General features: G+C 35.9%; 1 protein-coding gene and 1 long non-coding RNA gene across 5 annotated transcripts; both read right to left on the bottom strand.

Annotated features, from left to right (window-relative positions):
• Nucleotides 1-50,355: 50,355 nt before the first annotated feature.
• Nucleotides 50,356-55,925, bottom strand: LOC143381377 (uncharacterized). Its single transcript, XR_013088811.2, has 3 exons — nucleotides 55,847-55,925; nucleotides 51,942-52,226; nucleotides 50,356-50,408 (listed from the first exon to the last, which is right to left on the bottom strand). It is a non-coding gene; the product is annotated as an uncharacterized LOC143381377 (long non-coding RNA).
• A 20,957-nt stretch (nucleotides 55,926-76,882) lies between these two features.
• Kif20b (kinesin family member 20B) lies at nucleotides 76,883-139,035 on the bottom strand. 4 transcript variants are annotated; one of them, XM_076834236.1, is made up of 32 exons: nucleotides 138,954-139,035; nucleotides 137,273-137,420; nucleotides 134,484-134,570; nucleotides 134,283-134,399; nucleotides 133,362-133,500; nucleotides 132,525-132,709; nucleotides 128,912-128,948; nucleotides 127,990-128,217; nucleotides 126,830-126,941; nucleotides 125,373-125,444; nucleotides 125,136-125,282; nucleotides 124,313-124,475; nucleotides 123,489-123,776; nucleotides 120,355-120,494; nucleotides 118,586-118,724; nucleotides 117,383-117,611; nucleotides 116,171-116,202; nucleotides 114,927-115,077; nucleotides 109,384-110,617; nucleotides 108,927-109,065; nucleotides 107,895-108,014; nucleotides 105,767-105,827; nucleotides 98,585-98,710; nucleotides 96,689-96,816; nucleotides 95,252-95,407; nucleotides 90,921-91,097; nucleotides 88,669-88,779; nucleotides 86,639-86,836; nucleotides 84,290-84,391; nucleotides 83,783-83,921; nucleotides 78,337-78,479; nucleotides 76,883-77,032 (listed from the first exon to the last, which is right to left on the bottom strand). In XM_076834236.1, the coding sequence occupies exons 2-32, from the start codon at nucleotides 137,417-137,419 to the stop codon at nucleotides 76,955-76,957; spliced, it is 5,325 nt and encodes a 1,774-aa protein (XP_076690351.1). In that variant the 5' UTR covers nucleotide 137,420; nucleotides 138,954-139,035; the 3' UTR covers nucleotides 76,883-76,954. The 4 variants fall into 4 exon arrangements, with proteins under 4 accessions (XP_076690351.1, XP_076690353.1, XP_076690352.1 ...); XM_076834238.1 differs by having other exon boundaries at nucleotides 117,383-117,491; XM_076834237.1 differs by lacking the exon at nucleotides 138,954-139,035 and adding an exon at nucleotides 138,694-138,766.
• Nucleotides 139,036-144,179: the final 5,144 nt, after the last annotated feature.

Here is a 144,179-nt window from a genome sequence, read left to right as displayed (position 1 = left end):
AATTATAGCCTTGGTCCAGTATGGCCTTTTATAAGTTTCTGATTGAGAATGCCCATTCTGAAAGAGAGAGAAAGAGAGAGAAAGAGAGACAGAGACAGAGAGACAGAGAGACAGAATGAGAATGAATGCCCATTCTGGAATTACCTCTGCTTCCTGACAGCATCTGATCCAAAGCAAACCTCTACTTCCTCCAATCCTCCACAGAATCACCTGACATGAGTCAAAAGCTATAATTAGGTTCTTGCTGAGAAGCCTCGTGGTCCTTATACTGGTCAACTTTCCATTATTATAATCAAATACCTGATACAACTAACTTATTAAGAAAAATGTTCATTTTAACTCAGAGTCCTAGAGGTTCTAACCAAAATTAAGTGATTCCTGTGCTTGGGCCTCTGGCAAGGGCAGGACATCATGACATGAGCATGTGGCAGATACTCACCTCAGGAACCAGGAAACAAAAAGACCGGAAGAGGCTGGAATACCACAATCACCTTTGAGGGGGCACATCCATCCCTCTAGGTCCCACCTCCTGAAGGTCCACAGTACCCCCTCCCTCAATCATGCCACGCTGGGGATCAAGCCTTTAACACATGTACCTTTGGAAGACATTCAGCACCCAAACTATGGCAGTTCCTCTAGATCCTTAGTGTACTCTTTACTCACTGCAATGAGTAACACGCCCAATGTGTTTAATGATAGGTGCTTTCCTGGTGGTTTCTGGCCACAAGGCATTGACACTGGCTCATGGTAAATATATATCTTATGTTGACTATGAAATATCCCTCAGAACTTTGTACTACTGGATAATTTCTTGCTTTTCACATGGTGTAAATTATCTGAATTACATGGTGAGTGTTGTTTGTAAACCACAGAGTAAGAAATTGGCTATATACACAGTCTAGGTTACAAGTATCAGATTTGCATAAAGAGTGTTGGGCCAACTGCAGCCTAACAAAGTTACTTTAATTAGCTGTAGTTTCCTCTCACAGTCATACAATTGACAAGCATCTCAAAATACTGGTTCCACTGCTCTCTGACTGATGTGAATAAATAACAGACAACTGAAACAACCAGTGCATTTTTTGTTTGTTTTGTTTTGGAAACTCCATTGAAGCTTTTTTGGAAAGAGAGATAGTGTATAAATGTGTGTCAAAATAAAGACTGCTATATATTTTGTGTTATACTTCCTAGATTTTATAGCTCTCTGACAATTACTTTCTGACCATGTCCAATCCCACAAGTTATGGCTAAAAGTGGCTTACTTAGCATTGGTGTTCATTGTGCAAAGAATTCATATAAATCCTGGAATCAAATGTGTTCTTTTTCTAAAAACTTCTTTATGTTCTTCATGAATGCTAAAAATCAACTTATAAGTGAAGGAGTTCAAAATATACCACTTCGGCATGAGAATTATTATGAACTGAAGGTAATTGAAAAGAAGCAGATATAGGAAAAAAAAATTCTGCTCCCCCACCCAGCTTCCAAGAATCATTTAGCATGCATAACAAACCTTACTAGCTGGTCTTTATCTGGATTTAGAGCCTTTTAAGTAAAGAAATAAATCTTGGGGCTGGAGTTGTGGCTCTGCGGTACAGTGCTCACCAAGCACGTGCGAGACCCTGGGTTCTATACTCAGCACCACATAAAAATAAATAAATAAGGTATTGTGTCCAACTACAGCTAAAAATAAAAAATTTTTTAAATAAAAACTATTTTTAAAAAAGAAATAAGGTTAAATGAGGTCATAAGGAAGAACCCTAATCCAATAGGGCTGATGTCCTTAAAAGAAGAAGAAACACCAGAGATTTCTATTTCACTCCACATGTATAAGGAGGAAATCCATGGAAGAACAGTGAGAAAGTGACCCACCTGCAAGCCAGGTGTTTGGCCACCAGAACGATGAGAGAACTAATTTCTGTTGTTTAATAAACCCCCTCAATATGTATTACTCTGTCTGGCAGGTTAAGAAGAGTAATGTAATTTCCAAAGTCAAAAAATAATAATAAATAGCAAAAGATGGGGTTTGGAATGAGATCTTTGGACACCAAGTCTAGCATGCTTTCCAGTATACCATGCAAAATTGCTTACTAATTGTCATTTTGGACATGATCATAGACTAAGTTTTCTGCATTTTCATAAGCCCAGAAACTTTTTCTGTTTATGTGCAACTCATGTACAATGGTTTGCTATCTATAATTCTGACAAAACTTTTCCCATTGGAAGTGACTGCAATTAGTATCTGTGGTTTAAACTGGTTGGAATTATGGTATCTGTGGTTTAAACTGGTTGCATTATGATATGTCACTATACTTTTTTTAAACTTCTCTTTTAATTTCACCAAGTGATAGTGACTTAAGTGGGAGACAAAAATTGAGACCAGCCAAAAGCTAAGCATGGTCATCAAGATACACCCTCCCATTTCATTACTGTCATTTTAGCTATTCTAGATAACAACCAAAGGACTCTACATTCCTCTTCCTTCTTGTAACTTTGAATTTCTTTATGCATCCTGTGAGCCAACTTCCTGAGAGTTGAATCCACCATTCCTCAATTCCACTGGTAATTTTTATTTTTTAATTTTTTTTTCAAAGAGAGAGAGAGAGAGAATTTTAGTATTTATTTTTCAGTTTTCGGCGGACACAACATCTTTGTTTGTATGTGGTGCTGAGGATCGAACCCGGGCCGCACGCATGCCAGGCGAGCGCGCTACCACTTGAGCCACATCCCCAGCCCCTCCACTGGTAATTTTTATTTCAAGTAATTGATGTGTAGCACAGCTGTTGATCAATACCACAGATGACCTCATGGCCATCCAAGAATCAAGGGTTTTTAACTTCTTTTCCCCAAACCATTTGTTTCAGAGTTGGTCTATAAAATCTCACTTCTGACACCAACTACTTAGAATTGACCCGAATGTGAGGTGCTCCCATCTGAATGTGTTCCCCTGAAATTCACATGTTGAAACCTAATTCCTAATGTGATAGTATTGAGAAGAGGTGGGGGCCTTTGATAACAGGAGTATTTCCCTTCAAAAAGAAACCTCATCTGCCTTGCCCTTTCTATACGAGAAATCAGTGAGAAGATGGGATACATGAACTAGAATTACTAAATTCTAAATCTGTTGGCCCACCTTGATCTAGAATTCCCCAATCTCCACAAGTGTGAAAAATAAACTTTTTGTTGTTTATAAACACTCAGTTTGTGGTCTTTTGTTATAGCAGCCAGAACAGATTAAGACATGAAGTTTGAGTTCTTCAGAGTCCCAAGTCTCCCCAAAACTTCTAGCACTACCTGCAAAGAATTCAGTTTTGACTACAAACTTAGAAGGTCTAGAGTTAGGACCATCCTCATAATGCTAACTGCAAGTTCTGGGAGTTCCCCCAATTACTCTTAGTTTTGGTAATTCACTTGAAGCACTCAGAGAATTTACTGAAACTATCATACTCCCAGTTATGATTTATCACAGAGAAATAATACAGATCCAAATAAGTCAAAAGAAGAGGCACAGAGGGCAGAGTATGGAAGGGTTAAAAAAGGAAAGCTACCACTACTCTCAGAATATATTGCCCCCCCATCCAATGTGTGGGACAATATGCATATAGGATGCATGACAAATCTGCATGAAATATGGCCAACCAGGAAAGCTCACCTGCATAGAGTTTTTATGAAGGCCTCATAGGAGGTCAAGATTGATTAACTGATTGATTACCCATGTGGTTGAACTCAGCATTCATCTCTCCCTTTACCTCAGGGGGAGAGCTGATATCAAATGGCTCACGGGGCCTACACAGAGTAACCTCATGTGCACACACTATCAAGTGTGGCCCAAGAGAGGCCTGTAAATAATGAAGACACTTCTATCACTCAGAAAATTCCAAGTTTGGACATTACTTCCAAGGAACCAGGAGAAAAAGTTACACTTCTCTTTGGGCAAAGATAATTTGTTATTACATACATACATATATGCCGAATGTGTGATTTGCAAATGCAGTTGCAAGAAAAAATTTTAAAAAAAATAGTAGGTACATTGAGAGAGTATTGAATCTTAAGCCCTATACACATATAATAGCCTTGAGTAAGTTAGTATTAGTCCCTCTTCACAGATGAGAAAATGAGAATCAAAAAAGTTGCCCAAAGTTTTAAAGAAATAAAGCAATAGATTTGACCATGCTGACACAGCACACCCTCTGAGCTGTTAGAGCTGTGTTTCCAACTACATTTATTCATTCTTTTCACATTTGTTTTATGCTTTCTCTGTACAAGGTAAAAGAGATACAGGTGCAAGAGATACAGCAAGGAACAGACAAAACTTGTTGCTCACATGGAGAAATACTCTAAAGAAAAATAAAAACCAAAAAAATGAATACAAATATATAGTATTTTGAATGGTGGCATTACTTTTGGAGAATAAAAAGGAACGTATACACGTTATTTGGGCCTTTATTCAAACACCAACAATAAGACCTCTTTGAAGCAGCTTAGAAATGTGAATGTGAACTGAAATTATATTACTCTACTAATTTGTTAGATCTGATGATGGTGTGGTGTCTGTTTCCCCCCAAAAAGATATTTATCTGTTAAATATGTGGGTTGAAGTATTTACAGATAAAATAAGATTGCAAACATGTTGATAATTACTGATACTGGATGATAGATGATACGTGAGAAAGGGCCTTTGCACAAATATTTTTTTTTATTTTGTATGTTTAACATCTGATATAAATTTTTAAAAAAGAAAACAATGGGTGATGATGGCAGATAGAATGTGTAAGGGGTCCTGTGGAACCAAATTAGTATATCTGGGGAGGACTCATTAAGATGGTAACACTGAATACAAAAATTTGAAGAAGTGAGGGGGTGTGGGAGGGAGGGTAATGTGGATCTCTGGGAAAGAACATTCCAGGGAGAAATAGGAACTAATGCAGAGCCCTGTAGTAACAATTAACTTGGAATGCTCAAGGAACAAGAAATTCAATGACTTGAAAAATAATCAAAGGGTAAAGTAGTAGGAATCAAGGTCAGAAAGTTACCACAAATGGTTGGAAAGGAGAGGCAATATATATGAAAGAGCAAATTCACATCCCAAATATTCAAAGAACACCCACAAGCCAATAAGAAAAATACAAGCAGTCCAATAGAAAACTGAACAAAAGACCTGCATGGGTATGTCACAAAAAAGAAAATGTTCAATAAGCACATGAAAGGTACTTTACCTCAATATGTACCTGGGAAGTGCAAATTAAAACCACAATGCTACACACTTCATCCCATAGAAAATTTAAAATTAAAAGGCAGGCAATTCTAAGTATTCATATTGGGAGGTGCATAAATTGGTGAAAACTACAGTATCTCCTAAAACTATGCACACTTTAAGGTGCCCAGCAATTCTATTTCTAGAATCATGTGTCCAACAGAAAACCATGTATATGCTCACCAAAAGATTTGAACAAGGATGTTTATAGCAGTATCATTTTTAACATCCAAAAACAGAACTACCTAAATACCCAGGAAAAAGTAAAATGAATAAATGAATTATGCGATCGTCATACAGTAAGCATTAACATAATACACAATATAGATGAATCTCAGGACAATATTGAGCAAAAAAAAAAGACACAAAAGATTCAAACTGTATGCTTCTATTTATGTAAAGTTCAAAAACAAGCAAAACTAACTCATGTCAGAAGAAAGAATATCAATTACCATTTCGAAGAAAGCAACCTGAAAGGATTGAGGGGATCCAGGGCAGCAATAAAGTCCTGTTTCTTGATCTGAAATGCTAGTTAAATAGATGAGCTTAATTTGAGAACAGTCAACAAGCCACATGCTATAATGTGTGTACTTTCTGTATATATGTTATACTTCAATAAAACTTTTAAAAATTTATATAGGGCATCTTTATTTCCTCCTCTGAGGTGCCACACACCCAATACCTGATGCCCTATCCCTTTCTGTGTAAGAGGAACATGGAACACAATGGAGTGTTGGCTTAAAAAAAAAGAGCTGATGACCATTTCTCTTATAGCTGCAACCTCTACAATTAGAGACTGCAACTGAAACAGCAAGTTCTCCACTCCAAAGAAACTGGGCAAAACTGTAAATGAGAAATAAAATATGATGATAACTTTTTCCTCTCGGCAATGTACATGCTAATAATGTGCCTGTGGTAATCAGCTTTCCATTACTGTGACCAAAATACCTGACCAGAACAATTTAGCAGTGAAAAGATTGATTTTGGCTTATATTTCAGGTCTTAGTTCATGGTTAGCTGATTCCATTACAGAACCGTCATGGCCGAAGCACACCACAGAGGAAAGCAGAGAAGCAGAGAGAGAGAGACCACACCTTCAGTACCCTACTTCCTCTAACCCTTCCACACTCTGTCTACCTGCAGTTACCACCCAGTCGTCCATTCAAATTGTTAACCCATCAAATGGATTAATCCATTGAAGAGGTTATAACATTCAGAATCCAGTCTTTTCAGCCCTGAACGCTGCTGCATTTCCTAACAGTAGCACATCATCTTTTCAGAGGACATTACTAGATTCAAACCATAACAGTACTTCATAGTGTCTTGGGCAACAGAACACTTTTCTATAGGATCGTAATGCCATCTAAATCGAAGCATCATTTTGAGAGCAGTCCTTCAGAGTTCAAAGAAGAAGGAATTGACTATTTTATGAGTTCGTATTGTGAGCTCTTTAAAAACCAACACTCTTACAGCTTTTCAGTTGACAAGAAGAGGCCACTAAAGCCTTGAAAAAGTTTTAAATTCTAATAAGGTAAATATTGGTCACCACAACCCACATAAATTTAAAAAAAAAAAAATTTCAATAGTAAAAATCTTCAGACCAAAACATGGGGAAAAGGACTGTGACTTATTCCTAGCCGTGGCAGGTCCATTTCCTCCAGTAACCTTGTATGGAGACTGTGCTCATGTCAGCTTTCAGATACTTTGACAAAACACCTGAGAAAATCAACTTAAAGGAGGAAACGCGTGCTTGTTTTGGCTCACAGTTTTACAGGTTCAGTGCATGGCTGGTTGGTTTCATTGCTTTTGGGCCTGTGTCTAGGCACAATATCATGGCAGCAAGCCAGTGGCAGAAAAACTACTTGCCTATGGAGACTGGGAAACAAAGAGAGGAAGGGACCAAGGTTCCAATATCCCTCCAAAGGCAGGGCCCCCCCACCCACATGGCCTAACTTCCTTCCCTAAGACCCATCTCCTCAAGGTCCCACTACCTCCCAATAGCACATCAGCTGGGGATCAAGCCTTCAATACATGAAGTTTTCAGGGACATTATAGATGCAAACCAGAGTAGAGCCCTGGCTTTGAAATTCCAAGACCTGTATAAGTTCTGACCAGGCCAAGTTTATTGGTCCTTTTAGCTTAGAAAGCTGCTATTCATTACCTGGAGGACTTTGACCAAAGTTATCTTATTCCCACCTTGGCATTGAAGGTTTTCTATTTCCTTTGTTACTAGTTTTATCTTTTTCTCTCCACTCTTTTTGTTATTTTTCTCTGCTTCCCCCCATCTATTTTTCTTTCTTTCTTTTGGTGGGAGAAGAAAGGGCAACAAGGATTGAGCCCAGGGGTGCTTAACCACTGAGCCACATCCCCAGACCATTTTATTTTTTTATTTTGACACAGGTTCTCACTAAGTTGCTGAGGCTGGCCTCAATCTTACGATCCTCCTTCCTCAATCTCCTGAGTTGCCAATTTTTTTCATTTTTACTTTGCTAATTTTCTTTATTCTTATTTCTCAATTACTCTTTTTTTTAAATTGATTTATTGATATTTGCTTATTTTTATTGTTGTCTAGCATTATGTTTTGACTCCATTATAAAGATCAGTTCATCAAGGAAACTTTTGTATTGATTTTCTTTTTTTTTTTAAAGAGAGAGAGAGAATTTTTTAATATTTATATTTTAGTTTTTGGTGGACACAACATCTTTATTTTATTTTTATGTGGTGCTGAGGATCAAACCCAGCGCCCCGCGCATGCCAGGCAAAAGCGTGATACTGCTTGAGCCACATCCCCAGCTCAATTTTCTTTTGAGCTGATTTGAACCAAATTCTCAATTGGACCAAATTCCTAAATTTAAGCTGACTTTGAGACATCTTGACTGCAAGCCTCGCAGTGAGTCCAACATGAGGCAGGGTCTCTCAGTCAACTCTGAGAAGAGACATATTGGCAACTAGACTCCTGTAAGACTACAGGCCATATTAACCCAGCTAAATTAAAATTGATTTAGCACATCTCACTGGGAAAGCAGTAGGTATGAAGTTCCTTGATGATACTCAACAGAACTCCTCCAGCCTCCATAGACCATCCATAAAGTCAATCATGAAGTCTCAGGTCTATTTGATGTAATCAAGACTTTAAAAAAAAAATCTTCTTTGTTATGAAGTATACTAACGGAGGAAAAGTAATGAGTACTTCATGGCAGTAGGTAAAGAAAGAAAACAGAGACTTGAAGCAAATTCACACCAATAATGTCTGCTGTCTAAATGGTCATCAGAAATGTATTGTCCACAGAGACCCAATGGCAGAAAAACTGCTTTCTTTCTTAATAATATATTTATTTGTTTATTTATCCACATTTTAATTGTACATTGTACTTGTACATAATGGTGGGATGTGTTGTTACCTATCTGTACATGCTTACAATATTACAATATAATTTGGCCAATATCACTCCCCAGTATTTCCCCTCCTCATTCCCCAGGTCCCTTTTTTCTATTCGACTGATCTACCTTTGATTTTCATAAGATTCCCCCCTCCTTCTTTTTCTTTTTCCTCTATAGCTTCCTTCCACAAATGAGTGAAAAAAGACAACCCTAGCCCTTCTGAGTTTGGCTTATTTCACTTAACGTAATATTCTCAAGTTCCATCCATTTTCCTTCAAATGACATAATTTCATTCTTCTTTATGATTGAATAAAACTCCATTTATACACATGCATACATACCATATTTTCTCTATCCTTTTATCTGTTGATGGGCACCTAGGCTGGTTTTATGGTTTGGCTATTGTGTATTGTGCTGCTATGAACATGAGGATGCATGTATCACCATAGTATGATGACTTTAATTCTTTAGGATAAATACCAAGGAGTGGTATTGTTGGGTCATATCATGGTTTTACTCCTAATCTTTTGAGAAACCTCCATACTGATTTTTATAATGACTGCATTAATTCACAGTCCTAACAACAGTGTAAAAATTTTCCTTTTTTTTCTACATCCTCTTCAGCATTTATTATTCTTTGTATTCTTTTTTTTTTTTTTTTTTTTTTTTTAAAGAGAGAGTGGGACAGAGAGAGAGAGAGAGAGAGAATTTTTCAATATTTATTTTCTAGTTTTCGGCGGACACAACATCTTTGTATGTGTATGTGGTGCTGAGGATCAAACCCGGGCCGCACGCATGCCAGATGAGCGCGCTACCGCTAGAGCCACATCCCCAGCCCCTCTTTGTATTCTTGAAGACTGTCATTCTTACTGGTATGAGATGAAATCTTAGTGAAGTTTTGACTTGCATTTCCCTAACTGCCAATGATATTGAACTTTTTTTTATATATTTGTTGGCCAGTTGTATTTCTTCTTTTGAGAAATGTCTGTTTAATTCATTTGCCTATTTTTAATCGTGCTTTTTAGAGGGGTGTTAAATTCTTTGAGTACGCTACAAAATTTTTTGAGTTCTATGTATATTAATCCTCTGTCAGAAGAGTAGCTAGCAAAAATTTTCTCCCATTCTGTAGGTTTTCTCTTTACATTCTTAATTGCTTCCTTTGCTATACAGAAGCTTTTTAATTTTAATTTTACCATATATTAACTTTTGGAGTTATTTTCTAAGCTTTAGTAGTCCTGTTGAGAAAATTGTTGCCTGTACCCATATGCTAGATTGTTGACCCTATTTTTTCTTCTAGGAGTTGCCTACTTTCTGGTCTAATTCCTAGGTCTTTGATCCACTTTAAGCTGCTTTTTATGCAGGATGAGAGACTGGGGTCTAGTCTCATTTTTTCTTCATATGGATAATCAGTTTTCCCAGCACCAGAAAAACTGCTTTTGGATGTTGACATGAACATCAAGATTGTAACCTCTCACTTTAAAAACAAATTCACCTTTTACAACAAGCTGGATGTCTTCGGAGGCAGTGCCCTCTGCTCAGCAGATCCTTGTCTTTGATGGACATAACTTCAACGAGCTGCCAGAGGAATACTCAGCAGAATATATTCCTCCTACATGCCCCTGGAAGGTAAAAATTTGCTCAAGAAATGTCTCAATCTCAATCCCAGCATATTAGATAGAGCATATCGTGAGGGATCCAGGAATGAAGATGGATTGTGAAATGGAGAATTTAAGAACTATGTGGATTGAAAGGCCCTGAGACTAAATTCATGGTACCCATGGATTACAGACAAGAAGAGAACCTGGACAAAAGTAAGACAAAATGGCCTTCTCTGTCTACTCATGAGTTCCAAGAGATCAGAACTGGAGGGTTACCCCATCACCTGAAGCCTTGGCCTTCAGCGGATCAGACCAACAAGCAGCAAGCCTCTCCATCCCACAAGGTACAGATTAGGGTCTCTGCCAATCCCAAATGCTGCAGTTTCCCAGACTGCTAAGCCCCAGAGGCCAATCCTCCTCTCATTGCCATTCTAAGAATACTCAGAGGTACAACAAAGATCCTAAGGAGGACCAGGAGACAGGGCAGAAGACAAGCAGCCCAGCCACGTGTCTGTTAGTCCCTACTAAGCCCAAAGAGAAGGCATCCTGAACAGTAGTGAATTCCCCAGCGCATTTCAGAGCAGTAATTCCCAACTTTAGGGGAAGTCAGCCTTGGCCAGACCTTCATTCAGAAAAGCAAAGTCAGCTTAACATATAATAATAAGAGAGCTCATGTAAAATGGAAAAAAAAAAAAAGCCAGCTTAACATGCCAGGATGTAGGCTATGTCCCACACAAAGAGTACCTGTGAGGTGCCACTGCCCAGCACAGCACCCAAACCTTTCCCTGTGGCCTCTCCCTCTACCCATGATGTCAATAGAGGGGATAGAGCCTCAGGGAAAAAAAAAAAAAAAAAAAACAGTTTCTGTAGGGGTGTGTCCAAACGGAAACTATCCCGAATGGGCAGCTTTAACCAATGTTAGCCCCAGATATCCTGCCCAGTGCTGTGACCCCAGCTTCTCCCTCTTAAAAAATGGTCAAGGCTAGTGGACAGGCATCGAGAGCTTCTTTAGCAATTTCATTTCAGATATTTAGGAAGAAATCTTTTGCTTCAGGTTTTCCAGAAGTAATCTGAATGAATCTAAAATCAAAGACCAAGCGGAAATGCTCAGACCTCAAGAAGTCAATTGTTGGGTACCATCTGGGTGGGAGCTGAGGATCCGGGGCTGAGCTCTAGGAGTCTACAGAGCAGGTTAGCAGATGGCTGAGTGCTGACATTAGAACTAGGAACTTAGCCCGGATGAGTCTGGCCTCAGGGCCTGGCGGAGCTCCTGGAAAGCTCCAGGTGGCCTTCCCATGGGTCCCTAGAAATGCATAGGCAGCATCTCTGAGACCTTCCAGAGCATCGCTTCCCAGATGGCCGGCCAGCAGAAAGAAGGGGTCTTAGCAGGGCACTGCCCCTGCAGACCAGGGGCTCATGGGGCCTTTTCCCCTCCTCTGCAGTCCCAGCCTTCACTCTGTCTCTGTGCTATATAAAATAAAAACACATCAGAAGGGTGCAGCTGGGCTGTTAATCAGAGCTTGTTTCCTGGTGGAGCCAGCCACCAGCTCGGTGCAGAGTCCCTAAGGTGGGCAGGGGATCTGGAAAGCTCCAGCCTAAGGGAAGGCTCCAGGTGTGCCCTGAGCTCCCAGGCCACACTTCCTTCCGTCCCATGGGGAACAGAGACTGTACCTGTCTCCCTCTGCCAGGGACACCAAGCATTCTCCATTCTAGGACAGCCTTTTGTCTGAAAGGTGTCACTACCTGCTTCCTCTTCTTGCTTTTTCCTTGGCCAGCACTAACCTGGGCCCACCGCTGTCTCATCTCTCGGTCCATGGGCTGGAGGACTGTCTTAGTCAGCTTTTTTTCTGCTGTGACTAAAGGATCTGACCAGAACAACTGTAATGGAGGAAGAATTTATTTGAGGGCTCACAGTTTCAGAGGTCTTAGTCCACAGAAGGCCAGCTCCATTCCTCAGGTCTGGAGGTGAGGCTGAACATCCATGGCTGAGTGTGTAGCAGAGGGAAACAGCTCACATCATGGTGATCAAGAAGCAGAGAGAGAAACCCTACTCTCCAGATACAAATATATACCCAAAGTCACACCCCCAATTCCCACTTCCTCCAGCCACACCCTTAGCATTTAAGTTAATCCCATCAGGGATTCATTCACTGATTAGGTCATAACCCAATCTTTCTCCTCCAAACTTTGTTGAACTATCTCACATGTGAGCTTTCGGGAGACACTTCACATCCAAACCATAGCAGGGACAAGCAGGGCAAAGTAGTTCCCCATGTGTTAACCTCAAGGCCAGTGTAGAAGCAGGTGGTTCTGGGCATCAGATGGTAGCAGCCCCTGCACCCCTCAATGTATTTCTCCACTATTTCTGTTCTTGAGAAATTAGAGCTCAGACCAAGGGCGCCCTCTATCTTCACTTCCAGGAGGGGGTTTGGATTCTGAAGGGGATAGTGGCTGTGGACACCTCATTAAGGAGCCTATTCCTTCCCAGCATCCCCTTCTGCAATAGTAAAGAGATAAGTAATAAAGAGAATGTAGAGGGTGGAGGGCCTGTTAGACCTTTAAGTGATTATAAATACTTTTAATCTAAGAGAAATTGTTAGCACAGAATGACCAATTCAGGTGCAAACTTCACGGATCAGCACAGTCTTTATTCAGAGATGAAATCATGCATCTGATGAACCCAGTTTCCTGGCAGAAAATGAGCCACTGGCGAATGGGGGAGTCTGTGCTTATATATGCTACTCTGTGAGGTGACTTGATTATTGACAGAGTTTGTCAGTTTGGACACTCAGAAAACAGGTTTGTAAGAATTTGAAATTTGTTTTTACTAGGAAATATTTTTACTTGGAGAAGAACGGATGGTCTGTGATCAGCCTTCAGTGCTTATCTCTTTCCCTTCGGGGTCCTATTGTACTGTCACTGGGAAAGGATTTATTTGGGGAAAGATCAATGCTTTGGCTTCCTCCCAGAGACTGCCATTCTAGGCTTGATGGATATCTCCTTCTCAGGGATTATCTTGCCACTGGGCGATGTTTGCTTTCTTCCTAGGTATTACCTTGTCATTGGGAAAGGATCAATGTTATCAATGTGTTGCCTTCTTCCTCACTTTCTCTACCCAGGCCACACTATTTGGGGGTTTGTCATTTTCTATATCTTACAGAAATAAGGAAACATTAGAGGAAGTCCATAGGAAAGTGATATAATCTAACTTAATTTTAACACTATCTCTGTGTTTGACAGTGTTTAGGGAGGAAAAGGCAGAAGTAGATAGACAGTAAGAAATGCTGCCATAACCAGGGTAACTGGTGATGGCTGATTGGGCCAGAGTTGTGGGAGCAAAGGTAGAGGAGGAGCACCTCCCTGTGACTGGCAGTGTGCCTGCTGAGTTGGCAACCAGCCGGCCTGGTTTCTGATGGTACCAAACACATGTAATTATAATTGCCAGAGTTGGATTAAACAACCAAACTCTGGCCATGTAATCATATCATGTGATACTACCTTGATCCAACTACAAACCATCAGTATTTCCAAGTATGCAAACAATTAAATGATCTGGTTTAGTTCCAGTTGTCTTGAGATAAGTTTCTGTCACTTACACCCAAGAGAGTCTGGAATAAAAATACAAACTTAAATATTGTTGGCCCTCAATATGTACTAGTTTAGTTTGTATTTATTAAATGGAGATGTGGGAGAATTTTAAGTAATATCAGAAGTAGATAATAGCTGAAATGATTATAGGTTTATTTTTTATAAATTTATAAGACCTAGAGCTATAATAAATTTTATATTTTAAATTTCCAATCATTTTTAAGGTTTAGTTTTTCCTGAAGTGTGTGGGGGACACATGCATGTTTAACAAAAAGAAAAGCTTCTGTTATATTTTGAAAAATAATTTTTAAGTTCCAAGTGACACAGGTTCTATTCTTTCCTGGAAAGGTAATTGTTTTGCCATGGATTTAATGTCATTTTGTGGGGGGGGGGGGGGAGTAGATTTTTAAACTTAAGCAATTTATAAAATATATGGGAGAAAAGGAGAAAGATTAAGTTTGTGATTAAATAAATATAGAAACAGCATAAAATTAAGACTTGACTAATCATCTGAGTCTAGAGCTGATGCCCTTTATCCTTAATACATCAAACATCTACTGACTTTGCCCTAAGGGTTCTAGAATACTAGATTAACTTAAATTGTGTATAAAAATGTATATAAGAAATTTATGAGCTCCTTCTTCTCACTAATTATCCAAAAAAAATGAACAAAGATATTTATCTCCAGTCCCTCCATAACTCCACTAAAATTATGGTAAAAGGATTCATTTTAAAGGTGAAACCACAGAAGAAATAGAAGTGTCAAGGAGACACGGTGATATGATTTTGGAAGTGAGAAGGGAGATGTATGAATCTTTGCCTTTTAGCAAACACCAGAAAGCCCAAACCTCAGCTAGCAGGGACAGAAGTATGGACAGCTCATTCCTGCTGCAGATCACTCAAAAGCTCTAAAGAGGAGGTGTCAGGTAGCCTATGGTAGAACTGGGGGTGGGGGGCGGTATGCAAACACATGGGAAGCCTGAACTCAGAATGGTTAGAAGTCCATATCCTCTCCGCCCTGGCAGAAAATGGGAGATTTGAGGTTTACTCTCTGGCAATGTTGACTCAGCAAAGCTCTGGACTTTAGGTCCCAAGTCACCCCAGCAGACAGTAAAGCCATACTGAAAACAAGGGAACAAGGGAGAGTGTCCAGAGCAGTGGGACTCCCTCTTGCCCCCTTGTCCATTAGACTCCCATGATACTGGAGCTTCATTTAGGGTGCAGCTTTCAAGCTACCTTTTTACTTTCTTCTTTCGGTTTATTTTTTTAAATTCTTTGCAATGAGCCTATAGTATGCACATAATTAAACAAAAATAATTCAGGAAGTGAATAATTCCCAACCTATAATTTCATATCTATCCAAATAAGTGTGAGAGACAAGAATGTGCTACCCCAAAATATGAAGAGTTATGAACTGCAAACAGGAAGCAGATGCAAAAAAAAAAAAGGCATTCGTTGCTCTATTTTAAACTTCTCCAACAACCTAGGAAAAAAAAAATGACATGACATACCAAAAGTAGGAGATTAAATATATGGGAGACAAATGGAAGTGTCAGGATGAAGGTAAAGGGAGATCTCAGGTCTAGAAAATAAGTATAGATTGGAACATGAGAAATGAGGGCTCCAGAAATGATGGATGCCTCTAGCAGGACTTGTGTATTCATTAGCCTTAGTAGACAAAGTGCCTAAAACCCAGGACACTTCCAACACTTTCAAAAATGTTTCCATTTTAATGTTTTTTAAAATCAGTAGGAAATATCAATATAATAACAATAACTGTATAATAATAGATCCTGCCTAGATTATATTCATCTTTATATCAATACAGCTATAAAATAATTTTTGTGGTGCTGGAAAATAATTTTTATTATCTTTTATGTAGGAAGGACACAAAGACAAAGTGAGAATAAGCCTCAAAACTCATAATGGGGCTTTCTTTCTGCCCTCCAGAAAGAAAATGAAAGAAGCTGGATAGTTTGTTTCATTTAAGCATATCAAAAGGTGTTTAGGTAACATTATTCTTCCCTAGTGCCCCCCTTACTGTGAATTATCATCCACATATTAGAGAAAATGGTCTGCAACATGTACCCTCAGAAAAATGAAATTATATCCCATCTATGGTTTATTAAAGTGCATAAATGCATCTTACTGTCATGTAAACTAATGAAAACAAATAATTTTTTTAAAATTCTCGTCAAAATTTAGCAGAATGCCAGGTGTGGTGGCACATGCCTGTAATCCCAGCTGCTTGGGAGGCTGAAGCAGGAGGATCACAAGTTCAAAGCCAGCCTCAGCAACTTAATGAGGCACTGAGAAACTCAGCAAGACCTTGTCTCTAGATAAAAAGTTTTTAAAATTATGTGAGGGCTGTGAGAGAGTGTAGGGAATGTGGCTCAGAGGTTGAGAACTCCTGAGTTCAATCCCCAATACCAAAAAAAAAAAAAAAATAGAATTTTGTAGAATGGATTAGAGACAAGTACTTAGAAAATTAACCAAAGAAATATCAAGTATCAAGGGATTATACATAGTCAAAGGACTATACACAGTCAAGGAACAAAAAAAATATATAAGATGATGTGATCTTAATACTTGATCTTTTGAATGATACTTACATTGTCAAAATACACAGTGGACCCTGATGTAATTAAAAAATGTGATATTGTGGGCTGGGGATATGACTCAGTGGTAGAGTATTTGCCTGGCATGTGCAAGGCCCTGGATTCAATCCCCAGCAACACACACACACACACACACACACACACATAGATATCACTATATAAGGAAGATGAAAGAAGGGACACATGCCTGGTTATAAGACAACTGATTCCTCATCCTCTATAATAGGAAGGCAATTCACAAAAATTAAATTGAAAAATCAAGAAATATTGAGAGGCTTGTAATAGAAATGTGAAGGTAAATAATAGAAGAAAGAGTTAAAGGAACTGAAAGTTGTTGCCTTTGGGGAGTGATAATCAGTGGTAGAGAAGAGAGATCTTGGTGCTGATTTGCATTATTTGACATAACTCTGACTTTATAAACAAGAATATAAATGAAATTTAAATTAATTAAAGAAACTATAAGAATTGGTGAGCGTTAATGTACTTTCTTGAAAGAATTTTCTGTTTTTCTAAAGGTTTATGTTTTAAAGTGTGGAAAAGACTGAATTGCCTGTTGGAAAACAACCCATGAAAGATGTACTCAAGAGACATTAAAGAGATTGAGTAGTCTGTGAGTTCAAAGTGAAAAATCTGACAAAGATGAAGTGGGAAATACTTCAAAAAAGAAAAAAAATGACTAAAAATTAGGAAAGTAAAAAATGACAAAACCTGATTGAGCACAAGTGTCTGTAATAGTTACTAGGGTACAGTCAGTATGAAATAACAGGATATAACATAGGTTATTGGTATGGTATAGACATGAGGTGTCACCCAAAAGATCATGTGCAAGACAATGCAAGAAGGTTTAGAGGTAAAATTATTGGGTTATAAGAGCCTTAACCTAATCAATTCATTGATCCCCTGACAGGGATTAACTGAGCAGTAACTACAGACAAGTAGGGTATGGCTGGAGGAGGTGAGTCCCTGAGGGTGTGCCATGAGGTATATATTTTGTCCTTGTTGAGCAAAGCGCTTGAATTTCTCTCTCTCTCTCTCTCTCTCTCTCTCTCTCTCTCTCTCTCTCCTCCTTCCCTCTCTCCCTCCCTCCGTCTCTTTCCCTTTCCCCTTTCTGGGCCCATGTCCTCTACCACACTCTTCCACCATGATGTTCTGCCACTCCTCAGGCACAGCAATGGAGTTGATCATCTATGGGCTGAGATCTCTGAGACCAAAATCCCCAAACAAACTTTTCCTCCTCTAAAATTGATCTTGTCAGGTCTTTTTGTCACAGTGATGAAAAATCTGGCTAAAAGAGTTACAAATAACAGCATCAAGACAATGAGGAAAGGGTTAGACAATACAATAAAAATATAATATTGTATTAATCATTATTTTTACTTGCTAAAAATGGGATACATTAAATAAGGTATATGTGCCATAAAATAGCATATATTACATTTAAAAATCTATCCCCAGAAAAAATTCGAATATATCTTTCATAACTCTTTCAATTCCTTAACAGCTGTACAACAATAGTATGTCCACCCTACAGTGCTTCACATTAATCCTTCTATGGTTGATTTTGAAAAGGGAAAAAAAAAACAGAAATGACGCTGTTAGATAAAAGAAAATCATTTCCTCAGACATTCATCAAAAAGTTATATGTAAAATAATTAGCCATGTTTTAAAAGTTCATGTAACTTTATAGAAATAAGAAAAGAAAATCTTGCTAATCAAAACATAATGAAAAAAATAAAAATTCAAGCAAGGCAGAGAAGAATTAAGATGAAGGCATCAGTTTGTGAAGCAGGAAGTACAAGTCACATTTTTCAGACCACTGAAGTGCCCCATCTACAGAATTCAGAGCAATATGAGACTTTTAGGGACTAGCATAAGTTTGAGGATCCAGGAAACCACTCCTATGCTTCCTAAAATACATAAAAAGAATTTTCCCTGGTAAACCAAAAAGCCAGATGGTAAAAACAAGTTTCACATGTATCCTCTTACTTCGACTATAACTTCACATTTGGAAATCTAAGTACTGGATAAATAAGAGCTATAAATTATTGTGAGATTATAATAAGTTCATGTATTATGCCCTTTAATACTTAATCCATCAAATACTTAATGTTTTCTAGGCGCCAGGCACTGGAGCAATAGCAGTGAAGAAAACAGTACCATGATGCGTACCTTCAGAGAGTTTATAGTCTAGTAATTTAAGAAGGAGACCTTATAAAATATGAGGAAATGATAAGGTCCAGGCTGAGGAGATACAGAATCCAAGAAAAGTCCTAAGTGATGTGAGGGAAAAGTCAGAGGTTGCAGGGAAATCTGGGGAAATGGGCACATTAATCTGCAAGAACCGGACCACAGTCAGGAGCTGGTGAAGAAGTGCAAGGAAGGCTGTTGTCTTGGCGTGGATGGAGGCCGTGGGGTTGCTACTGTCAGCAGGGCACAGAGATGGAAAAGAGCTAGAGGGAGACCAGAGGCAATTAAAGACCAGCTGTGACCCACCAGCACATCTGCCTCTGTCTCTCATTGCCACTAACATGAACTGCACTTCCACTTCCACCTCCCAAATCTTGCACAGATTTCTCCTTTGGCCAACTGTAAGACAGAAGCCAGTTGGCACAGTAGAAAACCAGCACTGTCTACCCCCTGTCAAATTCACATCCTCCTCACCTCTTTCAGCCATATTTAACTTCCAGTAACAAAATCTTACTTCCACCTAACATGAGGCAACCAATCCTTGCACAAGTGATAACACCCTAATCTTCTTCCCCTACACACACACACACACACACACACACACACACACACACAAGGTTTTTAGTTCGAATTGTTAACTTTCTAGGTGACAATTTGGTGAAGAATAAATATCCTTAAGGGCGGCAGCGGGGGCTTGGAGCTCCAGCACCAGAATGTCCTCACACCATTCCAAAGTTTCAGTCCCAGCTGGGGACTCTGGGCAGGAAAGTTTGGCAGAGTTGGTGTTAAAATGCCAGAAGAGATTTGTGCAACAACCTACAAGTGTTATTTGGAGGACTTAATCCTGTTTAAATTACTGTGGATATATATAGCTTATATTCGTTTTAAAAAATGGAAATAACCTAAACAATAATAAGGGAGTTAAGTAAATTATTTGTTGTACAAATAATATATGCAACCATTAAGAATGATTTTAAAGAAATATTGAATGGTGTAGGAAGATTTCCATTATTTAATGGGACTAAAAGCATATACCTAAATAATATGTACAGCAGGAAATCATTTCTGTAAAATTTTAGAAGAAAATAAATTTGGAAATATATATGTATATCATCATGGTAACTATATTGAACTTACATAACAAGAAGTCATGAATAATAATCAAATAAACTGAATTTACAGAAAAAAAATTTTAAGGAAACAATAAAAAGAATAAACAAAGAAAATATATGCAAACATAAAAGAAGGATAATCTCTTTAATACATAACCAGTTCCTTCAAATCAAGAAGAAATGGATTGATAGTCCAATAGCAAAAATGAAGATATTTGAGGCTAGGGTTGTGGCTCAATGGTGGAGCACTTGCCTGGCACATGCAAGGCCCTGGGTTCGATCCTCAGCACCACATAAAAATAAATAAATAAAGATATTGTGTCCAACTAAAAAATATTTTTTTTAAAAAAAATAAAGACATTTTAGAAAAGAAGGTGAAAGTAAGTTTAAGCATGGAAAGTGTTCAATCTCATTCATAGAAAGAAAAAAGCAAACCAAAACCAAAATCAATTGCCTTTTGTTTTTTAACAAAACAGGTGTGGCAGAATCAGATAGTTTGATACACTGATTTGGCAAAAGTATAGGAAAAGTAGGTACTCTGATATATCGCCTCAGTAAAACTGCTGAAATTTCTGTAAAGGAAAATAGAAAAATCAACATTTTAAATTGGGGCCTTTGAACCCAATAATTTTACTTAAAAGAATTTATCCCACCATTGTATTAAATCACATGTGTAATGACATGTGTATAAGACATTTCATGCAGAATTTTTCATAACCAGAAAGGACCAGAAACAGCATAAATCTACCCACACAGGAGACAATTAAATACAGTTTGGCAAAGCCATATGATGGGATAATCTCTGATGGCTAAGAATAGTAAGGCACCTCTTCATGCACTTATATGTGCATGAAGCTATGTCAAGTGAACTATTCGATATGTAAAGGTGTGATTTAATACTGCCATGTTTGTAAAAATAAAACAAAATATATATATATATATATATATGTGTGTGTGTGTGTGTGTGTGTGTGTGTGTGTGTGTATACCCAAAGAACCTATGTACATTTGTATATACGTGCCCACATTGGCATTGAACATCTCTGGAAGGGTACAATGCAAAAACTGATAAATTGCTTCCCCTATAATTTTGAAGGCTTGGAACAACTAATTAATTCTTATTCTTCATCTCAAACCTACTTTTCTTTTATATTTTTCCTTTTCCAAACAGACACATTGTCTCAGCCTACTGATTATGCCAGAAAAAATGAGAATAGGATTCATTCCTTCTCTTGTCTTCTCCCACTCCCATTAAATTCAATCATCAAATCCTGCTAATTTTACCACCAAAACATTTTAACTTTGTCTACTTCTGCAGTAAAAGATGCTGGTTGTTAGCCATGAAACTCCTATTTTTCAGCTAGACCTACAGTCCCTAGAATAACTATTTGATTTCCCAACACTCATTGTAATCAGATGCAGCCACATGGCTAACATCTCTCCAGTGAGCTTAAGTAAAAGCATAGCATGTTATTTCTAGAAATACCCTTAAAGGGTGGGGGCATACCCTTTTTCTCCCTTCCCCACTCACTTCGGTAGAACTAAAACAACATGGCTGGAATTAAAGCAGTCGTATTGAACCAAGAGGTGAATACAGGAGGTGAATCACATGTTGAGAAACAAGATGGAGAAGTGTGGTCCCTGATGATCAGGAAGCCACCAATCTAGTTCTAGACTGGCTTTGTGCAAACTTCCATTATTTGAAAGAGGAATAAACATCTGTCCACCCAAAGTCCCTGCAATGCACAGTTCTCTAAGCAGCTACTCCTAATTCCAAATGAAAAAAATGTATCTCCATTGCAGGCATAGACCACTGAATCCAAGCCCAACCAATCTCACCTGAACCACTGCAGCAGGCTTCTCACTCACTTGTTTTTGCCACATCCAATTTTTTAAAATACTTTTTAGTTGTCAATGGATCTTTTTATTTTATTTATTCATATGTGGTGCTGAGGATTGAACCCAGGGCCTCACACATGCCAGGAAAGCACTCTACCACTGAGCCACAACTCCAGCCCCACCACATCCAGTCTTGAGCTTTCTCTTTATTCAGTTCTCCAGACTCCAACCAGAGCATTCTCATAAACGTAGAAACATGATCAAATCACTCCTTTGTTTATAATACTCTATTGAATAGTTTTAGAATAAGTTCAAAATTATGAAGATGACCTATCCAATCTTACATTGGCTTCCATGAGTTTAACTCATCCCTTGCTATTCCCCACCTCCTTCCCTGGGTTCCAATCACATTGAAGGTTCAAATATCCTACCCTCTACCATTGGATTCATCTTAAATTTCCCTCCCCTCTCTACTGCCTAACTCTACTAATCTTTCAGATCTCTGACAAAATAGCTTCCACAGGAATCCTATTAAGAGGAATTCTAGTAAGAGGCCATTAATATACATCCTCATAACATCTTGGACTATTCTTTAGAATCCTTATCTTGTTTCTACCAACATAATTATTTGTGCAGTTGCTCCTTTAATGTAGAAGTTTCAAGTAATGTATATGATTATTGTGCCTATGGTATATGACATGGCCTGCAACAGTATTTTTCTTTTTAATTAAACTTGAAGAACTTGAGTTGGCATATCTCATTTTGGTTTGTCAGAGGATCCACCAACTTATGCCATTTCACATTGGAGACCTGCTACCTATCTTCTGCCAGTCTTTGCATCTCTAGCCTGTCCCCCCCCCACAACTAACATAAAAATACAGTGTCTGTGTTGTACATCCCTGACCTCTATCTTAATGTATTTGAGATATATCAAGGTGGGTGCAATGGAAATCTCTGTCTACCAAATGAATTCAGTGAATTGACTGCCTTTGCAATTCAGATAGAGGTAGGTACATATGGCGAAGTATTCCTTTGGTAGATATTTCATATCAAATATTGATCAAACAAGATTCTGAACTTTCACCTTTTTTACCACTGGAGTGAATAGAAGATAAAATCATATTTATGCTTTTGAAAGTTTTAAGAAGTTTGCACAAATATATCATCTGGGACATTCTAATCTGCAGGAGTTAGACACCTTGCTGACATGTCCCCAGTTCCCCAAAGATTAACTTAAAGTGCTCCAAAATGTATCTTTCAAAAAAATAGTCTGTCCTCACTGATGAAAACCCCCAAAAACAAGTCCAGAGCATACTATCATGAAAAAAACAGGAAATTTTAATTTGTATCAATAATTTAAAATGAAGATACAAAGCAACATATTATTGTACCTTCCAGATATTTTTATGTTTCATATTCCTTTATCACTTAAAAATGGCAGATGTTTGAGACTTTGTGTTTATTTTCATACTCTTGAGGTCATGAAAATCAGAAATCTTCTAAAGTCCTTGGTCCCCCATGATTTCACATGTTGAAATTGGTCTTCAAATCAATTTTTAAAAGTGTGATAAGTAGAAGGGAGAGAGAAAAATCAGGAAAATAAATAATGTTGCATCAAGCCATTTAGCTATTTGAACAAACAGAAAAAAATAGCAGTCTGATGATACTTGGCTTTTCAGACTTGTTGAGGGCAATTTATTTCTAAAAATTAAATTCCAGGTTTATCCACCCCTACACAGCGCAGTGAATTTAGATTGATGTGAAAATTTCTTATCACACCTTCAAATACATATATATTTGTTAGCTTTTCCTCACTTGGTGAAGACTGCAATCTTGCTAATCCCTCTAAGCATTTCACATTTCAGAGTTACCTAAACTCTGGATAAAAATACTATAATCCTTTTAAATTTTTTACCTGGAGATACATAAGGGAAGGAGAGATCAGTTCAAATTTAAAATGTAATGTTAAAAATTAAAATTTGAAATGGACTACAAATAATTTCTTAAAAGAAGATCTAGATGGAAAATATATCCTTAAGCAATACAGTAAGATTTTTTTTGTTTGCTGCCATTAAACAGCAAATCCACTATGATAATGAAAATTGATCATAAATTTAACAGAAATGATGTCATTGATTGTGCTATGTATTTTCATCAGTAGATAATATCTCAACAAGTCTGAAAAAACAAGCATCATCAGACTGCTGTTTTTTCTGTTTGTTCAAATAGCTAAATGGCTTGATGCAACATTATATATTTTCCTGATTTTTCCCTCTCCTTTCTACTTATCACACTTTGTTAAACTGATTTGAAGACCAAAAGCAATAACCTCCTGCAAATTCAGCTCTCCTTTTTAAAATATCTCCGCTGGCCTTTCCTTCAACTCATTGGAAAGACAAATCACATAGTCTAAAAGTTATGAATTATGTCCTTCTGTGTTTGTTACTTTTTTCTGAGAGCAATCTGTCCCACAGCCCTGTGCCCTTCAAAATTGAATTTTCACAAACTCAAAATTTTCTAAATTATCCTCCCAATGATTTTCAATGATAAGTTGTTTGGTGTTTCCATTAGGTATCTCAGAAAAATCCAAAACCATTTGACTCTGTCATTGATGCAACTACTGGTAATAATAATAATAGTAGTAGCTATTATTTATTGAGCACTTGCTCTCCTCCAAGTGCTGTGTTGAGCATTTTGTATGTGTAGTCTCATTTTATCTTCCTAATAACCCACCATTACTCAAGAATTTTTTGGTTGCAAGCGGTAAAAATTCAGCTCAAAATTTTTCAGCAAAAGAAAATAGCCTCAAGTACTTTGAAGTCTTGATGTATAGTTGGTTGAAGACATGGCTGGACCTACAGCCTTAATAATATCATCAGGATTCTGTTTTTCTCTCTCATCTCTACTTCCCCTAAATGGCTCAGTTCTAGGGCTATCCCTATGTTGTTAGGAGATGAATGGTACTAGCTCCCTGCTTATATCCTATCAACATAACAATCTTATGTACTGAATTGTGTTCCCCCGAAATTCATATGTTAAGTCTTAAGCCCACAGTGTGACTCAATTTGGAAAGAGCCTTAGATGGTAAAGGTAAAATAAGGTCATGAGATGCACATCCTTATAGGAAGAGAAAGAGACACCAGAGAGCCCTCCACCATGTAAGGGGACAGTGAGAAGGCAGCTATCTAGAATCCAGAGTCCTCACCAGAAACCAACCATACTGGCATCTTGATCTTGGACTTCTCAACCTCCAAGACTATGAGAAATAAATTTCTTTTGTTTAAATCACCCAGCCTACAGTATTCAGTTATACAAAATACATAGCCTGAGGTGACTGATACACAACCCTAGAGGGATTTTCCCCAATAACCTCAGCAAAAATCCAGGCACTGATTCCAAGTGGCCTTGTTCAAGTCACCTGCCTGCCATTGAACCAGTGTCTTTAACAAAGATTAACAGGCCTGGGTCACCTGTTGACCCATTGAGCTAGAGCCAGAATGCAGTCTTATTTCATCTATTTGGACCAAAGTTAAAAAGAGATTATTCCTCCAAAGAAAATTATTTCCAAAAGAAGGAGGAAGTGATGCAAAGGAAAACAAAATAGAGTTGGATAACCTTGGACCCCTGTAGACAAGGTAACTGTTATTTCTCCCACTGATGTAAGAAGAAACTGAGGCTGAGGGATGTTAATTAACCTGCTGAAAAGCTCATGTCTGGTACATGGAATACCTCAGTGGGATTCAGGCTTTCAGGTCTGAATTCAGCTGCTGCACGATTCAACTTTGTGGATGAGGAAGACCTTCGGTGTGGAGTGTAGGCCTCTTCATGGTCACCCTGCCGCCATCCCCTTCATCATCATAAATTCAGCAAAATGATAAATAAGCAATATGCTTCTTTCTCTGTAATTGTGATCAAAAATATTTAAAACAAAACCCTCCAGCCAAAACAAAAAGAAATATTAACTTTTCTAGATTGAATCAATGATTCATCCAGCCCTAGAGCATCTTCATCAATTCATTTGGGATATGATCTGCCCCTCATTACAGTCTTAATAAACATTTCCCCATGCATGTCAGGATCCCTAAATCATGATTCTTTTATCCATGAATATAGCAAAACATTTTTAAACTCATTCTATTTTTCTTGGCTTACTATCCACCACAGGAAGTAGTATTTCTTCTTTTCTGTCCTTAAGCATTATTAAGCTGCCAGGGAGACAGCTCTCTCTCTCTCTCTAGTGTTCCAGGATTTAGTAAAACATTCTCAACTGATATCCAGATGAGACTAATGATGACCTTTTAGATTATCAAGACGTTTATCTCCCTACCTATTTCCCTTCTTTCCAGGGTAATAATTGTTGGACATTCAAGCATCCCTCCCATGGCATCTTTCCTGAAAATTTTAGTTTTTACAAACATTTAAGAGAAATGCTCCCAAACAAGGTTCGAGTAGTGTGGCACTGGGTTATCTCAGAAACTCCAGTCCAGATCAGTCAGGGACACAATTCACCAAGAGGTGGAAGAAACGATGGAGAAGCAGAGAGGACTTTGGGAAGCAGAAGGCAGGTAAAAGGATCCAATCTACTAGATTTTATAATAAAGCTAAATTCCGCAGCAGAGATGGCCGTTAGAGTGCTCAGGAAAATATGTCAGACAATTTAGTTATGAGTACAGTCAAGGATCATTGCAATCTTGCTGCAAGGGCATAAACCCCTAGCCAGACAATCAAAAAGGCATTCTTTGTAGGAAGATTTTATGGGAAAATACAAAACAGGAAAGAACAATTGTTAAAAGTCACTAGATTGCTGAGTGTCAGTCAGCAGGGTGGATAGGTGATTGGTTTCCCAGAATAAGGCTTTGTTCCATTAATGTTTACCAGAAATGACTCAAGCATTTTATGAGGAATATTATTTCTTCACAGAAGGAGGTCTTATGTGATAACATGTAAAAAAAAAATCCCTCTCACAATAGGTGTGGGGTGTCTTCCTTTTTATAGTCATCAATTGAAAGGTAATGGCATGGAATTTAGATGGCAATGTTAAGAACTGGAAAAGGTACTGCGGAGTGGTTCTGAGCAAGGGTTTTGCAGCCAAGGAGATCTGGGTGGTCAACTGTAGCCTTGGTTTATTCTTGTGTGAAATAAGGAGAGGATATTAATAAATACTACTTCATTCTTGCTATTTTCTCTGAATTATAATTGATCATTTTTATGTTGACCACTTTTATTTTCATAAAAGATAATATGTGTTATTCCACAAAAATGTATAAGGACTTCCCAATAACCCATTGTTCTGTCAATCCACTAAACAAAATTAGACCAAAGAAAACGTTTCTAACGCTCTGTTATTCAGAGCCCTTCACTCCCCTACTTGTCTTCTAAATAGACTGTGAGCAAGTTCCTAGTGCCTTATGCTAACCATCGAAAATCCAGATCAACTCAGGTTTAAATGTCTCAAAAGAAAATATACCTTCTTCCTCTTTTCCACCCACAAATTTGTGTCTGAAGACCAGAGCAAACTGAGGCCTGGTGGCCTGCTTGTTCAACAGTGGAGTCCTCTTTAGCATGAAAGCACAAAGGGACTCCACATGGCCATTGTCCACCCATTCTGGGAGTGCTCTGAGCACACAGACAGAAGCATTGCCAGACCTCCACACTGTATCAGGCCTCAGTATGATTAACCCTATGGCTTCTCAACAAAAAGGAAAATCCATATTTTAAAATGAAAGTTAAAGAAATGTTGAATGAAAATGTAAACATTGCATTTTTTCTATACTGGGTTAAATACTTTTGTTTCATCATCAATGACACACCTCACCTATCTCCACACTTGATCTACTTTATTGTAATTCCTTTATTTTAGTCACCTCATGTTCCTACTAGATTTGAACTGGGGTTTCTGAAAAAGACTATGTCTACCTTGCTTCATGCTGTACATCGAGGGCCCAGCATAGCACCTGATGAGCAAAAGCAGAGTACAGAGGTGACCACATGAATATTTAACTATAATTGATTATTTGAAATTGTGAAGGACAAAATGTACCCGATAATTAAGGAGATGTTTTTATTTAGGTTGTTGCAGTAAGAGTTCAATATTCTCAAAATAAAGTGTATAAAGCAATTAACACAGAGAATAAAAGATGGTAGGCACCTGTTAAGGGGCAACAATTGTTTAGGATAAGGAGGAGAGAAAAAAGAACTGGTCATGGGGCCTCATCACTAGGACCTTCCTATTGGCAGCTATTCCCACCAGTGCCTCTGGTTCTTGGCTGCTTCTCATTCCAAGGTGGCAACCAGGCTTCTAATAAATTCAAGGACAATTACTATCCTTCCTGTCACTCTCACTGCCTATTTAACATGCCATGTCCCTCAGAGTCTTATCCAGTATCTAGCACATGCCACACTGGAATGCTTATTTGGTGCACAACACATCCCACATAATAGGTGTTCCATAGACATATAAATTAAATGAATGCATGGCCAAAAGCCTGTCCTTTTAAAAATCCTAAAGTAGCGCAATAGCCAGACCGAGGGCGGCACGGAGCCGGCGGGAGCCGCGGCTTCGGCGAGGGAGCCGGCGGCAGCGGCGGCTGCGGCGAGGGAGACGGCGGCAGCGGCGGCTGCGGCGAGGGAGCCGGCGGGAGCTGGGGCAGCGGCACGGGAGCCGGCCGGAACCGGCGGGAGCCGCAGCAGCGGCGCGGGAGCCAGTGGGAGCCGCGGCGGTGCTGGCACAGGAGCCGGCGGGAACCGCGCGGCGCGGGACTCCCAGCTACCGCTCCCACCAGTGCTGACAACTGAGGTCTCTTGCACCGACTCGCCTTGGCATGGGACTCACGGCTACAGCTCCCACCGGTGCTGACAACTGAGGTCTCTTGCATCAGATACGGGGGCGTGGCTACCAGAAGGTAAGCAAGTTTGCTGGGGGTGCTCAGCCCCAAGCTCTACAAACTAAGGGCCTGAGGGAGGCAAACAAGGAGAGTGTGCCCAGGCACTAATGAAACAGCTGCTCCACGCATGTGCAAGGTAGGCAGAACTGTGACCACCGACAAAACAGGCCCAGTGGACTGCCAGACACATCGCTCAGGTTGGGGGAGGGGCAGAGCCGCCGGGCGCCTGCAAGTTAGGCAGACCTGCGACTCACCAACAGATCAGGCCCAGCAACCGCGGAGCGGCAGAGCCACCCCCGGGCCTGCAAGGTAGGGGCACTTGCCACCCACCGGCAGGTCAGGCCCAACAAACTGCGGAGGGGCACAGCTGCCCCACGAGCCTGCTAGGTAGGCAGAACCCTGACCACCAACAGAACAGGCTCAGAGGACGGCCAGACACATCGCCCCGCCCCAGTTGGGGGAGGGGCAGAGCCGCCGGGCGCCTGCAAGTTACACAGACCTGCGACTCACCAACAGATCAGGCCCAGCAACCGCAGAGCGGCAGAGCCACCCCCGGGCCTGCAAGGAAGGCGCACTTGCCACACACCAGCAGGTCAGGCCCAACAAACTGCGGAGGGGCACAGCTGCCCCACGAGCCTGCTAGGTAGGCAGTACCCTGACCACCAACAGAACAGGCTCAGAGGACGGCCAGACACATCGCCCCGCCCCGGTTGGGGGAGGGGCAGAGCCGCCAGGCGCCTGCAAGGTAGGCAAACCTGCGTCTCACCAGCATATCAGGCCCAGCAACCCGCGGAGCGGCAGAGCCACCCCCGGGCCTGCAAGGTAGGCGCACTTGACACCCATTGGCAGGTTAGGCCCAGCAACTCTCGGAGGGACACAGCTGCTCCACGCACGTGCAAGGTAGGCGGAACCGTGACCACTGACAAAACAGGCCCAGTGGCCCGCCAGATACATCGCCCCAGTTGGGGGAGGGGCAGAGCCGCCACCAGCGCCTTTTAGGTAGACAGACCTGCAACCAACAGACAGAACAGGCCTAGTGGCCAGTGGAGGGGCAAAGCCACTGCTCACGCCTGCAAGGTAGGCGGACCTGTGACCACCGAAAGAACAGGCCCATCGAAAGTACAGGCACAGCGGCCTCCCGGCGTGGTAGGCACATTGCCTCAATTGGAGGAGGGGAAGAACCACCGCCAAAGCCTGCGAGGGAGACTTTGCAGCTATACAAGAGCAATATAAATATATAGGGGGAAAAATCAATAACACAACAGTTTCACCAAGCAGAAAGAAACGCGATCAATATGAAAAGACAAGGAAAGAAAGGACCACAAGCAATGCAGGTCAACTCAACTTTAGAAGAGGTAATTTCTGCAGCAGATGGAATGTCAGATAAAGAATTCAGGATATACATGCTTCAGATGATCTGGAGTCTCAAGGAAGACATTAGACAGCAAAATCAGTCAATGAAAGACCACTTCGACCACTTTGACAATCAATTACATAAACAAATCCAAGAAGCAAAAGATCAATTATACAGGGAGATAGAGGTTATAAAAAACAAACAAACAGAAATCCTGGAAATGCAGGAAACAATAAACCAACTTAAAAACTCAATTGAGAATACTACCAGCAGAGTAGAACACTTAGAAGATAGAACATCAGACAATGAAGACAAAGTATTTCAACTGGAGAAGAACATAGACAGCTCAGCAAAGCTGTTAAGAAACCATGAGCAGAACATTCAAGAAATATGGGATAACATAAAGAGACCAAACTTAAGAGTCATTGGGATACAGGAAGGTACTGAGGTCCATACCAAAGGAATGAGCAATCTATTCAACGAAATAATACGAGAAAACTTCCCAGACTTGAAGAATGAGACAGAATCCCAAATCCTAGAAGCCTACAGGACGCCGAATGTGCAAAATCATAAGAGATCCACACCTAGACACATTATAATGAAGATGCCCAACATACAGAATAAGGAGAGAATTTTAAAAGCTACAAGAGAAAGGAAGCAGATTACATTTAGGGGTAAACCAATCAGGATAACAGCTGATCTTTCAACACAGACTCTCAAAGCTAGAAGATCCTGGAATAACATATTTCAAACACTGAAAGAAAAGGGGTTCCAACCAAGAATTGTGTATCCCGCGAAATTAAGCTTCAGGATGGAAGATGAAATTAAAACCTTCCATGATAAACAAAAGTTAAAAGAATTTGCAGCTAGAAAACCATCTCTTCAAAACATCCTTGGCAAAATATTACAGGAAGAGGAAATGGAAAATATCAATGAAAACCAACAGCGGGAGGTAGTACAGTAAAGGGGGGGGGGATAATCAAAGAGGAAAACAAACCATGTTTAGTAACATAAATAAACAAATATGGCTGGAAGAACAACCCATATCTCAATAATAACCCTAAATGTTAATGGCTTAAACTCACCAATTAAGAGACACAGGCTAGTAGAATGGATCACAAAACAAGACCCAACAATATGCTGCCTTCAGGAGACGCATTTGATAGGAAAAGACATACATAGACTGAAGGTGAAAGGTTGGGAAAAATCATATCACTCATATGGACTTCGGAAACAAGCAGGAGTGTCCATACTCATATCAAATAAAATAGATTTCAAGCCAAAGTTAATCAAAAGGGATGAAGAGGGACACTACATACTTCTTAAGGGAACCATACACCAACAAGACATAACAATCATAAATATATATGCCCCAAACAATGGTGCAGCTATGTTCATCAAACAAACTCTTCTCAAGTTCAAGAGTCTAATAGACCACCATACAATAATCATGGGAGACTTCAACACACCTCTCTCACCACTGGACAGATCTTCCAAACAAAAGTTGAATAAGGAAACTGTAGAGCTCAATAACACAATTAATAACCTAGACTTAATTGACATATATAGAATATACCACCCAACATCAAGCAGTTACACTTTTTTCTCAGCAGCACATGGATCCTTCTCAAAAATAGATCATATATTATGTCACAGGGCAACTCTTAGACAATATAAAGGAGTAGAGATAATACCATGCATCTTATCTGACCATAATGGAATGAAATTGAAAATTAACGATAAAAGAAGTAAGGAAAAATCATGCATCACTTGGAGAATGAACAATAGGTTACTGAATGATCAATGGGTTATAGAAGACATCAAGGAGGAAATTAAAAAATTCTTAGAGATAAATGAAAACACAGACACAACATATCGGAATCTATGGGACACATTGAAAGCAGTTCTAAGGGGAAAATTTATTGCTTGGAGTTCATTCCTTAGAAAAAGAAAAAACCAACAAATAAATGATCTAATACTTCAACTCAAAATCCTAGAAAAAGAAGAGCAAAACAACAGCAAAAGAAGTAGAAGACAAGAAATAATTAAAATCAGAGCTGAAATTAATGAAATCGAAACGAAAGAAACAATTGAAAAAATTGACAAATCTAAAAGTTGGTTCTTTGAAAAAATAAATAAAATCGACAGACCCTTAGCCACGCTAACGAAGAGAAGAAGAGAGAGAACTCAAATTACCAGCATACGGGATGAAAAAGGCAATATCACAACAGACACTTCAGAAATACAGAAGATTATCAGAAACTATTTTGAATCCTTATACTCCAATAAAATAGAAGATAGTGAAGGCATCGATAAATTTCTTAAGTCATATGATTTACCCAGATTGAGTCAGGAGGATATTGACAACCTAAACAGACCAATATCAATTGAGGAAATAGAAGATACCATCAAAAGACTACCAACTAAGAAAAGCCCAGGACCGGATGGGTATACAGCAGAGTTTTACAAAACCTTTAAAGAGGAACTAATACCAATACTTTTCAAGCTATTTCAGGAAATAGAAAAAGAGGGAGAACTACCAAATTCATTCTATGAGGCCAACATCACCCTGATTCCTAAACCAGACAAAGACACTTCAAAGAAAGAAAACTACAGACCAATATCTCTAATGAACCTAGATGCAAAAATCCTCAATAAACTTCTTGCGAACCGGATACAAAAACATATCAAAAAAATTGTGCACCATGATCAGGTAGGATTTATCCCTGGGATGCAAGGCTGGTTCAATATACGGAAATCAATAAATGTTATTCACCACATCAATAGGCTTAAAAATAAGAACCATATGATCATCTCGATAGATGCGGAAAAAGCATTCGACAAAGTACAGCATCCCTTTATGTTCAAAACTCTAGAAAAAATAGGGATAACAGGAACATACCTCAATATTGTAAAAGCAATCTATGCCAAGCCTCAGGCTAGCATCATTCTGAATGGAGAAAAACTGAAGGCATTCCCTCTAAAATCTGGAACAAGACAGGGATGCCCTCTCTCACCACTTCTGTTCAACATAGTTCTCAAATCACTGGCCAGAGCAATTAGACAGACGAAAGAAATTAAAGGCATAAAAATAGGAAAAGAAGAACTCAAATTATCACTATTTGCAGATGACATGATTCTATACCTAGCAGACCCAAAAGGGTCTACAAAGAAACTATTAGAGCTAATAAATGAATTCAGCAAAGTGGCAGGCTATAAAATCAACATGCATAAATCAAAGGCATTCCTGTATATCAGCGACAAATCCTCTGAAATGGAAATGAGGACAACCACCCCATTCACAATATCCTCAAAAAAAATAAAATACTTTGGAATCAACCTAACAAAAGAGGTGAAAGACTTATACAATGAAAACTACAGAACCCTAAAGAGAGAAATAGAAGAAGATCTTAGAAGATGGAAAAATATACCCTGTTCATGGATAGGTAGAAGTAACATCATCAAAATGGCGATATTACCAAAAGTTCTCTATAGGTTTAATGCAATGCCAATCAAAATCCCAACGGCATTTCTTGTAGAAATAGAGAAAGCAATCATGAAATTCATATGGAAAAATAAAAGACCCAGAATAGCAAAAACAATGCTAAGCAGGAAGTGTGAATCAGGCGGTATAGCTATACCAGACTTCAAACTATACTACAGAGCAATAGTAACAAAAACAGCATGGTACTGGTACCAAAACAGGCGGGTGGACCAATGGTACAGAATAGAGGACACAGAAACCAATCCACAAAACTACAACTATCTTATATTCGATAAAGGGGCTAAAAGCATGCAATGGAAGAAGGATAGCATCTTCAACAAATGGTGTTGGGAAAACTGGAAATCCATTTGCAACAAAATGAAACTGAATCCCTTTCTCTCGCCATGCACAAAAGTTAACTCAAAGTGGATCAAGGAACTTGATATCAAATCAGAGACATGGCGTCTGATAGAAGAAAAAGTTGGCTATGATCTACATACTGTGGGGTCGGGCTCCAAATTCCTCAATAGGACACCCATAGCACAACAGTTAATAACTAGAATCAACAAATGGGACTTACTCAAACTAAAAAGTTTTTTCTCAGCAAAAGAAACAATAAGAGAGGTAAATAGGGAGCCTACGTCCTGGGAACAAATCTTTACTCCTCACACTTCAGACAGAGCCCTAATATCCAGAATATACAAAGAACTAAAAAAATTAGACAATGTGATAACGAATAACCCAATCAACAAATGGGCCAAGGACCTGAACAGAAATTTCTCAGAGGAGGACATACAATCAATCAACAAGTATATGAAAAAATGCTCACCATCTCTAGCAGTCAGAGAAATGCAAATCAAAACCACCCTAAGATACCATCTCACTCCAGTAAGATTGGCAGCCATTAGGAAGTCAAACAGCAACAAGTGCTGGCGAGGATGTGGGGAAAAGGGTACTCTTGTACATTGCTGGTGGGACTGCAAATTGGTGCGGCCAATTTGGAAAGCAGTATGGAGATTTCTTGGAAAGCTCGGAATGGAACCACCATTTGATCCAGCTATTCCCCTACTCGGTCTATTCCCTAAAGACCTAAAAAGAGCACACTATAGGGACACTGCTACATCCATGTTCATAGCAGCACAATTCACAATAGCAAGACTGTGGAACCAACCTAGATGCCCTTCAATAGACGAATGGATAAAAAAAATGTGGCATTTATACACAATGGAGTATTACTCTGCATTAAGAAATGACAAAATCATAGAATTTGGAGGGAAATGGATGGCATTAGAGCAGATTATGCTAAGTGAAGCCAGCCAATCCCTTAAAAACAAATGCCAAATGTCTTCTTTGATATAAGGAGAGTAGCTAAGAACAGAGTAGGGACAAAGAGCATGAGAAGAAGATTAACATTAAACAGGGATGAGAGGTGGGAGGGAAAGGGAGAGAGAAGGGAAATTGCATGTAAATGGAAGGAGACCCTCAGGGGTATACAAAATTACATACAAGAGGAAGTGAGGGGAAAGGAGGAAAAATATAAGGGGGAGAAATGAATTACAGTAGAGGGGGTAGAGAGAGAGAGGGGAGGGGAGGGGGGAGGGGGGATAGTAGAGGATAGGAAAGGCAGCAGAATACAACAGACACCAGAATGGCAATATGTAAATCAATTGTTGTGCAAATGATGTGATTCTGCAATCTGTATATGGGGTAAAAATGGGAGCGCATATCCCACTTGAATCAAAGTGTGAAATATGATATATCAAGAACTATGTAATGTTTTGAACAACCTACAATAAAAATTAATTAAAAAAAAAAAATCCTAAAGTCAGACTCATGGTAACACTGTCATTGTTTTCCCTCTTGATAATGAACATACTGTGGATCTCCATGGCTGACGTTTGTTATTACTCCAGGTTCTTTTTCCTGGCCCATATTTTAGAATCACCTTTTTAAAATATTTCTAATTTTTCTGCACTACATGCAATGCATGTATGCATACATACTGAGATTCCTGTACCAACTTCCTACCCATTGGCACAGCTCCTAAACTTTCTCTGCAGTTGATACTCATCAGTTTAGCTTTTCCCAGTCCATAGTATTTTATCAGTAGCTACAGATGAGGGAGATTTCACTGCACAAGCCCTTCCCTGGATCATTTATACGGTTTTAAATAAGATTGACCCAAACTAATCCCTGAGGAACCCAACTATGTTTAACCTTTTCCTTCCAAACAAATGTGCATTTCTACTCTGTTTCCTGTGTCTAAGCCAGCTCTAAATCTGTGAGAAAATACTGCTACCCATCCTATGGTGACAATAGCTCCAATTAAGCTGTGCTATGGAGGTTTTACAATGCACAACATGCCACTGGAGGGACAGAGGCAATTCATAGTATGCTGATATGACACTACCCTCCCTGTACTGTTTAAGTATTATTTAATCCTAGCCTGGTATGGTAGGGCACACCTGTAATCCCAGCAACTCAGGAGGCTGAGGCAGAAGGATTACAAGTTCAAAGCCAGCCTCAGAAATTTAACAAGTCCCTACAAAACTTAGTGAGATCCTGTCTCAACATAAAAGTAAAATGAACTGGTGATGTAGCCCAGTGGTAAAGGACCCCTGGGTTCAACTCCCAGTACCAAGAAAAAAAAAAAAAAAAAAAACCTACTTAACCCAAAGTTTAAATACTGCACTCAGAGAATTTCAGGCACAATAGTTGGCCAGCAGATATGAGGTGCAGGGTAATATTCAAAACCCAAATTTTATCAAGAACATTTATTGTCAATAATGTCACCCTTTAATAGAAGCAGTTTTAGAACTATCAGGACTTCAGCCTGAAGATGTATCCACTTAGGAGTGTTACTTCTTGTGCAGCAAGGCTTGTGCACTATTCTCTAGAAACCTAGAGGATTTTATGTGAACTTGAAACTCCACATATACATGAACCAAAATAATACTCTTTGACTCAATTTGCACCTGTGCTAAACTTAGCATTTGTTAATTCTTCACTATGCACCAGGCATATTCAAGAGCTCCCCTGGTACAAGGCCTTCTCTGATATCCCCCTCACTGCAAGTGAAGCACCTGTCATTCTTTCATTATAATGCAATTGTATGCTAATGAATTTCTCCACTACCAGAATATAAGTTTATTTATCATACAGAATACATTGTATTCATCTCTATATCATTAGGGCTGCAGACATAGCTGATACTTAGTACCTATTTGATGAATGAATGAATGAATGAGCAAACAAACCACAGGACATTCTTCCCCTTCCCCAGAATCATCACCCCACTAGACATGGAAGCAGTTTTCCTTTTTCTGAAGGATAAGGAGGAGGAGGGATAAGAAGTTCAGCTTTGGACACAGCATGCCTGAGATGTCACTCTAGGTATCTGAGAGGAGATGTACACAAGGCAATTGTACATTTGGGTCAGGATTCAGGAAGGAGTTTAGGACTGGAAATGCAAATTGGTACAATTTTTTTCATACAAAGATGGCATTTAAAGGGATGAGGTAGACAAACTGAGATTCCCCAAATGAGTGAACAAGTGAGAAAAAGGACCAAGGACCAAGGATGGAGCCCAGGGCACTCCAGCAAGAGTATGAGAAGAGGAGGAAAGAGCAAGCCAACCAAGAAGTGACAGTGAAGGAAGTAAAAACCAGGAGAGCACAGGGTATGAAAAAGGAAGTATTAAGAAGAGGAAGCCATCCATTGTTTAATATGCAAATGAGCCAAATAAGATCTTTGGCAATTGGATTTAGCAACAGAGAAGTAATTCCACACTGAATGGAAACTAACAGACCTTCTGAGGCTCGCTTCTTCCTCTGGGTATTTGCACATCAATGTGGCTGAATTACTAATTAGCAACAATTTGGGTATTTGCTGAATGCCTCCTGTGTGGGCCAGGTAGCATGCTAATTCCTGGAAAAGTTGATGGACATGGTCTCCACTACAGGTATTTATCCTAGTGTTGACTATAAATATTTGATTACGGTGCACAGTGATACAGAAGTCTCTGCTGAACCATTTGAAATAGCAGAAAACACACACACACACACACACACACACACACACACACACACACACATTTGTGTTATCTGGAATCAGATTAGCCTGGATTTGAATTCTAGTTCCATTGCTTACTAAGGTGGCTGACCTCAAATGAACTGGCCTTCCTGAGGCTGTCTTCTCACCAGAAAAATTACATTCCTTCAGAACATTGTGGAGATGATTAAAAAATGATCATGCATTTAAAGCACCCAGGAAGTGACAGACATAGATATGCTCCAAAACAATGATCAGTTCTATCATCGAGAATGAGCAATGCACTAAGAAAGGCCCAGAGGAGGAAAACCAACTTTGCTAACCTTCTAACCCTGCCTGCAGGAATGATGAGGAAATGTCAGAGTAGGTAACATCTGAATTGGGTATGAAGGATTAAGTAAGAGTTTCTAGGTGGAGAAAAACAGGATGCTCTAAGATAGATTTCTTGAGCAATAGATTTCTTTTCTTCTAATCTTGCCCAGTCTAGCCTCTGGACGTTTTTGACAGTCCCCCTGGTGTGCAGCAAGAACATCCATCCCTACCTCAGGGATCAGAGGGCTAGACAGCACAAGCCTCCCCTCTCCACATAACTTGCAGGAAACATACTCAGTAGCCAAAGAGGAGGGAGAGGAGGAAACAACCTTTGAAAAGGGAAAGAAAGGCTGCACACTTGACCCTAAACAACTCAGGTGGTCACTGTTCCCTCTGACCTCCTTGAGAACAATAGTGGGAATGGCCCCTGGGTTTGAGCAGTACAGCTGCCCTGCCGAAGGACGGCGAAGCCACCAACTCCCAGAAAAGCCAACTCATGGCTTCCTTCTACCCAAGAAGCAGTAAGATCCCAACTCTTGAATTTGCTGAACAATAGACCCAGGGAACTTGAACAACTTTGGGATAGCCATTGATTCCACTGCTGTTTGCTGAGCATGGTGTGGCAGCCTGAGGGTACAAAGGTAAATACAAGGGAGTTGCATCTGGGAGAGGGAAGGCATATACTAGATAGGCACAGAGGTGTGCAAACATGGAATGTTCTAGATTCTCTAAGTCAAAGGTAAATTTTCAGTAAGATAATAGCCCAAAAGTGTTTGAAACCTATCTTCCCTTACCCTCTTCCAATATTTCTCCTTCCAACTGCCCTGAGATAACCAGTTTTATGGGGCTCTTTTTCCACTTTGCCTTCAGCTCATTCATGTCGTCATTTTAAAGGTGCACTGTGCCAAGATGATACAGCTATACCAGAAGAATTAATCACCTTCAGTGGGACTTCAGGTGTTGGTGACTTCCCTGCAGTAGAAAATTCTTAAACAGGGACTTGTCCCATTATGATCTACTTTTTCTTGGTTGACACACCTCCACCTATGTGCTTCCAGGTCTCAAATTCCTGACCAAGATAGCCTTAAGTTTCCCCTCAGCTTGGTGAAATTTTAGAGAGATCACTTCCTGACTATGGCCCCCAGTCTACCTTTTTGTAGAGCATTTACTTTAGAAAATTTGCTGTACATTCTTTCACTACCCCTTTAAGCTATAAAGCCCATACAATTTCAGGGACATTTCTCAAGGACCGTGGAGCCAGCTCTTTGGACTGTAATCATCAAGAAATATCTCCCAGACTCTATGGAAAGGTAGAGCCCAACATAGATTAACAAACACAGAAGGTCCACGTTGATCTCCCCTCTAAAGTCCTCCAAGAGTTTTCCCCTAGCTTATTCCAGAGCTGAAAACCCTCTTGCCTTTTGTTTTAAGGGACTTGAGTCCAGTCTCCCTCCTATTGAAGTATGTGGACTCCTACTGCAATAGGAGTCTTCTTTATCTAAAAAGAAGGGGGGAGGTTAAGCAGTCAACAACAATTTCACACTTCTGAATGCATGTTAAAACCTTAACTCAAATCCCACCATGATCCCTTAGGGGCCACTGAATTCTCCCAACCAATCCAGAAACAACAATTACTTTCCCTTATGAACTATCTTATTCCGAAGCTCCCCCCGACTTATGTTATCCTGCCTGACTTATCTAAAGCCAATGTAGGTTCAATGTAAATAATTATTTTCACTTTCTTCATTTTTTTATGAAAATGTTCTTAACCAGGAATAGTAGTGCACACCTGCAATCCTAGCCATTCAGGAGGCTGAAGCAGGAGGATGAAAAGTTTGATGAAAAGCCTCAGCAACTTAGCAAAGCCCTAAGCAACTTAGTGAGACCATGTCTCAAAATTAAAATAAAAATAAAAAGGTGTGGGGATGTAGCTCAATGGTAAAGTGCCCCTGGGTTCAATCCCCAGTACCAAAGAAAAGAAAAATATTTTTAGCCCTAGGTCCCAGATATTTTTCAACTGCTGCTTAACCTTGCTCCTGGAAGCTGCAGGTCCCTTGTCCCAGGATATGATCCTTTTTCTGGTTAGCATCTGCAGTAACTCAAATCCTTTTATGTCAGAGAATTCTCAGTCTCCAGAGTTTGGGTTTGTTCTGTTTAGCTCTGTTCAGGGTAGTTTTTCCTCGCCACTCCCTTCTCTTCCCTTTAGAGTGGTTCTCCTCTTCTTGAGGCTCCAAGCAATGCCCAGCCTGCTCTCAGCAGGCCCAGGGCTGTCCCTGTCATGACAGCATTTACCAGCTGCTACTGTGCAGCTTGACTAACAGCAACAGCCTAGGAGGTGAACCAGAGTTCCCTCTTCATGAGCAGAAAAGCTGGAAAACAGATGCTACGTTGCATTATGCTACATTATGCTCTTCCTTTATTTCTTTCCATCCAAAATTTACCAGTTACTTGGAACTCAATTCTGTATATGTGTAGAGCTGTCATTCCATTCCTGGGTTCTTATACCTAATCAGGAAAAAAAAATCATTTTAGCTAGCCAAAATCTGACAAAGAGAAGGAATGAAAGAGAGGTTCTCCTCTGATTCTGCCACAAAGCAGCTGGTTAAATCTTAGGAAACCATCACAATTCTCTGGACATTCTATTCTTTGACAGAGTAATAAAAAAGCAGAGACCCTGCATCTTTTATTCTTATATTTCACTAATTACTAGGTCAAATAACATGACTGCCACATTGAGATGGACCAAAGCCAACTTTCTCTGAAGAGGGTATTTACATAGTCACAGGTCCCCTGTGGCTCTATTGATCATTCTCTATGTTTTTAAACACTGAAGGGGTATAATTGAGATTATATTTTATTGCACTCATTTCCAAGCATAAGGAAAAAAATAGTAATTCCATTAGTGGTTGAAATCTGCAATAATTCCACTAGCATGTATTTTATTGCTATAGTAACTCTAAAATAAAAATATTTTTAATTGTAGAGGGATAATTGTGCATTAATGAGAAGCCTGATTAAGATAAATAAGAAATCGGAAATGAATAATCCATAGCCAGAGATCAGAAATCTGGAGTTTTACCAAGAAAAGAAAATTAGTGAATATTCATTCTCTCTTCCCCTCCTCCCGTAATTGTGGCATAGGCTCTGCATTCTTCCCTAACACCCCACCCCCCTTCACTTCTGTGCTCTAATATGCAGGTGATGAAAATGTTGAGAAGCTAGCAGGAAAGCCTGGGTTTCCAAAGTAAAGAGTAATTGGGAGAGAAAAGAAAATAGTGAGTATGGGTGAGAGAGACAGACAAGCAGACCAAGAAAGTAGTTTGGGTTTGGAAGAATATTTGGAGCTGGGAGTTGAGAGGAGCTGAAAGCTTTGGGAAGCAACTTCTGTCCATGAGTACTATGTGGAAAGGACAAAGAATGGGACAAATATTCAAGTTCTGCTATACATTAGGGATATTCTTGCTGCCTTTGACATTTTCTCATTAGTCTATTTTCTTTTTTTACTTACTCCTATTTTGTTGGTTATGGGTCTGTGTGCTATGCAAGAAAGAAGTACCTCAAAGCTTCTTTTATATATAGTTATAAATTTATTCTTTAAAAAATTCTAAGTATCACCATTCTGTGGCCTGTAAGCACCCTAAATACTTCAGCACTGACTACCATCTAGTTCTAATCTCCACTCCTGGAGGGGTCCATCAGCTTAAGAACACCACTGCACTCCTCATGCTCGCAAGATTGCAAGAGAAAGCCACAATGCTCTGGAGGTGGCTCCTACAACGTATCAACTATCTCTATCAACCCCAGAAAATGACAGCAAGCCTAATGAACATCAGCAATGGGTTTTCACAAGTGAGAATGTTCTTCAAGATATGTGCTCTCCCCTACCCACGGTGCCGAAGATGCCCTAACCACCTGAAACTGGTATTATGTTACCTTTCATAGCAAAGGGGGAATTGGCACTGCAGATGGAATTAAGCTCTCCAGCCAGATGACTTTAAAATAAATTATTTTGAATTCTCAAGTAGGTCCAGAGTAATAACTAGGCTCCTTAACAATGGGAGAGGTGCTAAAATAGGAGATCAGAGTCAATGAGAAAAGAACTCAATCCTCATCGCCAACTTTGAAAATGGATGAAAGGAGCCACAAGTCAAGGAATGCAGGTGGCCTCTAGAAGCTAAAATGAGCAAGAAGACAGATTCTTTCCTAGAGATACCAGACACAATGATTTGAGTTCAATAAGATCCTCTTGGATTTCTGATATCAAGAACTTCAAAATAATAAATGTATGTTCAATTTTTTTTTAAAAAAAGATACATGCCTTGAATTAAAGTATTGTAAAGTCTCCTCCTGCTTTTGTACAAATGAGTTTTTTAAAAACCTAGCAAGAGCAGTGGTTTGTATCCTTTGGAATGTACTCCAGGCTTTGTTTCAGACAGAACACTACTGATTTGGGGACATTCTTGCCGTTTACATCAAACTGTAACATTACAGGGATTAGATCCACCAGAGTGCTTTAGCACTGAGCTATATCCCCAGTTTTTCCTTTCTTTTCTTTTTTATTTTTCTTTTCTTTCTTTCTTTTTCTTTTTTTTTTTTTTTTTTTGGACTAGGTCTTGCCACGTTGCTGAGGATGGCCTAAACTTGCAATCCTCCTGCCTCAGCCTCTAGAATCATTGGGATGTACCTGGCTCAATCAATTGATCTTTGATAAAAGTGCCAAGAACATACAATAAAGAAAGACAGTCTTTTCAAAACATGATGTTGGCCTAACTAAATATCCACATGCTACAGAATGAAATTAGACTCTTATCTCATACCATATACTAAAAACAGCTCAAAATGGATTAAGACCTTAAACCCAGGATCTGAAACAGTAAAACTGATGGAGGAAAACCTCCATAGACTGGTCTGAGCAATGATTTGGGAGATATAACTCAAAGAGCACACACGAACAAAAATAGACCAATGGGCTTATGTCTAACTAAAATGATTCTGCACAAACAAGGAAACAACAGCATGAAGAGACAACTCAAGAATGGGAGAAAATATTTCTAAATCATGGATCTGATAGAGTTAATATTGAAAATATATAAGGAAGTCAAACAACTCAACAGAAAGAAAATAAATAATTCAATTTTTTTTAAATGGCAAAGGACCTGAAGACTTTTCTCAAAAGAAAATATACAAATGGCCAAACAGGCTTATAAAAAGATACTTAACATCACCAGCCTATCAGAGAAATCCAAATTAAAACCACAATGTGATATCACCTCAAAACTGTCAGAATGGCTATTACCAAAAAGATCAAAGACCAGTGCTGGCTAAGATGTGGAGAAGGGGAACTTTGCACACTGTTGGTAGGAATGTAAATTAGTAGAGCCACTGTGGAAAACAGTATGGAGGTTCCTTATAGAATTAAGAATGAAACTATCATATGATCCTACAATCCCACCACTGAGTACATATGTCCTAAGGAAATAAAATCAGTATGTTGAAGAGATATCTGCCCCTAATGTTTATTGCAGTATTATTCACAATAGTCCAAATATGGAACAAACTAAAGTGTCCATCAACAGATAAATCCACAAAGAAAAAGTGGTATACATATACAGAGTACTATTCAGTCTTTAAAAAAGAAGAAAATACTGTCATTTGTGACAATATGGATGAGCCTGGAGGACCATATGCTAAATGAAATAAAGCAGGCTCAAAACGATAAATACTGTATAATCTCACTTATATGTGAAATCTTTAAAAAGAAAACTTTACAGAAACAGAGAGTAGAATAGTAGATACCAAGAGCCATAAAGGAAGGGGTTGCCTGGGGAGATATGGGTCAAAGGATACAGAGTTTCAATTAGATAGGAAGAATAAGTTCCAAGAAATAGATTGGACAACATGGATTGTATTTCTGAAAATTGCTGAGAGTATATTTAAGTGTTCTCACTATAAATATGTAAAGTGTGTGAGGCCATGTGCGTGTTTATTAGTGTAATTTAGCCATTTTATAACGTATACATATTTCAAAGCATCACGTTGTAAACTATAAATATATATTATTTTATTTGTCAATAAGGATAACAAAAACTGTGAGAATCACAAATAAATATAAAATAAAATAAATATTTTAAAATAATGCTAGCTAAATTCAGCTTTCAGGATATTGCCACATTTTCCTCTCATGAAACTTTTATACCAAATTTGATCAGAGGACCTCAAATAGCAGAGTTGATATCAGTCTGTATGTCAGGATTCGGTAAAACCTTGCTTCCATCATAATCTAGTAGGAATTTGAGAGCAGGAAACCTATATACCTTATCAGCTTTTAATCCTAGGGGACTATTAACATTTACCCAAAGAACCTAATGCTGTATAAGAGAAAATTAGTTTGGGTCCTTGTATAACACCCATCCAGTGAAACAGATTGAGTGTCACCATCTCAAAGACCTCTTGGGCTACAACAATGCCACAATTTTACAATTTAGCTAAAACATTGCCCATCATCTACCTCCCAAGCTTGGAAGCAGTTTGATAACCATGAAAAATTTTATATCTTTCAATCTTCATTTTGGTGTTGGTCTTTTCCATCAACAGTAGATAAAGAAACTGACTAGGTTTTTCCAAAACCAGCACTCCCGATTTTCAAAGGTGCTATTAAGTAGTGATGGCATAATTGATGTCAGCAATCACTGGAATTCAACAAAAAAGACCCCTGGGAGAAGTGATGTGAATTTGTTCTCTTGCCTCCCCATCCAAAGAGGCTTCCCCCTGAATCATGCCACCTGAGGAGCAGTATTATTTGATGAATGAAGCCATTCCACTCCCTTCCTCCTTACTTTTCCAGAGTAAAAGCCTCTGAGAGGTGGCTCCTGCGGCTCTTTCCACGGAAGTTTCTTTTTCTTGCAGCAGGAGTTTTGCAGCTGCGGGAGAAGGCCAGCTGGAGACCAGGAAATGGAATTTTAAACTCTTTGGGTACCTGGCACTGACAGGTAGAGGTGCCTGTATGAACTGCTGGTTATGTTTCTATGGAAACATGAAGCTGTTTGGACAAGCAATTTTAGCATTAACCAGCGTTGTTCCACAGGAGAAGCAGGTTAACTCTCCCGTTTAAGGAGGACTCTCAATTCAATTCATCTAGCATTTTATTGAGTACTTACTATGGACCAATATTGTGTTGCTGTGAGTAAAAGGGTGAAAAAAAAAAAAAATAGATACAGTCCTTGCTTTCATGAAACTCCAGACCAGTAAAAGACAGTGTGTTCTGGAAAGAAAGATACAAAGCACAACCAGAACCTAAAATAAACAGATTCAACTATGCCTCAGAGGTGTTAAGTGGGAAACTTAAAAGTTTGAGTTGGAATAATGTATTTATATGCACACAGATAAATTTTAAGTAAATTCATAAACATATGTTAAAGATACATATTTTTTAAATCTAAAAAAAAAAGTAGGAGCAAGCTAAAAAAATTGCTAGGAGTGAACCATGAAAAATGTTTGAAGATCACCACCCTGGAGTAAATGATTCCCAAACCTCATTTCACAATGGAATAGCCCAAGGTGCTTATTAAAAGGGCAGATTCCTTGTCCCTACGTTAGCAGTCATGTTTGGGAGATTGCAATGTGTTCCAGGAAACTGTTTAGTAAGCACTGCAGGTGATTCTGATGAGTTCTGCTCTGTAGCCCAGCTCCTTAGTAGGCTAAATCATTGATTCTGCCACAAGTCTCAAAGGAGGTCTTTATCTGAGGCTAGTCCTCATTTGAATTTAGGGTGGGGAGTGAATTTTGTTTGATTGTTTCTGTGATTTTGTGGTATTTAAATATTTTGTTTATTGGTTATCCAAAAATAGCCTAAGTGGCCCCTCCACCTTCTGGGCTTTCCAATAATTGAAGAATTCCACTTTGTGACTCTCTAGCTCCACCTGTATTGTGTTAATTGCGGTGTTCATTGAAGCTGTCTCCTCCTCAACAATTTGTCTTGTCCCTTCCTAGTAGGGCAGCCAACTGTCCCAATTGGTCTTGGACAGAGAGATTTACCACAATACAGGCTCTTTAGTGCTAAATCCAGGAAAAAACCAGGTAGGCCAGGCTGAGATTTTCATCCTAGCAAAAAGCTTAGCTTTCGACAAACAATTGCACATTTGAAGTGCTAGAGTGGCAGAATAGGAGCCCCCCTCCCCCCCAAAAAAATATAGTGAATGCTTCCATAGCAGGGCTAGTTTCTGCTACCATTTCTAAGCTTTCTTTGTTTTCAATCTAGTTTCCACCCAGATCCATGGAAATAGAAACAAAAACAAGGCTATTAACTAGAATTTAAACTCTTGTCAATTCTTACTGTTGGCTACCTGCAGAGATGTGGAAAAGCCAAGCTACACATGCTGATTAGAGGGGAGAATATTTAATAGAAGTGTCCATGTTCATAAGTGCTGTCAGTCAAGCCAATTAGATCAGTCTCTCACTAGCTCCCAATGTTCAGGAGTAATGTGCCTTTAGTCCTATGGCTTGCAGGGTTGTGACTAATCCAAACAACCCTGCAAGCCATAGGACTATAGGCACATTACTCTCCTGCAGAGATCTGCTCTGTCCTTAGTGACAGCAAGAATTAGGAAGAGCTTCTTTTGTGAAATCTCTTTCTCTCCAAGTGGAGTCCAGTTCCGACAACCCCATACTTGCTTAGGAAAGTGTCACTTTCTTAGGGGAAAAGAAATGAGCCAATATTCATTGAGAATCATCTACTTTTAGGACCCATCATATCAATTTTTTAAGTCCAATCTCCCTTTGTGTTAGTCAGCTCTGTGTTGCTGTGCCCAAAGAACCTGGTAAGAACAACTTAGAGGAGGAAATGTTTATTTTGTCCCATGGTTTCAGAGGCTCAGTCCATGGTCTGCAGACCCCATTGCTCTGAACCTAAGGAGAGGCAGAACATTATGGCAGAAGGGTGTGGTGGAAGAAAGCTACTCCATTCATGACAGCCAGGAAGCAGAAAGACTGAGTGCAAGGAAAATGTAAGTCCCAAGAGCAAGCCCCCAGTGACCTACTTCCTCCAGCCAAGAGTTACTACTCATTTATCCATTCAAATTAGTAATTCATCAAACGGATTAATCCACTGATTAGGTTATAGCTCGTGTAAGTTCTGAATGTTCCTACATTGTCTCATACATGAGCTTTCAGGGGACACTCCATATACAAACCATAATACCCTTCATCCTCAAACGAACCCTAAAAGAAGATATTCGTATCTCTTTTAAACGTGAGGTATTTGAAAGCAAATTGTTACAATCTGTTGTCTCTTCTGCAGGCTTATGGCTTTGTCTCAGGTCATTGTATGTCCCTCCACGTTCATTGAAGTCCCCTAAAATTATTTACTATTTCCCTAAAAATTATCTACATTCTGTATTCTTCTTCTCCCCAAAGGAAAGAGGTATACAAGATTCTTAATCACACATGGCTAATTAGACTTTGTAATTGCCTTCATGCACATAATAAACTTGTGTGTCTCTTCAAAAAAAGAGAGAGAGAGAGAGAGGGATTTGATATGAGGGAGATCAAAATATGCCACCTCAACTATACTTCTTTGGCATATTCCAGTTTGATTATTCAGAGGAAGTGCAGACCTCTGCTAACACAGGAACAGCTCTAAATACTGTCCTTTTTATAAAAAGAAATTTTCATGTATCTCTGTTAGTAAATCATAAAGTAGATGCAGACAGAGGCTTTTCTATCTGATCTGTCCCTATCTGCCTAGGAAATATCTTTTCACAGGAAGAGATTTGGAGTCTGAAGCCTGACACCAGGTCCAGACAGAGATGACTGCAGCAGGCCTTCTGATGACTGTTACCTGGGAGACTTTATCTGCAATAATAGAACAAATTTGTTCACATTGCTTTCCTCTCCTCAACCTGCCAGAGCTTGCTGCCACCCATCCCTCAGCAGCCTCAAATCCCTATTTCTTTATAGAGTCAAAATGCTACTTTAGCCTCAACTATATAGCCCTTCTTAGAGTCTCATACACTGTGTGTGTGTGTGTGGCTCCCATATTTTGATATGTAATACAATTTGTTATAGTTTTCCCCCTGCTGATATGTCTATTGTCAGTTGTTTAAACTTCAGAGGAAAAAGAGAAATTGACACTTTCCTGCAGGTGCACAGAGAATTAGGTACTGGACTTAGTCAAGGCTTCACAGCTGAAAGGTATGAAGTCAAGCTAGCAGGCATGGACTGAAATCACTGAGAGCACTCTAGTACCCCCACAGGATCCCTGCTCCTTTCCTGGGTTCCTTTAAATTAATGTGGAACAGGCAGAAGGGAGGCTTTTTAAAATCCTGATCTCAGCAATGGGAACTCCCAGGACCTCTTACTTCCTCTGAGGGCACCTTGGAGGTAGGAAAATTGAGTGTGGATTATATCCAGAATCATAATAAAATTAAATGAATAAGCCCTTTATTATAACAGTCTCTATTCTGTCCAGGTTATATCTTGGACTTTATAATTACATAGGTAGTAGAGATGTTCAGATTCTCATATTGTAGAGAAGAAAGGCAGAAAAATCCCTATGGACAAGATAAAAGAGAAAGGAATATTTTAAATCTCCCCATTTGTGGACAACTTATTCTCTGGGATGACATTGTAAAGTTGGAGTCTGGAAGTCAAATCTACTCCAATGCTTAACCCTCATTGTTCAATGTTCCAAAAAGCAACCCAGCCTCCCCTCCTCTCAAAATGAAAGAAAACAATGGTATCAAATTATCTTTTGCCTATAAATTACTGGCTGGGTTTTTTGTTTTTGTTTTTTATGCTGAGTGTATTTTTATTTCAGCTGATTGTGTTAGCAGAAGATGTCCTAAAGCTCTTTTTTTGCCCCACAGATTATTTCCTGAGTTACATTGCAGGCCATCTGGGACAGTAATGTCTTCTTTCAGACAGCATCCAACTTAAAGTATCCCTACCTTCCTGAGCATGTTGCCAAATCACGACTACAAGCCTTTTTCCTTTAGGTCCATGCTATTAGCCTTCCTCTCTTACTCCACACTTCTCCATGGTGTTCACTTTCCCTCACTGCAAGTCTATAAACCCAATTCTGTTTGGAAACAGGTGTATTCCTTGCGCCTATCCACTGATGGCATTGACAGAGTGAATGAGTTGATGGATTCCAGAACCAACTCTATTGTTCAATAACACCATATCTTTGAATAAACCATTCTCCTTCTATGGGCCTCATTTCTCACATGAAAAACAGAATTGCAGATGTGATTTAAATGGCCATAAGTAAATCTATATGCAAGCATAGCATTCACTTTATTTTATGAATATTTCCATTTTTCTTTTACAAGTACTCATTTGTTCTCAGCAATGACAAGACTAAATATGTCAATCTGGAAAACTTGTCCCAATCTAATAATTTTTCTTTCATCATTTCCAGTTTAAAATGCCATTTTCATATGTAACATCACCATTATTATCAGTCAGCATGCAGTCCTAAATTTTCTACCCACTCCACTGACCACTAACAATCTGTCTATAAACTTTCAGCAATTTGTTTTTTAGTTGTTGATAGACCTTTATTTTATTTACTTATATGTGGTGCTGAGAATCAAACCTAGTGCCTCACACATGCCAGGAAAGTATGCTACCACTGAGCTATAGCCACAGCCCCCAATTTTTATACTTTACTCCAGCCCCACAATTCTTGTGGAGGAAATCCAAACATCTGGAGGTGCAGAAATAATACAGATGGTATTCATCTGATTTTTTTAAATCATTCCTCTGCTAATTATCTCTCACTCAGCTAGGTATATGGAAGGTCCTCAGTGATGGTCCTGTTTCCTCCCCCATCCATGTCTGGGAGTGGCCCCAGCTTGTTCCACTGCATAGATAGCAGTGGTAGGATGACACGGCAGCCCCTGTTTCCTACTCACTTTCCAGTTCATTCAGAGACCACAGGAAAGCCCTAGTGTTCCCACCATGGGAGGCAGTTATCCCCTTCCCTGTCTTCCTTGGTCTCTCAGCTGCCCCCTTCCATAGCCCTCCATACTCAGCACTCAAGGGATTCCAGACAAGAAACAAGAGTCAGCTCATATCTCTGTGGGGACAAAAAGGTTGATACTTGTCCTTATCCATTACAAGCATCAGAGCCAATATTTTATAACAACAGAGAGGTTAACAAGAGAAAAGCACAAGAAATTTATTTAATCAGTTTCATGTGACACAGGAACCTTTTGTGTCGGAAGCCATTCTCACACGTGACTGGGTGACTCCCGGTTAGGGTCTGAGGCGCTCTGGCTGTGTCGGAGCTTTCCCGGCCCTCTCCTGATGAGAGAACCTGTCCGTGTGGGGGTGTAACTGACCACTGACCCCGGAGGCCCAATCACTGACCCTGACCTTGGAGTGCGGCTCCCCCTTCAACCTTCATTGGATGGAATTATCCCCTGAATTTCTTGCTCCCCAATAAAAGGCTACTCCCTGGCGTGCTCTCTCTCTCTCTCTCCTGCTAGCCCTGAGTAATCCTTGCTGCCCTGCCGGGCGGTTAGAGGAGGGAACCAGAGAGGGGAGCCGTCTCGGACCTGGTCATAGAAAAAAGGTAACTGAGTCTGTGTGTTTATTTCGATCTCGCTAGCTAACTTTTATGCCAAGAACCTCATTAATGAAACCATTGCGCTGGCCGCATGGTAGAATTATTCCCCCTTTCTTTTCGCAAAAATGAGGCGGCAGTTCACTCTCTGGAGTTTCTGCATTCTTGTTCTGAAGACTCGCCATCCTACAATTACAACGCAATAAAGAATTAGCAGCAAAGAGAATAATCCAATAATGTACCAGGCCGAGTGTTTGAGAATATTTCCAGGGTTGAATCCATTTAACTCCTTCAATATTTGGTTAGCCAAAGAAGAAGGATCTGAAAAATCAGCTCTATTATTTTGAATGTCTTGGATATGGTGATGAAGTTCCAGAATATCCAAGCTATTATTACTATTTTGCCAAATACCTAACAAATGGTTTTTAACCTTCTCCCAATCCCAGAGAGAAGCATTGTACTTGGCAGCTGTAACACACACATACTTATAATTAGCATGGCATTTAAGCCTTTCTTTAAATTTTAAGGCTGAAAGTTCATTACCTATGTTAATAACAGTTGCCTCTAAGGCATTTAATTTAGTTTCAATCTTTTCATCAATATTTACTTGATTACGCAGAGCCTTGGAAGTATTTTGAGCTAAATTATTAAGAAATTTTGCATGCTGAATATTCTGAGACAATGTCAGAGACGCAGAGACAGTTGATGCAATAAAAGAGACTAGCGCCAAAACACCAACAATTATAACTCCAATAGCACGTTTAGGTCTTGCCAGCTGGGCATGAATTTGCTGTAAGACTTGTAAACCAGCATCAGCATACCATGGCTCTGAAATATTAGCAGGTAATAAAACAAAAGAGGGCTGATGAAGTATCAGCACTCCTTTTCCTCCATTATACCTAGTAATACAATTGGTTAGGTTACATTTATTACAAGTAACAATATATCTGTCATCTATCCATTTAACTTTTACATTTTCAATAATTAAAACATAAGGAGATTGGACACAAGCTCGTAAGCCATAGCAAGATCCCTCTTTACAGTTTTTGCCAATAAATCTTGGTAAGGATCTGTCTGTAAAATGTAAGAATTTTGAGGCAGCAATTAAACGCCAAATATCCTTTTGAACACCACCTTCACTATAAGTCAAAATATTACTAACAAATCCTGCAGGTGTCATAGCAGAATTTCTTCGTAATTGTCTCTTATCAATTTTTGGAGACCAGTCTAAAATATACCCACTATTTTTAGACACCTTATGTTGTACAGGAAAGGGATTTATACAATCCATCCATTTAGGAAAGGTGCCAATCTCAATTGTAGAACTATTTGGACAGTGGTGTATCTGTGGAGGTTTTGCAGAAATGACTGGCTTATTATGGGAAAGTCCCATCTTAATTACTGATCTAGTATTAGGTTTTAAATCTCCATAAATAGAATTATTTGTCAGTCTAGGTCTACCAATCGCTGTCTTTTCTTCGAATGATACTTTCAGACAGCCAGCATGTTTATCGTGGGACCAACACAAGGGTAATTGGGCACTATAGCCAGAATAATTAAATCTAGTCACATGATTGGGAGTAATATGAGTATCTGTAAATCCTCCCATCATGAATGAGTCATTAGTAAATACTGGAATAGATTCTCCAGTCCACACAGCTGGGTGTACCAGGGGTGGATCTGGGAAATATGTCCAGTGTCTACTTGATCCCCCTTTACCTGACAGCCCAGTAGGGCAATTACTGTTGCTACCATCATCATTGGGGTCCTGTTTTCTCCTAGGTCTCGAAGTATTCGGGAAGCCTGGGTTGTTAGCTTCTTTACGTCTTTCCATGAAATCAGCTTTTTGGCTGGGTCAATCTGGTCTTTCTTCATCCTTTTCCGATATCTCCTCCTTCTGGATGGGGGCTCCTCTGGGTCGATCCTCAGTCGCTTGAATCTGGGTTCTATCTCTTCCATGTCTGATAGCACGTTCAGGCACCCAAATAGGACGAGAAGAATTTTCTGGGAAAATACAAGCATGCCCTCTGCCCCATATAAGCACCGGGTCTGGGCCCTTCCACTGACCGGTTTGTAAATCTTTCCACAAAATTCTGCCTAAAGGGCCTGTTACTGAGGGAGACATTTGTCTCTCAGCAGCAGTGTGACCTTCTGCGTCACAGTTTAAAAAATTTAGAACAAAAATAGCATGATTAAGGCTATTTTGGGGAGTCATAAGCCTATCCCCCCTTTTTAATTTTTGTAATTGAAGTTTAATAGATAAATGAGCTCGTTTTACAATGGCTTGACCTTGGGGGTTATAAGGAATTTCTGTTTTATGATTAATTTTAAACTCTTGACAAAATTGTTGAAAAGAAGAGCTCACATAAGCTGGAGCATTATCTGTTTTAATCTGCATAGGGCATCCTAAAACAGAAAAAGCTGCTAGGCAATGAGAAATTACATTTTGAGAATTTTCCTTAGTACGTGCTGTGGCAAAAATAAATCTAGAATAAGTGTCCACTATGACATGCACATAACACTGCTTACCAAATTGAGGAATATGAGTTACGTCCATTTGCCAGATTTGATTTGGTTTTAATCCACGGGGATTTACCCCTGATGGCAGAGATGGAGTGTGAATAACACACTTAGGGCATTGGCTTACAATCTGACGAGCTTGTTTTCTAGTAATATTAAATTTTTTACGTAAGCTAGAAGCATTTTGATGATGTAATGAATGGAAAGCTAGTGCACAGTCATATGAAGACATTTGTTGACAAAAAGCTACGAGTTTGTCAATTTTGTTATTACCTGAAGCTAAAGGTCCTGGAAGATTAGTATGAGCTCGTATATGTCCTATGAAACATGGATATTTCCGCATTAGCACTGCCTTTTGTAAATTATGAAATAATTTAAATAACTCTTGTGATGAAGTATACCCAATAACTGAAGTTTCAATATTTTTAGTAACTCCGACTGCATATAAGCTGTCAGAATAAATATTAATAGGCTCATTTGCAAAGTAAGTTAAGGCACAAATCAGAGCTTGAAGCTCTGCTCTTTGGGCAGAAGTATAAGAAGTTTGTATTACCTCTGTGTGAACACGACTATAAAATCCTGCTTTACCTGAACTTGATCCATCAGTGAACACTGATAAGGCTTCATCTATAGGATGGGCACATACAATCTTTGGAAAAATAAGTGACGTTAATGATGCAAATTGTATAATCTTATCACGAGGATAGTGACTGTCTATCTGGCCAGGAAAATCAGCAAAAGCTATTTGCCATGGGCTAGAAGTTTGAAAAAGCCAATTAATCTGTTGAACAGAAAATGGAATAATTATGATATCAGGTTCAGATCCAATTAATTGTAAAATCTTAGTTTTACCCTTAATTACTAATTGAGCTATAGAATCATGAAAAGGAATTAATGTTTTTTGAGGGGAGTGGGATAAATAAATCCACTCAATAACTCCTAATTTTTGCCATATGGCTCCTGTTGGTGTATGTTCAGTTGGAAATATTAATAAATACACCATTTCCTTAGGATCAACTCTAGTAAGCTGTGCATTTTTAATTGTATTTTCAACTTTCCTTAAAGCTGTTTTAGCCTCTAAAGTTAGCTGACGTGGAGAGGTTGGAGAAGGATTTCCTTGTAATATCTGAAATAAAGGACTTAACTCAGAAGTAGTTAGTTTTAAGGATGGCCTCAGCCAATTAATATCTCCTAATAGCTTTTGAAAATCATTAAGGGTATGTAACTTCTTAATTCTTATCTGAAGATTTTGAGGACGGATTGTATGTCCTTGAATTATCTGACCTAGATATTGAAAAGGAGACACTTTTTGAATTTTTTGAGGAGCTATGCATAAACCCACTGCTGTAAGCGAAGTCTCTAACTGAGTAAAAATTTCTGAAAGTACCTCTGGATTAGCATGAGCCAATAATATATCATCCATAAAATGAATAATATATGCATCAGGAAAGCTACTTCTTATGGGATCTATCGCCTGGTCTACGTATTTTTGGCACAGAGTAGGACTATTACGCATTCCCTGTGGGAGTACTTTCCAGCAATATCTTTTAACAGGTTCCTTAAAATTAATTGTTGGGACAGTGAAAGCAAATCTCTCACAATCTCCAGGATGTAACCTTATAGAGAAAAAACAGTCTTTTAAATCTATTACCATCAAGCTATAATCTAAAGGAATGGCTGTGGGAGAGGGAAGTCCTGGCTGTAAGGATCCCATAGGCTGTATTGCATGATTTATTGCCCTTAAATCCTGCAGCAATCTCCAATTTCCTGATTTTTTCTTAATAACAAAAATAGGTGTGTTCCAAGGACTAAGCGTTGGCTCTATATGACCAGCCTGAAGTTGTTCCTCAACTAACCTATGAATTATTTTAAGCTTTTCCCCTGAGATGGGCCACTGAGAAATCCATATAGGCTCCTCTGTGAGCCAAGTGATTTTTTCAGCTGTCTTAGGGATCGGGGAAGTACTCAGGGCCCCTAATAAAAATTTTGGCTTGGAGCATTTACTAATCTTTGTCGTGGAGACTGGTTTGTAAACAGATACTCTTCCTGAAGGGTCTCCCTATCATCTCCAGGAAAATACCTCTGACTAACTTCCTCAACTGATCTTATAGAATTTGGAGTAACTAATAATAATCCCATTTTGGTTAAAATATCTCTTCCCCATAGATTAGCTGGTAAAGGTTCTGTGCTGTCGCCACTTTGAAATTGGGCTTTTAAGTCATGTGGCTGAGAAGAACTCTGAGCCCCTCTAGGAATCTCTTCCACATTTTCCTCTCCAGGAAGATCGTCTACCTCCCTTGGAGGGCTCTCTAGGACCTTGGAGGTATCTCCTCTCTGATATTGCTCTCCATAATCTCCCTGCGGAGTAGCCTGATTTTGTAAATTTAAATTTACATTTTTAACTTTGGGCCTGGCTCCTAGCGCCTTTGTTTTTAAGTGGCTTAAAGGAAAAGGAATTAAGGTAGCCTCAGGCGGATTTTCCATTTGAATAGACTTGATAGCCCGTTGAATGCCTTTTAGCAGGTCTTCAGGGGGCCACGAATTCTGGCCCATATATTAAAAAAGACAAACTTCCAAAGCCGTCCAGGTTCTCTGAATATTATCTATGCCTCCCGGTAATTCATTTGAAAGACAGACCTTTTGTAACTTTCTTCCTAATTTCTCCCAAGTAAGTAAATTTGGAGATTCTTGTTCACAAAACCAAGGACAATATTTACCTACAATCTCTAAGAATTGTAATAACTGAGTTTTCTTTGTCTGTTTTCCTTTCTGATTAATTATATTGTCTAAAATAGATACATTTCCTTATAGGTAGAAGTTGAATTTTTTATTTTAATTAATTTAACGTCTCTTTCCTTCAATATCTTAAGGTACTTTTGTGACCCAAATTGTCACCACTTCCTTTTGTGACCCAAATTGTCACCACTTCCTTTTACTTTTTTCTTTATCTTTATAGCGCGCGCTCCCACTCAATCTAGCTAATCTAGAATGCCCCCCTCGTGGGCGCCAATTCTACCATGCGGCCAGCGCAATGGTTTCATTAATGAGGTTCTTGGCATAAAAGTTAGCTAGCGAGATCGAAATAAACACACAGACTCAGTTACCTTTTTTCTATGACCAGGTCCGAGACGGCTCCCCTCTCTGGTTCCCTCCTCTAACCGCCCGGCAGGGCAGCAAGGATTACTCAGGGCTAGCAGGAGAGAGAGAGAGAGAGCACGCCAGGGAGTAGCCTTTTATTGGGGAGCAAGAAATTCAGGGGATAATTCCATCCAATGAAGGTTGAAGGGGGAGCCGCACTCCAAGGTCAGGGTCAGTGATTGGGCCTCCGGGGTCAGTGGTCAGTTACACCCCCACACGGACAGGTTCTCTCATCAGGAGAGGGCCGGGAAAGCTCCGACACAGCCAGAGCGCCTCAGACCCTAACCGGGAGTCACCCAGTCACGTGTGAGAATGGCTTCCGACACTTTTGAAATAAAAACCCCATGATCCAGGGAAAACTATTTTTATGCTTAGATTTGAAGAATAGACAAGCATGTAGACATGTGATTGGACAAAAAGATAGAATCTAATGTAACAGATTAAAAGGTGGGGAAACCCAGTGATGCCTGTCAAGATTCTCTGGGGCCTCTCAGTGTAGCCTTCCTTCCCCCCAGTTGTAGACAAGATCCCTTTTGGAATGTGTGTCTTTTACCTGCTCTCCAACAAGATAGGTCAGAGAATTTCTTTATAGCTAGTTCTAGCACAGGAAGGCAAAGAAAGGCTAAAGTAATATTTCTAGTTTTTATGGCTGGCTTTGGGGGAGAGGAGTTCTAGTTTCTATGGCCTGCCTTTGGAGAGAAAGAGGCAGAAGTAAAAAAAATGGTTGCTAGTATTTCATTGATGAGTTTTTATATCTACATTGATCAAGCAAATTAGCCTGCAATTTTTGTTTTCCATTGTCTTTCTAATCCCATTTCATTTATTTTGTCTCTAATCTTTATTAATCCCCCTTTTCTGCTAATGTTGGGCTTCCTTTGTTCTTCTTTTCCTACTTCCTTAATTTGTAAAGTTAATTTATTTGAGGGTTTTTTTTAAAAAAAAATATTGCTATAAACTTCCCTCTTAGAACTACTTTGGCTGCATCATATGAGTTTTGGCATGTTACGTATTCTTTTTTCCCCCCTCAGAATTTCTCCCTTATGATGTCTTCTTTGATACATGGATTGCTCAGGAGAGTGCTATTTAATAAATATATTATATTTATATAATATAATATATTCCATATATTTGTAAATTCTTCCCTTTCCTTCTATTATTGAGTTCTAGTTTTCTACCTTTGTGGTTGGAAAAAAAAAAACACTTGTTATGATTTCAGTCTTCTTAAATTTGTTGACTTGTTTTGTAAACTAATACATGATTCTAGAGAATGTTTCCTGTGTACTTGAAAAGAACATGTATTTTGTTGCCATTAGGTGGAACATTTTGTGTATGTCTATTAAGTCTATTTAGCTAACGAGTGGTTCAAATCCAATGGCTCCTTATTGATTTTCTGTCCAGATAATGTGTCCACTTTTTTAAATGGGGTATTAAAGTCCCTTGCTTTCAAAATTTCTCTTTGACTTTTCACACTGGATATACTATGTCTTGGTGTACATCTGTTTACATTCAATCTATTGGGATCCTTTGGACTTCAAAAATTAGGTGTTGATTTCCCTCCCCAGTTTTTAGTCATTTCTTAGAGTACAATTTCTACCCTTTCTCTCTTCTCCTTCTAGGACTCCCATAATATCCATATTGGTTTGCCTGTTGACATCTATAAACTCCCTTAGGCTTTCACTGTGTGTGTGTGTGTGTGTGTGTGTGTGTGTGTGTGTGTGCGCGCGCACGCACTGCTCTGACTGGATGATTATTTCAGATGACCTACCTTTGATTCAATGATTCTTTCTTCTGCTTGATCAAGTCTACTTGTGAACCTCTCTAGGAGATGTTTCAGCTCAGTAATTGTATTCTTCAGATCAAGAATTTTCGTTTGGTTCTTCTTTTAACCATTTTTCTTTGTTCAGCTTCTTGTTTTGTTCATGTATTATATTCCTGATTTCATTTAGCCATCTGTGTTCTCTTGTAACTCACCTTGCTTATCTAGAATTAGTATTTCAAATTCTTCATCAGGTAATTCATAGATCTCCATTTCTCTGGGTTTCAAATCGATTTTCTTCCTTTAATTATTGTTTTCTTGGTATTCTTCATGTTCCTTGTAGGTTAACATTCTTGTCCTTACACTTAAAGAAACAATTATTGCTCCCAGTCTTTATACACTAGTTTAGACTGGAAGAGGGCATCACCAGTCAACAGTGAGTCTAGCTAGAGACCAACCCCTCAAGGAGTGTACTGTAAAGACTGGAGCAAGGCCTCCCCTTGCTTTCCTCCCTCACTTCTGGAGAGAATTCCTTAATCTGTGCTTTTCCCCAACCATGCAGAGTTTTGCTAGCTATAAGGACATGATGGCCCTTTTTCTTTTTTGCTGTCCTAGGGATTGAATTCTGTTAGTTATTCAGGACTTAGTATGAGATAAGATAGAAACCAGTTCCACAGAGCATACCCTGAGAAGCTGAGGATAAGACCCCTTACCCCTTCTTTCCCCCTTTGCATAAGAAAAATGTTGGTTCTGTGGCTATTCTTGATCTAACAAGAGTAGTACCTGCTGTAAAGGGTTTACTCTCCCCTTTCCTTCATTCCTAACTATACCAGGGAACCAGCTATGCAGGTCATCCAAACAAGATAGAAACATGCCCCAGAGCATGCCCTGTAAACCCAAGATGGCAGGCAGCCAGATGTGCCCTCTACTCTCACTGACCACCCTCCCACACTGACCCACAACTACATAGGAGAAACCATAGGCTGAGGCAATCTTCTCAGTATTGGACTAAGCCATAAATGAGATTGATAAGGTGAAATTGCTCTTCTTATTCATATAAGTGCAACTCCTCTCAGTTTATGTCCTCTAGCATGCTTCTTTCTACTTGTTAACTGGATTCTGAATTTCTCTTTGATGCATTTTTGTACCAAAATCATCATTTGATTGGTGCCTCTGTGGAGAAATGAGAGGCTAAGCTTCCTACTCCACCTCCTTGTTGACATCTTCACAAAAATAAAAACTTTTTAAACCAAAAGAATGAAAGTAACTGGCTTTTGAAGGATGTCAAAATGTTGACATTTGTTCAAATGTGTATCTAAGAATTGTCAGTAGCAGAAATACAAGGACAAAACACCAAGTTCAGATAGTTTTACATAAGTCTAGGATTGTCTAAAAAGAACTTTTACTAAGCCTTACAAAATAGTAAGAAAAGGGAGAAAGAGACTTGATAAAAAAAAAAAAAAAACACCATCAATGAAGTAGATGTAAAATAACCAGATCTTCAGTGAAAAGTTAGGCATGGCAGAAAAAGAAGAAAGGAAAAGGTGGAGAGATTATGCAAAGCAAGAAAAAGGAAGATTTGGTGACAGCTTCAGCATATGAATAAGTGAAAATGAGAATGATTTCCTGTTAGACTTCAGACCTACAAATACATCACACTGTTGGAGGTTTGCTCTTAGGAATGCTTTTTTTATTTTTTGAAAAAAAAATATTTTATGAGTTACCCATTCTAAAATTGGGCAAATCCAGGGCTTATATTAAAGAAAAATATCTTAAATTAGCTAGGCAGATCCAGAGATTTAAAAAACAACAACAACAACAACAAAAAAACAAGAGGTAGAAGAATGATATGCTTGTAAGTTTTAGAAGAAACTTTGAAATAAAATAAGGCTGCAATGAGAAAAGGTAGAAAGGAACAATAGTTCTATGCATATATCTCTCTAATAAAACATAACTTCCCTGAAATGGAGTTAATAGAAAGAAAGAAAGAAAGAAAGAAAGAAAGAAAGAAAGAAAGAAAGAAAGAAAGAAAGAAAGAAAGAAAGAAAGAAAGAAGGAAGGAAGGAAGGAAGGAAGGAAGGAAGGAAGGAAGGAAAGAAAGAAAGGGAAGGAACAAGAATTGTGAGTTAGACCAATGTTCACACTTTTTAAAAAAAGTTCTAAGCAACAAAATGCCTAATACATAGTAAATCTAAGTAAAGGGCAGACATCATTACAAATACACAAAATTGAGCTCACCTACTAAATTTAGAGGTCCTAGTGCTATTTCCCTTAGTATTCCCCCTCCAAAGTACATAGTATACTGTCCTGTCCTTAATAAGTGCTCAACAAATATGTGTTAAAGAAATAAGTGAAAGTAGTTAATAATTTCATTTTATCCTTCCTAAATACCACCTTTATTGATAATAATGCTTTTCTTCCCTTACCTTTCAGCTTTTTCAACTATAAAAAAGAAAAGGACTGGTGATGATTAATCACAGACTTGATGATTACTCCCTGTAAAGGGAATTCACTTGAACTCACAGACTGTTGCAGGCAGAAAAATAATTTAGAAAACATCAAGACTAGGGGTTTTCAAATTGTGCTCCATTCTTCCACCTTGGGATGGGAAGTGACCCATACTCAGTCTCAATCAGAGTAATTCGGCTCTTATCTGTTTTGAATATTGGGTTTTCCAGTAAAATGTTATTTGCCCAAAGCTTTTGAAGCTAAGCAAAATCTGAAAACCATTGAATCTAAAGCTCTTTCATTTCACAGATGAGGAGACAGCAGATAAGAGAGGCAGAGCTGTGGATAGAACACAGTTTCTCTGATACTTTTCCCAAAGATCTTTCTGCCACATCAATCAGCCTCTAATTCAGGCTATTTTTTAATCATTTCCAAATAGATTTGCAAGATAAAATACTGGATGTCCAATTTAATTTTAATTTTATATAAATAATGATAAATATTTAATATGGGTAATGTCTCAAATACAGCTGCACCAGTCCCACTGTCCAAACACATTGGTCCATACACACTCTCTCTTAGAATCTGCTGCAGCAACTATGTTTTCACTATGTTGCTATCAAGATATCACTCCTCAGCACTCAGTTTGAACTGTAAAAACTCAGCCTGTAAATATACTCCCAAGTGTGCTATCATGGATGAAACCACAGCTATCCTGACCACCCATTAGAGTAAAATGAGGGATTTCCTTTTGAATATGGCCAGTGTTTCCTTAAATATAATTCCCTACACATGTTTACAATTTAGTGATTCAAGTGGATGTGCCCATTGGAACTGATGAGAATATGTGCCTCTTTCAGTAGTAACATCTGCACTACTGACCTATGGGGCCAATTAGACACTCAAAGCATAACTCATCAATTGCTTCCTTGTCTTAGGTGTCAAACTACTTTTCTTTCCAGGTACTCTAGTATCTCCTCACTTCTATTTCCATTCAGTGATGAGATCCATTGCAAATTCCATTTGCCAAGTGTTTTAGTCAGCTTTTTTGCTGCTGTGACTAAAGACCTGACCAGAACAACTGCAGAGGAGGAAAAGTTTTTTGGGGGGCTCACAGTTTCAGAGGTCTCAATCCATAGACAGCTGGCTTCATTCCTCAGGGCTCAAGGTGAGGCTGAACATCATGGCAGAAGTGTATGGCAGAGGGAAGCAGTACACATGATGATCAGAAAGAGACTCTACTCTCCAGATATAAATATATACCCCAAAGCCACACCCCACCTGCTTTCAGTTACCATTCAGTTAAACCCATTAGGGGACTGAACTCACTGATTGGGTTAAGGCTTTCATAACCCAATCACTTCTCCTCTGAACCTTCTTGCATTGTCTAACATGTGAGCTTTTAGAGGACATCTCCCATCCAAACCATAACATCAAGAATAGAGATGCATAAATTAAGGCCCTCTTCTCAAAGTGCCCACATTCAGAAAAAGGGGTAAATGCAAAAAAAAAAAAAAATGTAATTCAGTATGCTGAATTGCAGTCCTGGAGTACATAAGAGCCACTGTGAACTTAGGAGGGGCATGTGAGGCAGAAGTAACATGGGAGTTAGACAAAGAGAAAGCCAAGTGGGTCTGCAGGAACAAGACAGCATGATTAAAATACTCAGAGTCATAAGCTATCATAGATCTGTGAACAGTTTGGTTCCATTCTGGTTTAAAGTTCAAGAGGAAGAAGAAAATAACCATTAAGTTCAAACCCTGGTTGACTTTATAACACAAAATAGGAAACACCTCAGAAAAGCATTAGGTAGGAAAGTAAAATGATCAGTTCCAGGCTTGGGATAAAACTGTCTGGAGGCAGCATGGAAAAGGATGGCATGGAGTGGAATTTATGAAAGGAGAAAATGTAAAAATCTGGGCACAGTGGCACATACCTGTAATCCCAGCCACTCAAGAGGCTGAGGCAGGAGGATCACAAGTTCAAAGCCAGCCTCAGCAAAAGTGAGGTGCTAAGCAATTCAGTGAGACCCTGTCTCTAAATAAAATACAAAATAGGGCTGGGGATGTAGCTCAGTGGTTGAGTGACCCTGAGTTCAATCCCCTGCCAAAAAAAAGAGTCTAGCATGAAAGAGTCATGCCTGATCAACATAGAAGATGATGGTAGCCTCAACTAAGGAAGAGAAAGAAGAGATGGGAAAGATTTAGGTCAAATAGACAAGTCAAGATGGTCAGTTCTGTATGAATGACAAGAAAGAGAGAAAGGAAAGGACAATGCCCAGTGTCTAATGTGGATGATTAGGTGGGTAAAAATACTGCAAAATGAGACAGGAAGTTCTCCCTGTTAGCATTCAGGTAACACCTCATGCCCATTTTTTTAATATCACAAATTTAAATACCTGAATATTTGCATGCGAAGACCCTGTAGCATTCTACTCCAAACAGAAAACAAGGGTAGAACCAGGTCTGGTTTTGCTCATTCTCCCATTTCCAGCCCTAGTACAGAGAGTGGAACAGGGTAGACATGCAATAAAGAACGGTCCAAAAAAATTACAGGATGAGAAAGAAAAATCAGGAGGAAAAGACACTTTAATGAGCTCCTTTGGGGACATAGTGAGATGAAAATGATGACAAAATCCAGGTGGAGATAACAGGGCAGTTGACAATGAGACTGAACTCAGGAGAGAGATTAGTTTTAGGTATAAATATCTGAAAGCTAGGCATCGTGAAATAAAAGCATGAAAATAAGAGTCAGGAGTAGACTCTAATGAAGTTCAACATTTAATGGGATTTTATTCCTCCCACCTCTTAATCAATTGCTTTTGCCCTCTCCAAGTATAGCATCACTGTCCCATGGGCTGCTCAAAAGGTTGGCACGACGCAACCCCAGAAAAAAACATTTCCATGTTGTGTCCCAGGGAGGGCCCACTTTTGCCTTTATGATCCTTCCAAGGTAACATCATATGCCTATCCTATCTTTTCCCATTTGCCAACTAATTCTTTCCAGTTCTTAAAATAGCTCGCAAGTTCAGAGAAGCCCTCTTCAATGAAATCCTTCTGAGATGGACCAGAGAATAGTAATTACCCTCAATATCCTGAACACTAAATAGAAAATACCATTCCGCCTAATCAAAACGAGGACATCTTACTCTTTCCCAGTTCTTTGTCTAATTAGATGTCTTTGGTCTTTGTCATCTATCCTTAAAATAAATCAGGACTGTCTTGGGGTTGAGGATATAGTTCAATGGTGGACATTTGCCTAATGTTTGTGAAACCCTGGGTTTGATCCCCAGCACTGCAAAGTGAATGAATAATTGGGCCTGTTTTAACATAAATGCCTCATTACCTATTGCTATCTGGCTTATCGTTTCTATCCCATTGTCTGATTTGGACCACAGCAGTAATTCTGTGTACCTTGACTTTGTGTCTACTCTGAAAAAAATCACAGGCTGTGACAGGAAAGACAATGGGACAGCCTGGGTTTTCTAGAATAATTCTGTCAAAAATATTCACTCTATAATCAGGTGATATGTCAAACTATGCATTTTGGCTCAGAAAATACCATTAGGGCAGGAACTCTTGGCAAATTGCCTGGTATTTATAATTAATCACTAATAAACATGCTTTTAAGGAATAACCACCACCAAAATCAAAGGAACTTGAGGGAAAAAGTAGAACATCTAAGGATGATATTATAAACATATTTATAGTTTGTTTTAGTCACAAACAGCTTTTTTTGCTGCTGTGACTAAAAGATCTGACCAGTACAATTATAGGAGGGGAAAAGTTTATTTGGAGGCTCACAGTTTTAGAGGTCTCAGTCCATGGACAGTAAACTCCATTCCCAGGAGTTCAAGGGTAAACATCATGGTGGAGTGTGCAGCAGAGAGGAACAGCTCACATGATCATCAGAAGGCAGAAAGAGAGAACTCACTCTCCAGATACAAAATATATACCCCATGGCTACACCCCCAGTGAACCACTTCCTCCAGCCACACCTCACCTGCCTCCAGTTACCAGTCAGTTAATCCCATCAGGGATCAATTCACTGATTGGAGTAAGGCTATAACCCAATCATTTCTCCTCCAAAACCTCTTGCATTGTTTCACACATGAGCTTCTGGGGAAAAAACATCTAAACCATAACATAGTCTATATGCCAATATAGTAACTTTTCAGTGATAGATCAGTTAGGAATAAATTTGTGTGCCAACAACAGGAAGACTGATCAACAATGGCTTTCTTGCCTCATAACATGTTTAGAGACAGTTCCTGACTCTCATAGTAGCTGCTCAGGGTGGACATCAATGGAGGACCTGGGAGAGTCCTGCCTGTCCTCTCTGCCATCCTTAGTTACACTGGCTTTTGTCCTCACGCTTACCATCATGGTGAAGATTGCTCCACTTTCAAGTTTGGGGTCCATAGAAAGATAGAGGAGGAAGACAAGAGGAACAGGGGACAAGGGAGATAAGAAAGTCCCTGCAGTAAGCCTTTGCCACTTTATCCAGGAAGACAAACATCCCCAGTGATTTCCATCTGCATCTCATTGGCCATCTCCACGTACAAGGGGGCAGAGATGGAGTCTGCAGCTTTTACAGCTTCTATTATAGAGTTGGGAAAGAGATGGAATAAATTAAAGTGAAACTGCCAACCAAGTACTTCAGACTTAATAATACATCTAAGCTACATTATTACCTCTGCATATTTCCTATAATCCTGAAAGCAGCATTATCTTAAGGTAATTCATTTTTGCTGATGTTGATTTCCATTTGCATAATTTTTGGATTTCAAAATTGTCCACTGAATATGAACAATGTTATCCTTCACTTTTATATGATCTATTTTATCAAAATCAGCTAGGAAAAACACTGAAAATATTTCTATATACCAGTTCAGGTAATTGAGTGAATAAAACATTTTAGCCACATATTGTTCTTTAAATTAGTTCCTGGAATTTTCTCCAGAGGTGATAGAAATTCCTTTGGTTGGCAAGCAACAATACCAAAGATAATTTTTCCTACCTAACCAACTTTTTGCCCTGCTTGGTATATTACATAAATTGGAATTGGTGCAGATGTAAAGTCAGAGAATGAGGTTGATTTTGTGGAGCCCTTCTGCTAAGAAGTGCTTTGTCTCCATCTGGTGGGCAACCTTTGCAATGACAGCTGTACTGAAACCTGGCTGTACATTAAGATCACTGCTGCTTGTAAACAATCAAACATCGAGGCCTCTCCCCAACCCAATGCAAATGGAAGGGCTGAGATAGAACCCAGGACTAACATTTTTAAAGATTCATAGGCAATTGTGAAATCACTTACTCCTATAAACCAGTAAATTAGAAGAAACTCTAAGCCCAGCAGGGTAGTGTATGCCTAGAATACCAGCTGCTCAGGAGGCTGAGTCAGGAGGATAGTAAGTTTGAGACCAGGAAGACTTTATCTCAAAATAAAAAAAGGGCTAGCTGAGTAGGTCTGTTGTCCATCCCCAGTACTATTAAAAAAAAAAAGAAAGAAAGAAAACTAAATCATTCCTCCTATAAGACTGCTATAAAGCGAAAACAGAATCCACGTAGGCAAATTATATTATCTCCCAAATGCCCTTTTATCCCTTCCAAAGTGGAAATCATCAAGGAATTGCTGGCAAAATCAGAAAACCAAATCTAAATCTAAATCACTTCCTATGTGACTCTCTCTACATGAACAAAGAGATGCAAACACATACACATACACAATCAGACTTGTCCCTAGGCAAAACTGTCAAGCAGTCAAGTAGTTTCAATATGACTTTGATACCTTATGTGTTTGCACACAACTTTGTTGCATATTTTCAGATCTAATTCTCTCAAGAACCCATTAGGGTGAAATTCCTTCCTCCCCTACCTACCATGAAGGCACAGGGTCCTGGAGAGTCCCATGTGCCCAGAGCCCCATGTGCCCACTCAGATCCTGCTTTCTCCTCTATTTTGCAGTTCATGAAAGCTTACTTTCTGGGATCTGTTTCTTTCTCGGTTTTTAATTTCAACCAAATTTCAACTTAATATTCATTTGTCAAACACAGTTGATAATCTTGAAGGGGAAATGCATCCAAGGCATATAAATAATTATGAAAGTTATTTTACATGTAGCATGAAAGATTCATTTTCTTTTTATATATTCTGAAAGACACTCAAATGAAGATTCGAACTAGTTGCTATTGTCTTAAGTTTCTCAAAGCAATTTTCATTGATAATGGTTCATTCTTCATCATGGTACCAGCATTGACTAGTACAAAATTGTGTGCATATGTGTGTGTGTGTGTGTGTGTGTGTGTGTTAAAAAGGAGACCAAGTTATACTTGTGGCATTATTAGACAAGATGGTTCTGAACCCTGTCACTGAAAACAACCTGAAATGTTATATAAACTATATATCATAAAACAGTGAAAGACAAATCAGAGGTAAATATTTGCAACACAAAAATGAAAAAGATCCCTTAACGCAGAAAATATGAAGTTCCTACTAATCAATAAGAAAAAGATTGGCAAAGGATGTCCTTTTATAGATGTTCAAATAACCAGTAAACATAAGAAAAGATTCTTTTACTAATAATCATAGAAATGCACATTAATACCATAAATTATCCACCTAGAACACCTTTCAGAATAGCTAACATTAAAAAAAAAAAGAAAGAAAGAAAAACTAACAATGCCAAGTTAGGGTGAGCAACTGCAACTCTCATATCCTGCTGGTGACAGGGTAATTTGGTACAATCAGTTTGGAAAATTGGTGGTATTTTCTAAAGTTGAGTATCATACATATGTTATAACTTAGCAATTTCAACTCCTAGGTACACCCATAAATATGCTTAGAATGTTTATGTGGCAGCATTATTTGTAGATAGTCAAAAGCTAGAAACCTAAATATCCACTAATAGTAGAAAGGATAATGTGATATACAATAGAACACTATATAACAATAACATTTAAAAATCATAGCTACACACACAACACAGATAAATCTCTTAAGTATAATTTTACACAAATGAAGCCAGGCAATGAATGCACAGTTTTTGTATCCCATGTTGTTAGAAATCAAGATAATTATTACCTTCAGGCATTAGGGAGAAGTAGCCACAAAGGGATGAATAATGACATAATTTTTGCATTGAGTTAACATTAGATGTATTCAATTGTGATAATTCATTGAGCTATATTAATTTTTGTGTACTTCAGTTCTTAAAAAGTTAAAAAAAACACAGTATATTCAGAGATAGTAAAACTGAAATTGTCTTTGTGTTTTTCACCTTATACAGGGAAGTTTAATTGATGAGCACTAGCAGTGTACCTCAAACTTTACTGTACAAATTATCACCAGAGGATCTTGTGTTAAATCACATTTTATTCAATAGTCTGATTCCACATTTCTTGAAAGATCCCAGGTGATACCAATGCTGACACTGACCAGACTTTCAGTGGCAAGATCCTAAGTAAGAGTTTTCCAACCTCTGTTTCTTAAACAATGAGATTTTACAAATTCTTCATAATGTGTGTGTGTGTGTGTGTGTGTGTGTGTGTGTGTGTGTGTGTGGTGTTTTACTGGGATTTAAGGAAGAGGTACTCTACCATTACAACCCCAAATCTTTTTTGCTGAGGCTGGCCTTGAACTTGCAATCCTCCTGCCTCGGCCTCCTAAGTTGCTGGGATTATAGGCATGCACCACAGAATACAGCTATTAAAATCTTAATCAAAATTTGCTTTTAAAAATAATACTATTAAAAAACAAACAAAAAATAATACTATCAGAACTTTCCTCATTTTGCGAGAATTTGTTACTTTTAAAAATAATACTGTTAGACCCTTCCTCATTTTGTGAAATTTGTTTTTAAAAGTAAGTCTATGATACTTATTTAAAAAAAAAAAAAGCAAATAATAGTAAATGCTCAATAAACATAGCTATATCCCAAGCGCTGTTAACTCTTTTAATTTAGAATAGGGAGCCAGGAAGTGGCAGGAAGGACTGCATGATGATGAACACAACATGTCTGGCACTGTCCTCGGCAGCTGGCGTCTCTACTGGATTGTTTATTGCAGAGGCTGGCAAATTTTCTGTGTAGGGCCAGATGGTAAATACTTTAGGTCTTGCAGACCATAGGGTTTCTATCACAACTGCTCAATGCTGCCAGTATAGTAGAGATAACATGTAAATGAATGGGCATGACTCTGGCCTAATACAGACCCAGTCAGATCATTAGTCAACAATATGTAGTTTGCTGTAAAATTTTCACATTTGACTTAAGAAAACATTCCAAATCTCTCGTCTTTTTATTAAAATTTCAAAAATGAGTTTTAACTTTGACCAATAATCCATGTATATATTATACCTCAAAAATGACTTTTTGGTGTTTTAAATGATCGCTCATGATCATTCATTGTCAAATAATTGTTTTAAATGGTCATCTAAGGACAAGTATTCCAAAATAAACAACATATGTGATAACACAAGGAGCATTTGTTTAGTATTTTTTAGTTGTTGATAGACCTTTATTTTATTCATTTATTTATACGTGGTGCTGAGAATCGAACCCAGTGCCTCACACATATCAGGCAAGTGCTCTACCACTGAGCCCAATCCCAGCCCCCAGGGAGCTTTTTTAACATACAATTTTCATTTTTTGAACCACACTGCTAGGACCCCAGATTAACTGTGTATAGTTTATAGTTTCACAGAAGTAGCAATTATCAACCTTCCCATATTGCTAAGTTAGTATGCAAACTGCACAGAAGTTATGTATCTGAATGTAGATTCTACACAGAACTGAGTCATGCTGAGTTCATAGCATAAGACCCATGGGTTATTTTACATGGATTTAAATTCTTAATGCACATGGAAGGTATGACCAAAGAAAATTTAAAATGTATTTAAAAAACAAGACACACTGATTAAACTTTTGGCTGACTACTGTCAAAAGACAGTAATTTTTATTATGAACACAAATGTATTATGTATACTAAAATAAGATATGCTAGCCCAAGTCTTAAGTTCAGAAAGTCAAAATAAAAGTTCCTATTTATGAAAGCTTAGCTTACTTGGCCATCTTAATTTCCTGGATGTGTTCCATGTTTTGGAAAACTAGGGACTTCACTGAGTGTGAAACTCTATTGGTTCAAAGCTGCTAGTCACCAAGGGCTTTGAAGAATCTAAATTAGCAAGTAAGAAAAATCCCAGTCTAGTGCCCAGTCTGATTTCTCTTTGAGATTTGATCAAAGCAGATGTATGGCAGTCTCTATACTTGACAAAATATGTAGAGAAGTAGGAAAGTGCCCATCCTGATTTAACTACAGCCATTTGAAATTACAGTTCCGGCGATTGTTGGAATAGCTAAATAGTTTCTTTCTAACTTGCTCCAAAGTAGTGATGGAAGGAAGATCAAAATTAGGGAGGCAGGCACTGGAGAGGTGAAGTGAACTTTCATATGGTAGATAAGGGTAACCATTCACTGTTTCCTCCTGGCTGGGATTAAAGGAGACTCAAGTAAGCAAGAATATTTATACTGGAATGGAACTTTATAACAATCAAATGGACCAAGTGATAAACATACTTAACTTATTTAACACTCTCACCAATTAATGTTTTTTCCTGAATTTTTTTGGAGTTATTCCCTTGACTTTAATATTCTTAACCTCTCTTGAAAGCTAAAGACAAAATACTGAGAACTAAAAACAAATCATAAAGTATATCTTCTTTCCATTTTTAGGTAGTCAACTCTTGGTTTTCTTCTCTTGTGTTTTTAAGTACTTATCACCACTACAGTTTTTGATAAGCATTTGCTAAATGCCTTGTAATCCTATACAGGTGTAACTTTCTGTAAGAAAAAAAAAAAACATTTTAAACTCATAAAACAAAGTGATTATTCTAAATATTAAAACTTATTTCCAGGGGAGGAATGGATGAACTTTGGATAGGGCAAAGGGGAGGGAGGGGAAGGTAGGGGGCATGGGAGTAGGAAAGATGGTGGAATGAAATGGACATCATGACCCTAAGTACATGTATGAAAACAGGAATGGTGTGACTCTACTTTGTGTACAACCAGAGATATGAAAAATTGGCTGTATGTGTGTGCTCTGAATTGAAATGCTCTGCTGTCATGTATAACAAATTAGAATAAATAAATTTTTAAAAATATAGAAAAAATATTTCCTTAACAAAAAGCATCACAATGTTCCTATGAGTAATACTCTCCCTTAGGAGAGTTCCTATGAGTAATACTCTCCCTCATCTTACAGACCATCTTGAATACCATCCATAAAATTTCATACTGTCTCCATAATCTGCTCCTATCGACAATTCCTGCAAGACAGTTGGCACTTGTATCATAAAGTGACTTTGCCCAGCATGACGGCATACACCTGTAATCCCAGCAACTAACGAGGCTGAGGCAAGAGGATCAAAAGTTAGAGGTCAGCCTCAGCAACTCATCAAGATCCTAAACAACTTTGTAAGATCCTGTCTCAAAAAATTAATAAGAGCTGGGGATGTAGCTCAGTACCCCTGGGTTCAATTCCTAGCATCAAAAAATAAAAATAAATTGAGTTTTAACAAAGTGTGATAGCACACACATGTAGTCCCAGCCACTTTGGAGGACTCACATGAGATCAGGAGTTTGAGACCAGTCTGGACAACATAGCAAGACTTTACCTCAAAAAAAAAAAATAATAATAATAAAGTAACCCATGTTCATTATTTAAAAATTAGTTTTAACCAAATGCCTCAATTATTAACTCTATATTCCTTTACTTACCATATGCCTTCAAATTAGATCAAAAGGTCCTTCAAAAATATATATTATTTGACTTATTTACCTTAATGTTATGCCGTATACATGCAGGATCAACCAGTGAGAAGGTAAATACCTCAATTGAAATAGAGAAAAGCTACATGGAATTGATCTCCTTCAGAAATATGATGTGGTTAAATATGGATTCTTTCCAGTGAATCAGACTCAAGATTATTATTAAAGCTGGGTGCAGTGGTGCATACCTGTAATCCCAGCAGTTCAGGAGGCTGAGGCAGGAGAATTGCAAGTTCAAAGCTAGCATCAGCAACTTAATTGAGACCCTGTCTCTAAATAAAATATCCAAAAGGGCTGATCATGTGGCTTAGTGGTTGAGCATCCCTGGGTTCAATCCTGGTTAAATTAAGACAATTCTGCATTTTAAAATGTGTTTTATTCACCTCCCTACTCCTCAGAGGCCACACATAGATGACTTGCTTCCAACAACAAAAGTACACAAAGAAAAAATAATTTAAAATGGAGAAATTCTGCATACACAACCTTAGCTAAGTGATAATGGTTAACGTTAGCAGTGACAAATTGATAACATGTACTCTTATAGTGCAATGGAAGGGCACTTCACACCTCTTCATTCGTCATTCTTCCTAAAAACCCGAATCTCTGGCCAAACCATGAGAAAACCATTCAACAAACTCAAACTGAAGAGACTTTGCACAAAATACGGTGCTGGTACCCCCAAAACTGTCCAGGACATGAAATGCAAAGAAATCTGAGAAATTATCACAAATAGAGAAAATGAAAGAGACAGGATGACCAGTTATATAGTGGGTTATCCCAGATGGGATCCTAGAACAAAAAAGATCATCAGTGGAAAAACTAATAAAATATAAGTTAATAGTGATGGGTCAATGTTTTTTTTTAAATATTTCAAATATATTTTGATAATGTGAAATGTTTACAAAAAAGAAAACTGGTAAGAGGTAGAGGGGAACTATTTTTCCAACTTTTCTGAAAATCTAAACCTAAAAAAAACATTTTTTAAAGGTTTTTAAAAAGTTCCAACCAAAAATAAATGCCTAAATTTTTTTTCTAAAATACAATCTGATTATAATAAAGAAAAAATGCAACTTGGCTCTATAGCAAAGAAAATGAACTTTTTTTTAAAAAAAGTATGCACTAGAAGCAGTTTTCATTTGGTATTGTCAGATTTTGTAATTTTAGTCATTATAATCCACAATATATGAATGTGAGTTTTTTTGTTGTTGTTATTGTTTTTGGGGGGGATTGCGGGTATTGAACTCAGGGGCACTCAACTACTGAGCCACACCCCCAGTTCTATTATTATTATTATTTTGTATTTTATTTAGAGACAGGGTCTCATTGAGTTGCTTAGTGCCTCACTGTTGCTGAGGCTGGCTTTGAACTCATGATCCTCCTGTCTCAGCCTCCCAAGTTGCTGGGATTACAGGCGTGGACCACCATGCCCGGCCTGTGTATGAGTTCTTGACATTTCTTTCCTGTAGCTCATGCCTATAATCCCAGACTCAAAGAGGCTGAAGCGGAGGATTGTAAGTTCAAGTCCAGACTTGCAAATTAGTGAGACTTTGTCTCAAAAAAACTACCCCATTCACAATAACCTCAAAAAAAAAAAAATTAAAATAAAATACTTGGGAATCAATCTAACAAAAGAGGTGAAAGACCTCTACAATGAAAAGTACAGAACACTAAAGAAAGACATTGAAGAAGACCTTAGAAGATGGAAAGATCTCCCATGTTCTTGGATAGGAAGAATTAATATTGTCAAATGGCCATACTACCAAAAGCTTTATACAGGTTTAATGCAATTCCAATTAAAATACCAAAAACATTCCTCATAGAAATAGAAAAAGCAATCATAAAATTCATTTGAAAAATTAAGAGACCAAGAATAGTCAAAGTAATGCTTAGTAAGAAGAGTAAAGCAGGAGGCATCACAATACCAGAACTTAAACTATACTACAGAGCAATAGTAACAAAAACGGCCCAGTATTGGCACCAAAACAGACTTGTAGACCAATTTAATAAAGAACTCAAAAGACTTAACACCAACAAAATAAATAACCCAATCAATAAATGGGCTAAGGAACTGAACAGACACTTCTCAAAAGATATACAATCAATCAACAAATATGTGAAAATATGTTCACCGTCTTTAGTAATTAGAGAAAGGCAAATCAAAACTAATCTAAGATTTCATGTCACTCCAGTCAGAATGGCAATTATCATGAATACAAGTAATAATAAGTGTTGGCGAGGATGTGGAGGAAAAGGTACACTCATACATTGCTGGTGGCGCTGTAAATTGGTGGAACCAATATGGAAAGCTGTATGGAGATTCCTTAGAAAACTTAGAATGGAACCACCATTTGACTCAGCTATCCCACTCCTTGGTCTATATCAAAAGACTTAAATGAGCATACTATAGTGATGCAGCCACATCAATGTTTATAGCAGCACAATTCACAATAGCTAAACTATGAAACCAACCTAGGTGCCCTTCAAGAGATGAATGGATAAAGAAACTGTGGTATATATACACAACGGAATATTATTTAGCATTAAAAGAGAATAAAATTATGGCATTTGCAGGTAAATAGATGTAGTTGGAGAATATCATGCTGATCTTACTATTTAAATTTCATGCAGTAAAATTATTTCAAATAGACAATTTGACTTTTAATAATTGAATACAGAATATACAATCAAGACATAAAATATATCCATTTCTCTAATTTCTTCATCTTTTGATCTCATCTCTGAACCCCAGCCTCTAGCCAAACCTGATCTTCCTTGTTCTACTGTAGTTTTGCCTTTCTCTGATAACCAATGAATTTATCTTTTCATACTTGAATATAAGTCTTTTACCAGAACTTTATTGGGTTGTGTGGTTATAGCATTACAATTCTAAGAGTGTCTTACATATTTTTATAGTCATGAATCACATAATGTTTCAGTGACAGGTCACATATATGATGGTGGCCCTAAAAGAATATAAGAAAGCTGAAAAATGCCTATTGCCTTTTAAGATCTTAGCTGTTAATGTCATAACACAATTCATTACTTGTAAGGTTTGTGATAATAAGGCTAAAGTGAACAAACCTATTATGCTGCTGCCAGTCATATAAAAGTATAGCACATAAAATTATACATAGTACTTAGTTCTTGATAGTGATGATAAACAACTATATTACTGGTTTATGTACTATACTTTTTATGATTATACTTTTAAAAAAAGTTTAAAAAAAGTTTAAGACAGTGTGTTATGCCAACAGCAGCCTCATACATTTCTTGACTACACTGAGGCCATGTTAAATGATTGACCTATGCCATCTAGGTTTATATCAGTAATTTGATGTTCATACAATAATAAAATGGCCTAATGAAGCATTTCTCTGAATGGATCCACAGTTAAGCTATGTTATCTTTTGTTTATATGCAATGTGTTGATTTTTTTCATGTTGCTTTCAAGATTTTCTCTTTATGGTTGATTTTCAGCAGTGTAACAATGATCTTTCTATGTGTAACTTTATTTGGATTTACCCCAGTTGGAATTTGAAGAGCTTCTAAGTCATTATTTCCTCCTAAGAGTTGAAAAATTTGGGGCCACTCTTTTCTTCAAATGTCTTTTTTTTCCCCCCACTGCTCTATTTTCATGCTTTCATCCTTCTGGATCTCAAACTACCTCTGTTATTAATCCTTTGGGCACTGTTCCACAGGACACTGAGGCTCTGGTTATTGGGTCTTTCTGCCCTTCAGATTTTTTTATTTAAACTGATCTGTCTTCAAGTTTACTACACTTTCTTCTGACATCTCTAATCTGTTATAAATGTATCCAGCGGATTTTCATTTCAGCTATTTGACCCTTCTGTAGGAACAATTCCATTTGTTTTTTTCTTCATACTTTCCCTTTGCTGCTGGGATTCTTTATTAAGGTGACACGTCCTTTAAATCATCCAAGATATGCATAATATCTGCTTTAACATTTTTGCAAAATTCAGTATTTAAGTCATGTAAAGTATTGTTTCCATGGGACACATTTTCCTGTTTCTTTCCATATTTAGTAATTTTTTACCACATAACATGCATAAAAGATATGTTGCAGAGATCTACACTATATTTTACAGTTGTTGTTTTGTTTAGTTTTGGTCCCAACAGGCATTTTGATTACTGGCTGGTTACATTCAATTTATGCAGGCTTGGTTTTATGTTGTTAGTGTGCATCTATAGAAAGCCCAGAGTGTATCTTGAGCCCTTTTGCCAGGACTCACCCTCCAAACTCTTAACTCCCTAGATGATTGTTAAGGCTAGATTTTAATCTGTATTCTGGATATAGAATGGAAATTCATTTACAGTATGAGGGCTGAGACAAGAAGGCAGAGTGCTGCTTTGTTCAATTTCAGTTGCAAATGTGCATGTTGGTTAACTCAAAATTTTTGCCACTCTGAAGATTTCCACAAATGATCACACGTGTGCTATGAGTATTGATTTTGAGGTTATAATTTTAGTAAGAAAACACACAAATATGAAATGAATAATGAATATTAACTATTTTTTCCATAATACACAATGAAAACATTTTGATGCCTAGAAGTATTTTTTTTAAATATTTATTTTTTAGCTTTAGTTGCACACATTCCTTTATTTATACATGGTGCTGAGGATCGAACCCAGGGCCTTGCACATGCCAGGCAAGCACTCTACTACTGAGCCACAATCCCAGCCCCAAGAGTTTAAGTTTTAATATAACTATTTTGATGGAAAAATAACATGTCATATAAACAAAACACCATATAACTTTTCTTATTCAGTGTCATCCGGTAAGCAATGCTAAAATGTAATGAAACCTTTAAGAATTTAGATGAATGTATGCTTTTTGATTAAAAGCCCCAGGTGGCAAAATATCTTGAGCTTAGTTTTAGCTACTGTTTTTGTGTCCTTTTTTTTTTTTTTTTTTTGGTATTTTTAATTATTAGTTCACTAAACCTTAGTTATATGATCTATTTAGCATGAGAAAACTTCATGTGCCTTAGTTTTCTCATCTCTCAAACAAAGACTATTTCTAAGGTCCAGGTCTAAAATTCTTTTTATCGTCCCCCAACCATCACTGTTTTGGCTCCTAGATGCTATCTTTTCTTCCTTTCTAATTTTTACTTACAATTTTCTGTGTCCTGGAAAAAATCAGGAAGCAAACATTATTAGATTTTTTTTTAATTAAAAATATTTTTTTTCTAATTAAAGACTTTAGATCTTTTCTTTTGGCAAAGAAAAAACCCATATATGCTTTTCCCTAACTCCTAATTATAATCCAAACAGATATATAAAATCACCTGTACATGACAACAAAGTAAAAACAAACTCACAAAACACTAAAAACATAAATAAGCCCCAAACTTGACTTATATCACCACATGCAGAAAAATAAACATGAGCTGGGCGCAATGGCACACGCCTATAATCCCAAAGGCCCAGAAGGCTGAGACAGGAGGATCATGAATTCAAAGTCAGTCTCAGCAACAGTGAGGCACTAAACAACTCAGTGAGACCTGTCTCTAAATAAAATACAAAATAGGGCTGGGATGTGGCTCAGTAGTTAAGCACCCTTGAGTTCAATCCCCAGTATTCCCCACAAAAAAACAAACAAACAAACAAAAAAGAACATTATTATTGCTGCAGGTATATACGTGACTGCATGACCAATGTAATTCAGAAAAATGAGAAATTATATCCCATCTGATTCAAATGTATGCTATGTCAAGATCATTGTACCGTCATGTGTAATTAATTAAAACAAATAAAAAATAAAAATAAAATTAAAAAAAACATGAACAATAGCTGCTTTCCTAGGATCTAATGCCTGAGATAACAGGGAATATATAGATTAAAAAGAAGCTTTAAAAAGTACACAGGTAAACTGATTATTTATTGAATTAAAAATCACACTATATATAAAACAAATCTCTATGCAGAGATTTAATGCATCATAATATATAAAATATTTTTAGAAAGCCAAGATGCAAATTACAGTGATTATGAATATAAAATTAAAACGCTCTCCAAAAGTGATTTATTTGGCTGTTCTTGTTCGAAGTCGTCGTTTGAGAATCTGATGATCACTTTCCTTCACTTTCTGGTCCATCAAAATCTGAAATTAACAATTTGAGCTTTTCAAAACTTATAGGCAAAAATAAGAATATATGTGCTTAATTATTGACATAATAACAACATGAGTCTTTTTGTCCTCTTAGACTATAGGTATTCCATCTTCTATAAAAACACATGCAGAATATTTTGTAAAAGATTCATTCAATGCTAGCTAATTCCAGGATTAAAATAACCTACAACCCATATTGAATTCCAAGATAAAGTCTTACTATCTCAGTTTTATCAGTACTATAATCATGTAAATAAATGATAGAATCTAGTTGAACCTTTAGAATTTTAGATAAATAAGTGTGTTTTTAGATTAAAAACTCTAGTTGGAAAAAAATTTTTTTCTACTTTGTTTTGTGCCTCTGGAAATAATTATCATATTTAGAGATAAAAGCCTCAAATCAATTTTATAAAATGACCTTTCACAGCAACATATAACTTAAAAAGTAGAAAGCACATAATACTGCAACTAAGGAAAGAAATAATATCCAGCCAAGGAAGGATATTATGTACTAATAAGACAGATGGGAAAAAGTGACTAAGAGAATAGTGCTTTCAACAGCATGTCCTAATTAACCCTAATTCTTTACCACTTGCTTTTGAGTGTCAATCTCATATCTGATAGCTACTATTGCAAAAAAAAAAAAAAAAAAAAAAAGATTCTCTTAATTTTTCTTGGCCATTTCCTGTTGAAGTTTTTTCCTTTAATTATTTTTCAACCTTCACTTTCATCCACTAAGCAAATGTAAGCATGACAGAAAATTAGAACCTTCCATGTAGAGCACAGACTGTTTTGAATGAGGAGAATGAGTCACAGAGTCAGGGTGACAACTCCCATCTCTCCTTAATAAAGTCTAGAAGGCTTAAAAAAGAAGGTGGGAGGAAATGGCTAAATGTCAATTCTATATTTTTACCAAGCATACTTGGACCCAGATGTGTGCAATTCTGGTGATAAACAAAACAAAACAAAAAAATAGATGTTAAAGGCCAATAAGTTACTACATAGTGATAATTCTATCGATGAAAATATATTCCTTGGATGAGGTTTCAAATGCAAATGAATGGCACTTACATACAGTAATACAGCATTTATATTTAATTCCTATAAGGTTATAATAGGAATATCTGATCAAAAGTATATAATCTGATCAAAAGTAAAATGTTTTAAGTGATCTGGGATCTAAAGGATAGAAATTCAAATCAATCAAAAATTTGAATTGTAATGAATACTTCAAAATTAAAATGACCATGAACAGTTTTAGTCTTACATTGATGAAAATTGAAATACTAGCTTACCACTTGGCCAGATATATCAATAGGAGATGAAATTTCATTTGTGTACAATTTCCGTTTGGCTTTTTTTGGTTGAGACACATTTTCTTTAATTGCTTCCACATTTGAGACCTTTGAAGAGCTCATTGTTTCAATTATCTTCTTTGCTATACAAATTAAAATGAAAACAATGCAAAATATGAATGATGAAAGGACATGAAGAGATAACTGATTAAGAAAAAAGTTAAATGCTTCAGAAACAAATAATGATCATCAGTAATGGGGAGTGCAAATAAATAAATAAAATAATATATGAATAATGTTCAGGTGGAAAGCTCTGTAAATTATAATGTATCAATAAAACTCATCTTTTTCCATCAATGATTTGGAAAAGATTTATGCTATGTTAAACTAGAAAGCAGAATCGTATGTAGCATTAAGGCCAGAAAACTTCTAGAATTCATAAATTTGGCAAAGTAGCCAGATATAAAATTAACACCCATAAATCAATTGCGTTCCTCTACGCCAGTGATGAATCAACCAAAAGAGAAATTAGGCAAACTATCCCATTCACAATAACCTCAAAGAAAATAAAATACTTGAGAGTCAATCTAACAAAAGAGATGAAAGGTCTCTATAATGAAAACTGCAGAACACTAAAGAAAGAAATTGAAGACCTTAGAAGATGGAAAGATCTCCCATGTTCTTGGATAGGCAGAATTAACATTATCAAAATGGCCATACTATCAAAAGTGCTATGCAGATTTAATGCAATTCTTACTAAGTTTCCAATGACATACTTCATAGAAATATGAAAAGTAGTCATAAAATTCGTTTGGAAAAATCAGAGACCCAGAATAGTCAAAGCAATCAACAGCAAGGAAAGTGAAGCAGGAAGCATCACAATACAAGACCTCAAATTTAACAACAAAGCTATAGGAATAAAAACAGTATGATATTGGCACCGAAACAGACAATGAAGACCAATGGAACAGAAGAAAAGACACAGAGACAAACCCACACAAATACAGTTATCTCATACTAGACAAAGGTGACATAAACATACATTGGAAAAAAGATAGCCTCTTCAACAAATGGTCCTAGGAAAACTGGAAATAAGTATGCAGTAATGAAATCAAACCTCTATTTCTGCACAAAACTCAACTCTAAGTTGATCAAGAACCTAGGCATTAGAATACAGACCCTGTGCCTACTAGAAGAAAATGTAGGCCCAAATCTCTACTATGTTGGCTTACGAACCAAATTCCTAAAGCACAAGCAGTAAAACCAAGAATCAACAAATGGGATGATATCAAAAAGCTTCTCCACAGCAAAGGAAATAATCAAGAACCTAAAAAAAGACCCTACAGAATGGGAAAAAATCTTTGCCACCTGCACTTCAGATATAGCATTAATCTCCAGGATATACAAAGAACTCAAAAAACTTAACACTAATTAAACAAATAACCCATTAAATAAATGGGCAAAGAAACAGAACAGGCACTTCAAGGAAGAAATACAAATGGACAACAAATATATGAAAAAATGTTTAACATCTCAAGCAATTACAGAAACGCAAATTAAAACTATACAGAGATTTCATCTCACTTTAGTCATAATGGCAATTATCAAGAATTCAAGTAACAATAAATGTTGGCAAGGATGTGGGAGAAAAGGTATACTTATACATTGTTGGTGGGACTGCAAATTGGTGCAACCACCCTGGAAAGCATGTGGAGATTTCTCAGAAACCTGGAATGAAACCACCATTTGACCCAGTTATCCCACTCCTTGGTATATACCCAAACCATTTAAAAATCAGTATATGATAGTGATGCAGCCACATAAGTGTTTATAGCAGCTTAATTCACAATAGCTAAGCTGTGGAACCAACCCTAGGTACTCTTCGATAAATGAATGGGTAAAGAAAATGTGGTACATATATACAGTGGAATATTATTCAGCCATAAAGAAGAATAAAATTATGGCATTTATCAGTAAATGAATGGAAATGGAGACTATCATGCTAAGCGGACTAAGCCAGTCCCAAAAAACCAAAAGCCAATGTTCTCTCTGATATGTGGATGCTGACTCAAGATAGGCAAAATAGGAGGGAGGATAGAGGTTCACTAGATTGGACAGGGGAGAAAGGGGAGAAGAAAGGGGAAATGGAATGGGAAAGAGAATAGAATAAATCAGATATAACTTTCCTATGTTCATATATGAATACAAGACTAGTGTAACATCATGTACAACCACAAGAATGGAAAGTTATACTACATGTATGTATGTCAAAATACATTCTACTCTCATTTTTAACTAAAAAATAAATAAATAAATAAAGTGGTGGATTTAGTTCAATAGATATGCATAAAGTTATACACAATGAACACTCAGTACAAATAATGTACAACTGTAAAACCTTAACTTAAATACACACACACACACATACCACACACACACACACACACACACACACACACACACACACACAGATAGAAACGAAATTGTTAATAGCTGATTTCTTCTAGGAAGTAAAAGAGGGATTTTTTAATTTCCCACTTTGTACACTGGCTGTGTTGTTAATAGACAAATATACTGATTTCATTAGAAAACATATTTCCATGTGGGAGAATTCCCAAAAATAAAATCCTTATACATATATCAGATATGTGTTTATATATATATATATATGTATATCTATCTATCTATCTATCTATCTATATATATATATGTATATGTATATCTATATATAAATAAAATGTTTAAGAAAATACACTTAATGAAGAGTCTATTTATCAGGGGCCAACCTGCACTTAAGAGAGTTGAGATAAGCCTGAAAGAAATGAGTTTCAGGTATCAGAGTAGCCATTAAGAAGCTAAAATGATCCAAGCCTTTAACCAGTTGTCACAATAATATAAGCAAGAGGTTAGATCTCAGAAAGCACCACCTACTACCATCCACCAGTCAGGTTAGGTGGATCAGCACAGAAGCCAGGGTCATTGGACTGCCCAAAGAGCCCCAAACAAAAGGCGCTTGCAGTTCCATGTACCTTAGGGCTAGAAGCTTAGGGTAGGGAGATATAAGTGAAGAAGTACTGAGTCACAATGCAGAAAAGTTCTTCGAGTTGGCATTCCTTCTCCCTCCATAAGAAGTTGTTTGGCAGAGGCACCTTAAGAAGCCCCAGGGAAAAGGATCTTTAAGGAGGCACTGAGGCTAGAAATGCAGGTGTATATAATAGCATGACTATCCAGGTCCTGAATCCTTGACAGTCACTCCCTTTTGAGACTATAAAGCATTGAATGTACACCAGTTCTGGAACAGGAAAGGAAGTTTTCTCTCAGGAGATCTACCAGGTCTTTGTGATTGCACCTGATTGGGCATGAAAACAAAATCACACATGATTTTGACCTGGAGCCAAACTCCTATTATGTGCAAGCCACTATACCAAGTGCTGACATTATGAATTAAACATTTTTGTCCTTGTGGAGTATAAGCTCCACAAGGATAATAAGAAAATAAGATAATAAGGAAATAAGTGCTAAGACAGAAAAAAATAGGATTGAGTAATGAAGACTGAGTGAAGCCATGATGAGGAGGTTTAGTGAAAGGGATCTTCCTTCCTTCTCACAGCATCAGCTCTGAGTTAAAGGATGAGGAAGCAGTTATGGTGTGTGCCGGATAAAAGCAAACAAAAGAAGATGCAAAAGAATGCAATGATCACAAGGTAAGAGAAGTGGCTGGCATATTCTAGTAAGTTAGAAGTTGATATGATTGAAGCTGGCTAATCATCAACCATAGAATAACAGGAGATAAGATGGAGAGAGGGTCATAAATCAGGTCATGCAGAAGAATTGGGAAATCAAAGGAGTAACATAAAATAGAGCAATGAAAAGATCACTCTGGCTATCATGTACTGAGTGGATAGAAGATGAGCTAGTCATAAAAGCTAGAAGACCAGAGATTCTGACTAACGAATTAGTAGAGGTTATCAGAGAAGCAGGATTTTTTTCCCCTTTTTTTCTATATTTCCAAGTGACCCACCACCGCAGGTATGTATTGTAGTTATAATCCAAAATAGAAATATCTTATATTCTTAGAAATAATTTTTAAAAATTCATGCCAGCTATATTAATAAGAAAACTGTGGAAGAATCAAGTCAATCAAGTACTCTCTTGAAAACATATTCCTTTTTAACATATGATAGTCAATATAACTTAAATAAAACACAATCTTCTAATAAGAAGTCCCTCCTCTCCAAATTTAAATGTTTAACAGTTTGCTATTTATCCTTCCAGATATTTCCTATGCTCAAATTATACATTTTGAAAAAAAAATGTATTTCTTAAGAGTTTGAAAGGTCCAAAATTCCAAACTATGCACTAAAGCTATTTTCAATCTTTAAGAAAAGCAGTGATCTTCAATAGTTTAAGGTGATTTAAGGTTTCAAAATGGTATCACATTACATTTATTTTGATAATCACATATCTGTACAAACTATTTTTAGCAGCTGAATTTTTACTGTTTTTTTGGCCTTAAATCTACTGGATGAGGCTATTAGGTTAACGGGTGTAGGAGCAAAACGAAAATACTTACTAAGGGCACTGAACCAAGAAAATTTAGAAAACTCTAGAATAAAATTTTCACAGAAAGTATTTTCACACAACCTATTAGACTCAACTCAATTGTCCCCTGCCTCTGGCTCCTTTTCCTCCCCTGTTCTTCATTTCTGATCTCTAATTCATCCAAGTGATCACACAAAAACCCACACCCCTACCCACCACCAATGGTTCCTCCACATTCTACATGCCAGATACAGATTGCTTTCTGAAACTGGCTCTACCTGTGTAAAAACGGTTCTCTGTAGTTGATGTGCATATGTATATGTGTCCGTGTGTGCGTGCAGCATATGATCTTAATATATGCATAGGTATTAACATGTCTGCATTACACTATAAAAGAAAAAAGCATTATGTGTGTGATTTTTGTGAATTCAACAGACAGTAAAAGATATATTCCTGGAATATCACATTTGGACAGCGAATGCTTACATAGGTATAGGCCACACACACACACACACACAAAGGATATACACATAATACTAATAGTAATTATCTCTGAGGGGTGTTATCCTGCTAACATTTCAATACCCATTTCCTCCAAAATAAAAATCTTCCCAAACCCCCTAATCAGAGTAGTTTTCTCCCTTCTGTACCATCATGCCACTTTGCTTGGACCACTATTATATTAAGCAGTCTGCTCTATCTAGAACAACTAGTTAGATATAACCCTTTCTCTTCCAGTACATAGTGAATATCTAGGTACATCATCCTTTTATGTTTCTTCCTACAGTGTCTATCTGTTTAAAGCATAATATTCACTGAATAAAACAGGTTTTGAGTCAGTATACCAATAAGATATCAGACAGCGCTGAATCTAACAGGAAGGGTCATTTAATTTTCTACAAACCTTTTGATTGAAGAATTGTTGGGGAATGTTGTAAAAAGTCTCCAAATTTCTGTAGTGTACCTTCTTTTTTCTTAGTGGCCAAGTTTAATGCATGACTCCGTAAAGAATATGTCTTTTTAGATGATGGACGTGTGAAAACCTAATAAACAGACATTTTTTCTTATTGTAGATAAAAAATGTTATAAGGAAACAGTTAAATTAGAGAAGTTATGAATTCTTGGATAAGGAACTTGGGATTAAGTGCACAGGAAGAGGGTGAAAGGGCCAAAGAACAGAAAAATTAATTTGCTAGCTAGAGAGTTGAGTCAGAAGTGAGGCACTGCAGGACTGCCTGCTGATGGCCAAATGCTAAAGGTCACATTCCAAGCTGAAGATGAATGAGTTACAATTGGACACACGGAATCTCTGGATAATTACTAATCAGAACTCGACTTCTTAATTTCTAGCTTCTATTTTCTAAATGCAAATGATAAAAATGGCCAATTTTATACAAATTAAAAGACAAACCTCTTGATCCTTTTTGACAGAACAATTTCTATGCTCTGAAATAGGGAACTTAGAATTAGTTCTGGGTGTAGAATTCTTCTTATTCTCAGATTTCACCAAGTCCTAAAAATAATACATTTCAGCATTAGTTAATTTCTTGACAGTATATTCTTTGTCTAGCTCAAAAGAGAAAATCTATAAAATGCCATTTTATCACTTAAAACTGTGGTTCTTATCTGGGGTCAGTTTTGACCTCAGGGGACACTAGCTAAATATGAAGATAGTTTGGGTTGTCTTTGCAAGGGAGGAAGATAATGATAATGACAACTAGTGGGCAGAAGCCAAGGACACTGCTAAACACCCCTGCAATTTGAAGGCCATCCCTACAACAAATATGTGTCCAGCCCAAAATGTCAACTGTGCTAAGGTTGACAAACTCTGACTGCAGATATGAATTTTTCATATACATCATAAATAATGAAGTTACCCAAGCTAAATGATACACCTAGAAGAGTTAACAAGTTTCATTTGAATCTCATTTTTAAAATAAAGTACAGTCAAGTTATATCTAGCTTTTCCCCATTCCCAAATCATACAAGCATCTATGTTTAAGACCTCTCACTGAAATCTGTCAACATCAAAAGCAAAACAAACTTCACACAGATAAAATATGGAAATTGAGAATTATTAAAATTTTTCTTTCTTACTAAATAGGCATGGAATGTTACCCTTTGTTTCCTCTACACTACTTCACAAAGGACGAAATCCTTTTATAGGTATATTCACTGAATTTAACAGTTTTACATCCTAGTAGTACCAAAGAAAATAAGCAGGAGAGTGGAGGGTAGAGAGAAGCAGAGGAAAAATCATGATTAAGCATCAAAATCCAAGTTACAAAATAGGAGGCATAAAAGTCATAAAAAGCTGTCTTCATGAAAGGAGACAGACAAAAAGTAACCACAGGAAGCAAATAAACAAAGACTAAAAGGGTAGGCCACCACATCCAGAGTATTCAATAAAGAGCTTTGCAGTCTTTACTGGATTAGAATACTGCCGTGTACAAATGATTTTTCACAAGAATCCATATAGTTAATTTATTACAGCGGTGAAGATATAGCATCATCAGTTAAAAAATTAAAGTTTCTACATGATGTATCTAAAACTATCTGAAAATCTTTTCTGAAACACATGCAAAGGATATATACCAACAATAAAGTGAACAGACTTATATATTTTATCCTTCAAATACTACACTCAATTTTTTCCTTTCCCCTGGGGGGATCGGGAAATGGACCCAAGAAAAATCAATTTAACACAGATAATGATGCTACAAAAACGCTAAAGGTATTATATGTGTAGCTGCAAAACTACACTGAATAATATAAACTTGGCAAATTTATTACCTAATAGAGGGCCTCAATAATATGGTTAATACTATTTGCTCTTTCACCAGCTTGAAAATATACTATTCTTGGGCTGGGGATGTGGCTCAAGTGGTAGCGCACTCGCTTGGCATGCGTGCAGCCCGGGTTCGATCCTCAGCACCACATACAAACAAAGATGTTGTGTCCGCCAAGAACTAAAAAATAAATATTAAAAAAAAAATTCTCTCTCTCTCTCCCCTCTCCCACTCTCTCTTTAAAAAAAAAAAGAAAGAAAGAAAGAAAGAAAATATACTATTCTTTAATGGAGTTAAACAAAATCAGCGAAAAATAATGTTGCTAGAGTTTTATAATTAGTTTAAATGTAAAACAAATTATTTTAAATGTACCAAATGCTGAGCAAAAGCTAAGCATTCGAAATTCATTAATATATTATTTCAAAAAGGAGGAAATTGAGGATGAGAAAGTTTATGTGACTCACCAGATCTACATGAATTAAGAGGTAAAAAAAAAAAAAAAAAGTTTGACAGCCCTACCATTCAGAAGCTATAGTAAGAAAAAGTAAATAGTTTTAGCCTATTACTTTATTGACACCCAAATTTTAATAGTAGATGATGGGAAAAAATTTTCTCCTTCAAAACTTGCTAAGACCATGGAGACCTAACATTTTAGTTAAATGACAAAGACAAGTTGCTTCTCTAATTTCATTATCATTCCTTTCCTCTTCCTCTGGAGGGAAAGTGATTAGTTTCAAAGAGACAAGTATATGGAAACCAGTCTCCAATAAAATCCACCATCTTGTGACCTATTACAGTTTAAATGAAAACAAGGAGGATGTTTGTATTTTTACTCTTAAAGGGTCTAAAATATGCCTTAAAATTATGATTTTGATCTCCTTACAAACAGAAAGGCAGTGTAGCAGAGTTTAACTATACAAACAATAATAATAAGATTTGCTATTAAATTTACTCATCAATTAAATACTTACCTCCTCCATTTCATTACTCTTCCTTTTCCGGGCCTTAGAAATCTTAACTGTCACTGGTGTAGTACAACCAGGGTGTTTTACTGCCATTTTGTTTGGCTGTAAAGGTGTAAACTGAATCTCTAACTCAGGTTTTGGAAATCGAGTACTCTGTTCGTTTTCTGTTGACACTTCACAAGAGTCAAGAACTACAGATCCATCCTACAAATATAAAATTAAAAAGGAAAAAATAATTTATTTCAGAATATGAATTTACAAGCCACAAAATTCTCTTAAATGCCTAGTAAAGAAAATAAAAAGTATGCTGGGTCACAGAGAGGATAAGACTTGAGTTATCATCAACACTACTAGATTTACACATGGAATGGTAAAATTGGAAGAAAGTGGAGCTGGGAGTCTAGCTTAGAAGTAGAGTGTATGCTTAGCATGCATGAGGCTCTGGGTTCAATTCCTAGAATCAATAAAAAATTGAGGGAAACTTAGAAATCAGCATTCTCCAAACTTGCATGATTACAAGAATTACCTGGAGACTTCATTTTAAAGAGTATAGGACCTTACCACAAACCTACTTAGTCAAAAATCTCTGAGGAAAGTCCAGAATTTTTAACAAGCACCCTAATAATGGAAGACTTAAAGCTAGCTACAAATTCTTTGGTACTCTTCTCATTGAAAAAGGAAAGCTCTCATTCTCCTCTTGAATCAGTGCTGTCCTTAATGCTCTCTGTGGCAAATAAGATAGGGTAGAAATAATATACAGTTGTCTACGGTCAATGATAACAAGAATTCTAACCTCCATCAGGTCCTCTTGGATCACTAACTTCCAGGACATTTTCCCTCCTCAAAATCCAAACTAGAATATAGCTACTGTGTTGTGAAAAGCTCAGGTTATAGGTAGAGGTCTCATATAAGTTCAGCAGAACTCCCAAAATCAACTGCCAGCTATGCATGTTTGGGCTTTCAGCCTAACTGAGCATGTTGATTTCATGAAGGCAAAAAAAGTACACAAAAGAACATGTTAATAGGGTTCCCCCAAAATTATGAAATATACAATCACTTCTGGAATCATTAATAGGAAATTGGAACCAGGAGGTTTAGATAAACATATAAATTTATGGACAAAAAAATGTTCTATTATATGTGATTGCCCATGTAATCAAGAATTAAACCTTATTTCTGGATCATTTGCACAAACTTTTTGATTTGTATTAATCCCTAAGAGCAATACAAATTATTTGAAACTCTACCAAGAACTGTCAAGGAAAGGATGATTCATGCTATTTTCCTAGATTAAAATAAAATGCCTTTCTCTTCTCATTTGCTTAGTAAGCCTCTACTCACCATTAAGGTCTCTAGCCCACTTCCACAATCCCCCAGGCAAATACACTGCATCTTCTGCAAAGTTACTTGCAGAGTTCACTTCATGTTTCTATTACAACACTTAGCCCATTGTGTGTATAGCCTCAGTGCTTAGCAAACTTCCAAACACTGAAGGCTCTGAATAAATTAGTTTAAAAATAAACTTAAAAAGTAGTTTTATCATCAAAAATGAAATGACAAAGAATTTTTATCTATTTCATATCCAATCTGAGAATCTCTATATTATTCAGTAATTCGCTTCTAGAAGCCTCAACCCAATACACATTAAGGAAAATTAATGTATTAAAGGCTGGTAATAAAGTTATTATGTGGACACAATTCCCCCAAAACATACTATTTAATACAATGCTTACTAAAGGAACTTCTAATGAGAACAAATAATCACCTCTACTTGATCAGTTGTAGGATTATCTATTTCTGATCATTAAGTTTGTGTGTATTAACAGATCTACTATTTTTAAGGAGATTAGCATCATCTGGGGATCTAATCTACCAAAAGATAAACCTCTAGTTTTCCTTCACACAGACCCATACACATACAGGTAATTATGAAGCAAGGTATCTGCAAGTATTGATTACATTTACTTGGAAGTGTTATAAAGTGACTAATGGTAAATAAAGAGAACAAAAAGAAAACCTTGTTACTGAATATTCACCTCTACTGCATTCCTGGAAATTTCAAAACTTGTTGACTGAGGTTCATTTTCAACTCCATCGGTATCCACTGAAGTAATATGTCTGGGTTTGATATCTATGCTTTGTTTTTTCTAAAATAAGGAAATAGTAAAGAAGTCATTATACTCTATGTACGTATAATATGTCAAAATACCTTCTACTTCATGTATAACTAACGAGAATAAAAAATTTTTTAAAATGTCATTTTAACCTGAAAATACATAAAACAGCTCACATAAAGAATATAAAAACTGATGGACATGGTGGCACAAGTCTTTAATCCAAGCTTCTCAGAGCCCGAGGCTGAAGGATCCCAAGTTCTAGGCCAGCCTGGGCAACTTAATGAAACCCTATTTCTAATACAAAAATAAAAAAGGTTGGGGATGTAGTTCAGTGGTAGAGCATTCATCTAGTATGTATGAGACCCTGGATTCAATTCCCAGCCAAAAAATAATAATCTCCTCCAAGAAATAAGAATATATATAAAATTAAGATTTGCATGGACCAAAAACAGTGAAAAAAAGTAAAGATTTCAATGACTACCTAACATTCCTTCTACCTCTGTCACCCTCAGAGATTCAAAAAAGGCTCAGCAACTCGCTAGCCATTTCTGAGTCTAGTCTAAGAACAAATTTGTAAGATTACTTTCATCTTCCAAAATGTTTCATGTGCACTCTCTCATTTTACTTTCATGGCACCTTTCTAGTTAGGTATGGTAAGAATCATCATTCCTACTTTCCATGTGAAGAAACAAAGATCTAGATATATTAAATGACATAACCAAGATCTGTACTGAATTGTAATTTAAACATCTTAATTATTTTTGATAACACAACTTTGAAAACTAGAGTCTCTTTGGGAATGTGATCACTTCAGTAGACTTTAGGAATAGAACCTATCTTATGGGAAAATGAGATGGAGAATGTTCAACAAGAAAAGATTTACTTATTATCGCTTTCAGGCTTTAAGGCCATAGTGACAACCTAACTCCATGATAATTAAGGTTTTCAGGCCATAACAATACCTAAATCTTTTCTTGGAGGACACTTCTCATCCCATTTTCCCACAAAGAGGTTCAATTCCTAAACCCTATTTAAGTGATCTATAAAAAAATATCAGATTTTTAAACTTGATAAGTTCCAATGTATATGTTATCATCACATCCATCAAAGCTTAAAAAAAAAAATTAAACACATCTTTTATGTCATTTATCCACTACTACCAAATAATAAAGATTCTCTTTAATTCATAATTGGGGAAAGCAACAGCATGTATTGGCTTCCACTGTAGCAAGAACTGTGATAAAATTTTATAATGCTCTCATTTAATAACTCTATTAGGGAGACATTGTTATAAACTGTTTTAGATAAGATTTAGACTGTTAAATAGTTTTCCCCAAAGGTACCAAAACAATAGTGACAGTAATGATACCTAGTAGTTTTTGACTTTCAAGTCTGTGTTATTTATATAACGTGATACTACTACTTTTTAATGGGACAGTATTTCTCTCAGAATTATTAAGTCTTTTGATGTCTCTCTCTTCTCGCTCTCACATTTTTCCCTTAATGATTAAGGATTTTGAACAGAAGATATTTAAGTGCAGAAAGACTAACTTCAGATGAACCCTGATTCCATTTACTGGGATGTAGCACTACAAAACAATTATCAGAGTTCTTACTACAGTGGAAACCAGTGCATGCTAGTTGTTTTCCCCATTATGAAAGGCAATCCTCTTCATTTCAGGATTCCTACTCCCAACATATTATTACAAGTAACTGCTTGAAAAACTCATAATGTGCTACCATCATTGTGCTTACTTTCAAAATAATTTGTATCATGGATAGGCCCAAATAGTCATGGTAAATCATATTTCCATATTTTAAAGATAAATTAGTGACAAAATCACAAATTGTTGATTTTCTAATTATTCTACATGGGAAATATAAACAAAACTTTAGAGAAAGTGCCACACCTCAAGCCTGGACAAATCAATCATACTGATAAACTCTGAAAACTCAAAATTCATGAGAAATATCCAGATTTTTTCAAACTCTGATTTTTCTCTGGCCTACTGTATTAATTAATTGAGGATAATCAATTATTTAAAATTTTTTTCTATGTTCAAAAAAGGCATGGAAAGAACAAGATTCTAAATCCCATCAACATTTACAACTATAGTACATCAATGAAACATGTAGAGGAAAAAAAGAAGAAAGAACAAGAATCTACTGACTATTTCAGAAACTATTGGTGTGATCTTTTTTAACTGTTCAATTTCATTATCCTTCTGTATGTTACTGGAGATCAGTGCTTTCAGCTGTATTTCTAAAGCTGCAACCAGTTGATCCCGCTCTTCTCTCCACTTTTGAAGTTCACTATTTTTCTCGGCCAGCTGTGCTGTCAGTATTTCCTAAACAATAAATAGAGAAAATATTGAATAAACTACATAATGAATCTAAAATGACACTATGAAAACAAAAAAATAGATAACAAAATTTGTAGTGAAGTGTAGATAAAATATTTACCTAGAAAACAAAATAATTTAATGTCCACATTATAATTATCCCTATTCCATCCTCAAAGAAATTTGTTTATTGGACATTTCTTTCAATAAACAATTGTAGATACAGCCTTTAATCTGAAACCAGTATTTCTACCAATATTTAGGAAAGAGAGGACAAAATTACAATGAAACAAATGACAAATCCAATAGCAACAAACAATAAAAAATGCTTCATTTACAATGGGTTCAAAAATCATGAAATACTTACTAATAAATTGAGAAAATATGTACAAAACCTCAACATGAAAAACTATAAAGCACTGCTAAAAGAGATCAAAGAACATCTAAATAAATGGATGCAAAACAAGCTGGATGCACATGTATGCAGAAATAAAAAAGCTGATTCTAAGTTAAATGACAATACTGATATAGAACAGTCAAAATTACTTCGAAAAGGAAAAACAAAGAGGAAGCAATCAACTGTCATTTCAAGCCTACTGTAATAAAGACAGTCTGATAATGCCATAAGGATGGACAGAAAAATCAATAAAAGAGAAAAGAGGGTCCACAAACATAAGGTCAACTGACATTCTACTTAAGTGTCAAAGAAAGCAACATTGGTCTTTTAACAAAGGATACAGGAAGACCTGCATAATCAAATAAAATATAACCAACTCTAATCTTATATACTATATACAAAAATCAATCCTTGGACATAAGATTTATGGCAAAAGTAGAAAAGCAGTGGGAAACAGTTGTTTAGTACTACCAGGTCAATTGGTAATGACTCCTATCTCACACAAAGCTTTCAAGATATGATAAAAGTGAACATCTTCATGTCCTTGAGATTCATAAAGGAAAAAATTGGGAAAATTAACTACAATGAATTCTAGAACTTCTACTGATAAAAAACACAGAGAGTAAGAGCATGAAAAAGCACTAAAAGAAGGCCCTTACAACACATTACCTAGATGTCTATCCAGAAAAATATAAAGAACTCCTACAAATCAACAAGAAAAAATTAGGCAATCCAACAGAAAACCAGGCAAGGGGACTTGTAAAAGCAAAGTCAATAAACAAATAAAATAATTTAAATCTTACTACTAGTCAGGAAAAAAGCATATTAAAACCATTAAAAAAAGATTGACAGTATTTTGTGTTGGTAGGAACATACAGAACTGCAATACTAGTTTGGAGTACAATGGATACAATTATATTGAAAATCAGGCCAGAAATCCACTAGTTTCGCATATATACATACTCTCTCATTCAGCAATTTTATTTTATATACATATGCAACAGAAGTATATGCACATGTGCACCAAGATACTCTTAATGCCAAAATCAGAAAACAATACAAATATCTTCAACATTAAAACAAATAAATGGTGGTATATTCATATACTGAAACAATCAGCAGTAAAAATGCAACATGAATGATTCACTCAAATGTCATTCCAAATGGAAAAAAAAAAAAAACAAGACACAATGTATTCATATCTGATCATTTATATAAAATTCAAAATGAACAGAACTGAAATATAGCATTAAAAAACAGAATGATTATTCTCACTGACAAAGAGGCAGAAGAGACAGCCTCTGAGATGCTGGAAATATTCTATTTCTTGAAATGGGTATTAAATGGGTGCTGGCTTTATAATAATTCACTGAATTATATGTATGTTTTGTTTACTTTCTGTCTTATATGTTACAAACAATTTTAAAAATCAAAAATGTAATCCTTAAATGGCACATACACAACCTAAATATGGTTATAAAGAAAATGGGAGAAAGAAGCAAACAACTTTCCCTAGGACCAAAAATCCAAAGAGCTAGGCACAGTGGAAGACCTACAGTTTCCAGCTTTAGGAGACTGAAGCAGAACTGCTTGAACTCAAAAGACTGAGGCCAGCCCAGGCAACATAATGAGACCCTGTCTCAAAAAAACGAAAAAGAAAAAGAAAACTCCAAATGGGTTTTTCTATGTACATTATTGCCCAAGGTACCATTTGCTAGGAAAAATAGCCTTTGAAAACTTATAGTTTTGATTTTACTTCTTGTCACTTATTAATGGTAAGTTTGACTGAGCTGTAGGACAGCAACAAAGAATCAGAAGCAACCTCTGTAGCAGAAGAATTCTGTTCAACCCAATATTTCTTTGCTAATAATTTGGATCTAAAACTAAAGGCCCATGTGTTGAAAACTTGGTCTCCAGATTCACACTGTTAGAAAGTGGTGGAATCTTCAAGAGGTGGAGCCTACTAGGAGATTATAGGTCATTAGGATAAACTCTTGGAAGAGGATTGTGGGACCATAGTCTTCCTCCTTTTTTCACTTCCCCACCATTAGGGTAAAAGGTTTTCCAGTCACATGTTCCCTCCCATCATGATGTTATACCATAGACCCAAAGCAACAAGCCAACAGATCTTGGACTGAAAGCTCTCAACTAAGAGCAGAAAATAGACCTGTTATCTTTATAAGCTGATTATCTCAAGTATTTGTTACAGTACAGGAAGCTGCCCAACAGATTCCTAGAAATACTTCCAATCACATGGATTTAGTACATGAAATGAAACATATGACCATCTCAGAGATATAGTAATGACAAGCATTAGTCTCAGATTTCTCATGACAAAAATAAAAATGCTGATATTCTACAGAAATATGACAATTAAATGTAGTAGTCTGGATTAGATCCTGAACCCAAAAAGATAGTAATTAGAAACCAGTAAATTTCAAATATGTAATATAATTTAGTTAACAGTATTATAAAGATTAATTTATTGGTTCTAATGACTGTATTATTATATAAAATATCAGAAATTCTTTTTAACTTTTCTGCAAATATGGATTTCAAAATAAAAATGTAATGTTAATAGGACCAAATGAAGTTTATTTTCACCAAAAAACACAAAAGAGAAAAACTCAAGAAGAGGCCCCATGCCTTCAGAAAGACAGATACTTCAAACAAGTCCTTTCTGAAATATGGCTTCTGTTTTTTGGAGACTGTATATGGTACACAATTAAATGTAATCTGTCTACAAATCTACCACTGAGGGCTTGAGGGATGCTGCTACACTTTTGCTTTGCTTTTCTACCTATGCTCTTGGGCCCAGGGACTGAGTCAGTGCAGTCAGTGCACTGCTTCGTGTTCCCTTTCCACTTCAGCCCTGGGTCAAACAAAGTCTTCTTTTCATAGAAAAGTTTGGCCTCAGTCAAGTTTTATCATAAGCAAAGAAAAGACCAACAGATAACAATATGACACTGCCAAGTTACTATTATGATTAATAAAACTATTTTTTTATTTAAATATTTTTGATGACTCTTCTTTTTTCTGACTGTGTGTCAAACAGTCTGACAATTAAAACAGGAAAAGTAAAAAAAAAAAAACCGAAAACAAGCTAAGATGGAATCACAGAGCTACAATTAGCCAATGAAAAACTAAACATCCTTTCTACCTATATTCTAGAAACTATTAACTTTTTACAAAGCCTTGTTAAAATTGACTTTTGAAGTAAAATACACTCACATTAGAATCTGCAGTTCAAAATGCTCAAAGTTTAAAATACTACAGGGAAAACTGCAGCAGTCCAAAAGGAAGAGATTTTTAAATTCAGTATCTACATATTGAGAGACAATTTCCCAATTTGCTAAATGAACTGAGAACAGTTAGAACAAGAATGTAAGTGAAGTCAGTCATGGTGGTATAGGCCTTTGATCCCAACAACTCAGGAGGATGAGGCAGGAGAATCCTTAGTTTGAGACCAGCTTGGGAAACTTAGTGAGACACTATCAGAATAAAAAATAAAATGGGCTGGGGATGTATCTCAGTGGTAGAGCACCTCTGGGTTCAACAATTAGTACCAAAGAAGGTTTGGGAGAGGAACATAAGTTAATGTCAAGATAAACAGAAAAGTTATCTTACAAAATCAAAATCTTCCTTAAGGAAAAATAAAAATAAGTCAACCATAGAGATTCTAGCAAAAAATCCCAGGAATAAATATAACAAACCATATAAAAGAAAGCTGACGAAATGCACCAAAAACATAATTGTTACCAACCACGTCCTTTTGTTGCTTTAAATAACGCTCCCTATCTTCAGCATATTTTTTCATGTCTTTGTTTCGTAGACTCTCAGCTTCTTTGACTTGAGTGATAAGCATCATTTTTTCTTCTAACCATTTCTTTCTATCATCTTTATATTTCTGCTCAGATTCCTGTAAATATATATAGTACAAGTTATTATCACATGCTTGAGTTGTTAGTAATACTATCTGATTTTATAACATTTTCATGCAACCCATCACTTTGTAACCTTTTTAAAAATTATAAAACAATTATTTTTATTTAATGACAAGATCAGAATTATTGTAGATTATAAAAAGAAATATTAGATGATGTATTTTCCTTTATAAAATTTATTTTGCTATAAACTGCACTTAGAGATTTTATCAGTGAGCTTAATAAGAAATCATTTAAATTTCTGAAAGAGTTACAATTACTCAAGTCATCCTAAATTCAAGGGGGACATTTTGTAGTGGTCATCTCTAATTGTACAGTTCTGAATATAAAATATTATTGGTATAGGAGTCAAATAAAGAATATCTTGTATAATGGGACTTTCATTAAAGGAACATTCAGAATAGCTGGACAGAGATTACAGATCAGTAATTCTCAAATTGGTTTCAACAGATCATCTAGGTTCTCAGGCATCTAATATTTCACATTCAAACTCTAAGTAAACTCCAATTGAAACAAACAAACAAAAAAATCATCACTTTAAAAGTACCTAAAACCATAGTAGTAGACAAACTACGACAGTCCATTCCAAGATTAGAAAGTTTATAAACTAAGACATGGGCTTACATCTCAGAATTATGCAAAATACACCAATACTTTTCACTAAATATCTTAATATGGTAGATGTAGTATTTTTCATAATAGCATATACAATTCATTAACTCCCATGGGAAAAAAATTGTTCCCTCATGTTGTTTTCTACATACAGCATGTTAAAGCTAAAAAAGAAAAACATACATAAATACTATTAAGTATATCCACTATTTAGTATGGTTTCATATGTATGCCAGTGTTCAGATATACAACTCTATTCTGGTTTAATAATTACACTTTGAAAAGATTAGTCGTAATCAAAATAATTCTGCTGATTCTTCTCCATAGCAGTATTTGCTGCATAAGAAACTTAAGAAGTAGAAAAATAGAAACAAAAATATTAGAAATGATGACTTAAAAATTAAATGCATAAAATACAAAATTGAGGATCTAATAACTGCATTTTAATTAATGCACTTCTATCTTAGAATGTTTTTCCCCCATGTTATTTTAACATGCACTGAAAATTTTATTTTCACACACACACACACACATTAATATTTCCCCAATATTATTTCACACATATCAAGATTAATTATAAAATATAAAACACTGAATACTTCTCTTATTGGAAATATTAATGAAGAGACAGATAAAAATCATACCTGTAATTCATCTTGAAGATTACTGAGCTTTTTATTAAGTATATCTGGATCATTCTCAAAGTCTATATTTGACTTTTTATTACTTTTGGTTTCTAGGTCTTTGCACTTTTCCTTCCATTTTTCCAATTCTGATTTGAAGACACAAAATTATTTTAAAAACATAAAAAAGATATACCATGTGGAGATAATATGTGGCATGGGATATAGATAAAAAACAGCAGAGTCCAAAAATATACACCAAGATGAAACTGAGACTATTTTTAATGGTTTTACTAGTACATTATATTATACATAACAGTTGGCTTCATTGTGACATTCAAACATGGACATAATATAATTTGATCAATCTCATTTGCCAGTAAAACTGAGACTATTTCTAACAGTTGAACTTGTTTTTAATATCTTTTTTTAAAGCATTTTTAAAATTTTCAATGGATCTTTATCTTATTTATTTATATGTGGTGTTGAGTATCAAACCGAGTGCCTCACACAAGGTAGGCAAGCGCTCTACCACTGAGCCAACAACCTCACCCTGTCTAACAGTTGAACTTTTAAGAGTTCTTTCTGACTTCTTAGTGAAAAGAAACTACAGGCCTGCTTCTCAGAAATTAAATGACTGATGTTCAGTGTATACAGTATAAATTCACTTTACTATTAATTATGTTTTAAGTAGTTCTCAAAAAAAAAAAAAAAAAAAAAAAAGCCAGGACTCTGAAAGTGGCTAAGAAACTATGAAGTAAAATGTAATCATCATCATCATCATCATCATCATCATCATCATTTCATCCACAAATTTGGTTTACAAAGTGCTCTTACGTTGATCATCTCCTTTAATCATAATAAGTATATATATGGTATATATGATCAGCAGCAGCATTTTACAGAGGATGACAAGTAGATTCAATCAGCATAAGTATCTTGCCAAGGTCATACATAAAATGGCATAGGTTATTTCCTCATTCTAAATTTCTTGAAGACTAAGTGGAAGAACATATGTTCAGCATGCCCAAAGGCCTGGATTTGATCTCTAGCACCACAAAATACATAAAAACTAAATAAATAAATTTCTTGCATTTTCTGCAAGAATCATACACAGTTTAATTATTAATAAGTGTTATATTTTTGTTCATACTTATCTTATGTTGAAAGCAATAATACTCTTTTGAGTATTTATGAGATGTATAAGATAATGCTAAAAGCTTGATAAATGTGAAATTCAGTTGAAAGCGTAGTCTTATTTTTAACACGAAGGGACAATGCAAGTTACTTGCAACTTAAAACTCCTAAGTTATTACAGAGTGTCATTATTCCTTCTTTACTGTATGCTGGGAGCCATCAGCCAAGTAGGTATGACAATTTCCTTGCCAGCTACTCCCATGCTGTCTAGTGGAAGGACTCTGAAAAGGTGACCTTGCTCAAGGACCAGGGCCGATCCGTGTTTAGGGTGTCCCCGGTTTAGCATAATAGGAGATTAGGGTGTTCCCCCTTTAGAATAGGGCGTATCCTGCTGCTGAGTTCCTCTTGAGTTCTTAGGGTCAGACAGTATATTTGGGAGACAGAAGCCCAGGAGTAGTGGATTTGGGCAGAGAGTGGATTTGGGCAGAGAACGTGGATTCCCCCAGAACGTGTTTGTAGATGGCCGGTGTGAGTTCGGGAATAAAGAATTGCTGTTTGAATCTACAAGCTGTGTGGAGACTCGTGATTTGTGCCCAGCCAGAGACTGTGGCAACTGTATACAATTTTACTTAAAGTGATTTTCATCACAGTATAAATGACAAGCAGTAGGGCATTCAAAGAACACACCATTTCCCATTATAAATTATTATAAATTCCATATTACTTTAAAATGGGAAGAAATCTAAAAAAATTAAGAAACTCAAGACTGTTTTGATTTACCTGTGGCCAGCCATTCAACTTCCTTTAATTTAGCTTCGAGCACTTGATCTTGTTCTACTTGAGTCTGTTCTTGTTCTTCTAGTGTCATTCTCATGTCTTTAATCATTTTCTCTTTAACATTTAAATCTACATATTTAAGAAAAATATTTTACAAATTAACATTTTCTAAAATTAAAATACTTTTATCAATTATAATAAATAAAAGTTCCATATACTCAGAAGCTTTATCTTGTTCACAGCAATATCCTCTGCCTAGAATACTAGAGGCAATACATCTGATTTACAGACCAAAATGATTGCAAAATAGATGAATGGAAAAGAAATCTTTTCAGATAAAATTAGCAATTGTCAATAAAAAAAGTTACTATTAATAAACACAAATCATAAGAATCTAGAAGAAAATTTATTTGGCAAGACACTTATTTTTAGCATTAATATTCTCAAGCCAAAACTAAAATCTTTACCTTCTAAAATTAAAAAAGACTCAATCCCAATTTGACCTTTTTTTAAAAAAAATCTTATCTCAAGTAGTTACTTTTTCTAGAAAACTATTCAAAATCAAATATTTATGTCTAGTATTTTTAAAACCAATTTCTCAGGAATCAAAGTGCTACCAGCCTCGCCAAAATTGTTTCTGGTCCTTGAAAAACTATTACAGTAATGACTTATAAAGAATTCTATTTTAAGTCACTGGCTCGAAGTGGTGCATGCCTGTAATCCCAGCATCTTGTGAGGCTGAGGCAAGAGGATTGCAAATTTAGAGCCAGTCTCTCAGCAACTTAGCAAAGCCCCACATGAAAATAAAAAGGGTGGGGGATATGGCTTAGTGGTTAAGTGTCCTGGGTTCAATCCCTGGTACTGGGGGTGGGGGGGGGGATTTCTATGTTAACACTGTCTGCAAGAAACAGAAAAAGAGGAAAAATCAGTTTGTTGCCTCTGATGATGGCACAGCATAGGACTCATTTCAAAGAACTAGTGCTGATGTCAGATGTGATAAGCTAGAAATGTACAATTCAACCTGAGGCTGCTTTAAATTTTATAAACCCAAGGAACACCTCCCTCAAAGTGTACATAAAGCAAACTTAAAACAATATGAAAATAAATAAATAAATAAAGGTACTGTGTCTTAAAAAAAAAAAGGAATGTGGTTTAAAGAGGTGATTAAAAAAAGAATAAAATAGATCTGTGTGTGATTATATGAATAAAGGTCCCCCCAACAACAACAAAAAAAAAAAACCCTGCATTCTTGGTGTCTTTTGCTTGAGATAAAAAATTTCCAAAGGAAATATGATCTTTCATTTCCTTTCTTTCTCACAGGAATAAAGGCAAGTTGGAAAACAAAACAGGGCAAGTTGGAGAACAAAACAAATTAGTCTGGATAGAATAGAAAAATTATACAGTATTAGGCTAGAAAAAGATATGATGGAATGTCAGGCTAGAGGGTGAAAGTTTATTGTGTGGGCAATATAAACTGAATGAAAGCATTTAATAGAAACATGACACATGAAAGAAGAATTTTAGAAAAATTTAACCTAGCTGTATGGTTATATGAGAAAGTATATTTGATATAAGACCTTCAATGGGATAGGACAAAACTGAGAAGTCACTGGGAGAAAGTAACAGAATTTAGATACTGTTATCTGAGTGTAAGGGTAAACTTACACTCAGATTACTTAAATGAGTGGGCAAAACAATTTTCTGTGAAAATTCAAAAAATAACCAATTAAAGACTGTCCCAACTATTTACCTCTACCATATAGCATGAATATAGTCATAGCCAATATAAAGAAAAATGTGTGTTCCTATGTTCCAATAAAACTATGTTCAAAATTAGGTAGAAAAGATTTGATTAGAGAACTACCATATACTAATTCCCTAGTCCAAGCAATGGAAACAGAAGAGATCAGTAGTAGCAACTGATATTCAGAAGGTTAAGATACTACAAGCAGAATTCAACTTTTGGATTCTAAAACCAGACTCAGCACAAGAAAAGAAAGCTATCAGCCAAAATCCCTTATGAATACTGATGAAAATTTTTCAACAGAATAATAGCAATCTGAATCTAGCAAGATATAAAACCATTCTATACATAATCTCATAGGATTTATCCCAGCATTTAAGTTTAGCTCAATATATAACACTAATCAATACAATGCAATGTATTGGTACAGAACAAAACTACAGCAATCATCTAAACAAACATAAAAAAATCTGACAAAATCCAACAATCTTTCATGATAAAAACATTTAACAAAGTAAGAATAGAAGGGAATTCTCTCAACCTGATAAAAGAAATCTATAAAAAGTCATATCTAACATTATAAAAATAAGAATGTAAACTCTCCCCTAATATCAGGAAGAGGACAAGCATGTCTGTTCTTACCACCTCTTGTCAACAGTGTTCTACAGAGTTTAGCCAGAGAAAGCATGCAAGAAAAAGACATAAGGCAAATAGATTAGAAATTAAGAAATAAAACTATTTCTATTTGTAGAAGACATGATCTACAGATAGAAAACCCAAAGAAACACACACAAACACACAAATAACCCAAATATGCATACATTTTGTTAGCATCCACAAACCAGGTCAGCAGTCACATAATATAAGACTGATATAATTAAATACATTTTATGCACTAGCAGTGAATAATCCAAAACTGGTATTAACAATTCCATTTTTTTTAAAAAAATGAGAATGTAGGTAAAGTTTTTTTAAAAACCCATTCTCAACAGACAGATGTTCAAAATTTATATACTGAAAACTAAAGACCATCATCAAAAGAAATTATAACTTAAATGAAAAGACATCCCTTATGCATGATTAATATGGTTAAATACTAATCTCACCAATTAGATCTACAGACAGCATAATCCCCACTAAAATTCTAGATGGCTTTTTTTGGTAAATTGACAGGCAGACCTACAATTCACCCCAAATCAACAAAGACATCTTTAAAAGGTGGGAGAATTCAGACTTCCCAATTTCAAAATTTACTACAAAACCACTGTAACGATAAGGTAAAACACAAGCATAAGGACAGACATATAGATCAATGGAATAGTAATGAAAGCCTGGAAAGTGCCAGGCACAGTGGCGCACGCCTATAATCCCTGCAGCTCAGGAAGCTGAGGCAGGAGGATCGCAAGTTCAAAGCCAGCCTCAGCAAAAGCAAGGCAACAGTGAGACCCAGTCTCTAAATAAAATACAAAGTAGGGCTGGGGATGTGGCTCAGAAGGCCTGGAAATAAACATTTATAAACCACTTATTTTCCACAAAGTAGTAGAGATAATGTAACCAGGGAAATTACAGTTTTTTCAATAAATGAAGCTGGAACAACTGACTATCCATATACAAAATAATGAGGTTGGAAACCTACCTCACATAATATACAACATTATACTCAAATACATTAACTCTAAATGGGCCAAAGACTTAAATATAACAGTTAAAACTATAAAAGAATATTTTTTTCTATAAAAGAGTACACAGAAGACTGGTTTCTTAGACATGACACCATTTTGACTGCACAAATAACTAAAAGAATGTAGATAAATTGAACTTCATCAAAATTTTGGAAAATGTTTATGCACTGAAGAACACTATCAATAAAGGTAGAACTCAATGATAAAGCATTTGCTTAGCATTTATAAGAACCTGGGTTGATGCCCTTTCCAACCCCAAAAGAGTCACTCCAGAACAGGAGAAACAACATTAGCATATCATTTATCTGATAAAGGTCTAGTATTCAAAATATGCAAAGCATTCTTACAACTCCATAACAAATGCACAAATAATCAATTTTTTTTGTTGTTGCTACCAGAGATAGAACTCGGGCTCTTGACCTCTGAGCCACACCCCTCAGACCTATGTTGTATTTTATTTAGAGACAGGGTTTCACTGAGTTGCTTAGAGCCTTGCTTTTGCTGAGGCTGGCTTTGAACTGGCTATCCTTCTGCCTCAGCCTTCCGAGCTAATGAGATTACAGGTGTGCACCACCATGCCCAGCCAAAAAACCCAATTTAAAAATGTGAATTACTCCAAAAATATAAAAATAGTCAATATCATAGGGAAATGCAAATTAAAATCATAATGACATACCACTTTATACCTACTAGAACATCAGGCTAAAAAGCATCCCCAAAATTCATGTCCACAATTATGAATAGATGAATATGGTTTTATTTAGAAATAGGAGTTTTGTAGATACAATCAAATAAAGAATGTAGATTTGGATGGGCCCTAAATCCAACACAAATGGTGTGCTTATAAGATGAAAATTTGGAATAGAACCAATGGAGAGAAGACACAGATATATACAGAGGGAAGATACCATGTGAAGATAAGAGGCAGAGATTGGAATCATGCTGCTACAAGTCAAAGAATACCCAGAATTGCCACCATCTATCAAAAGCTAGAAAGGACAAGAAAGGAGCCCTTCCTAGACTCTTCAGACAGAACATAGTCCTATTAATACATGTACTTCTGGCCTGTTACTGAGAAAAAACAAATTTCTGTTTTAAGCCATCCAGTTTGTGGTACTTTGTTAGAGAAGCTTATGAAACTAATATAATTGGCAATAATATTTCTAAAATAAAAAGTACTAGTGATAATAACTGGAACCCTCACCTTTTGCTGGTAGAAATGTAAAATGATGTAGCTTGTTGAAAAAAAGCAATTTGGTAGGCTGGGGTTGTAGCTCAGTGGTAGAGCACTTATCTAGCACATGTCAGGTACTGGGTTTGATCCTCAGCACCACAATAAAAATAAATAAAGTAAAGGTAATGTGTCTATCTACAACTAGGGGGGAAAAAAAAGCAGTTTGGCAATTCCTCAAAGTTATCATGTGACCCAGCAGTTACCCTCAGTAGGCATACAACATCCCAAAGAGAACTGAAAACATGCACATAAACTTGCACATAGTTTACTCTAAAACTTGTACATAGAAACAATCTAAATGTCCATGAACTGATGCATAAATAAAATGTGGCATATCCATAAAATGAAATATTTATTCATCCATAAAAAGGGATGACACATGACATGGATGAAATTAAAAACACTATGCTAAATTAAAGAAGTCAAACACTAAAAGATATATATTATATGAATCCCCTTAACATACAATCTCTACAATAGGCAAATCCAAAAAAAATGAAAAGTAGATTTGTAACTGACAGGGGTTGGAGGAAGGTATCAAGGAAGAATGATTAGTGACAGATACAGAGTTTGTGTTTGGAATAACAAAATGTTCTGGAATTAGTGGTACTAGCTGAACAACCTTGTGAATACACTATGGTCCATTAAACTTTTTAAAGGGTATATAATTTTAAAGAGTAAATTTATGACATATATACTATATCTTAACTTAGAAAAAATAATTTAAAAAGATAGCAAAATGAAAGGCATTCAGTATTTAAATAGAAATTTAGAAGTTAGGGAAAGCCTTATGATCTAAAGATGCCATTTTTGTTTCATTCTTTGTAGGATAATGTCTCCTATATAACCAAAGTCCTAGGAGTAAATCAAGTGAGAAAATAAAGGGAAGAAAGAAGATGATATGGACTCGGGATGCAGCTCAGTTTTAGGGCATTAGCCTAGCATATGTGATGACTTGGCTAGATGCACAGCACCACAAAAAAAATAAAAAATAAATTTATTTATTTCCTGCATTTATCAGGAAAGTTGCTAGAGTAGTGTGACTCATTCTGAAAGAGAGGTAGGTATCTAGCAAAGAATAAATCACAAAAGGTAAAGCTAGAGACTTTCAAAAGAGGGGGAGCTACATAGTACCTTTATATTATACTCACATACCATAAATGCTAATTAAAAGTGAAAACGAGGAAATGGAAGGTGGAAAAATAACATCAAAATAACATAAGAAGCCAAGTAGGGATTGAAAAAAGCTAACAGATTTGAAAGTATGAAGGTTATAAGTGACTTGGGAGCAAGCTACAAGAACTTGGAAAAGATGAGCAGTCATATAGTAGTCACAGTGGGCTTATGAAACATTTCTCAGTATTTGGCAGAAACGAAAAATTTAAATACAATAAAAATTATAGGCACCCTGGGTCCAAGGAACATTTTCAGAATAGCTAAAATCTATCCACAATTGCTAACAATGACAAGGAGCTAAAATAAAGGGGAATCCTAAAATACGGAAATATATTGCATGTGGTGGCACATGCCTACAATCTGAGCAACTTGGGAGGCTAACACAGGCCAGCCTTGGCAACTTAGCATGACTCTCAGCAACTTCAGGAAACCCTGTGTTAAAATAAAAATTAAAAGGAATGGTGATGTAGTTCAGTGGTACAGTGAGTACCCCCAGGTTGAATCCACAGTATTCCCTACCCCTCCACAAAAAGACAATTTTACAGAAATAGGGTATATTTAGGGACAAAGATACAGGAAAGATGAAAACAGAACTGTGTGCAGAGACATATTTTCACAACCATATTTACCACATCAATGGATATCTCATCTAAATAAATAATAATCTGGTTGTACTCCTTCTATTTTGTTGACCAAGTATAAACAGCATGGATTAATGATAAGTGTCTTGAGGCGAGTGAAGCCAATCTACCTTTAAATTCCAGTTCTATCACTCATACAACTAAGAAGGTAAGGAATGAGTGATGTAGCAAAGAGAAATCTGTGTAATTTTAATATCAGAAATGTTTATAAAATTTATAAAATTTTTATTTCAAAACAAAGCAATACAATTAAAGAAAAAAAGTATAATTCAGCAACTATGATTTGAATCTAAAATGGTATCATTTTAAAAAACTCTTTAAAATTATAAATTTTAATTTTAAAGGTTATTTTATCTGATGTATATTCTCACAATTTTGTCTATAGACTATTACAATCATTGTAAACTATGTAAATTTAACTGACTTTATTTTTCACAAAACACTAGTCATTACCAAGAAACTAATGTTGCATTGACTGAATATTGCTTATTGTTTTAGTCTTCAATTCTTCTGAGAATAAACTTATTTTTTTTTTTTTTCTGGCAATTGAAACCAGGGCCTCACATATGCTAAGCCTGGGCTCTACCCATTGAGCTACATCCTCAGTCCACTAAAAGAATAAACTTCAAAGGAAAATCTTGGTCATTGCTATTGTAACTATCTATTTTGCAGTTATTATAGTATTGGAAATAGAAATTTATTCCTGACCTTTGCACATTCTCTCATATTGTTGTAGAGCGTCTTCCACCTTTTGATTATTTAACTGCTCCTACAAAATGAAAGAATATAAAATAAACATAACTTCAATCCTTAACAATATTTAATAGTGGATCTTAAAAACAGGGATCAAAATTAGGTCTAAAATCAGTCTCTTGTACAGTTGAATGCCAATCTCAAAAAAAAAAGTAGAGTGAAAAAGATAACTGGAAAACACACAAAAACACTATATACTTTTAATTTATGACCCAGTCAACTTGTTCAATATTCTAGGTAAATGTTTTCTCACATATTACAAAATGCAGAAATAAGCAAATAGAAAGCCACTATGTACTTAATAAAAGCAGCAAGAAAACCATTATAAATAAAGTCTACCAGCAGTAAACTCAAAATGAAGGAAAGAGCCTAGGTGCAATATCTAGGTGCAAGATTTGGAAAAAAGTAATAAGAGTCTTAGGAAGCAAGATTAAATTATGAAAACTGGAATCCTATAATTCTAATCTGTCACGTAATCCAAACTTCATTCCAGTCTCATCTAATTTTATCACTATCTCCTAACTTTATAAAGTCTTGGGCAGAATCATAAAATCTGCACATCTTAGTCCTATTATAAAAGAATAAACAGCTATATTAAGATTATATTAAGAATTAAAAACATGTTTATACCTGACTATTCATTAGCATGCTTCATTTAAAAGCAAAAATGAAAGGAATCAGCAAATCTCTGTTTTTTAATTGTTGCCTATCTTAATTGATACCAAGCAAAATAGAACCATTTACAATAAAGGAATTTTGCTTTTCAAGTGTCTTTTTGAAAAAATTTGTTATAATACTTCTGTTTTATTTTTAATTATTTTTAAATTTACAAAAAAATTTCAGGTAGCAGGGAAATGTGTTGTATGACCTTAACTTAGCTTCTCCCAATGTTACAACACCTGATACATTTATCAAAAATCAAGAAATTAACATTGGTATAATATTATTAATTATACTACAACCTTCACCACAATTCACCAATTTTTCACTGGTATCTTTTTTCTATTCTAGGATCCCCTCAAGATATAATACTGCATTCAGTCATCATATCTCCTTGATCTCCTTCAATCTATGACAGTTCCTCAGTCTTTCCTTTTTTTTTAATGACCCTGATACTTTACAATAGGTAAGTATTATGTAGGACATCCTTGACTTGGGTATATAAGATGTTTTCTCTTGAATAAATAGACAGAGGTTAACATTTTGAGGGAAGATTACCACGGAAGGGATGTGCACTCTCATCACAGCGATATCAGGAAGTACATGCATCAATATGACTTACTACTAATGGTTGTTACACTTGAACACTTGGTTTAAGGTGGTATCTTGCTAGGTTTCTCCACTATAAAGTTGCTACTTTTTCTTTTTCATATCATATTTGTTAGAAGCAAGTCACTATTGACTTATTTAAGTAAAACAAAAAATTATTTTTTAATTTTAGAAAAGAACACTTGCCTAGCATGTGCAAAGAACTGAGTCTAATCATCAGAATAAAAAAAACCATGACAGAATTTGTTATTAAAAATGAACTTACTGTCTTCTTTGATATAAGGAGAGTAACTAAGAACAGAGTAGGGACGAAGAGCATGAGAAGAAGATTAACATTAAACAGGGATGAGAGGTGGGAGGGAAAGGGAGAGAGAAGGGAAATTGCATGTAAATGGAAGGAGACCCTCAGGGGTATACAAAATTACATACAAGAGGAAGTGAGGGGAAAGGAGGAAAAATATAAGGGGGAGAAATGAATTACAGTAGAGGGGGTAGAGAGAGAAGAGGGGAGGGGAGGGGGAAGGGGGGATAGTAGAGGATAGGAAAGGCAGCAGAATACAACAGTCACCAGAATGGCAATATGTAAATCAATGGTTGTGCAACTGATGTGATTCTGCAATCTGCATATGGGGTAAAAATGGGAGCTCATATCCCACTTGAATCAAAGTGTGAAATATGATATATCAAGAACTATGTAATGTTTTGAACAACCTACAATAAAAATTAATTAAAAAAATGAACTTACATAGTTAATTAGATAATAAAATATACCAACAGAAAGCATTTAATTCATCATTAAAAATAAAAATGTTACCTGAAGTTGCTGAATGGTTCGCTGTTTCAGATCAATTTGCTGAGAACACTGGTTTTTCTTTTTCTCCAGTTCATTAATTTTACTCCTCAGTAATTTTTCCTCATCACGCATTATAGACACCTACAAAGTATTGTTTATAAAACATACTAAATACTTTTTCAACTGTTGCTTTTTGTTAAATTCACAGCCACTGGTTCAAAATTCATGTCCTCTAAAAATGCATTAGAAAAGTATATAGATAATAATAAAATAATGTATACTATTATTTTTTTTTAAGGCACCAAGGATTGAACTCAGGGGCACTTAATCACCAAGTCACATCCTCAGCCCTTTTTGTATTTTATTTAAAGGCAGGGTCTCACTGAGTAAGGGCCTCACTAAGTTGTTGAAGCTGGCTTAGAAATCATGATCCTCCTGCCTCAGCCTCTTGAGCCACTGGGATTACTGGCATGTACCACCACATCCAGCAAAATAATGTATACTATTATACATAGTATAATAGGTGGAAAAAGCATCAGTATGTTTCCATTTTTTAAGGAGAAGGTAAAAATGACAGAGGGAGGAAGGGAGAAGCACAGATAAAGAGGTAATTAGCAACACTTACAGGGAAACAAGTGCTGGGAGAAGTGGGAAGGATTTTCTTCTCACTAAATATATTTTTGTACATTTTTAATTTAGAATAATAAAATTTTAATAAAAAACTTGTTATCATAAAAGCGGCACTACATACTTTGCTAAATAATATCATCTGCAAAGAAAAGCTACTTCTTAATTTTTGGAGGAATTCAATTTTAACAGTCCTTAAAAGGAAAAAAATACGCTAATCCTACATAAGGCACATAATTTTCTTAATTTTGGCCTTTTCTAGTTTGTTTAAATTGGTTAAATTTTCTTTTGTGAAATAACTTTTTATCATCTAAAGAAAAATTAAAGTTAAAAAGTGTTCTGTTAAATCCTAAAATTAGTGTCTACACTTTCTAGGTAAGGGAAATGATCTTTATCATTAGCCACACAACTTTTCAAATAACCTACCTCTTTCTGTACTTGCTCGATCTGCTTTTTGGCATCAGTAAGTTTCTCTTTCAGCTCAGCATGATCTTCTTCCTTCCTCTGAAGATCTGCTTTGAGATTCTGGGTAAGAGCAGAGCTTGCACAGAGCTCCTCTTTCAATCTAAAAAACACAATCACTTTTCTATAGTTACACACCATTAACCACCTAGGATCATCATGTGAACTGGTAATAATCTTTACAAAATTACTTATCTTCACAAATTTGGAATATACAAATTATGAATCAGAGGATTTCATTAGTATTTTTTTAAGTAGGCCAATGTTTACAGATAACTTTTGCTTCTAAAGGTTTATAGGAACAGAGTTCGAGTCCTTCATTCATCATACACACCATATTTAACTAGATGAAATTATGCCCATTTTACAGAAAAGTAAATGCTTTGCAAAATTTTCAACAGTTTAAATAAGATTTACTTACTTTTCTGCTTCTTGACTGATGGTTTCTTTTTCTTCTTCCTTTAATTGAAGTGAATGCTTCATATCTTGCAAATTACTTGTTAATTGGGTAATCTCTTCTTTCAACTTGACTTCCTTTGCACTTAAATCTTGGGTGTTTTTGATAGAATCTTGAAGATTTGCTTGAAATTCCTTTAGATTTCTTTCTAGCTTTGAGATGATAGATTCTTTTTCTAAAATGTCTTGCTGTAACTTGGCTGAATGCCTACAATCATCTTTCTGAGTCTCTACAATTGTTTCAAGTTCTTTTATTTTGGCTTCATAACAAGCAACATCGTGTGTAAGTTCTGAAAGTGCTCTCTTTCCTTCAACTACAAGCTGTACCTGAACATCAAGACTAACACTTTTTTCTTGCAGTTCTTCTTCCAGCTGCTTTATAAGATTTTCTCTTTCTTTTAGTAGATCACCTTGATTCTTCTCCTTCCTCTCTTTCATTTTCAGTTCATTGTTTTCATCCTTATAGCCTTTTATTTCTGCCTGTAATTCTTTAATTTGTTGTTCCAATTCCTGAATCTGATGGCTTTTTTTGGATGAAGCCTTCACTATCTCCTTACATTCTTCCCAAATAGCTTCAATACTGGAATGGAATGAGCTTTCCCTATTGAGTTCCTGAATAGGACATTCTTTAACCTGTTTGTCTACACAAAACTCATTATCTAAAAGGTGTAATTCTGTGTTTGGTAAATTATGTTCCTGAGAACCATTTGAAAGATCCCTGAGATTGAGTAAATCTATGTTTGAGATCTGGGAAATGGAATCAAGTGAACGTAGTTTATCTATTTTTGTTTGCATTAATTTTACTTGTGAAACATTGTTTGTGATGTTCCTCGTTGCTGTTTCTATCTCCTTTGATAATTTCATGATCTTTTCCTCCAGTTCTTGATTTATATCTTTCTGCATTTGTAATTCAGCAATTGCTTTTTCATAATTTGACTGAATTTGTTGAACTTCTACACTTAAACTCTTTTTTTCAGAAAAAGAAAGTTCTTGCTGCAAACTAACAATCTGTTTATTTAATTCTGCTTTTTCCTCCTTTTCATTTTTAAGTTCATTCTGAATAGTAAATAAAAGCGTTTTCAGCTCTTCATTATTTTCTTGTAACACTCTAATACCTTTTCCATCTTCTGAAATGGTCTGTTGCATTTCTTCACTTTTCTTTTGGTCTTCAGTGATAATTGAAGCAATAAACATAGGTCCTTTAAAAATAAGAATATTATTATTAGTCTTGAAAACTTTAATAAAACTAAATATTACTATATAAGCCAATATTCAAATATGAAACTAATGAAAGTTAACTTTTAATGAAAAACCAAAATAAGCTATTTAAAAAAAAGAAAAAAATTATATACTATAAATCCATCTATATAACAATTATACAAGTTAATGCAGAGTTAGCAAAAGAGGGATAGCAAACTGATGATAGCTAATTGAGTAGTATTATTAGTTTTTCAACTTACCTTGTATAAATTTCATTATTATTTAAAGTTCACACCACAAACTACGTTATCATTATATAAGACAGAGAAGAGGGGATCATAATGAGACACCCTAGGCAGACATCTTCATCCAAGAACTTTAAAGTTATAAAGTACAATTATATCATGGAATCTATAATATTAGTGATTTACAAATTAAGAACCTTTAATTTTCATAACTAAATCAGTGGAGAAACAGCTGAAATTCTCAGAAGTCATTTAACATCGGCTTATCGTTCACTAGCTCATTCATAAAACGCTTAATCCTATTTCCATTTCCTCAAATATAAAATGAAAATATTATCTACCTATCCACCTATCCCAGAGTTGTTATGGAGAACAAGAAAACAAATGAGATTATAATACTGTGCTTTGGATATAGTTAGCTATTAACAGAACCTGAAAATCTGTACAAAAGGATTTGGCTAATTAAAAATGAGAAGTTTTTCAGGCTCATGATCCACATTTCCAGAATAAGGATATCTCTGTTTGCTCTACTTACTCTAAAAATAGTGCTAAGAGTTTTAAATGAATTAATATACAATGTATGTTAAACCTTTTTGTAAATGTTATATAAATACAACAAGTTCAAAATTTATAATTGGCATAGGTTAAACTTTTCCCATAGTAAATGTGCTACTAGCTGAAGTTTATTTCATTACACTGATTTTGACAAATAAACCTACCTCACAAAACTGCCCAATTATATTTCTTTAAATTATTCTCATAGATTCTATGATTAAATTTTGAAAGATAATACTCAATCCTATTATATAAATTTTAGACATAAAAGTTTATATCTGTATATTTTAATGCTTCCATACTATTTCTGTTGTAATAATAAGGGTCAGATGGATCAGTGTTTCACATCCAAGGAATTTTATTTCAAAACAGACAAGAATTTAACTCTTCCTTTTTATTTTTTTTCATGCTTTCTTCCTTTTTTTTTCACTTCATGGTTTGATGTTTACATGTAAACTTTCTTTACAACATTGCTCTGTCATTCAACTTTGTATTGTACTTTTGATCTTCATTCACACCTTCACTAACCATTTACCTGTGGAATTCACCTATATTTTTATATGATATCCTCACTAAGTAACTAGGAGTCAAATTCCTCATGCATAAAGGTCCCAGATATAACAGTAAGCACACGAGGTGCTTATCCATAAGGGCAAAGGCAGTTTATAAAGGAGACAGGCCTTGAAATTCTCCTTGTTAACAAACTTTTTACTTTCACTTGGTAGCTGCTCATTGAATTGAAAGAGGGTATTTTCATTTATTTTCTTTATACTGAAAATATACCCATTATTCGACGCATCTCAGCTCTTTAGACTTTACTGAAACATGTTTGTCTCTCTTAGCTACTAGACTCCAAAATTCCCTGATGGCACACGATCTGTGTCTGATTTATCCTAAATAATAAATCTAAATATTTTTGAACTTTAACTACAACATGTACATTCTTTCCTATCTCTAAGACATATCACTCTGCCAAAATAATCTTTATAAATGTTTGGGTATATCCTTATAAATATGTACATATCTTTACAAACATGTTTATAAATATGTTTACAAATATATATCTTTATAAATACATGTTCACAACAAGTAACCTATTCTGATTCTAGATATACACAAAAATTCATAAATCTGACATACCCCCAGTTATATTAATTTACATTCTTGTTTTCAAATTTAGGGTCCTTAAATGCTAAATGTTTTTTCTGATATAAGGAGGCTGATTCATTATGGGGTAGGGATGGGGAGCATAGGAGAAATAGATGAACTCTAGAAAGGGCAGAGGGGTGGGAGGGGAAGTGAGAGGGCATGGGGTTAGAAATGATGGTGGAATGTGATGGGCATCATTATTTAAAGTACATGTAAGAAGACATGAATTGGTGAGAATATACTTTGTAAACAACCAGAGATAAGAAAAATTGTGCTCTATATGTGTAATATGAATTGTAATGCACTCCACTGTCATATAAAAATTTTAAAAATTAATAAAAAAAAATAGGGTCCTCTCTTTAAACATTTATATATAATAGTGATTTTTAGTTTGAGAAGAATTACACAGGGTGCTTATTAAATGCAGATTCTTGGGACCACATCCCAAAGATAATAATTTGATAAGTCTTGGCTATCTTTTATATGCAATACTATGAGAATCAATACTCTAGGCATTATTTCTGGAAGTTTCTTGAAGCTGATAATCACCAATACATCTGAGATCTAAACATCAGTTGCTTCATTACAAAGCACCTATCTGGCAGCCCTACTACATGTCATTGTCCCTTAAGAGTCAAATACGAAATGTCAGGTAGTTATGTCTTGTGCACCCTATTTGATAGATGACATCATCCCACGGATGTAAAATCTGTTCAATAGAGGCAGCAGCACTTTTGAGATTATAAAATGCTTTGTAAATTGAAATCTGCCATCCTACCTGCAAATAAGGTTCTATAGTCCTATTCACTAACCATAGTTGAAGCTGTAAGCAAAATAAAGAAAACATATAACCATTTCTGAGGACTTTCAAATAATATATATAAAGTGGAAGAAAACAACTTATGTAATTATTCTTAAGATTTTTTAATCCTACAACTCTTTTTGATAAATTAAAATTCCCTAACCCTCTAAATATACTGATTTGTAACTGGGTCCAGTGGCACACACTTGCAATCCCAGCAACATGGGAGGCTAAGGAAAGAGGGTGGAAAGTTGAAAGCCAGCTTCAGCAACTTAGCGTGGCCCTAAGCAAATTAGCAAGACCCTGTCTCAAAAAATAAAAAGGGCTGATGATGTGACTCACTGGTTAAGCACCTCTGGGTTGAATTCCCAGTACCAAAAAAAAAAGGATACTATTTTGGCCCCAGTGAGAGTATGCCCTTAGCTAAGAATCACTGCATAATGTAGAAATTTCACCTCCCTGTCACACCCAAGAATTTGCCCAGTTTCACTTTCAGCAGTGTATCCACCAAAAATAATTTTTCATTTTTCAAATATAATTCATGTTTTTTTGTTCACCCAATTATCTAAATGTTCTTTGGCAGCTATAATCATATAATCCCATTATGGGATTCCAAAATTCCTTTTCTTTAATATAGACTAATTTTAAAAGTTCATTGGACAAAGTTTTATTATAATTTACATTGCCTCTACAGCCTCAAAGAGGAAGGGGAAAAATATTTGCATTAGCCTCAGCTGAGATAACACAAGATAATAGAAGGGGGCTCATTATAAAGAAAACAAATGAGGGGCTGGGGCTGTAGTTCTGTGGCAGAGAGGAACTGGGTTTGATCCTCAGGACCACATATAAATAAGTAAAAAAATAAAGGTCCATTGACAACTAAAAAAAAAAGAAAGAAAAGAAATGAAAAATACACTATTTAGTTTTAACTACCAACTGCAAATCAAAGCTTTCTTAAAGAGGATGATTTCAAGTCAAACCTCCCTTATACTGTCTTTTGTCCTTATGAACAAGCACTTTATACTTACCCATAAAACAACTGAGAATTATCTTCCAAAATTCAATAACAATTATGCAGTATAGCCTCACTTTCTTAAAAAAACAACTGTTCACTATTTTTCATCAGACTGTCTCCTAGCACATTAGTAAAGTACATTTGTTTGGCAATGTTTAGCTCAAAGTTTTACTGTCAAGTATCGTTTTCTCCAAATGAATAAAGAATGCAAAGAAAAAAAAAACAACATGAAGAGATTTGTGGAGAAATAGGTACTATCCTTATGAAAGTAATTTTTAATATTATAAAAAGAGTAGAAAAAGTAATTACAGGTATACAAAACACAGTGATAAAAGCACAGTATCAAAAAACATTTACTTAGCTTTACATATACACCTATCCTCCAGACAGTTTAGAACATGTTAATGTAAGAATTCACAATATTTAGATTTTCTTGAAGTTTTTCTTTAGACGAGTAAATTTCCTATTTGTACCTTTTCTATTTACTGATTTACGAATTAGCTTTCTTAAAAGCCTCCTGCTGACATTTAAAGTAGCAATACCTTTCTTTGCTGGTGGTTCATCTTGTTGAAGCTGATTTTCATTTAATCTTTTTCTTTGTACATAGGTTTTATCCATGCTGTCCTTAGGCATTTCAACTGCTTCATTACATGTCGATTTACTGTTTACTAAAAAAGATGTACCAGCCTCATCCTAAAGCAAAATTAATTAAAATTATTTCACACATAGAAAGCTATAATATTAAAACTACATAATTTACCTCTCAAGAGTGTGCCATAAAAATTTTATTTTCAATTTTATTGAAACACTTTTTAAATTATTTCTTGTTTCATCCTAAAATAACTAATGGCTCTGGCAATTGAGTAGCATTTGGGGAAAACTGGAGAACGCTAAGAACACTCATCCCTAAAGTCACATCCAAAATGTACTGTAAAAAGAAAAATATGAAAGCACCGAAAAAGTTGTTTCTTGTACTTTCACTCTAGAAACTCAACAATCATTTTATTTTATAACCAAAGCCTCTTAAGTATTATTATCCTAACTTGAAGAACTCACAGAAAAAATAGTTTTAACTTAAGCTTTTAGCCTGTATATACTGATAAGATACAGTCTACACAGTTTTAAAACTGCACTTCTAGATCACTTATGTTTTTATATATTTTATGCAAAGAATATACTTCCCTAAAACGGCTGACAGAAAAAGGGTACAATATCAACTCATCCAGAAAAAGGAAGAGTATCTATAAAAGTCAAATCCACCCTAAACCACCTAGGGTGAATATGTGATCTGTAATCACTAAGGTGCAGAGGACCCTCTAGGAGTAACCCTCATTCATATTCTGTATACTGGTCAGGCTTTATCTTATATTTTAATATGTTTAGTAATTTTAGAGAAAATAAACACAATTTAAATATATCTAATCAATACCATATGCATAATGAAAGAATGATATCTGTATGTGCAATATAAAATTATTTCAAGATTATCTTTTAAGGGAAGAAATCAAGACACAGAACTATAATCCTATTTGTATAAATTTTTTAAAAGGAACAAATTTGTGTGAATTCTACATGTGTATAAATCTTCTAGAACATTTGAAATAACTTTGTACTGACCATCACTAAAGAGAAGCAGAAAGGTGAAGGCACCTATACTTTTCATTTTTTTGTCACCTACATATACTAGTTTTTAAAAATTATTTTTAAAATAAACATACGGTGTTCTAATTCATGGTCTTTAATTTACTTTATTAACTTCTTATCAGGACAAAGATTAAAATAATACCTTATTAGACGTCTCAAGTTCTTGAACCAATTCTGAAAAAAATAAAGAATATTAAAACATCTAAGCATTAAAAAAATCTAGATTAATAAACAACTGTGAAACATGAGCTGTTGTAGTGTACTAAATTCAGGAAAAGATTTTTGAGAGCATTAAAAGGGAACAATACTCATCTACTAATTCAACCACAAGGGGATAATATAACAAAAAAGCAACTTTCAAAACTTTGTGTAGCCAGGTGCAGTGGTGCACACCAGTAATCCCAGCAACTTGGGACACTGAGACAAGAGGACTGAAAATTCAAGGCTAGCCTCTGCAACTTAGCAAGAACTGTGTCAAAATAAAAAAGAACTGAGGATGTAGCTCAGTGGTAGAAAACCCCTGAGTTCAATTTCCAGTATCACAAAAAGAAAAAACAAAAAACCTGGGGCTGTAGCTCAGCAGCAAAGCACTTGCCTAGCATGTGTGAGGCACTGGGTTCCATCCTTAGCACCACATAAAAATAAATAAAGGCATTCTGTCCATCTACAACTCAAAAAAAAAAAAAAAAAAAAAAAAAAACACACACACACAAACCTGAGTGCAAAATTGAGTAACATATGCTAAAGAGTAAAGAAATAGCAAAACATAAGAGAAAAGGAGCAAGTTTCTTTCTGGTCCATGTCAAAATGCAGATGTACCACTGATCTGCAATCTCCTATCCATCTTGTTTCACACAGAAAAAGGGGGAGTATTTGATCTCTAGTAAAATTCAGATGGCAGCATCCTACATATATAGTAAATACATATAATCCTTCAAAGATGAAATAAAGCATCAATCTAACAAACTATTTTTAAACTTCTCCACAGCAGTTACTCTTTCCAAAGTGGCAAGCCCATACTAGAATTTTCTACAGTACACATTTACAATTTCCTAAGGGATTTCTTAATGCATTTATAAGCTAGTACTTGGTTTTGTTTGGCAGGATTTTTGTTTGTTTTAGGTTGTTATTTTTTTTTAATTTATTTTGAGAAGTCTTTTCTAATAATATCAATCTAAAAATAAATGAAGGCAAAACACATTTTAGAACCATGGCAATACAAATGATAAAAATACTAAAAAATGCTACCTTCATCAAATAATTTTTTTGGTTATTATGGTAAATAAGCTGCAGAAATAGCATACTAACTTACTTATTTATAATGTCTAAATAAGGGTAAAATACATCCACTTACCATTTTCTCTTTTTATTAGCTCTTCTTTGGTTTTGATTAATTCTTCCTTGGTTTCAGCTAATTCAGCATTAACTTGATTAAACTTTAGCTGCAAACAAGCAATAGCTTCCTGGGGATCAGCAAGAGATGCAATGTATAAGTGAGCGATTTCAGCCTGTTTCTTAATATCAGAGACATCATCTCGAAGAGAATCAATAATATCTTCAAGTCCTACATAATTATGTGCTTCCTAAAAACAGCAAAAACCACATGTCTAACATTAACACTGGGTTTCACCTTTACATGTGGTACTATTTGACTTAGTCTTTTTTTCTTAATTATTTTTTTATTTATATGACAGCAGAAGGCATTACAATTCTGTTTACACATATAGTGTACAATTTTTCATATCTCTGGTTGTTGACTTAGTTTTAAAAACGGCAAACAATTATGAAAACTTTGAGTTCCATAATTCATTTTTATGACACATACTTCCTCATAAAAATGTCATTAACTGCATTAACACATAAAACAATTATGATTACCTAACTCAGGTAATTTCAATTACAAAATCAGTCTTTTTCAAATTGTTGTTTTAGAATAACCCAGGAAACAAATCCTCCATTTTCACAACTCACAACCCACCCCCATCCCACCATGTCTAACATAGTGGTTTGATAATATAGTGGTTTGAAAATAAGAGCCTAGACATCATTGTTCCAGGCCCTTGAATTAAGTGGAGGTTAATAGGGAAATGTTTGATCAATTTCAGCTTCAGAGGAAGCAGAAGAAAAGGATAAATTTTCCTTAAAAGTAGAGAATGGTGGTTACCTAAGAAAGTCAACCTTTTTACATATATATATATTTTCTTTACATATATATTTTTTAATCAGAGCAATGATCCCTAGTTGCTTCTCTTACACCTTCCTGAGGAGTATTCCATAATCAAACAAAAAACATTCTTATCTGCTGATAATCAATACAATGACTCAAGTAATAAAATGGAACATAGATTTAACAGATATAAATTCTTCCTAGTCCAAAAGCTAATATAAAGTACTATACTTACATTCCTAATAAAACATGCCTAACTATAATAAAGCTATATTACAGCAAATACTGTTTTAATTCTAAACTATATTAACAGTTCTCCTCACTGATGTGGTTTGCTAAATCTTGGCACTAAACCCTCAATAGATTTTTAAAAAACTTCAAGTAACATACTTTAGTTTCAACTTCCATAACACAAACTCCATTCGTTGGTTCATCCTGGGTATCACAATTACCAATCAAATCCTTGAAGATAGCCAGACGACATTCAGCATTTTCTTCTAATAGCTCTCTTTCCTGAAGGAGTGTTTCCCTTCATAACACAAATTAATCCCATTAAAAAACAAAAAGGCAATACTTTGTATGCTTTAAATTTCTAAGGTCAAGTATATTACACATTAAAAGCAAATTTAAATAATCATGTGGGAATTAGTAACACCAGTTTTGAAACTTGTGTAAAGAAAACTAAGGTATTTTTACATCTTTAAAATGTTTTTACATCTATTCCTATGAGAAAAACTGGCCTATGACTTTATGCTTTCCCATTTTTAAAAAGCAAGATTTTGTGGTTGGCCACAGTGGCACCAATCCTATAATACCAGTGACTCGGGAGGCTGATGTAGGAGGATCAAAAGTTCTAGTCCAGCCTCAGCAATTTAGCAAGATCCTCAGGAACTTAGTAAGACCCTATATCTCAAAATTAAAAAAAAAAAAAGTAAAGAAAAATAGGGCTGGGGATGTAGCTTAGTGGTAACACCCCACACACACATCCTTCACCTCCTTGGGTTCAATCTCATGTACAAAAATAAAATAAAATCAATATACTATGTTTATACAATGAATACATCTTCTATATACTGGAAAAGTTTCCATAAAAATCAGTATTCATTCTTCCTGGAACAATTAGTATTTTCACTAGCAAAGCCATCTGGGTTAATAATTTCTCTGTGAGAAGGTTTGAATTTATAGGTTTATATTCTTTATATCTCTAGAACTGTTCAGATGCTCTATTATCTTTCAATGGGTTATATTTTCTGAGGAATTTATGCAGTTTGTCTAAATTTTCAAACTGACAAAGTTGTACTTGTTCTCTTAATATCTATAACATCTCTAATGATGCTTATTTTAAATTCCTTGATTTAAATTCATTGATCATTTTTACACCTTTTTTATCTCTTGATCAATCTTGCCAAGAATTACCAATTTAATTAGCCTTTTAAAATACCAACTTTTAACTTTGTAACAGAGTCTTCCTCACATTCTGGGCTTCACATGATCTTTTAATCTAACTTCCATGAGATTTATTAGTTCCTTGATTTAAGGCCTTTTCGTTGTCTAATACATATGTTTAAGTTTCACAGCATAGCTAGATGAGTTTAAATATCCACTGAAAGTCCCTCTGTTTGCTGCTAATCTAAATCTAATCTAGTTATCTTTTCATCATGAAATTCTATTTTTAAACATTAAAAGCAAAACAAATTTCTTCATTATCTCTGTACTTTGAAGTTCACTGATACTTAGATAATTTAGGTGCAGCTAGGAGTGTGTATTCTGCAGTGATTTGTCCTATGTTATATATAAGTCAAATATCAAGTTTACTAGCCAGGTACAATGGCACATGCCTGTAATCCCAGCAGCAGAGCAAGCCTTAGCAACTTAGTGAGGCCCTAAGCAACTTAGTGAGAACCTAACTGTCTCAAAATAAAAAATAAAAAGGGCTAGGAAATCTGGTTCAGTGGCATTGGGTTCAATCCCCAATACTAAAAAACTAATTAATTAATTAATTAATTAATTAAAAAATAAATAAATAAAGTTTACTAATCATGATGTTCAGGGGGAAAAAAAACTCAAAAAACACCCATTATAAAACAAGAAAATACGTTTAAAAGAACAAGTAAATAAAATTTTCACTTTTATGCTAAGTCATAAAAAAAATAACTTACTTAAAGTCAGCTTCCCGTTGAGCCCAATATTGAGTAAACTCCTGAGTAACTTCTTCTCGAATTTTAAATTCCATTGTTAGCTTTTCTTTTTTTTCATTTATTAGTCTTTTTTTCAAGTGTTCTATTAAATCCAAAAGTTTCTGAAACATTTAAATATTAAAATTCTTAGAAAAGAATAAGCATATCAAGAGAAAAACTTTCAAAATGTTCAAAGATAAAACTATTTTTATATAGTCAATTATAAATATACATCCTTCTAATAGTGCTAATATTCTCACTGAAAACTGTACACTTGCAGGAATTCGTTAGTCTGAAAAATCAAGTGGACCTCTCTGCATTTCAGAAACAGATATATGAAAAAAAAATTATGATAACTCAAATGTCTGTGTAGCTGCACTAAGAGAAAAAGTCAAGATAAAATCTGAATATTTATTATCCTTCAGGAACTACATTGGAGAGTTCCATATTTGATTTCATTTAATCCATATGACCTTCTGTGAGCTTGGTAGATCATCAGCATTTCACAGGAGGGAAAAGACTAGATCTATAATAAATGGGTTTGTTATATTGTGTACACGTACAAATATGTAATAATTAATTGCACCATTACATATATTTATAATGCATCAATTAAAAATTAAAATCAAGGAAAAAGTTTTTAAATAAAAAAGTGTTCTGTCAAAGTCTAAAGCCCAAGTGCTAGACAGAACAAAGAAATTGCTAAAAATACTCACTTTCCAAACACAAAAAATGTTACAAATAATTATCTTCCTAGGTTTTTAAACTATCCAGATGTAAGTAACAACTCTGTAGCCTTTGAAAATACATATAATCATGTAATATGGACAGTGAACAAATAAAGTAGTCATCACTTAACATAGCAAGTATGGATTAATAAAATAAGTTAGAGGGGATAGGGTTGTGGTTCAGTGGTAGAATCCTTGCCTAGCGTGCATGAGGCACTGGGTTCAATCCTCAGCACCATATAAAAATAAAATTTTGTATCCACCTAAAACTAAAAAATAAATATTAAAAAAATAAAATAAGTTACAGAATTCAGAAAAACACCTGATACTCTTTTAAGGTTTATGATTAAATTTTCTAAGTAATAAATTAATCAAGTAATTCTCTTTAAGCTTATAGATCTTTGATTGTCTCAACCATATATTTGAAAATACTTCTACAGACATACTGACTTTGAAATTCTACTCCTAATCACTTTTAATGACAAATAATCACAAATAATGATATAGCCCAGTGTTTTAGCTATGACAACACTTATCCCACTGTTGATGTTTGCAATAATTTAGTTTTGTTTAAAAAACTGAACCCAATTCAAGAGCCAAACTTGAAGGATTAATTCAATTATGCTACTGTCATACAGAAATACTATAAGCAGTAATAATGGCCTATATTAGTAGGTTATACTTTCCAATTTTTATTTTTGGTACTGGGGATTGGACCCACGGGTGCTTTTTTTTTTAATACTGAGCCATATCTCAGCTCCCTCCCCACCATTTTTTTTTTTTTTTTTTTGAGAAAAAAAAAAGAAAATTTTTTTTGGTAAGTTGCCCAAGCTGGCCACAAACTTGGGATCCTCCTGCCTCAACCTCCCCAGTTACTGGGATTACAGGTGTGACCACCACCTCTAGCCACTTTTTTGTTTTTGAGAATTGAACTCAGAGCCTCAAGCATGTTAGATAAACACTCTAACACTGAGATATATCCCCAGCCCAGCCATAACATTTTTGTTTTTTCACTTGCAGATGGACACAATATCTTTATTTTATTTATTTTTATGTGGTGCTAAGGATTGAACCCTGTGCCTCACACATGCTAGGCAAGTGCTCTACCACTGAGCTACAACCCCAGCCCCACTTTTTTTTTTTTTTTTGGTGGTGTTGGGGATTGAAACCAGGGCCTTATGCATGCAAGGCAAGCACTCTACCAACTGAGCTACATCCCCAGCCTCCCCACAACTTATTTTTAAATGAAGAAAGTCAGGTTACAAAACAATAATGTATACCACTCACTATTCATATGAGTAGCAGATTAGAGATCTTTATGCATAATTTTCTTTAATCACATTCTGTCATAAATGTAATACTACTTTAAAATGTTTAAATAACCACACATTGCCTCACTATTTAAAACAATAAATAATATCTCTAAAATAAATGTTAAGAATTAGAGAAAATTACACAAATGTAGATACACTTAGAGAAATTGTTTTAATAATTTCCAACAATTGTCAATGCTAGATTAGAAATGACTAAAGGAACATAATACTCAAAAGTTATGTTCTAACTTAAGTTACAGATAAAAACACAGTAGCTATAAAGGACACATTCATATCACTGGAAAAATGTCAAGATGTATGGTATGATAGATTATTTTATCACCTCAATGTTAAATTTCTTGGATATGAAAATGGTCTTGTCATCATGAGGAAAACGTCTACATTCTCCAGAAATACACAATGAAATGCTCAGTTATAAGGTATCTTTATGGATGTATCTTATTTTCAAACTATAAGTAACAAAAAATGTGTATCTATATACTTAAAACAAATGGCAAATCCAGGTAAAAGGTAATAAGTATTTATTACATCAGTATTTCTATGGGTTTGAAGTTTTTCAAAAAGTAAAATTGAGATACAAAAATTTTAGTGTATTCCTGAAAGAAAAATATTCAAGAGTGGCACACACCTGTAAACCCAAATACATGTACGGCTGAGGCAGAAGGATCATTTGAATCCAAGAGTTCACAGCCAGCCTGGGCAACATAGAGAGACCCCATCTCAAAAAAAAAAAAGAAAAAAACCCAGCATGGTGGCTCACACCTGTAATCCCGGCTACTCAGGAAGCTGAGGAAGGAGCATCACAATTTCAAGGTCATGAAGCCAATTTAGGGAGACACCCAACACTCCCCTGAGCCTATCTCAAAATTAAAAATTAAAAACTGGAGTGAGGATACAGTTCAGTGGTAAAGCACTCCTGGGTTCAATACCCAGCACCAAATTTTAAAAAAAAGAACCTAAATAAATAAAGGGAAGAGGAAGAGAGACTTCAGAATTGTTAAATACTAACTTCAGAAAAACAAGCCAAGCATTGAAATGAGTTCTTAATACATACTCTTTTTTCCTCATAGCTAATGAGAGCCTTGTCTTCCTCTAATGTTTTATCTAAATCTTCATCAATAAGTTCAGTTTCAACATTTTGTTTTTCTTCAATTTTTTCTAGATCCTCAAGTAAATCTTCATCTTCAACCAGATCTTCTAGACTATTGTCCCAGGAAATGGTGGTTCTTTTTACATTTGATATTTTATTATCTAAATTTTTATCTAATGATACATCTTGGGAAGATTTGATGGGTCCAAAAGATTTCTCTTGAGAAGAATTCAAAACATCTGGAACACAAACCTGTTAAAATATCAATGTGACTTTTAAAAAGAAAAAAAGCAAGAACTATCCACTAAAAATTAATTTTATAAATTAAGTCAAATGACAACTTAAATGTTATAGCTCTGCAAACATAAAAAGAAATCAGCATCCATAAATGACGATTCTGTTTAGAAAAATCTACTTACACATGAGAACTACAGGTAAATCTTACCTTTCTAAGATCTGAGCAATATTTCTAGCAAAAGCCTTTCTGACTATCTAGTACTAAGTGAACCAGATGAATAGCAGAATAGACAATTAACTCCAAGAATACTCATTAATTTTAACTTATGCTTATAATTAATACTTATTACTATAGGTGATTTTAGTTCTTATAGGGACAACTTTAAATCTTTTCTCATGTCTTCATACTGGTTCACATATTTACATTTTTACTTTCAAGTATTTCCTAGGCTTAGAGTAATAAATGCAAAACATTTATTTCAAAGAAAATTGCTCATATTCCAATAGTAAGAGATGGCTTCATAAATTTTGCAAAATCTGAATATATTTACCTTTTGTGCAAGAGCTGAGAACTTCAACACATTGAGTGTTTCATCATAGGCAAAACAACACTGGCTGATATTGACAATCATACATATTTTCCCTTTACCATTAAAAAAACTTTGAAAATAGTGGGTCAGTTTACTTTCCCGGAACGGCACATGTTGTTGAAACCTATGGAAATTTTTTCAAAAAATTATAAATTAAAATAAATCTCTTGAAGTCAGGTTTCTGGTAAATTTTACAAAGAAATAACTAAGCTACCTACCATGGATATAAACTTTAGGTCAGTGATTAGTTCCATCAGTAATACTGTAATAGTTCTTCTGTGTTTTCTTTAAATACTATTAATAATAAGAGTACTAACAATAATCAACTAGTCCAAAAGTAAATAAAATCACATTTAACTGAGTTATGTCCTCCAAAAAAGTCCTGCAATGGATGTAATAAAACACTTTTCTAGAAATGGTGAAGGTTCATTTACCATGGACTCATCTGAAAATGCTAATTAAAGCAAAAATTTATCATATCTTGTAGAACACAAACAATGCATTAGTAAGATCAAAGTGGAAAGTGATGCCAAGCCAGCGTCATGAAAAACTTACTATCTAAAAAGTATCTGCTAGTAAATATTTACTATCAAAAATACTGAGTTTACTTGATGAGTCCCTGGCATCAAATAACATTTTTTTTTATTTCTATCACTTTTTAAATCCAAGATCTCTAAGTACTTATAAAGCATACATAAGAAGCAATTTTTAAATTAGTGCTTTCTTAAAACACCAAAGTTGAGTTTAAATATAATACCTAACATACTATTTCAATACCACTTACTTGGACTTTTCACTGTTCTTCAAAACATTAATACACTTTCCCAGAGTCAATAAAGAAGTATTTATGTTCCCAGTCTCTCTTAACCTTTCACCTTCATTCTGTGTCTTTATGCTTCGTTCGGAACCAGCAAGATCACACAAAGACAATCTGAATTGATTAAAAAAAAAAAAAAAAAGATTACTTTAAAATTCTTCAAAACAATTAAAAATAATTACAATTTAAAGAATGTCAACTTACTCACTAACTCGAATAACACGAGACATTTCAGGGTCTTCGATCTGTAATATTCTAATAGTAAATATGCTGTGACTAAAAGAAATATACAAAGATCAAATATTATTTTTCCATTTTTAATAATCAAATAATATATTTCCAATATTACCTTTCCATTTCTGCAGTCTAAATAAAAGAGTTAAGAATTGCAAATGGACCTCTATTCATATTCTTGTATTAATGATAGTCCAACCAGGGCATTTTCCAAATAGTTACCATTTATGTCCATCCAGTGTTCCATACTTATATATCCACTAAAATCATCTTATCTTTTGCCTAGCTTTAAATCCCTCAAATCTCCTCCTTTGACATTCCAACTTCCACTAAGGAAGTAATTTATAATACTCAATTTTCTTGTGCAAAGATCACATTAGTTCAAATATTATATATATTTTCAGCTAATATTCTTCAAACACATAGCTAAAGCCAAACAAATTTGAATTTATACAGACTTATCTGAATCATATATCAAACCCCCTAGAATTGAATATGAGACTATGGCTCTTAAGACAAAGTCTTTACCCTTAAGAGAAAAATCTGTTTTAAATAACTCACTTCTGAAACGTCTTTACTTTGTCTCCTACCTGCTAACACTTTCATCAAAAACATCTTTAACTCCTTGAAACATAGCCTAATGTAGTGTATATATAGTATTCATGGGGTAAGTGGGAAAAACAGAGAAAAGACCACCATTCTAGGCTACTCCAAAAATGAGCTAGGGTACTGACATAAAGAAAGAGTAAAAAGATTTGGGAGGCTGAAGCAAGAAATCTGCAAGTCAAGGACAGGCTCAATAAATTAGGGAGACCCTTAGCAAGACACTGTCTCAAAATTTAAAGAGAACTGAGAATGTCATTTCAATGATAAAGAAACCCTGTGTTGGGGGAAAGGGGGAGGGGAGGCTGGGGTTTGGCTCAGTGGTAGAGCACTCACCTAGCACATGTGAGGCCCTGGGTTTGATCCTCAGCACCACATAAAAATAATAAAATAAATGTGTTGTGTCCAACTATAACTAAAAAAATAAATGTTAAAAAAAAGAAAGAGGGCTGGGGTTGTGGCTCAGTGGTAGAGTGCTTGCCTAGCATGTGTGAGATACTGGGTTCGATTCTCAGCACCACATTAAAAAAAATAAATAAAGTCCCAACAACAACTAATAAAATATGTAAAAAAAAAAGAAACCCTGTTTGAAGTAAAAATGTTTTAGACTTCCTTCAAATTAGTGAATCTAATGTTAAGACAATATATAGAACTGATAATATTCTGTGTTTAGTGTTCTTCACTCTACTGAAGTCTTTTATGCCTATGAATTAGTTTAACATATCAGAGAACTTAATGCCCAATTTAATCTAAAATAAGCTGTATTTAAATTAGCACAGAATACTATGAGTCCTCAGGATTACTCCACAGGATTTATTCCTTACCTTCTACTGGAAGCATTGTTCAGTTTTGTGAAGGCAACACTCTGCTGCTTTATCCCCAGTTTTAAAAGTCTATATGCTTCTTTGGAATCAGACACTTGAATCCATTGAAGATCTTTAAGAAATAAAGAGGACACATAGCAATTTATGAAAACATAGGACCTGTCCTATAGTATGATCTCTTTGAAGGTATTTTTCCAGTGACATATAATGAAATCTTCCTTCTAACAATATATTCTACTTTGAGTCAACTCAGTTATTCCATATTCCTCAAGATAAATGTTTCAGAAGAGAGGATTATAATATTACATCATTTAAATTATACAAACATACAAAGTAAATGATCTTCAATAGAGCCTGCCAAAGGAAAAACTAAAAATAGGTAAATTCCTTAAATTTGACACTCAAGAGAGGGAAAAAAAAAAAAGACAAAGCAGTACAGATGAAACCTACAAATTATATAGCCATGAAATATTACAGATTGTAATTCATTAGTGACTAATACAATCAAAATTTTTTGTCATTGGGGCTGGGGTTGGGGTTGTGGCTCAGCGGTAGAGCAGTCGCCTAACATATGCAAAGCCCTGGGTTCTATCCTTAGCACCACATAAAAATAAATAAATAAAATAAAGGTACTGTGGCAACTACAACTAAAAGCTATTTAAAAAAATTTTATCATAACCAGAATTTTATAAAAATGAAACAAAACACAGAAAACATCACAGGGCAGACCTGCAGTAAGATTAAGCATAACTAACGAAACTTCTGAATTCTGCATATATACACATATGGAAATCATGGGTCATGATATTATTAATATGACTTTGTTACTGTAATGATTTTAAAAGATGTGAAAAATGTCACTATGGTATTAGTTACAAAATTTGGCCAATGTTACAAAGTAACAGAATAAGATAAAAACACACCCAGCTTTTCCCATCACTAAGAACCCAATTAATGATACTCAAGCAAACACATGTAGACCTTTTTACATTCAAGTGTATCAAACACACCAAAACATACTTCCAAAACACAAAATTCTCTTATTTTCTTAATGGTAATAATGAGAAGAAAAATTCATAATTTTGTTTGCTTTCCTGTAGTTATCACAGAACCTAGGAGACAACTATGGAGCAATAAAATAAAAAGACTCATTAATATACCTTTTATAAAAGAATAACCCTTTACATCTTGGGAAAGTCGTAACATCTTTCTCTTTTGGAACTTTGATGATACAGGAACAAACAAGTCATAAATACATTCGTTGTAAATTTCAAAAAAAGAAACCCACACCGAAAATTTTGTGTTATTATCCATATTCAAACTAGCTTGTTCACAGTCTCTCATAGATTCTTCAAACTCTGGGACATTCAAAGAGTTTGTTAAACTTCCTACAAGATAACAGAAAAAAAAAAAGATAAGCACATAATTAATCATTGACTAAAACTGAGGGAAAAAAAAAAACATATCATGACTACTGGACTTGAAAAAATAAGTATCCTTAATCTTTTGATCATCTACTTTCAATATTTTTTGGAGCAGAGTTAGGAATAAATAATATTTGGAATAACTTTGGTTTCTTATCCTTCCATTTGTTTTCAAAAATATACTAATGAAGCAAATACAAATTAAAGGCAGTCAGTATGGTAAACACAACTGTAATCTGAGTGATTCAAGAAGCTGAGACAGAAGGATCTCAAGTTCAAGCCACCTCAGCAACTTGGCAAGCCCCTTAGCAACTCAAAGAGACCTCAATTCAAAATTAAAAAGCTGGAGCTAGAGAATAACTCAATGGTAAAGTACCCCTAGGTCCAAGTAACACCCTCTCCCACAAAAAAGGGAGAAATTAAATGAAAAAACAAAGAAAACCCAGAGCATCTCTTGATGTCAATATTAAAGTTATAGCCAGTGAAAGGGATATCTGTGACAATTAATCTAAATCAAACTTTATAGTACCTGATAACTCAGTTATCATTTTTCAGGTATTGCTATGTCAATTAAATTACTGGGAGTGACTTAAAACTTAAAATTTTGAGTATTTCATGTAATCAAAAAACAAAAGGTAAGTTAGAAATAATATCTTACCATACGAAGTATCATAACTGTCATTATGCATAGCAACCTAAAAAAGAAAAATTTAAGAATTTAAAAGCAATTTTCGTAAAGGTTAAATAACCAAGATATCAATTACCTACCCAAAAAGTCACTGACCAAACCACAACCTTTCATCCACTTTGTTCAGTGACGTGTTTATTAATTTTTTCCTAGTTTAAATAATACAGTCAAACAATAAATTTAAGAAACTAAATAAAAGTATTAAAAAACATAATGTATAATCCCTGTAGACCTGAGACAATTACTACTATTAATATTTAAATGTATTCCCCCTTCTACTTTTTCCCCATACTTAGGTTATATAGTAAGCTTTTTCTCACTATAACTAAAAATTACTTATAAACATTTGATAACTGTGTAACTAAAGATATAAAATAAGTATTATTTATCATTAAACATTTTGGATTTGGATGTTTTACAAAATTTTGCAGGTAAAATACTATAATAAACATTTTTAATTATATTATAATAAACATTCTAATTATTTTCTTAGAATATACAGCTAAATGAAATTGTATAAAGTTCTGCTCTTAAACAACAAAAAGCAATTTGGCAGTGCTGAATTATCAGGTTTTTTTAGTTATATATGACAGTAGAATCCACTTGATATAATTATACAAGCCTGGAATCCCATCATGTACATCCAAATTGCTGCTTTTTCTTTCGATACCAGGGATTAAACTTGGGGTCCTCGACCACTGAGCCACATCCCCAACCCTATGTTGTATTTTATTTAGACACAGGGTCTCACTGAATTGCTTAGTGCCTCATGATTGCTGAGGCTAGCTTTGAACTTGCAATTCTCCTGTCTCAGCCTCCTGAGTTGCTGGTATTACACACGTGCACCACATACACCCAGTTCCAATTGCTTTTTATAAACATTTTACAATTAATGTATGAAAATTCATCTCATTCAACATTTTAATCATTTCATGGACAAAATAAAAATTTGCCTTAACTGGATAACTTTTTAGAGAAATATTTTTCACTATTATTGATTTAAATTTTCTTTTTAAAATTATCCATGCATTATACACCACCCTCCATAATTTATTAAAATACTATTTTACTTTCAGAGACATACTCAAGGACAATGAACTCTGAATTCCACTGAGCAAAACATTTTTTTATTACCTTAAAATAAATCTGATTTCTAAATGTCATTTTTTTTCTTATACTGCCTTAGGCACTCTAAGCAAGCACTCTACTGCTGAGCTATATCCCCAAACCAGCTTTTTGTAATTTTATTTTTAATTTTTTTATTTAAGAGAGGTTCAGGCTGGTCTCAAACTTCTGGGCTCCAGTGATGACTCTGCCTCAGCCTCCCTAGTAACTGGGACTACAGGCATGTGCCAAGGCAACTGTCTGACTCCTCTCAATGTTTGTTTGTATTTGCAGTGCTGAGTATTGAACCCAGGGCTTCGCACATGCTAGGCAAGTGCTCTACCACTAAGCTATATCACTAGGCCTCCTCTTAATGTTTTAAAGAACAAAATTTAGCTGGGCATGGTGGCACACACCTCCATCCCAGCAGCTCAAGAGGCTGAGGCAGGAGAATCTCAAATTCAAAGCCAGCCTCAGCAACCTAGTGATGCCCCAAACAACTTAGCAAGACCCAATGTCAAAAATAAAACATTAAGAAAAAAAGAAGGGTGGGGGTGCTGGGGATGTGAATCAGTGGTTAAGTAAAATAAAGAAGAAAATTCCATTAATATTTTGAAAATATTTATAGAAACTGCTAATAGTTCTTAACCATGAACAGGATACATGTCTGAAAACATAACACAAAAACCAGAAGGTACAAGAAGAATAGACAAGTATTGTGGGAGGCTGTCTCGCTGAATGACTGGCATTTTCCTTCCCATGATCGGAGAGGCTCTGTCAGTCACTTTCATAGTGACCTAATATTGCTCCATCCTCAAAGTAGCAGAATGTGTCTTCAGACATAGGTGTGCCTTCCTGCAACCCCTTGGATCGAATTACACTCACCTGTCCTTGTAACCCTGCCCCTCCTGACCTTTTTTGGGTGGAACGTTCTAAGAATGAGGGTCCTCCCAATAAAAGCCCACTTCTGAATGTGCTTCATGACTTTCCTCACTCTCCCATTTAGGGAGCTAGAGGCCGAGAGCGGAGGAGCCATCCTGAAGCTTGATTTAAAAGTAAAGTATATGTCTGTGTTTTATTTGATGTTTCAGGAAATTCACATGAGCAACCTTAAGTTCAGTTGCCTGCACTGGTCGGGGCGGCAAAGTATAGCTTCATAAAAAAAACTTTTAAGTTTATATGGTACCTCCTTATATAAAATAACATCCTCTCACGGCATATCTTATCTTTACTTTTCTATTAATTTATTGTTAATTTCTGCTATGATCTGAAATGTTCCCACTAAAATTCTGTTGAAATTCAACCCCCATTCTGAGGTATTAAGAGGTGACGCCTTTAACAGGTAATTAGGCCATTACAATTCATACGAATTAATCCTTTCATGGATCAATAGATTAACAGATCTTCTTAAGAGTGGATCTATCATAAAAGCCAGTTTAGCTCTGCCCTGTAGATACACCCCTCTTACTATGTGATGTCTTCAATCACCTCCAGACTCTACCAAATCTCCACCAGGAAAAAGGTTCTCACCAGATACAGCCCCTTGACCTTGAATCTTCCATTCTACAAAACGTGGACTCACTAACCCTTTATTCTTTACAAATGACCCAGTATAAGGTATTTAACTATAACAACTAAAAAACATAGCCTCCATGATAGCAGTACTATTTGTCCTCAACAGTTGAGATGGGTGCAGTGGTGCACACCTGTAATCACAGCAATTTGGGAGGCTGAGGCAGGAAGATCAAAAGTTCAAAGCCAGCCTCAACAACTTAGCAAGACCCTGTCTCAAAATAATAAATATAAGAAGGGAGATGAGGCTCAGTGATAAAAAGTACCCCTGGGTTCAATCCCCAGTACAAAAGAAAAAAATAATTAAAATACTGCTGGACCAAGTAAGTGCCTTAATAAAAACTTATTAAATAAATGAATGTTTAAAAAAAAAAAAAACAGTGGGAATTGTATACAATGGCACACACCTATAATCCCAGTAACTCAGGAGGCTAAAGCAGGAGGATTTCGAGTTCGGGGCCAGCTCAGCAATTTAGCAAGATTCTATCTCAAAATAAAAAATAAAAAGGGTTAGGGATGGAGTACTCCTCAGTTCAATTCCCAGTACCATAACATATAATAAGTAGAAGAGATTTCTACAAGGAATATCTAAATATTTTTCTTAAAAAAGAAAAATCTGCCAGGCGCTGTGGCACACATCTGTAATCCCAGCAGCTCATGAGGCTGAGGCAGGAAGATCATGAGTTCAAAGCCAGCCTCAGCAAAAGCAAGGTGCTAAGCAACTCAGGGAGACTCTGTCTCTAAATAAAATACAAAATAGGGCTGAGGATGTGACTCAGTGGTTGAGTGTCCCCAAGTTCAATTCCCAGTACCCACCCTCAAAAAAACAAAAACCCACCATGACCACAAAAAAGCTGAAAGATTTTGTCACAATTTACATATTTTGCCTACTAAAATAATTCTATACCTCTTTAATTTGTCGAAGTAATGCACTTTTGATAGCAGCTTCTTCTTTCTCTTGGTCTGGTGACAACCGTAAGTATTCTCTGGATCTATGTGGTTTAATGTTCATCTTGGTATATAGTCTTTCCTGAAGACTATCAAATAATATATTCAAAGTTCGAGGCAAAAAGCCAACATTTTCTTCTGTGCCTGTAAAAGAATGTTTGTGTATTTTCTCTCAAACTAGTAGGAAAGAAGAAATTTTCCTAGACTACTAAAACTCCCTTTATGCTACCAATAAGCAATTTAAACAAAAATGAGAAAAGTTGATGGACTACTCTGTTTTCTATCATTTTGGTCTTCACTGTACTAACAGCATTTTATTGAATACTATTCTAATGCAAAATCCGAAATTTTACATTCAGACCAAGCCATAATATTAAGATTTGCAATCACTCATAAAGCATAAAAGCAAAATGAAACATTAAGCTAAATGTCTCACTGGTAATTCAGGCTTAATTCCCTAAATCATATCAATCCTTTTTTATGAATTTTTACCATTGCTTTATTCTCTATCATATAAGTAAAGCAATTTTACAAGTGATTAAATAAATCTGAATTAAAAGCCATCAGCAATAAATGGTCAATATGTTATTACTATTAAAAATGAGGGTTGGGGATGTAGCTCAGTGGTAGATTGCCTGCTTAGCAAACAAGAGGCCCTGGGTTCAATCCCCAGCACTACAAATACTAAATTACGGAGCAAACATATATTAGATCTTAAAAACATTAACTACCTATAGTTATGAAAATACTGAATGTCATTACTTCCTCCTTTCTAGCCAAAATAAGCAATACTTACCTTGAAATGTATATGTTTTTCCTGAATTGGTTAGCCCATAAGTAAAAATCAGCCGACTCTGTCCTTTCAAAAGGTCTTTTGCTGGCTGCATAATACAACCCTGAAAGAATTCTTTCTGTGAAGTTTCAGGGCCAAAAACCTAAGACAGCATTTTTAAGAAAGTTCTTTTAGAAAATTCAAGTTAATATTCGCAATGGGTTCCACCCTATTTCTCATGTTTAAAATTTATAAAGATTGGTTTTATAAGATTTATTCTCAAAATAAAATAGATCATTTAATTACTATCAGCAAATTTGAGATAAAAATCTGACCCACTCAGCCAGTCATATTTTCACATTAGTTTTATAAAGAACACTGCTGTAAATTAAGTCAAAAAAATTTTTTTTAAGCCAAACACAGTGATGCTTGCCTGTAATCCCATCTGCTTGAGAGGCTAAGGCAGGAGGATTACAAATTTGAGGCCAGCTTCAGCAACTTAGCAAAGCTCTAAGCAACTTGGTGAGAACCTGTCTAAAATAAAAAGGGTTGGATACATAGCCTAGTGGTAAATTAACTCTGGATTCAATCTCCAGTACCCATCCCCCGCAAAAAAAGTAGTTCATTAAGAATATTAGAGAATATTAGTTATTTATTCACTCCCAATTATATATTTACGGACCTGAAATTTGAGTCCTACTCGTAAGAAAAATTACTAGTACCAAAGATCTAAGTTTCTAGGCAGAAAACATAGTTTATCATATATGCTATAGCTATTTAACCTAAGCTAAAGTTTTTCTTTAAGAAAAAAAGAGCAGGGGGTGGGAGCTGAGGATTAGCTAAGTGGTGGAGAGTATGCTTTGTATGAATAAGGCCCTGGGTTTAATGAGTTTTATGCGCTGTCCCACCCCCCAAGAAAAACCTTCATTCTCACAGGGCATTTACCTTGGAAAAACTGAATTTCTGTGCCATCTGCCCAGAGCTTTTCTCACTTAACCGGCCAAGGAAGCTTTGAGGATCTTTAAGTAGGATGGTCTGTGGATCCAGAACATGGACACAACCCTACAACACATATCCACAAGAAATAAGAGCAATGGCATTTTTCCGATTTACTGAAAGTAAAATTCAGTTAAATTCAACACAAACCTCAGACTCATGTTCTTTTTCTGACTGTGTGAATGGCCTTATTCGAAGACAAACCTGAAGATTACCGTTAGATTCCAAGCTGTTTGCCTAAAGGAAAACAAAATAATATTTTAAACATAGGGAATATAGCTTTTCTGAGAACATCTTTTTTTTTTTTTTTTTTTAGCAAATTGACAGTTAAAGAATAATCTGAGATTATAGTTTCTAAGCAAATAGTCACTATTTTTTTTCTAACCTTTTTATATAAAATGTTATTACATTTTATTTACATAAAACACAACAAATCTTTTTGTGTGTGTGTGTGGTGCTGGACATCGAATTCAGGGCCTTGTGCATGTGAGGCAAGCATTCTAACCGACTGAGCTATATTCCCAGCCCTCAACAAATCTATTTTTAAGAAAACAAGATTCACTCTCTTCTACCTCCTCTATTTTTGTGTTAAATTAGCAAAAAATCTTTTCTCTATAAAACCCTAATCTTTATGTCTAATACAAAGACTCTAAGTCATTGAAAATAGAACCCTAGAATAAATCACAAGTAATCAGAATATTCTATTAACATAAATGTTGGATTCTATCATTCAGAATTTTTTTACTATGTAATATTCTCTTCGCTTTCCTTAAGAAATGAGCTTACCTCATTTTCAAAAATAATTTAAAAGAAATGTCTTTAAAAGGACATTCTTAAATGTCCTTTTAAAAAAAGAAGATAATCATTTGAAAAAAAATTACCAAAACAAATATAAAAACCAGAAAGTCAAAATAACACTAAATCTATTGAAGAAATTTCATCCATTACCAAACAAAATAATTGCACACCCCCCACTACCAATACCACACACATACACAAATCTCTAGATCCTGGTAGTTCCTAGCTAATAATTATCTAAAACATTAAGGAAATAATCATACAAATTATACATAAACTTTTTAAGAAAATACAGGAAAACACCTCAACTAATTCTGAGTTTGACATATCCCGATACCATAATCTGATAAGGATATCTTCAGAAAAAATTACAGAATATACCATGTTAAGATAGATGCAGTCCATTGCAGTGGTGCATGCCTGTAATCCCAGGGACTTGGGAGGCTGAGGCAAAGGATTGTAAGTTCAAAGCCAGCCTCAGCAAATGTGAGAAGCGAATCTACTCAATGAGACCCTGACTCTAAGTAAAATACAAAAAAGGCCTGGGAATGTGGCCCAAGGGTCAAGTGCACCTGAGTTCAATCTCTGGTACCAAAAACAAAATAAAACAAAAAAGATAGATGCAAAATTTCCCTAACAAAATGTTACCCAGTACACAAAACATTATAATACCTTATAGCCAAGAATCGTTTATCTTAGGAATATAATGTCAGTTTAAGCATTTAAAAATCAATTAGAACAAATTACCATGTTAAAAAATGAGAAATTTTAAAGCTATAAAAAGCACTTGAAAAAAATCAACATCCAAACAGCATGTAAGTCTCAACAAAACAGAATAGAAAGACACCTAGAAAAAATCTACATCTAACATCATACTTGTAAAAGACTAAATCTGAGTAACAAGACAAAAGATTTCTACATCATCACTCTACTTCACACTGTACTAGAATAGTTCTAGCTCGTGATACCAGTAAAAATAAATAAGAAAGAAAACACATCCAAACTGGGAGACAAGAAATAAAATTATTTACTCATAGACAACATGAACATCGGCCTACAGAATCTGAAAAATAAAAAGCTACTAGAGGACTGGGGTTGTGGCTCAGTGGTAGAGCACTCACCTAGCGTGCACGAGACCCGGGTTCGATTCTTAGCACCATATTAAAAATAAATAAATAAAGGCATTGTGTTGTGTCCATCTACAAAAAAAGATTCTCTCTCTCTCTCAAAAAAAAAAAAAAGCTACCAGAAAAATTAAATGAATTTAACAATGCAGCAAGACACAAATCAATATGCAAAATCAAATGTTTTTCTATCTAAACTGGGTAGTTACAAATTGATCTTAAGAAAGCAACACCATTCACAATAGTATCAAAAATTCCAAAATATTTATGGATAAATTGGAATAAGAAATGTGAAAGACCTATACACTAAAAACTACAAAACACTGATGAGAGAAATTAAAGGAGACCAAACTAAATGGAGATACACCTCGCTCATTGTTTGGTTGAGTCAATATTGTTAAGATAGTTTCCTCCAAAACTGATTCAATGCAATCTCAATCAAGTTTTCTTTTGTTCAGCAAGCTTTTTTAAAGAAATGGACAAATTCATCATTTTAAAATATAGAAATGAAAAGTACAGAGAGCCCAACAACTCTTGATATATTAAAAATTTGGAGGGCTAACACTACCTGATTTCAAGATTTATTTCGAAACCATACGGACAGTTTCTTACAGACAAAAAGAATTACTCGCAATATAGGAATACCTCAGAGACATTGCAGATTCAGTTGCAGACCAACACAATAAAGCAAATATCAAAATAAAGAGAGACAAATATACCATTTGTAAGCGAAATTATCAAAAAATGAAATTTTAAAAACATTTTTCCCAATTTAATATTTTTTTCAAATGGTAACCAGGTTAGGGCAAGAAGGGTACTTATTAGGTTGTTAAGACCTAACTTGAAAAAAAACTTTTATGTATTTCTTTTAGACTTAAGTCTCCATGAACAACTTACTAAAATACAAGGTTACTTCAAACCTAGAAAGTCTGGCAATTTCTGTTCTACTCTCATGCACTCATTTCCCCTGAATCATGATACTCAACATAATATTTTCTTATATTTACTTGTACTTACCTCAGTGTTTGAAGCAACTAAGGAAAATTCATGAGAGAGATCAAGCTTAATGCCATCAAAATTTATTCCGGAAGGCCTTGCAACTGGGTCAGCACTAAAAACATAAGACGGTCTAGGTACTCCATCTTGATTCGAATTAGATTCCATTCTGCAAGAATAACAGTATCTTCTTTAGATACCTTTAGTAAGTCAGCATGCAAGCAATACAGGATTTAAAAAGTGTACAATCCAACCAATTACTTCCCCACAAATAACTACATTTTACAGAGGGAAAACATTAAAGTGTTTCATTTCTAACAAGATAACCTAGGGAAAAGACAAAGGACCAAATTATATTTTCAGATTCTAAATCAAATAATATTGAACACAGCAAACACCCAGTCTATAGATAGATCCATCCAAAGAGATTTTTTAAATAATCTGTTAAAAAAGAAAATCAAAGTTTAACTCTCCGCCTAAAATCCTCTGAGAAATCAAATAGCAAAGAGATTATACAGTGAATTATAATCTTTTATTATTTTAAGTTTTTTAGTGTCTTCTGTAGAATGTTACATATTTTGTTTTAGCACTTAAGAGCTAAACTTTGTTAGCTGGAAAATTTATTTTCAGTCTAATTCTTAAAAGTGCGCAAAAAAGGTTAAATAATGTATGCTAATGTATTTAAAACAGTACCTGGGTTGGGGTTGTGGCTCAATCATACAGTACTTGCCTGACCAGCATGTTGTTCTGGGTTCCATCCCCAGGACCCAAGAAATAAATACATGCACACAAACATATCAGGCATACCACAGGTCTTAAGCTGAACATGAAATAATGCATCCTTAAAGTATTAAAATCGAATTAAACGTTAAATCACTAAAGTTAAAGGTAAACATAAGGGCAACCTTAACTGCAAAAAATGTCAACATTCAAAAGTTTACTAATATATACTACTTGCACAAGGAGAAAGTGAGGCCTCTGTTCGGTGATAAGAATATAAAACATCTACACCAGTGAATTACGAATTAGGGTTCCTGGCCGGAAAGGGTAGCAATGGGCATCCACAGCTGTTTATTTCTTCTACTTAGAACATGGGAAGCTTAGCTTTAAAGTCCAGTTCAAATTTGTACTCATCTATTTACTTTAAATATAGCCCAAATAAGCATTTTTTTAGCCATGTTCAATCCAGCTGGTATGGCATTCTGAGCTAACTCCAGAGAGACCACGTCACCTGCGTAACAAATTGCTCACTTCTGGGATTCGGGAAAGTTGGTTTGTCAAGAGGCCTTTTCCTCAACAAAAAAGCAACTACACTGACAACAACAACAAAATGCTAATTGCAAAGAAGTAATATCAATTTACTATGTGCCAGTAACGTTTCTAACAACTTTATACATTATCATTTAATCTTAACAAAGGCCCTAAGTAGACACTTTAATTACCTCCTCTTAGCAGATGAGGAAAGTGGCCGGAAGAGAGAAAATAAATTGCCTTGCACCGCTCAGCTGAAACTAGGTTTAAACCCTGAACCACAAAGCATGGCTCAGCCCTCGCCGCGCCCCAAAACTCTGCAACCAGTTCCTGACTTAGGGGCGTCACGAGCCCCATCAGAAAATACTAACAATGCTACAGCCGTTTCCCCGCAGCTACACTAGCAGTGGGAGACTCCTCCTCGGCTCCCCCATCAGGGTCACCTTCTCACCTACAATATCGCCCAGACGCCCGACCTGCGAGCAGCAATGCGATGTTTTGGTTTTCAAATTCAAACAATGGCGGCCAGAGCACCGCACTGAACGCTGGGAGTGGGCGGGGCTTCCGCAGCTCACTCTGGAGTGCCGCTGACAGCGCTGCGGATTCAGCGGCTCCCGGAAGAAGCTTTCAAATCTGAGGGCGGGACTTGGAGCACGAGGCGACCAATGGGCAGGGACCGGTTGGTGGGCGGCCGGGAGCCCAGGATGTGACTTCCCTCGGGGCTCCTCGCGGCCGCTATAGGTATCACTATCTGTTGGCTGGGACGCAGGTCTTGGATTCCATCCTTGAGACCAGAAAGACGTGGCGAAGGCCCGGAGGTGAGGCCTCTGCCGCCGCACTTATTCTTGCGGCTCCCCAGGGACGGGCCGAAGAATGGCGGGCTAGTCACCTCCGGGTCCTGTCCCCTCGGGGCCGGAAAAGACTCCTCTTGTCGGAACCAGGGGTCACTTCCCTAGCTGCACTAGCCTACCTGTAGACAGCGGCCCTGACGGACCAAACACATTTTATGAGCATTTTCTTTCTTTTATTTTTTAAGTATTTTTTTGGCTTTTCTGAGAGTTTAAATCAGCTACCGCTGCAAGGCGTTGTGCTGTTAGTCTTATCATAGGCATGGTCTTTGCATTGCCCAAAATGTAAGTGCCAGTGCATCCTTCTCTGCTTCTGTTTAAGTGGTCCTGTTTATTTGAATGTGGTGCTCTACTATTACATTTATATGACAACTATTTACCATTTAGGCTGTCTCCTAACTCTACTTGATTTTAAAGAAAAATAACTGCTAACATAAATTGAGCGCTTTCTTGTGCCATCGTGGTGCTAAACTTATAAAATGGATTGTCTCACTGATCCTGAGAACCCTTTGAGGTAGGTACTATTATCAATCATCCCATTTTATAAATTCTGAGGAAACTTAAGTTCACAATGTTAAAGTAATGGGCTTAAAGGCAGATGGAGGGAGATTTAAATTAAGCTGAAGGATTTCAGGACACAGACACACTCTTATATATGGTCTTATTTTCAACTATTTTCCTTGCTTAAAAGCATTTTTAAACACATAGTTTGATGAGCTTACCATTTTTCTTCCATTGTCATAGGTCTCCCATCACCTACCATTGTTCTATTCAGTTTTCCTTCTTTCCCCACAAAATAGTCAAATTTGAGGTAAACCAATTGAGCTTGAAGTAGAGAACAGGATGCAGAACCAGGATGAAATAAGAACAAATAAATGTAGATGTAAAATGGAAGAAAATAGGGGAGATAAAGTAGAAACTTTTTTTTGTCCAGGCTGGAATTTAAGTCTCTAATGGGCTCTACATCATATTTTCTATTGCTCTTTCAGGCAAGTCTACCCCTGAATCCCAGCTTTCTATGATATCCCACAATGCTTTTTGCTAGTTGTCACTCCCAGGTCTTAAACCCTCCAGTTGCTACAATTATTATTTGGGAAATATTTGTTTAAAATCTCTATGGTAGAGGGTGGAGACAGTGGAGAAGGGAAACAGACACTAACCCTCAAGGGACCTACATTCTAATGGGAGAAACAATCAAATGTGGATACAAAAAATTGAGAAATTACAGCTGTTTTGATTGATTAGAAGGAATATTCTTACAGCAATATGATTGTCACAGGGAAACCTGAGCAAATATTTCATCTGGATCTCCAAGGAACATTAGCATTTATCTAAGTAAGAAAAAGAAACAAACATTCCAGGCACAAGGGAAAGGAGGAACTGAAAATTAAGTGGATTTTCTGACATCTTATTCCAACTCCCACCAGTGTTCCACAGTTGAATGTTTCATCTACACAATTAAATGTTTCAGTCTTAAAACACTCTTCTTTTGGTGTTGGGTTACCACTCTCCTTTTGTATTACTAACCTCACTGGCCATCTAAGTCTCCTTTTCTATCTCTCCTACCCAACCTCTAAATTACGAATCCTCAGAACCTGAGGCCCTCTTTTGCTTCTCCACAGTTTTCTTCTTAGCAACCCTGTCAACCCAGGGATTTAAATATTGCATCTCTCTAGTTCTGACACCTGAATTCCTTATCCTCCCTAGGCCTCTCCTCAGGGACCCAACTAGAAAGAATTATTCTAGTACTTATTTAACATCTTTAATTGAATGTGTAACATATCCCTAACTTAACATGTTCAATGTGAGATCAATTTTTCATTACCAAACCCTCTTCTCCCTAATCTCCATCTTAGTAAATGACAGCACCATGTATCTACCCAGTTACACAAAAACAAAAGAATCACCTTTGAGTCCTCATGTTCATTTATCTTTCCATTTTGCAGAAGACCTCAGCTGAGGATTGAACCCAGTGCCTCACATGCCCAGTGCCTAACTCTACTTGGACTAGAGCACCTACTTTAGGTGCTATATCTCCCCACACTATCACAGAGCTACCAAACTAATCTCAAAATGCAAATGATATTATCACCCCCGTGCTGAAAGTCTTTCAATGACTTTTTAGAAATAAACATTACTTATACTGATAAGTGACAGGGAAAAAAAAAAAAAAACAAGTTACAAAAGAGTACAGTCGTCCCCCTTTTCCAGTTTCACTTTCTAAGTTTCAGTTACCCAGGGTTAATTTCAACCAAGAGATACTCATCAGAATGTCAGTAGTAACCTAATGCAACACAAGGCCTGTCGTTCACCTTACTTCATCTCTTCATATAAGCATCATATCATCTCACATCATCACCAAAAATGTGAATATAATACAATGTATTTTGAGAGAACAAACCACATTCATATAACTTTTTTATTATAGTATATTTTTATAATTGTCCTATTATTAGTTACTGTTAAGCCCTTAGTGTACCTAATTTATAAATTAAACCTTATTACTGGTATACATGCATTATAGTATAAATGTGTATATTATGGTTTTCATCCATGGTTCCTGACTTATAACTCTCTCCCCAAGGCAAGCCATAAAACTAGAATTTCTTTTCTCCAAGATGGGTCTTAGAAACCTTAATTTTACCACACCTTTCTGTCTTGGTGCTGGCCATAAAAAAATTCTCTGACCTACCCTGTCTGATGATAAGTCATAAGACCTCTATTTCAGAAGGATGAATGCCCCAAAAGAAGGAATGTTGGTCAGAGAAGCTAAAAATCAGGACAGACAAACCTTGCTGGATTTCTCCCACTCTGTCTATTAGTACTAGATCATACCCTTTTTGTATAATCACATTTCTACACTGTTGTCCATGCGTTATGCCTACGCAATGAAGGCTTTTTAAACACCTACAAGGAAAGGATTCAGAGAGCTTCTAGAAGGCCGAACAAATGGAAGCTTTCAGGAGGTGAATGAGATCTCATCCACCAGCCAGGAGGGTGCCACACCCCAATTCCATGGGGTCAGAATTTCCTGAGCTTGGGACCCTTCCAGACCTCACCCAATATTTCTTTTCATCTGGCTGGTTATTCATGTATTTTTAAATGTCCTTTATGATAAACTGGCAAATGTAAGTAAAATGTTGCCCTAAATTCTGTGAATTGCTTTAGCAAAATTCATCAAATCTGACCAGGGAGTTGTGGAAACACCAATTGTAAATGGTCAGTCAGAAGTTCCAGAGACCTAGACTTATAACTGAATGAAATAAGGGAAGGTTTGTGGGACTGAGCCCTCAGCCTAAGGGATCTGATGCTACTTCCTGTTTGATCATGTCAGAAATGAATTGGAGATTGTCCAGCTAATGTACACTGCAGAGTTATTTGCTTGCTTACTGGTGATGAGAAATCCCTACACACTTTGGGATCACAGAAATGTTCAATATTTTGAGCACAAAGTAGAAGAAACAGTTTGAGTTTGGCTTTTCTACTTGGTATAAACAACAACAAATAATACATATTGGCTGAAAGGTTTTTGGGAAACAAAACATTAAGATTATTGCCAAAGAATGACCCTACAGATAATATATTAATATATAATCTGTAGGGTCATTCTTTGGCAATAATCTTAATGTTATATATATATATATATATATATAAAATATATATATATATATATTTTATATATATATATATATATATATATATTTTTTTTTTTTTTAATGTAGTGCTGATGATGGAACCCAGGGCCTTGCACATGCTAGACAAGCGCTCTACCACTGAGCCACAACCCCACCCCTAGATTATTTCTTACTTATAAATGGAAAGACAATTTTGCAATGAAGAGATTTATTAGACATAACTTAACCAAGTGAGAATATTTGTACCAGAAATGTTTGACATGAATCTAATAAGGAAGCAATAATAAACAAACAAACAAATGTGAACCATCATACACCAGCAATTACAGGCTCTTCAAAATGTCATGACATGAAGAACAGGGTAGAAGATTGCTTTAGTTAGGAGAAAATACTTAACTCTGGATTGGTTCACATATCTTTTAAAAATAATTGCAAAATGTATTTCATGGACAATTGGGAAAATTTAAATATGGACTACATATTACATGATATTGGGTCAGTTTGAAGTCATATATTACAATGAATTTGGGATTATGTGGAAGAATGGCTTTGCTTTTTGAATGTACAACAATCTTTTTTTGTTGATTTATTTAGCAGCAAAGTGTCACAGTATCTACAACTTGCTTTCAAAAGATCTGACAAAAGCCAAGGGGATGATGCTCATCTGTAATTCTAGTGACTCAGGAGGCTGAGGCAGGAGGATTGTAAATTCAAGGCCAGCCTTAGCAACTTGATGAAACCCTGTTTCAAAATTAAAAACTAAAAGTTGGTGATGTAGCTTAATTGGAAAGTGCCCCTAGGTTCAATCCCCAACACCAAAAATGAAGAAGGAAAAAATATTTAAACAACAACAAAACTCACACACACACAAAAACAAAATAGAAAGTAAATGTGGCAAAATATTAATTGATAAAAAATATTAATTGATGAGTCTAGGTGAAAAGTATAATGGTAAGGATTGTTTTATTTATGTAGGAAATTGATCTTCTCTGTGTACTTCAAAGAGTGTTTTTTCCGGCATGCAGAACTTTTGCAAGGGTTGTTTTCTGTACCTGAATTTTTTCTTCTCCCATTCATTAGATGGCTCACTTCTCTTTCTCCTTTGGATTGCATGTAAAATACTACCTTCTAAGAGAAGACTTTCCTGACTGCTTTATCTCAAGAGGGCCTTTTTTGTTATTTGCAGGTTTTTAC

Source organism: Callospermophilus lateralis, chromosome 15 (assembly GCF_048772815.1).
Source record: "Callospermophilus lateralis isolate mCalLat2 chromosome 15, mCalLat2.hap1, whole genome shotgun sequence".
Taxonomy (NCBI): domain Eukaryota; kingdom Metazoa; phylum Chordata; class Mammalia; order Rodentia; family Sciuridae; genus Callospermophilus; species Callospermophilus lateralis.
This window is presented reverse-complemented; position numbering and strand designations above follow the sequence as displayed.

Coding starts and splice junctions, on each gene's coding strand:
- Kif20b (XM_076834236.1), bottom strand. CDS start 137,419: ATGGAATCTAATTCGAATCAAGATGGAGTACCTAGACCGTCTTATGTT. Junction 108,015..108,926: donor TCGAGCAAGTACAGAAAGAG/GTAGGTTATTTG, acceptor AATACTTTGTAG/GTGTCTATAATGCGTGATGA. Junction 98,711..105,766: donor ATATGAGAGAATGTGCAAAG/GTCAGGAATAAA, acceptor TTAAATATGTAG/ATTTAAATGTTAAAGAGAAA.